The sequence below is a fragment of the Papio anubis genome, unplaced genomic scaffold (assembly GCF_008728515.1).
Source record: "Papio anubis isolate 15944 unplaced genomic scaffold, Panubis1.0 scaffold203, whole genome shotgun sequence".
Taxonomy (NCBI): domain Eukaryota; kingdom Metazoa; phylum Chordata; class Mammalia; order Primates; family Cercopithecidae; genus Papio; species Papio anubis.
Window position 1 is genome coordinate 33179 of NW_022162055.1, and position 124485 is coordinate 157663.

The following is a 124485-nucleotide window of genomic DNA, read 5'->3' on the forward strand; positions in this document are numbered from 1 at the left end:
TTTGTAGGGACATGGATGCAGCTGGAAACCATCATTCTCAGCAAACTATCGCAAGAACAGAAAAGCAAACACCACATATTCTCACTCATAGGTGGGAACTGAACAATGAGATCACTTGGACTCGGGAAGGGGAACATCACACACCAAGGCCTATTATGGGGAGGGGTTACGGGGGAGGGATTGCACTGGGAGTTATACCTGATGTAAATGACTGCTTGATGGGTGCTGATGAGTTGATGGGTGCAGCACACCAACATGGCACAAGTATACATATGTAACAAACCTGCACATTACGCACATGTACCCTAGAACTTAAAGTATAATAATAATAATAATAATAAAAGAATAAAGAAAACAGTATATGTTGGTGTGGTTGCAGTGATCAGGGAACACTTCTACACTGCTGGTGGGAATGTAAACTAGTACAGCAACTATGGAAAACTGTGTGAAGAAAACCAGGAGTTGGCTGGTTTCTTCTCATCCTTGAGCCAAGGGCTTTCACTCATCACTGTTTATTTCCTTGATTATTACTGGCAACTTGCATTACTTGCATCCCACGATGACAAGGACTTAGCCTGGCTTGTTATTCCTGTAAGGGCAAATGCCAACTAAAAATAAGAAGCTCAATTCTTTGTTATGGACTGAATTGTGTCCCCCCTAAATTTGTTTGAAAGCCCCACCCTCCAGTGTGACTTTATTGGAAGAAAGGGACTTTAAAGAGTTAATTGAGGTTAGATGAGGTGACAAGGATGGGGCTCCAATATGATAGGACTGGTGTCCTTTTAAGAGGAGGAAGAGACACCAGAGATCTCTTTCCCTGTGCATCGGGAAAAGGCCATGAGAACAGAGTGAAAAGGTAACTGTCTGCAAGATAGGAAGAGCAATCTCACCAAAAACCAGCCCCACTGGCACCTTCATCTTGGGCTTTCAGCCTTGAGAACTGAGGGAATAAATATCTGTTGTTTAAGTTACCCACCCTGTAGTATTTTGTTAAGAAGACTATAAGGACTATATATCACTAATATGTTCTCCATGTTAAAAATAAGGAAAAAAACAGGCTTTCCTTAGGGTATTTACTTTAGAGAGCTTGTACATCTTTGTCATTTTGAAATGTATATAAATATTTTTAAAAGCTAACTTAGTCTCTTGCTAGTTTTAAGACCTGAGGATACCATTCTCAAAGACCGGGGAATCATCACTTTGAAAATTATCAGGGAAGATAATACCTCTATTTATCAGGTTCTGTAGGAGGCTAGGAGGGTAATTTCAGCTGATATCTTACTCCAAGTTGCAAGACAACCTCCTTTTATAAAGATATGAGAAGTTTATTTTTACTTTGGATAATGCCAATTGTCTAACACAGACAGTTACCCCAATTACTAAGGGAATTTAGGATGAAAGTTGTTTGACAAATGGTGCTGTAAAGTCCCCTAGAGGACAAGTTATTGTTTACCTTGAGAATCTGTATATAAAAGGTTGTATCTGCTCGTTATATAAAAAGGTGAGATGTTTTTCTGTCTTTGCAATTTCTTAGCTGATTTCCTGAGACGTGCATCTCACTCTGGTTTAATGCTTATTCAGTAAAACTGTGTTCTTTCTCTTCTACCTTTGTGGAGAAGTTTTCTGGGTTAGGAGGAGATTGGGTTTTCAATTATATTCCTCTAACACTTCCCAGTCCCAGTGAGAATATGAGGCAATATATAAGCATCTGTTAAATTAATACCTGTATCTCCCCATTTGTATTAATCCATTTTGCATTGCTATAAAGGAATACCTGAAGCTGGGTTATTTATAAAGACAAGAGGGTTACTTGACTCATGGTTGTGCAGACTGCCCAAGAAGCACGGTGCCAGCATCTGCTTCTTTTGAGGCCTAAGGAAGATTACAATCATGGCAGAAAGCAAAGGGGAGCTGGCATTTAACATGGTGAGAGAGGAAGCAAGAGAGACACGGGTGCAGTACCACACTCTTTAACAACCAGATCTTACTGAATGGATAGACCAAGAACTCAGCCATTACCATGAGGAGGGCACGAAGCCATTCATGAAGGATCTGCCCCAGGACCCAAACACCTGCCAGCAGGCCCTACCTCCTACACTGGGGATCCCATTTCAACATGAGATTTGGAGGGACCAAACATCCAAACTATATTGCCATCTCGGTTACGACCGCATCCACACAAATAATGAGAGGTTCTGTTAGACTTCATTACCTCTTAATTCTGCTGCCCATATCAGATAACCAATGGTAGGCTGGTGGTGAAGAATCAAAAGTATAGGCCAAAATTGGTTTTACTCAAATGGCCATAGCATCACTTTAAATGTTCGGAAAAATTAGATTTCTTTGGTTACTGGGCTGATTAGTGGAAAATGCCCTGTGCTTACAGTTGGAAGAATTTGGATTTAAATCCAGTTCCACTACTTACTCTCTATATGTCTCACCATTCACCTAATTTCACCCTGAAGCCCAGTCTCATCTGAAAATGTTTCATGTTTCTTATAGGGTCACTGAGAGGACCAGATGAAATATTACAGGTGTGCTTTGCACAATGAATATTTGTATCATGTTTTCTTAGTGAATACTAAGAATACCTGCCATCTAAATGGACTCTAACACTTACCCCCTAGTTTCCAAATTGGCTTACTCCTAAAGGAAAGAAACCCTGACTTTTTCCATTTCATCTGTCTACTCTTCTCCTCTTTTGAATTCTTCATAAGGACTTTCAGTGCCTTTCAACATCGTTTTCTTTCTTTAACAATGTAGGGCATGGTGCTCACAGTTTTGCACGTTTAATTTGTTCTGCATTGGGGGTTATGGTTACAAAGGGGGATGCTCCATCAGGTTACCTTGCCTTTTAGGCTAAAGAATTCGAGGTGTTTATAAACTGAGAGAATAAAATGACTTCAAGTGGAAAATGAAATGAAACGAGGCATAACGGCATATTACAAGATAGCAATGCAATTTAGAGCTAGAATAGGTCTAGTGTGTTCTAAATCATAAACACATTTTACATTATAAATATATACTGTCAGTAAACAACCAAGCGTTCTGTTGTGATTTATATATTTAGGTTCCTAATTTGGTCTTGAGGTCTCTCTTTGGAGGGCGCCAGAAACCAGCCAATCTCCAGGAGAGCCCTGGCCAGGGAGAAAGGTAGGTTCTAGGGTGTCAGTCAGGTGAGGCACAAGGAGGAGGTGAAACGAAAACGCATGAACAGAAGAAATCTCTTACTTACACATCCCAGAGGTCTGGCAAGCAGTGCGAGTCTGAGGGGCAGTCTGGAGGCTGTGGGAAGCCGGAGGGCAGAGCGAGCAAGGGCCTGAAGCTATGTCTTGGGGCTTTCTCGTGGGGGGTGTGGCTTGGCTGATTTAAGAGAACATGTAGGAAGCAGGGCTTATTTACAGGACACTGGTGTTGGCCATTAGGTTTTATCATGGTCAGCAGCTGTGGGCTGTGTGGGTTTTGGTTCAGTGGGATGAAGAACAAATGGACCACATCACAACCACTCAGGGGGGCGAAGTGTTACCCAGACCAGAGGTGATACAGTGAGAATGGGCTTCAGACAACTTAGGTCAGGCCTGAAAATGGCTGCTGAGGCAGCAACTATTAACCACATTTATGGCAGTTTCCAACAAAACCTGGCTTTTAAATTATTTCTATTATACATGAAGAAAAACTGAAAATATTAGGAAATAACCCCTTTGGTTTGCACAAATAAACAGGAATCAAATTTATAGGTTCTCCTATTATACGTAAAATAGCAACTTCATTTAAATGAAAGCTAAGATATGAGAAAAAATTGAGGGAATTATGTAGCCCTTTACCTCAGGTGTGAACGTGTTTTTGTTTCATAAAGGCCTTTTTAAGCTTTAGTTTCAGATTTATCTTGTTATTTTAGCGTAGTCTACGTGAAAATATTCTTTTGAGGCTATAAAACACATGCTCTCATTTGGAAAAATCATATTTTTCATGGACTCTATATTTTCCTATTCTGAGTTTTGAGGGTTTCTTTTATCTACTGGTTTATATTGCTAAAGTAACTGCCTACGGTTATAGTCTGCAGCCAACAAGTTACCCTGAATTAGCTACAGGTGGCTCTCATCACAGGAATGGCGTGGCGTGAGGCTTAACAATGGTTCTCAAATTGTGGTTCCTAAACCAGCATCATCAGTTGTGTCTGAGAGCTTATTATAAATGCAGATTCTCAGACCTCACCCAGACCCACTGAATAAGAAACTCTGAATGCAACCCAGCAATCTGTGGTCAAACAAGCCCGACAGGTGATGCTGAGCTGCATTAGAGAACCGTCAGTTTACTGTTAGAGAAACCCCTTAGGGTTTCTGTAGCACAGGGTTTCTGTAGCATGCTGCTTAAGTAATATAAATGACCAACATTTATATTACTTATAAATGGTAGCACATTGCTTAAGTAATAGAAATGGTCAACATTCTAAAATTCTTTTAGGTGGTACTGAGAACCATTATCCTGTTTAACAAGGGGTCAGGCTAACAGTAGTGGTGGTCGTCGTAATTCACAGTTTTGGCTAGTTGGCCCAGTTCACAGGCACAGTGATTTGTCCAGAGGACTCACAGTGACTTGCAAACATGTGCCTTCTGCAGAGCTCAGACTGAGAGGCCTTTTGAGGGACTAACCAGCACAAACATTGAAATGTCATTGATATTTACCCTGCCCTCATCTTCACCCTCATTCTGGGCCTTTGCTTTCCTTGAAATAGTGGCTTTCTCTGTGACTTCGTTTATCCTCTCTTACTGTGTGCCCTTCCTCAGAACTTGCAAAGGCTCCACAGGATTCAAGAGTCACCTCCTGAATGTAGTTTCAGAACTGACTGCTCTCCTAACTATATTTCATATCTTAGTAGACATAGTCACTTCGATGTCCTCCTGTTAACATCAGCACAAATAAATAAAACTGAATCTGTGCCTCAAATCAGCTCCCCATCTAAGCTTCTAAATTTTCGTCAGTGGTAGGCTTCATAGATCTATGAATTACCTAATTCCCCTTTCTCCTTTGCTTGCTTGACCCTGGAATGACCTCTAGATTTTAATAATATTTATCATACTCATCCCTTTTCTCCATTCCTGCTATTACTATACTTGGAACATGAATACCTAAACTATGAAACTGTTTTCCAAAAGGCCGCCTTCTCTTCCCATCCTCATTCCCTCCCTGTCTTTCTCCTTCCTTCCCTTTCTCTTAATTCCTTCCTTCTTGCCTTCTCTCCTCCTTTCCTTCCTCCCTTTTCTTCCACAGGCAGACGGCAAAATAAATGGTTTATATTAACCTGTATGACCTTCTCTCTTTCTAGGTCTCCCACTAAGACCAGCCTCCTCATTCTTGAGGTTCAAAATTCTCCAAATTCTGATGACAATCTACTTCTTTCGTCTCCCTTCCATTCACTTCCCCTGTTGACTCTTTAGTGGTTCTCAAACTCAGAAGCACCAAAATGGCTGATTAAAAGAGATATTTGAGGCTGATACCTCAAGTTTCTGTCGCAGTAGTTTCAGAGTAAAGCCCAAGATTTAGCACGCCTGAAAAGTTTCCATGTGCTATAGATAGAATGTTGGTATCTCCCCCAAATTCATATGTTGAAGTCCTAATTCCCAGTGTGACTGTATTTAGAGATGGGGCCTCTAAGGAAATAACTAAGGTTAAATGAGGTAATAGGGTGGGGCCATGGCCTGATGGGATTAGTATCCTTATAAAATGAGACACCAGAGAACTTAGGATCTCTCTCTCAACCATGTGAAGACACAGCAAGAAGAAGGCTGTCTCCAAGCCAGGAGGAGAGCCTTCAGAACTGGAAAATAAATTTTTGTGTTTAGGCCACTCAGTCTTTGTTATTTTATTATGATAGTCTGAGCAGGTAATCAATCCTGAGGCTGCTATTCTGGGACTATACTTTGAGAACACCTTTCTACTCCACTCTGATTGATCGATCTCCTTGTCAACCTGATCTCTGTGTCTTTCTGACATGCCTACTTTTCTCCTTTCTTTACTTGAGCCACACATCTTCTTGAAAACCCACTTTGAACCTGATGTCTTCCCTGAAGGATCCCAACTCTCCCATCACAGCCATCTCTCCCCTTCTGGAAGCCTCTACTCTTGATCTTTAGATGCATCTGGCATCTAGCATAAACTACCTTGGATGATTCTTTTTTTTCTTCATACAGTTGTTTTGTCTTCATCATAAGCTTCTTGGAGCAAAGAATCTATCCCTGGTGTCACATACCTAGCACGGTGCTTTGTGCATAGCACAGGTTCAATAAATATATGATTATTTGACTACTGTGGAGTGTATGGAGAAGGGGTTCCTGGAAATTGCAGGTCTGAATCATTCAGGTGTCATAGATCTCTCAGTCTCTCTGAGAATGTGGAGGTATAACTCACAGCAGAACATGTGATTATTGGCTTACTTGCCTAGGGAGCTGCATCCTGAGGGGTGTCTCTCAATGTTTTGTAGACGAAAGAGTCACTTCTGAGACAGAGGACATCTAATGATGATGATGATGCCATAAGAATGGTGAACATTTATGGAGATTTCTATGTGCAAAGTGTTTCACAGGTATTACCACGTATAGTTCTCCCAGCAGCTCCACACAGTATGAATTATTATGCTTTCTATTTTTACAGATGACAAAATTGAGGCTAAGAGGGGATAAGTGACTTTTCCCAGGTCTTATAGCCAGGTAGAAGCAGAGCACATGCTTGGTCCATGTCTGGCATAGCTTTCCATTCACCTGTTTTCGCATCTCTTGCCTTTCCTTCCATGAATAAGCAGACAGTTTTACACCAGAGGTTTACACAAGGTTAGCTTCCAACCTTTAAAGATTTAGGTTTACTATTTTTATACTATTTAACATACTTTACATTCCTTTTCCTAACATAGATTAAACACATAATAACAAGGCTTAACTTCTAGTGCCAAAGGATAACTGAAGGAGAAAACGTCCCATCTTCTCTCAGAAATCAGCTGTGAAGGACACGTGCAGGTTGGGAGGCAGTGGTCTGAAGTTTCCAATTAATGCCACCAACCCCATTGGTCACCAAACCTGTTCTCAGTGAACAAAAGCAGGCATGATGGCTCAGTGGGGACAGAGAAATTGTATTGCATTTTGCTTTCTTGGCTCAGTGATTTGTAGAGTATTTTTCTGACATGTCAGAATTTCCATAAGATTCCCAAACAACTTATTCTAACCTCTGTTTTGCTTTCTAACCAGACCTAAAACAAAACAAACAGCAGTAACAAAAATATTAAAAAAGTGTCATAGCTACCCATAATAAAAAGGTGTTACACAATTTTCAAAATACCTGCTTTATCATTAACTCAGCACTTCATTTTAATCACTGCATTATACAACCACTCTGGTAAATTTTTCCATTAAAATAAGGTTTATAAGTTGTATGTACATATGTAATGTTTATATGTGTATACCAATAACAGGTGAGTCCCACTCCATGCAATTATGCTATCCACAGAGAAATTATGAGATTCTTTAAATCCTAAAGAGAAAGTTTCTTTTTGTTTTGTTTTTTATAGTTTTTGTTTTTTGAGACGGAGTCTCACTCTGTCGCCCAGGCTGGAGTGCAGTGGCGCCATCTCGGCTCACTGAAATCTCTGCCTCCTGGGTTCAAGCGATTCTGCCTCAGCCTCCCAAGTAGCTGGGACTACAGGTGTGTGCCACCACACCCGGCTTTTTTTTTTTTTGTATTTTTAGTAGAGATGAGGTTTCACCATGTTAGCGGGATGGACTCGATCTCCTGACCTCGTGACCCGCCCACCTCAGCCTCCCCAAGTGCTGGGATTACAGGTTTGAGCCACCACGCCCAGCCAAGAACTAGTTCAAATGGGCTATTTATTCCAGCTCAGATTTAAATCCAAGGCCTTAAAAGACTTCAAAGTCTACCACTTTGAATAAACTGTACCTTGGCAATCAATTAAACTAATTTACTTTGCATAAGAAAGTATTTTTTATATTTTTAAATAAAATTATAATTCAAAAATAAATATCTAGACATTTTGGGATAATTTGAAAGTCTAGAAAACTATAAGCAGGCAGAGAAAAAAAATCAGCCCCACTTTTCATCACACAGAAGTAATTGTTGCTTTTCTTTGGAATCCTGTAGAAGAAATTTTATATCCTAACTTTTATTAACTTAAGATTTATTTCACTAACACTTGCCTATTTTACTGCTGATCTATATCTTGAGTCTGTCCATATCTCTTTGTCACTATTCCACCATCCAAGCCCCATGCCGTGTCTCACCTGGATTTTTATTGGAGCCTGGAAGTGTGTCTGTTCCTGTCTTGTCTCCCTTCAGTCTATTACCCATATGTTGCACTCTTGCTTAAATCACTTCAGTGACATCCATTGCTCTTGGATGAGATGACTGTCACAAAAGGGCACCCAGGAGCCCTTTGGAATATTACACCAACGTTCTGAATATCTCTGTCTGACTTTATTTTTTGTTTATTAATTTTTATTTAGTTTTTGAGATGGATTTTCACTCTTGTCCCCCAGGCTGGAGTGCAACGGCACGATCTCTGCTCACTGCAACCTCCACCTCCTGGGTTCAAGAGATTCTCCTGCCTCAGCCTCCTGAGTAGCTGGGACTACAGGCATGTACCATCATGCCCGGCTAATTCTTGTATTTTTAGTAGAGATGGGATTTCACCATGTTGGCCAGTCTGGTCTCGAACTGCTGACCTTGAGTGATCCATTCACCTTGGCCTCCTAAAGTGCTATGATTACAGGTGTGAGTCACCATGCCCGGCCCTCTGTCTGGCTTTAGAGGGTTGTTCTGAGGCTCAAGTGACAAAAATACATGAAGGTGCTTATAAACGGTAGTAAACTGTAGTGTGAGTGGTTTTTACTTTATATGTAAACTTTATATATAACTTCAGATGTAAACAAATGTCAAGTGTTTCTGTTTCTTTTGAGAATACATGTATGTTACCTTCATAATTATTTAAACCAATCTTACTCTTTGAGAGGCAAGTAACAGAGAACACTTGAAGTCAGGAAACAGGAATTCTAATCACTGATATTCAGTATAACCTTGGAATGAGATCTGGCTCTCACCAAATTGAGAAATAAAGAAACACATTACACACATAGTTGTTGATTGAAAATGTGTACGCTATAAAAAATGTAATCTTTCAAGTATTCATGACAAAAAATGGATAAAGAACCACTAGAAGTACACCTTTTCTGAGCTAAAAATATGTACGTTTTAGTCTGTCATTACATTAAAAGTGATAATTTCCCCATGGCATGACATGCAATAAACATGTGCTTATTCTATGCTGTGAGAACTCTTAAATTTTACAAATGACTTTACAAAGATTCCCAGTTGTCTTAATCTGATTTCAGAATTCCAGAAGAGATAAAATGCTCGACCAAATAAACTGTATTGTGAGAAAGTGGGATTTGGGATTTTGATGTCCTGCCCAGATTGTAATGGAAATATTCCTGTGGAGAGCTCGTTTGTTCATTCTGGACAAAGGAGTGTCAGCATTTGATGTTTTCTCTCACTCCAAAGAGCATTATTCTGATGCTTGAAATGCTTATTTCAACATGTTCATCTTTGACCCAAATGAAGGAGTTGCCATGGAAAAAAACCTGGCAAAACTCTAAAGATTTTTCTTGTATCAGAGTATAAATGGCGAACAGATGGAAACTAGAATTTGAGGAATTTTAGGATGGTTTGAGAAGAGACTTTTTATGAGGGTTTCGCTGGGTTCTAGAGAAACGACAAGGGAAAGTGGAGCTGCTAACAGCCCTCAGCTATAAATCATGAGGGGAGGAAGGAGTTACTGGAACCTGGAAAGAGAGAGTTTTCTAGAAAAGACATTGAGAGGCTTAGAGTCAAAGGACAGAGCCAGGCTGAGAGGAACTTGTCCAGAGGGAGACTGGAGAAGGAATATCTGAACTTTCTCTTCCCTCTTAGGAGAGGCTCCCTGCTGTCTGAACCACTTGGGAAACAGGGAGCGAGCCAGCCCAAGACTGTGACCGACACAGCTCAGCCGCCTACGGAGTGGGGGAAAGTAGATTAGAAGGGGCAAATAAGAGATATTTGGCATAGACTTTCACGGTAATTTACCTAGCACAAAGCCTGGCACATGACAAATACTCCTAAAACTAAGTCACGTGAAAGGATAAATGGATCTTTCAGTGCTCTAAACTGTGCACAGGGACATACTTCATTTTTTCCTGGTCGTTTTTTGAGTTTCATGTAACAGACTGAATAAAACTTCATGATTTCAAGAGTTTGCTAAAAAAAAAAAAAAAAAAGAAAAGTAGTTTTATTCTCTCTTTCTAACTTTATATATCCCTTTGTATTTATCCAATGGCACGTACTTTTATCTTGTATGATAATTAATGAAGAGTGTCAGTTGTAAAATTATAAGCTTTTTTTCTCTCTAAGGATGCACACACACTCATACACACTTTGGATATTCTACAGTGTCTAGAACAGGACCACAAACATAGTTGCTTCAATAAAAGTCTGTAATCACATACATTCAAGTATGAGAACTATGTTATATTACACAATTTGAGATTTTCTGCATTGAATTTAATAGCGTTCATTTGTTCTAAAACTCACTAAGCACCTGCTTTGCATCCAGTACTGTACTGTGCACTTAGATTTTAAAGACGAATAAGCAAACTGCCTGTTCTACTAGGGCTTACATTGTGAGAGAAGAGGATTGCCAACTATCAATCATGAAATGACTCAACTGTGCTAGGGAACTGTCACAAGATGAATCCTTGTGCTGGTAGGGGACAAGAGTGGAGAAGAGTGGGACAGGGAGGAAAGAGCAAAGCAGCAATGTCCTAAATGTGCATGGTAGACTCCAGGCTAGGTTAGAAAGAGTGTCCTGGAAGCAGGATGTATTTTCTTACATTTAGCTTGGATGTCTACAACGTCAATTCCTCCTTTTATTACGTAAAAGGTGTCCTGTCTACTGAGTCTACCCAGTAACTGCAGCCAGAATGAAGGGAAACTGGGGAGCAGAGGAAGAAGTTAGAAGTTTGCGGAAGGGGTTTATTGCCAACATGAAGACCAAGTATCAGCTTAAAGATCATCGCCTGAACAAAAGAGAGATTCAGTGGTGCTAACATGTAGGGTGCGGAGAAGGAAGTACACCCAATTATTGAAAGCTAGGGAGAAGAAAGCATGGGCTGTGCGAAGGAATAATGATAGACTCATTTCTTTCTGATGAAAATGAGTGTGAGACAGTGGGAGGGGCATTGTCTCTGTCATTTATCTACTTGACCAACCACCTTAGCAAGTTTTAAAATCTATTTGTAAAATCTTTACTCATCGTATCTTAATCTGAGAAGTGTGGAGAATGTTACTGGTCTTGCAGGATTTGGGGGATGAATAGCACAGAGGTAGACAACTTGGTTAGTGCACAAGATGTTTGCTTAGCATCACTGTAACCTGATTTAATACTTGCCATTTCTACTTTGGGAGTCAACATCCTTAGAATCCTATCACAGTACCCCTCCTATTACAGGTATTTCTGTATAGCTCTTTGAGTGCACTGAAGACCCTCATCCACCTTGGTGAAGTTAATGTCATCAGAAAGACTGCAATGTTTGAAGAGTCATATTTCACAGATTCTCCTCAGTTTTACACTTAGGACTCTAGAGAAATGCTAACCTCTTGTCTTAGAAGGCAATTCTAGATAGTCCAATGGTGCCTAAGGGGCAGAGAGTGACACAGACCTGCTGCACAGGATTCCAGATCTCTGATTATCTCTGACAAGCTTATCAGCCAATATGAGAAATAACTTCTATGTGTTAAAATCAGTATTAAGTTGAAAATGACCAAACATAGGAACTGAAGACATTTCACAGCATTTTTTCCCATAGGTGGCTATCCAGTTGAAATTTCAGCTGTGGCTCTTGGCCAAAAAGTTCATTAATAAAAAAAAATTGAGAACAGTATTTCTGCCAATGAAATACTAAGTTCTTCTATATTTCTGATAAGAAAATGGTTCATTCTTTCCACAGTGAACCATTTCAGAAAAGGGTTTATTTTCTACTTCTGGGCATATATTCTATAGTTTGAGGAATATAATTAGAGATAATCAATGCTTTCATTGGGTGATATGATCCCAAATAACTATGTTTGAGACGCTTCCAAATTTTACTCCTGACAATAAAAGTGTGCTTGGATAATATAATCTGGCATTTAAACTTTTCATCCTATATTCTGGATACAAGGTGGGCGAATCACCTGAGGTCAGGAGTTCGAGACCAGCCTGGCAAACATGGTAAAACCCTGTCTCTACTACAATTACAAAAATCAGCTGGGTGTGGCAGTGGGCACCTGTAATCCCAGCTATTCAGGAAGCTGAGGCAGGAGAATCACTTGAACTCAGGAGGCGGAGGTTGCACTGAGCCGAGATTATGACATTGCACTCCAGGTTGGGTGACAAAGACTCCATTTCAAAAAATAATAATAACAAATAACTGACATATTTCTTCCACTTAAATTATAAAAATGACCAATAAAAAGAAGAGTGAGCAATCTCCCCATAACATTAATGCAATACACTAAGCATACTGAAGTATATTAATAGATTCCAGAATGGGAATCAGTAGGTATCTGCTTTCCATCTCAAATTAAAATACATTATACTCTACTTCAGCAGGATACAGGTTATTAAAATGATCAAAATGATCTAATCTAAATTTTTTTTTTTTTTTTTTTTGAGGCAGAGTCTCGCTCTGTTGCCCAGGCTGGAGTGCAGTGGCCTGATCTCAGCTCACTGCAAGCTCCGCCTCCTGGGTTTACGCCATTCTCCTGCCTCAGCCTCCAGAGTAGCTCAGACTACAGGCACCCACCACCTCACCCGGCTAGTTTTTTGTATTTCTTAGTAGAGATGGGGTTTCACAGTGTTAGCCAGGATGGTCTCGATCTCCTGACCTCGTGATCCGCCCATCTCAGCCTCCCAAAGTGCTGGGATTACAGGCTTGAGCCACCGCGCCCGGCCGATCTAATCTAAATTTTAAGAAACTTAAAATAAGCAGGGACTGAAAGACTTCACTCATTAAAACGAAAAAAGAGGACAGATCACAGAATAAAAACACTTCAGCTCTTGTATTTTAATTCACATAGGCATTAACTATTAATATTTCGGTAGGACAGTTGTAATTTCTATATAACATATCCCTTTTCTGTGTAAAGCTTTTGTGATTCAGGTCACTCAAGCTGCAATAAAAACTGAGAGAAGGAAACAGAGGATGGCTCAGCAGTTAATCATTCTGTGCCTTATTTCAAATCGTCTTATTCATCGAAAAAACTGTACTTAATATGTTCAAGTTTTATTCATTTTTCACTGTCTGCTCCTGCATGAAATATTCAAAGAGCCCTTGGTATAATGAAATAGCCGTTACAAAAAAAAAAATTTTTTTTATTAACATTGTAATCAAGATGCAAGAAATAAATTTTCTACCAGCTTCTAAAACTGTAAGTAATGCATTCTTAAGAAAAAAACAGCAATAAAAATGTAATATTTCAAGCTAGCTATCCATTTTAAACCACCGAGTCAAATTTTGGAGAAATAACATGTGATAATTCCAACATATATTAAAATTTCTGCTAATGTTACATTACACCTACCACAGTATTTTTATATATTTTAATGGTACAAAGAAATTTAAGATACTTTTAATAATATCTATTGATTAAAATAGGGGGTGATGTGGTGAATTTTGTTTTTAAAAAAATTATGTTTTTTCACCAGTGACAATATACTGTGGATATGCTTGCCACATTGGGATTTTAAAATAAGATTGCAAGTACATACTTTCCTTGACAGTTTCTTTATCCAGAATACATTTCTTCTTCTACCTTCTCATGACCCAATATACTTAACCACCTCTCTGCCTTTTCTGTCTCTTCAGGCCAAAATTTCACTTCTTACTTTTCAGCCTGTATTAGAGTACGGTGTCCCAGACTGAGCACTATTGCTATTTAGAGCCAGATGAATTTGTATTACAGGAAGGCTGTCCTATGCACTGTAGATGTTTAGCAACATTCCTGGCCTCTACACTAGATGCCAGTAACAGGACCACCACCCCAGGATGTGACATCCAAAGATGTGCAGACATTACCATATGTCTCCTGAGGGAGAAAACCACGCCTTCTTAAGAAGCGCTGTATTAGAGCAACTTGCATACATAACATCATATTCACCTTTGACCATATTTCTCATTGTATGAAACTTAGCTCAGAGGTGACACTGAGTAAATGTTTGTGAAATGGATGCAGAATAAGATGGTGTTTTAGTATTGCAGTATGTTTCTAGAATAATAAACATGTTACTCATATATTAAATTCTCAGTTCCACTTAAAAACTTAAGAATAATTCTACATCCATTTCGGATTTGTTTATTTTCCATGTTTGGAACAGAGAGAGAAGAGAAGACTGTTTTTCCCATATGAAAAATCACATTTGAATTATGTGGCTCATAAATTTCTAATGGGATTCAATTTCTTGTAGAGTATTTTTTTTTCTTTTTGTCTAACTGCTTCAGAAAGATGACATCCAAATCTCTTTCACAAGAGAATAATGAAGGAGGTAAGAGTTCAAACATAGGACAGAAAAGAGCAAGAAAGAGGTGAAGAAGGAAAAAAGAGTAAATGAGCAAGATACAAGAGGTTTGCCACACTTATAAACCCATTCATTAAAAAGTTGAATTCAATTAAACATATTTTTAAAGGGAAGTATGTCTTAAAACTTGAAAATAGTGAAAAAATCAATGATAAGCTATTGACGTTTTCCTTATATCAAATGCTATAGTTACTTTTCTAACACAGCAAGGGAAAAAAACAAAAAAGAGAAGGAGATGAGAAAGGGAAAGAAGAAAATGGAGTTAAGGGGAAATTATATGAGAATAAGAAAAGTAAAACACAAATGCTTTGAAAAGTGCACTTAGATTTCTAAAGGATCACAAGACATTTTATACAACACACATTTTGATTAAATAGCACTTAAATAATAATTCAACACATTTGAAATAGTTTGAAATAGTAATTTCCCCCACAGAGTATGGATTAAAAATTAAAGAGACAGGCCGGGCACAGTAGCTCTCACCTGTAATCTCAGCACTTTGGGAGGCTGAGGTGGGCCGATCACCTGGGGTCAGGAGATCGAGACCAGCCTGGCCAACATGGTGAAACTGTCTCTACTAAAAAAAGTACAAAAATGCTGGGCATGGTGGCCTGTTCCTGTAATCCCAGCTACCCAGGAGGCTGAGGCAGGAGAATCGCTGGAACCAGGTGGCAGAGGCTGCAGTGAGCCGAGATCGTGCCACTGTACTCTAGTCTGGGCAACAGGGCAAGACTCTATCTCAAAAAAAAAAAAAAAAAATTAAACAGACAAAAAAACCACTTTGGGTTTACGATCATAAGGTAAATGATTATGCTTATTATTTGGAAAAAAATACAAGCTTTTTTTTTCCCCCCAGATAATACTTACTCATTTAAAAAGTTGTATTTCATTAATTAGTTCTGTATTTCTAAATTAAGAAAACATGAGAGAGAAAGCCCAAGTAACGGGGAAACATTCATTCAAGGTAGTGAGCCTTTTCACTTGTCATCAAGGAGGGGTGGTCACAGTGCTCAGGGCACAGAGTCTAGATACGTGTTGAGCCAGGATCTGGTGCCCTGCTTTTTAGCCATGTGACCTTAGGCTTGGGTTCTCCCAGAAGCAAACCTGAGACAAGCATCAAAAGGTAAGTGGTCTGCCTGGGGAGGGATCCCAGGAAACACTGGGAAAGGAGCCAGGAGGTGAGAAAAGAAAAAAGTAAGCTAAAAAAAAAAAAAAGTAAGTAAAAAATAAGTGTGTGTCAAGCCAGTCTTCGGAGGGAAATGATCCCGTCTCACAGGGACACTCTAGAGTGCTATGTATTTAGAATACACATCAGAGTTGTCACAAATGAGGAAGATGGAGATTTTCTCTTCTTCCTTTCTTACCCACCAACTTCCTGTATTTCATCGGTAGGGGGCTGCTCCCTGAGGCATTAACCCTCTGGCACTCCAGCTGGTCCTGCATGGGACTAAGCCTGTGCCTGTGGCTCCTCAGGCAGAGTGGCAGGTGTTTGCAGTAAGCAGTGTCAGCTATTACTGCTTTATATTTGATTGATACTATAACACCACTATGATATTTCTAAATTATATAACAAAATCTAAGTTAAAATAACAAAAATGAAATACAATAACTATTCATGGGTATTTGGTATTGTGCTAAGTGCTAGCCAATTATTTGCATAACTGCAACAGTATTTACACTGTGATATGGTTGGGCTGTGTCCCCACCCAAATCTCTTCTTGAATTGTAGCTCCCTTAATTCCCACATGTCATGGGAGGGACCTGGTGAGAGGTAATTGAATCATAGGGATGGGTTTTTCCTGTTTTGTTATTGTGCTAGTGAATAAGTCTCATGAGATCTGATGGTTTTATAAAGGGCAGTTCACCTGCACACACTCTCTTGCCTGCCACCGTGTGAGACATGCCTTTGCCCCTCCTTTGCCTTCTGCCATGATTGTGAGGTCTCCCCAGCCATGCTGAACTGTGAGTCCATTAAACCTCTTTCCTTTATAAATTACCTGCTCTTGGGTATGTCTTTATTAGCAGCGTGAGAATGGGCTAATATGCACTGGAAACTGAAACTCCATTTGGTCATTTTGGACTTCATGCCACCAAAAAAACAGGTAGAATAACAGATACAGGATAATGAATCCTACTATTAATTGGAAATGATCATCTGCAGGAAGAGTACCAATGGAATTCAAAGGGTGGAACCCAAATGCCTCTATTTCAGCATGTCCAGTGTCAAATGTTCAAACAATCAGATAGCACTCTATATAAACAAGACCCCAATAATTAAACTTTTCTATATTTCTCTGTCACTTAAGGAATCTTGGAAGTTGAGTTTCCTTTGGCGCCAAAGAGAACATGGACTGGACAGAAGAATTTGTAAGTTATAAGTATGAACTATAACTTTAGGATCTGTTACAGAAATAAGTATTGTATCTTCCACTATATTTTCATTTTTATGGTTCTATAAATCATTCTAAAATGTAGCTAATTCTCATCTATCTCTCTTGCCCATCACAATTTTCTAAAGGGTGTAGTGTTGACTAACTTTATTATTCAGTCTATGGTCATGAATATTGAGATGGGATTGTGATAGAATAAAAACAAAAGAGATGGAATGAATATTCCTCAGAAATCCTGGATTCACTAACTGAGAAGACTTTAGCTTGCCTCCATTTATTATTGACATGGTCATGTTACATCAAGCCATAGCATTGTCCCTCCCCTAATGTGGAAGTATAAATACTTATGTACAGGTAGAAAAGAGAATTTTAGAGAAATGGCAGGGTGGAGAAATTGGGTAGTAGTAGAGAAGTCTCCATTACCACCAACAATTTGGAAAGAATGTACGAGTTTTCTATGGCTCAAGTGGACCTCACGAGAGGAAGCTGAGCTTTAGCTTACTTGCTGGAATCCCATTCCAGAGGGCTAGCCACAAGGAATGGATTTTCAAGCAGCATGAATCTATGGCATATGCTGCAGTAGGCAGTCACAGGAGACACTGACAGGAATCTATCTGAAATAGATTTCACTCCTCAAGGAAATGTACAGATAGGAAGGTCCCCAGAAACACACACGAGAGACCAGCATTTGGATGCAACAATATAGGAAGCATTGAGGACCTCTTCTTCTTTCCCTTTAGTTTCCATTCCCAAAAACACCGTGGAAAAGAGGGACCTAGAAGTGGATGGGGAAGGAGGAGCAAGTGGCACATCAGACTCCCTTTTATATACCAAGTCCTTTGGACCTGAGCATGTCTGGGGAGGGCAGCTCGGCGAGGGTGGATGGGAGGGCTGGAGGAGGTGGAAATACATTTCCACAAGGCATAGTTACGGGTAGTTATTGGAGAAAATTAAAAACCATTTCATATCTATAGCCTACCAATTTCAGTTATCTGAAAAATTGAATACTCAGAAAAAGAAAATGAGGGAATGGGAAATAAATTAAGAGTAAAAACAATTATACTGTCAGTGAGTTATTAGAATTAAGAATCCTCTCCTCTCCCCATATGTTTTTAATGTTTTCATATAATACTAATACATGTAATAAAAAGATAATTATGCCAAATTCCATATACCATAGTTGATTTTATATATATATAGATAGATAGATAGATACACACACACACACACATAGATGTATGCACACACACACTCACACAGTCGTCCCTTGATATCCATGAGTTCTGCATCCATGGATTCAACCAACTGTGGATGGAAAATATTTTTAGAAATTGCATCTGTACTGAACATGTACAGGCTTTTTTTTCCTGTTATTATTCCATAAACAATACTGCTTAACAATCATTTACATTTTTTTGTATTCTACATACTCTAGAGATGATTTAAAATATATGGGAGGATGTGCATACGTTATATGCAACTCCTATACCTTTTTATATCCGGGACTTGAGCATCCATAAATTTTGTTATCCATGGCAGGTCCTGGAGCCAATGACCCATGGATACCGAGGGATGTCTGTCTGTATACGTGTATATGTGCATGTTGGGGGGGTGTACACATAAATGTAAACCTATAAAGATGAAGCAAAAGTTCTATATTCTCATTTTTTTCTTCGAGTAAAGTTATAACGCTATTTGTTTGATATATTAGAATTGTATTCATATTTATAAAGTTCAGAAAACCTTAAGGGAGCATGAGCATGCATTCAGGTAAAAATGTTTTGAATATTTCTGCATCTCTTGACAATCTCTCATGAGCTCGACTTTTCCCTTTCTGGAAATATCCCACAGTATAACCTGGGATATATGAAAAGGGATCATTGTAATTTTTAACTGGACACTATCAGAAAGCATAAAGTGCTATACGCAGACTACCTACCTAGCACCTTTAGCTTTATCCTTGATATAGGGAGAAAAATTAATGTATCCAAGAGGAAAAAATGATGAGTCCAGGGTATTTTCATCATAGTTAAAAAATTATCTGTATTTTCCCTTTTCCAAGGATCTTTCATGAATGAAGACAGTGTCCTCTTACTTACTTTTATTATTTCTGTAGTATAACTTACTAGTTTCTGAAGTTTGAGTCTGCATTTGGCTCTTTTGACTCACACTGACATGTTCAATAATCTCTTAGAAATATCAGATCTTAAATACATATAATCACCAAAATATAATAAATCACAAAGCAACTTGAAAGAAACACTTCTGAACAGTAATATCTTAGAAGCTTATGAGGTGGGAACTTTGACACATGAAACATATCTGAGTTTCAAATAAAATACCAAGCCTGCCTCTTGGCCTGTTTCAAAGAAATCTTGCAATTTTTTTCATATGAAATTAGCATAAAATGAGATTTCCCTTATAGAAACCCCACAGCACAGGATTTTACATTTGAAGTTAGGATTTAGGGAATTATTATCATTTTTTTTGGAAGATACCAACACCAGAAATCCACTGAGTTTTTAATACTGAATTGAAGAAAATATCATGGTCATAAATTTTAAAAAGTAGATTTTACTTAAAGTAGTTTTATGGAAGTTAAAATCACCAACAAGTCAGCCATTCCATAGAGCTTTAGTATGGAATATATTAGTGTTATTAAAATTATTTATAAAATTATAATTCATGAACACTAAAAAATATTAGTATTCTCTATTAACCATAACTCTCCATTTTAAGGATACTTCAATTCACAACAGCACAAAATCATTAGTACTATATATAATAATTCTGATGTTAAATTTTAGTTTAGTATTCAGTTTACCTTATTCTCAGGTCCTATGTGTTACTTACTCTGTGAGGTTTGAGTATCTATGAATTTCTTTATCAAGGCATCAGTAGTTTGGGTATAAAGACTGAGAGCATATCTCAGAGACTGAAGATCTGGGCTTTTCTCCAAGAAATTCTTTTTCAGGCCATTTCCTCCTGCATGAAAGTATTGCTACGAAGAAGAAAAATAGCAGAGGCATTTAGAGAGAAGTAGTGGAGGAAGGAATTTATTACTCTAATAGAGAAGCTCAAATGGAATAATACAATTTGATCAATGCAAGATACAAAAAATGGTTCCACTATTTTCCCATTGCTAAGTTATTAACATCTAATTCAGGTCCCCTAGACATCTCTGAAATGACACTCAGCCTCACAGACCTCATATCACAGAAGGCCTAATCCTTTTTCTCTTATGCAAAACTTTAAACAAATGAGATCATGCTGATGTAGCAGTCAGAATCCTTATAGAATAACGGGTTTAGGTCACAATTATCGACTTGGTTATTGACTTCTGTTTCTTGAACATGAGAAAAATACCTAGGGTTGTCAACATTTCATCGGGAAGGTAGCTTCTGGCCACATATTTTCCAGATACCAGTTTGCAATTCTAGGTCAGGTGTCTGCCACTCCATCTGCCCAATCCTCTAATCACACAGTGGTGCAGATATAGGCCAACCTGACAAGGCAGAGTGGTCCTTGGAAATCCAACAGCCCTTGAACCTTGTGTCTGATAAATATAATAAAACTTGTTTTTGCTATTGTTATTCAACCAAACTCAAAATATTCCAAAATGTATAAATAAGGTAATAGAGAAGATACATGGTCATTGATAATAAATATAGTCCCTGAGGGATGTTAGCATTTTTCATACTACAAGTGTTACGCACAGACAGACATCTCTTGGAAATGCAGACTGTCTAGAGATATATGATAGAACTAAGGATGTTTTTTTCTACCTGTTTATAAATAATGGATTTATAATATGCTATTAAGGTTAGATAAATGGTTCTCTTTCTCTCTTCCTGTACCAACAATACTAGAGGAAACAAAGCACTCACTAGTAACTGTGGCTCACTGTGATCTATAATTAGTACAGAATGAAATATGCCAAAGAAGCTCAAGAAATTATTCAGAGACACTCCCCTAAATGGGTATGTGTCATTCTTCTTTCCCACTCCTTAAGAATTTCTCAGGCAGGACATTTCAATGAGCTGCAAAAATCATAATTATCGCAGTTTTTTTTCCCTATTCAAGGAGAGATGCAGAAAAATTTTACGGGTATTAGCAAGCATCTGGTTCTACTTTCAGAGAGTATACTGTAGAGGACATTCATGGTGTAGGCCAAAGAAATTAGGCAATCGGGATTTAAACTTAAGAAAGACTGGTACAATTACAGATACCCTCCCCAGGGAGAAAGAAACCTATGGACCTTTGAAGTTCCATTCACTGATTCTAGCTAGGTGCTCCGTGAAAACACAGGCTGTGGCAAAAACTACATATGCTATGAAAAGGAGGCACGGAGAAAATGTCTTCTCTTTAGGAGAATACAAAAACATAATTTTAAAATTGTTCTACACCTGGATCTTATAAAGAATGTTAAAACATTTTCACATGCAGAAAGTATTTAGAGGACTGTTAGTCCAGAACTGTTTTGGGCGCCTTAACAGATGAAAAAAATATGATAATTCCTTTCTTTGAGAAACACAGTATTTAAGGATGGAAAAAAGATTTCATGGATATATTGAGAGGGATACACGTAAATGTATTTAGATAGGTCTTGACTCTGTATCTCCCAGAAGGGTAGTGGAGTGCTCTCTGGAGGACTGTTTACATAATGAATCAAGGAGCCATCCAAAGAAATAACTGTGCCTGAGAGTAAAGAGCAGTGCTAGAAACCGAGCCAAGAGTAGGAGGGAAACTCTGGAAAGGAAAACACTCTCTCTCTCTTTCTTAATATTTCTCAGGTAAGCCTCAGTCTTATCAAACCTGAGCATAAGTGCTAAATGATTACAATAAAGGAGGATGAGGAGGAGCAGAAAGAGGAGGAGGAAGAGAGGGAAGGAAAACCAAAACTGATAAAATGAAAATTTGCCATTTCTGGGGAAAAGGACGCAGAAAAGATTAATGGGTATTCTGTCTATGATACACATTTGGGTTATTCTCACTTTTCATTGTTCTTGGGCTACTTTAAAACTCTATACATTGTAGAAAATTAATAATAATAGTATAGATGATATTTGTCCCTCATAATACAAATTAATTATTTTGGGCGGAATAAAACTGAATATTGCTCTGTGGATAAATCTTTCTTTCCTCTATTCCAGCTTTTCTTATTGCTTGTATATGCTTGGTTTCTGGAATTCTCCTTTGAGACAGTCGTAACATCTTAACTGGTTCCCTCACTAATTGATGAATAAAATAACATTTTGACACATTTTATAACTGCATGAATATCACAATTATACCCTCTTTTGAAAACTGTTCTTTAACAGTGTATGTAAAGTAGCATGAGTGATAGCATTCATAAGGATGACCACAGGATTTACTGTCTAATTTGTAAGATTGCACTGTGGATTCTTCAGTCACCTTAACACTTGACTGCATCTGTGGTAGTGTCTGCTGTGCCACCTGTTTTTTCCCTCTTTTCTTTCATAAATATTTATTAAATCTGTATCATGAGCCAGACCTTGTACTGGATGCTAATATTATAAAGCAAAAGAGACACAGTGGTTGCTCCCAAAGGTATTATGATCTAGTAGGAAATGTAACCAACATTTAAACACATGACTTCAACAACACATTGTAGGTGTTAGAAAAATGATTTGAAAATACAGATAATCGGGGAGGCACGCAATTCTGTTGTCTAAGGAGCCAGCAAAGGCTTCCAAAGAAGTGACTTCTTTGGTGGCTATGAGTTTTTAAGTACTGTTGTTTTTAACTTTAGCAGCCAGTAGGTAATGCACCCTCATGAACTAGAGAAAGAGGACAACCCCACCAAGTAACCAAGAGAAACCCTGGTAGTCTCGGCACTATTTAAGGAGAACTGAAGTGTTCGTAGTTCTCCAAGTATAATCTAGATATAGTTTTTCAAATACTGTTTTCTCCTGTTATTCTATACCCATCACTAAACCCATGCTGCCTCTAGGTAGTAAAGGGCCAGTGGAAGTTAAGAGATGACACTGCACTCCTAAAAATTTCCAAAACTTATTAACATAGTAAAGGCTCTGAGGCATACTGTGGTAAAGAGATCTGTGTAATCTTTTATTAATATACCTTGTTGCTAAAATTATTAGGCCATAGGACACCTATATCACTGGGCTAATACTTTGGGAATACAAATGTTCTGTGGAATATGATTGGGAAGAATAGAAGAATACCACTGAACTTCATATAATTGAGATATTATTGAGGGCCTGGAAAACTTCATAGCAGAAGGTAAAAAGGGTTAAGCTATGAAGGCATCAACTAAGTACTGGTACTGAATCTTTTAAAATAATATTCTAGAAAGGCATATTTTTAATACTAAGGCATTATTTTGTAGGACTCTGGGACTTTGGGGACTAATCAGGAAATGAAATCATAAATAAGGTGTGTGCTTGTACCTGAGGAAACCCAAGGGTTTTAGGTACGATACTCAACTGACTTCCTCTTTTTTAGCCGTAGAGTTTTACTTGTTATTCCATTAAAGTCTCTAGCAGGATATTTACTGAATAGAAGTTTTGTAAGGGCAGAAACTAATGCCTTTGTCTTTGGAGTGTATTTTACAATATGAAATGTCCTGAGACAGAAACCCAGGACAGAGGGTAGCTATGTCAGAAGAGAAAACAAATTGCCAGGTGGTAAGAATGAAAATATCCCGTTCAATGGACACAGTCAAATAACACATGTCATAGGCTCCTCACTCTAACAATGAAGAAGGCGATTTCTATGGTCATGCAAATGCAAACTCGACAAGAATGCTACTTTATGAAAACCTTTCACACAATGTTCAAAACCTGGAATGAGAGAATCTCCGAGCACCAGTCTGGTTATCTTACTGGCACAGATAATCAGGAGAAAGGAGGCTGCAATTATTACATGGATCTTGGCATTCAGAGATTTTACATTCAAATTTGACTCTATGCACATGACTCTGAAGGAACTGGAGAGTAGAATCCGCATTTTGCTGAGGCTGGGTTTGAAGGATATAAATGTGAGGGTGATGTATAGAAGTAAATGTCTTAATTATTAGACAAAACCCACTATCCATAGCTCAGTGCAGCATAGTTGATTTCTACTCATTATAATGGGCATTTTGTTGGGGGATAACATGCTAGAAAGGAATTTGTAAATGTGGGGTTTAAAGCCTTCCGGATGTTTTCATTACACATGTGAAAAGTGCATTATTTTCCATGGATTCTAAACAAAAGCCCAAGACTTAGTCTCTTATAATTCCTCTGTGGCCTGCAGTATAATCTAAGAAACTTCAGTTTGATCTGTTCAGATGTTTTACTTACAATGGTCTAAAGTAGCAGGAAAAAATGGGCAAAAAACAATTAGGATAGGTCATTTCCTCCTTATTGAAGAAAATAATTTGTAACTTCTCAGTTGAAGGACTGTGGAGGAGTTGGTTGTTTAGTGCAAAGAAGGATAAAGATATTAGCTGGATGACATTCTCTCTTCCTCTCTATCATGGCTGATATTTATTTTTGCTAAGGACTTAAAAAAACAAAGGCAGAAAGCATGTTTGACAGATGTGCAGTTGAGCTGAAGCTTAAAGTTGTTACACTGGATGACAAAATTTGGCTTTAGAAGGGTCCTGGTAGTCTGGAATGCTGGGTCAACGTTTCTAGAATGAGATGGCAAAGAGGAAACTAAAAAGCCAGAATTCATAATAAATATTCATATTCAAGTTTATCATAAAGTACAGAATGGGGGTGATGTGGCTTAACAACAGAAATTTTTAAAAAGTCATAAAGATTTATTTGCTGTCAAGTTCAACATAATTGCATAAGTGAGAAGGCAGCTATTCAAGCAAGTGAAATCTGATCATGCATCAAAATAGGTAGACAGGTCAAGCATAAGGGTTTGGTAAGGCAGGAATATTCTTCGCTGGTTAGAACACATCTGGGATATTAAGTTCATTCTTGGGCTTCATCATTTATAAGAAATATGAAAAGTGGAGGCTATTTAAAGACAGGTGATAAGAATTTCATAAGGTCTAGGAGGCATGTTATTCAATAAACAGCTTCAGATGATATGGGATGGCATGATAGTTTTGTTTAATATCTGAAAGTCTATCACACAGAAAAGGAAACAGAATGATTTTATGGTACTTCCAAAGAACAGAAGGAGCACCAATACACAGCAGGAGAGCAGATTTTTCTTTGATACATTCATCAAAAATTTCCAATAATAGTGCATCTTAAAAATCAAAACTTCCACTTGTAAGTTAGTGAGGTCTCATCACTGGCCACTATTAAGTGGTGCCCAGATGACCATGTGCTGACAACATTGTAGATGACGTGGCAAGAGTGGGAGATGCTGAGTCATGTTTCCAATTCTGAGAGTCTAGAATCCTCTTAACCTCTTTGATTCTCGGATCCTTATAATATGCTAGAAAATATAATTCTTCATCTGTCCTTTATACAGTCGGACTTTTGCATAGGTTATTTAACCTCTTAGGCTATCAGTTAATTCATGTATAGAATGGTAGCAGAAACATCCATTCTACTTTTGGTGTTGTAAACTTGTAATTGCTCTAACTGGAAGAACTTTGTAAAGGCTGGAGTTCTTTCCAATTGTAAAAAATATATTTAGTTGACAGAATAACATAGAACTCAACATAGAACTCAGCATTGTGTTTTAAGCATCAGCCCCTATCTCAAGCAGGTTCTTCAATATTTATTTCCACGTTCCTGCCATCGCATCTAACTCCAACATGGCACTAGGAAAACAGCCTTCCATTCTTCTTGGTGGAACCATGCTTTCTCAGTCGCTGGGGCTGAAATCTCTGAGGCATTTTGGGCTCCTTTTCCCGTCTGCCCCATAGTCAGTTGCCAAGTTCCAACAACTCTCCCTGGCTTGTGTCAGTCATATCCATCCTTCCCATTCTCCTCCTAAAGCCACCACCTTGCTGATAGCTCTCATCATCTTAGGAACTAAAGAAATGGAACTGAAATCTCTGACTATAATCTTGAACTATGCAATCTAATTTGTGCATTTCTATAAGATTCCTATTGCTGAAATGACTTTAGCATAACGTTTTCAAAATCATCAGTGAATCCTCTTTTATGAAACATAATGAGGGCACACAAGGACCTCTTTATTTTCAACCTAAACATTTCCCATCAACCTCATTTTACACTGCTTCATTATGCCAACACCTAGTTCAGTCCAGGCCAGTCCACAGAGTGGTCTACTCACTGCCTCCCAGCCTTCTTGTCTTGTGCCTTCCCATGGTGAAATTCCTTTTTTCCTGTTGATGTTCACGTCATGAGTCTTCCTCCAAAAAAACTTTCTATCCAGCCTGTAAACTCCCATCTGTCCTTCAAGACCATTACAGCTTTTCCTGATCTCTTGAGTTCATACTGGTTGATCACATTCTCTAAAACTTTATGATGTTTTAAAATCTGTTTCCCTCAACTAGTATTTGGATCACCTGTTCCATTTCTTACACTGCTGTAAGTTAAAACGTATCATTATTTCATTTTCAATGTGCCTCTCTCTCTCAGCTTTTAATCTGGACTAGAAACTCCCGGAGAGAAGGAACAGCACTGCTTCTCAAAGGGGAGTCTCAGGTGTTAAAGAATCTGACCAGGGCTGTGCTCTTATAGGGAAAAGGTTCTGGGCACAGGAAACCAAAAGGCCAGAGGACAAAGCCTTAAGGACTTGAACTATTGGTGAGGGAAAGAGTCAGATTTAATAGTTAGCTCCTTTGAGAGGGAATTAAAGGGTTTATTGGGAAAGGAGGAAAAAAGAAACACGTTGGCTGCAGTAGAGTATGTGGGGTCTTGGGCTTAAGAGTGGAAAGAGAAGCCTCCAAAATGAACCAGTCATCAGGCAATATAAGTGTCAACTTAATATTTATGAAGCGTTTTCTATATGCCTGTTTTAATTGCTTTATATGTGATGACTCATGTAATTTTCTTTCAATAATCTTTTAAGTAGTATTATTATTTCCATAGGAGAGGAGAATAATGTGCACATTGATGTCTTTCTCTCTCTCTCTCTTATTCACCTCCTATTCTGATGTTATACTTGTTAGTGGTGTAATTTCCCATATAGTTTCCAGTATTTTATTTACTTTTGTAATTCATAGCCATCTTCTGCCCTTTGTAAAGGCTTCCACCCTAGATACATTAATATGTTGGTGTCACAAATGTCAGGATGTGTGACAAGGAGCACTATTATCACCTGGAGGGTAGGAAGGAGCTATATACAAAGTATCATTTTCTTTACCTTGAAAAATAACTAGATTTTTTTTTCTTCATAACTTTTCAGAAAATAAAGCACTTGAGACCTGGTTGTGATTTGAGAGGCAAAAAAAAAAGTACTGCTAAATTTTATAAAATCAGGAAAAATACTGCCTGCATGCTTGGCAAGCTATTTTTTTATAATCCCAATAAAACTCTGAATTCTTTTAACACTTCAAACTTTTCAAGATTGAAGATCTTTCACAATGTATTTTTACTGACTCATGGGAACATGCTATTGTTTCTTTACAAGATTATAAGAAGAATTCCCTTTTTTGTTAAATATACTATTTTGGTAGCAATTTTCCATCATTACTTTGTTCTTTCCAACACCTGTATCATATTTTTGGCAAATCCAGGCAGACAGCTCATTTTGCAAACTTAGATATAATCATAACCCACCTTAACTTTATAACTTTAGAGGTTAGCCACTAAAGTTTTATTTTTTTAGAAATTATTTGACAGATATTTTTAAAAATTATTTTCTACCACAACTGGAGTCCTCTTTTACACACCATATCAAAATATGCTCTTCCTGCCCATAAAATATTTCAGTGTTTCTCTTTTGCTGACAAACTGAAGTTGAGATTCTTTACTTTGGTGTTTAAGCCTCAGCATTCTGGCTCCAATCCAATGTTCCTCTTTCATTCCCTGTGATACTCAGCCAGTCATGATCGGTTCTTCTACACTAGACTATTTAAAGTTTTCATGCTGACCAACGCCTTCTCTTCTGTCACTCATGCTATGTTTTCTGTAGGCCTGCAATGCCTTCCTCCCATTGTTTTTTCCCTCTTTATCCTCTACATTCCCAAATATCCTTCTCTGGGAAGCTTTTCCCTGGACAGTCAGAGAAAATTCATCACCCTCTCTGCCCTCCCCCATCCTTTGTCCACAATTATTTTACTGATTGTAGATGGTTTTGTTCCCAAGTCAAAGGCAAGTGCTGTCATCTCCAGCCACCGCCTCATTGCTCACCATATTTTCTACCTACAGTAAGCTCTCAAATAATGATATTTGAATTGCAATCCTCCATAGGTAGGTTATTTTGTTTTTCTCATGAGCAGCTGGATTTTAACCAAGGCAAAACTACTTATAATAGTGAAAAGAAGATGCTGAGAAAAAGCCACTGGAATCACCCCATGGGCAATGGGGATAGCAGGATAGGGTAGAACCTCTGTGAGGGTAACAAACGCAGAGGAATAAAATGTGGTTCATCATCATGTTCTTCTGTTTGCCTGGAGTCCTGAGCATAAGAAATGGTATTATCTAGGATTAAATAAGAAAGTAATAAGTTCCAAAGCTAAATTTGAATGTATAGTTAAATTCCTTCCCTTATACCAAGAAATGCAGATTTCTAGAGGGCCCTGATTCACGTTTATTAGTTTTAGAGAAACCTCAGTATTGCCACTGCATGATGCCAAATATATTTGCAACATATAATATAGTGTCATGTTCAGGCCCCTATAACAAGGGTTCTGGGGGAATTTAAAAGGGTGGGAAAAATTAAATCATTCAGCATTTTTTCAAGTCAAAGTGTAACTGCTATTTCTCTTTGAAAGAAATCTACATTTAGGGGAATCTCATGTCAGTCCTGAGTCTTCCTGAGATATGGGGTTGGAACTCAAAGTCCAGCTAGAACTCCTTTAAAATTTCCCTATTGGCCTCCCTATTAGTTTGCACACACAGATTAGGTAACTGGTTATCTGTCTCACAGCTGCCAGCTTTCTACTTTTACTTTCAAACATTGTTGATTTGGTTGCTTTGTCGGGTAAATGGAATGTCTCAAAGCCCAACCATCCTAACTGCAGCAGATGATCATAATTTTTGTTACTCCTGCCATATTTGACACTCTTGACTTACAGTAGAAGCTACATGTGACTGGTGTTATAAAATAGTTCCAGTCCAATTAAAGTTTTAATATTTAGAAAAGTTCATATTTTCATCAATGCTTGTATAGAGGCTGAAAGGTTTTACATTATTTTAAAAATAATTACAAAATAGTCTAAGTAATTGACATAGTATTTTAATATAGCAAGAAGTAATCTCTCTGAAGAAGTATCCCTTTTAGCCTGCTACACTTTACTTAAACTTTGTAAATACTTATTGAAAAAATGTGACATAGAAGCAAGGACACTGGCTTTAGAGTTTGGAGTCCTTTCTCAGCCTTGCCAATTACTAGCAGAGCTATGGCGTTGGAAAAACAACTAAAATCCCCTCACTTTTAATTTTCTCAGTTATCAAATGTGAATAATCATTCTTGACCTATCTAACACCCAGGATATTTACAAGGATCACATGAAATGATGTATATACATAAGAGAAATTTGAAAATGTAAAACATTATTTCAGCCTATATTCTAAAAACTCCATAGGCCTTTCCTTTTTTGTTTTCTCATTTCTAGCTTATTCAATTAAACTGAGCTGAAGAGGAATTAAAGATTATCTCTTTAGCAGCCATCGGAAATTAGCATGGGTAGCGTGTTCTCCTTTGATCTATGGTCATCTTTCTCATAAGGTCTCTGCTTGCATCATAGTGCTCCTTTGGCTTGGCTCTGGGTAGACATTGAGTTTCTTGCTCTTGGAATTAAAACTCTTTTAAGTTGTACTCTTCGTTCTCCTGAATTCCTTTGTAGTCAATCTCACAATTAGCGTTTGGTAGGACAGTAAGTTGGTGCAAATCTCACAGACAGACAAGATAAAGGGAGTCTCAGCTTTGGCAAACTAATGACAGTCACTGAAAATCAGATATCGGGTGAATACCTTGGCAGATGGGCAGGGCACAGGGTCAAGAGAGTCTCATAGCAGGCACAGCAGGCCTAGCATGGAGGTGCCTAGAGAAAGAGTTGGCATCACAGAAGTTAGGGAAGAGGGGGACTGGAGAACTGACACAGGCTCTGAGGCTCAGGAGGACCAGAGTCAGACTCCAGTCCTGGAGAAACAAGACAAATGGCATGGAGCCATTTATTGGACCTTGGACACCAAATAGTGGTTTTGTCCACAAAGAACAAGACCAGTGTCTGGTGTCTGAGATTGAATTAAAATATCAGTATAGATGATATAAACAGGAAGAATGGATAGTTGAGCTGTCAAGATAAAAGGAATTTGCTTGAGGATCAACATCGTCTTAGAGTCTGAGAAGAACTCAGTCGGCAGGTGGTGATCATCTGGCCTCATCAATAAAAATTAGAGCAACGCTGAAGTTAGAGACAGAAGCCAGATCTGTGAACACAGTGAATACCATTCCCTATTTCCACAGAACACATTTTCCTTCCTTTCCTAAAGCCATGCATTGACCTAATAAAATGCACAAAGGGCTGAATTCAGATGCCAAAATTTTTTCTTTTCTTCCTCTTCATGGTGTACGCCAGAGCTTATTTTATTCTACTAGCATGTCCTAATATGTAGCTATTAGTGCTACTGAAACTCCAAAAATTAGTTATTTTTTCCACAAATTTTTGAAAATAATTAAAAAACTTTTAAAGTTTTTTATTGTATTTCTTTTTCATGTTGTCCATTTTTTCCTCAAAATTATTTTTCAAATTTTCCATATTTCCAGACAACATTCTTGCTACCTCTTTAGAAACTCCATTTCTGTGACCCAGGTGTCTCTAGGTGTCACAAAACTCTCACCTTCCAACTTTAACTTGGCAGTTGTTACCACTGCAGCAGCAAAAGACCGTGTCATATTAAATGCTGAAACTGCAAAACAAAAGCCACAAGGTGACAGTTTTGTGAAAGGATGTGACTGTTATTCAGATAGAACTCTGTTGAAAAGAATACCATCGTTTCTATCCAGTAGAACTGTTCTGTGCTCTACAAATGGCTCATGGTACCTAACAGTTATAGTATAGTTAATAGCTATGCTAGTCACGCATTCTGGATAGTAGATGCTTCCCCCAGTGAAGAGTGAACACTTTGGACATAATTTGAATTTAGACGACGAACTCATCTTTCAAACTCTTTAACAAACTTTCACATATAAATATATATGGATATTAATATGAAATAAATTTTTTGAAAATAACTTCTGGGTTACATTTTGAGATGTGCACACATTTAGCATACACTATGATAACTTTTAGTTAACCTTTGGCTATGAAAACAGTTGATGCGTACAACACAACGTCTTTGGGTTTTCAGCAGAAAATGAAATGAAATTATTTACTTACTAAGTGAGAAGGGAGGGTTGATATTTTAAAAATAATTTCAACATGCATAGAAAACATATAAAAACAAATTCTGGCAACCCAAAATATTCCTGAAGCATCTGTTTATCTGGGTTTTAGGGTACATGTCTTTCTTTGAGAACATATATTACAACATAGGTTTCACTTACGCTTTAGAGAGAGACAAAGGAAACAAGTATAAGAACAGTGTATTGTGGATGTCATAAGGAGACAGACAGGGCTAAATCTGGCATCCTCCAGGAATGTATTAGGTTGGTGCAACAGTATCAATGGCAAAAGCCACAATTACTATTGCACCAACCTATATCTATTCAACTATCTACTATCTCTTTGAATGGCACAGCTCTACTGATACATGGCTAAGATCAGGGCTACCTATCTCTGTAGGTAAATGGGGGCCTCTCTGGATGTATATATAGGAACATCATAACCTTACCTTGATGGTAGCCAGGACTACCTCCATTATAGCACATTGTCTTGGCGTCAGACCCTTGGCATCCTCTCGAATCATATGCTCCTGGAAAACAGGGTAGGAATTGCTTATAAAACAACCAGTTCATGTGTTCATTATGTTTACTTTAAAACATAATCTGTATTATCCCCATATGCAAAATTCCCTATTTGAAATATCTTCTGCACATGAAAGCATTTAAAATGAAATGATTGTTTGGTCATATATTTTATAAATCTCCACATTGTCAAAGGAAAAAATGGTAAACGTCTACTTGAAAAGAAGTGCTTTGATCGCGGTGTGGTTCTATTTTCACTTGCAAGCTACTGTTAGGGAAAAAAGAGAAACCTGGAAAATGCGTGACGAAATTTTTTCACCCGACTTCCTTGGTTTATGTCTGTCACACTGAGGAATGTCAATCATGAAAAGGATTTAAGAAGCAAATTTAAGCCTCTCCCAATTATTACTGATAAAGTCTACTTTAAATATAATGCCTCCATTTTATTCTTCTTCTTAGATACCCTCAATTCTTACTCGTTCCTGGGAAAAGCCCCACGGAAATTAACTCAATTTGGCTGTGAAGATTTTAAATATTTTATAATCATTTAAAATAGTTTAGAACTGATTTTAAAACTTATTTCATTATTTTACAATGGATTTTCTTCATTGTTCACTGTGGCTTGTTTCAACCCATCATAGAAAGCTTATTTAGGGAAATTATGGCAGAAAAAGAAAATAATAAAGGAAATAAAAATCTAAGGGAAAAATTTAAAAATATCTGATCCCCCCAAACTGACACAATCATCCCAGGGCTGTCATTATGTCATATAAACAACAACACTCAACAAATATTTATTGAGTGCTTATTATGTGCCAGCACTGTTCACAGAGAATGAGATCTATTGTTTAATACAGGGAAGACTTTTGTCCTTCTGGAGCTTAAACTTATGTAGGGGCCTCTGTGAATTAGAAGACCCACGTGGGTGAACATAGCTCTGAGCAGGTATGGAATGATGAGTAAAGCAGTGCCTTTGGTGAGTAATAAAAAGTGTCTTATTTTTTTTATGAGAGGACAGCTTCAAGTCAACGCATACAGCTTGGCAAGTGGAACATGGGCTCAATTTCAGCTGTCACTTGCTCCTTTATGTAAGCATTTTTGTGCAATGCACGAACCATGCCATCAAACCCAGTGGCTTGTCCTTCTATTTTGGCCCTTATCTTATTGTTTTATTTAGTAATTGCCACGACTTCCAGAAGACAACAATCTGTCTATGTCTGGCTCATTCTTTCAGCTTTTCAGTGTCTATTTTGGCAGTTGTTATCTGCTAGGCACTCAGTAAATATTTGGTAATTGGATTGTACTTCCTTCAGTGTGTGTCACAGGATTTTTTTATGCCTCAATAGAATCATTGTCTTTGGATATTGCTAACAACATAGTGTAATGCTTCATGGATCCATGATATATATTTATACATCTTACTGCATCTTTCTCTGTTTTTTTTTTTTTTTTGGGAGGGGGGACGGAGTCTCGCTCTGTCACCCAGACTGGAGTGCAGAGGCGCAATCTCGGCTCACTGCAAGCTCCGCCTCCTGGGTTCACGCCATTCTCCTGCCACAGCCTCCCGAGTAGCTGGGACTACTGGCGCCCGCCAGCACACCCGGCTAATTTTTTGTATTTTTAGTAGAGACGGGGTTTCACCGTGTTAGCCAGGGTGGTCTCGATCTTCTGACCTCGTGATCCTCCCGCCTCGGCCTCCCAAAGTGCTGGGATTACAGGCGTGAGCCACTGCGCCCGGCCGCATCTTTCTCTGATACATGGATTTCAAGTTAATCATATTAGTTCATTTCACAGTTTTTAAATCGCAATATTATATACCCATTGAGACTCAAAGAGTAATAGAAATGTTTGCTGAATTATAGGGTAAAATGCTTTCAGACAAGTAATTAAAACTATTTTCTATTAAATACATTTATCTGACTTCATCAGTCTTGACTGGTTTAACAATGTGGTCACATTACTTTTTAACAGATGCTAATAAGTGATATATGCTGGTGCTCTAGAAATACAATTCTTACTAGAAATAATTTTTTAGGATTTAGCAACAGATCATTCAAGTAAGGGGATCTCTGAAAGAGGCCAGCAATGAGTTATTGCCCAAGTAAAAAGTATGCAGTAAACTCAGAGTCTCAGGTGTATTTTCATCAATTGGTTTTTATATTATATCACCAGTTCCTGAAGGTTTATGCATATTTTCTTTTATGTCAAATAAATCTGATTATATGAAATACTGTCAGGCAAATATATACATTATATATATAGCATATATAATATGTATTATATAATACACATTATAAATGTTTTCTGTAATATATATTATACATTATAATATGTATATATTATATATAATATATATTACATATTATATATTATAATATAATGTATATATTACACCTAATGAAGTCCCAGAGTATGAAGTAATAGAAAATGTCAAATTGTTGAATAAATACATGTTTAATGAATTAATCCTAAATCATCGCCAAACACAGAAAACCAATTAGTTCCCCGCATTGTTCTACTTTTCTTGATCTTGTGTTCCTTTAGGCAGTTATCTATCAATACTCCTAAATAGGAATTCTGAAATTTTCTATCAGTACAATTATTTCAAGTAGCACCTTTTCAGCACATCAAATCTGCTTTCAAACTAATATATTAAAAATTTAAAGACCCACGGTTTAACATTTTTTTTAAATGGAAGTGACATTCTAATAAAATAAGAGGAAATAGTTTTATACAATTTGAAGTTCTTCATGCCAGCTGGAGTTTCAGGTTTCTGTATGATACTGTAGGAGATTTATTGTTCTGTAATTCAAACAATAATAACTAAATGGACTGATAATTTAAAAATGAAAAACTCAAAAGCCAATAATGGAATATGATATAGAATGAAGTTATTTTTCTCAACATCAATAGATACAAAGACTATCTTTAGTCCTTCATATTATTTCAGTGTTGTTGAAATAATCCTGTTAGGTCATTGTATGTATAGTGTGCTTTTAGGTTATTAGAATTAAAAAAGAAATCAGTGAATTGAAAAAATAATGGATCACAAAGCATGCTAAAGTGTTATGCTTTCTGTGGACCCTGATTTTTCCCACAGAGCATGTATATACCCTCTAGGGAACCAGCCTGTATCTTGATCAGAGTTCATAAGATTTGGATTGGGTTGACTGTACCCGAACCTCAGGGTGAGCGTGGGAGTTAAGCCAGTTGGCACATGACACTTCTCAGACCACAGTGACTGGTTTGGGAATGGTGATCACACTTCCTCAGAGCTACTGATATTCCAGGAGACTTTGCTGTGATTCCCTGCACTGAGATGGGTGTTTTTCTCTACAAGATTTGAAGTTGAAAAGATGTTACATCAAAGGATGTGAGAGCAGAGACAACCAACTTATACACAGAAATGAAGGTCTGTTATGTCAATGTATCAAACAAGGAGAAGGGCAGAGTCGAGAGGTAGTGAGTATCTGGGTCCTGTGACATTGTTGGAATCCCTAATCAAGCAGTCACAGAAACCAGAGTTACCCCTGGACTATGAAATTTCATGTAGCAGTAAATTCCCTGTTTGCTTATGTTTGGCTTTCCATCACTTGAAACTGAAACACCTCTAGCTGATAGAACATTCAACTCAGGAAACTGAAGTCTGGGGAGATGGAGTGCGCTTACTAACATCACACAGATACTAGATGCATGGCCAGGGCCATTTCTTTTGCAATAAGACCTATGTTATTTCACCTTCATGGTTTTATGTGAGAAACTTCAGCAGTGTATAAATCCACTTTTCAAACTAGGCTCCAGAAATCCCAGAGAGGTAATAAAAGGGATAAAGAAAGGGATAGAGATCCAAGATCCAAAATAATAGTTTGGCAGTGACATCTACCTTTTATCTTTCCTTCCAACCATCAATAGCACTGAACACCTGTGAGTAACAACTTCAGGTGATAGCTATATCTTCCAGATGGATTATTGGTTTTAATTTTTGTGTTAGGAATGGGATAAGGTATATGATAAAATAGAATACTGAAATGATAAGGCACATATTTTACCACAGTACATAATTATACATTTTGTTTTTTCCCTGTGCTGTACATATGAAACAATCCAATACTCAATGGCACCTAACTTTGAGCTACCAGCTCGGGGAGAAATGAAGATCGCTCCCTCTGCAACTGGGAGATGACATATACTTTGCAGTTACCAAGCAAAGATAATGTATATGTTGTCTCATTTATACTCACAACATCCTTGTAACTGTTATTATTATTATTTTTTTGCATTTTACTAGAGCCACATCTGAAGATTAGGGAGGTTAAATACTTTGGCCCATGTCACATAGTAGGAAGCAGTTAAGGAAGAATTTGAATCAAGGTTACCTGTGTCTGGAACTCGTCTCTTACCTATATGCTAGTAGGTAGAAATGGAATAAAAATAGCATGTATTTTAGCCAGTCAAGTTCCTACGCTACAGGAACAGGGACTGAAGTTTCCTGTGAAAATCCAGAGTTTTGGGAATCTCAAATTAGGACTAAGCACAGGGTCATTTAGTCAGAACATCCCCCACTTGTAATGGGATTGAACATGTTGACGAGTTGTGTCTGCTTTGATGAATTTCATTTTCCCATACTACGTTTCTTGGTTTTAAGACTTCTCTAGGCTTCACTGGATTTCTATGCAGTGTTTCATTTTGTCTTTGTTCATACCAAGCCAGTTTAATATATGAAAGAAAATATGCTCTCTAATTTAATCCAGAAGCAATAATGCTCAATGCTGCAATACAAAGTTAAAAATTCCTAAAGCAGATTGTGAAATCACAGACATACATCTTCTTAATCCTGCCATAGTAGATACTATTACTAGGAGAGGATGCTTGCAGAACTGTAGTTAACTCACTACTTTCCATGAATGAGTAACTTCCTTATTTTTATTACCTTCAGTTTGGATAATTGTCCAAGATCTTTAGCTGCAATAAAAATCATCTGGGGTCCCTAGAAACAAAGAAAAAGTGAGAGAAGGCGCAGTCTTAAGATATTCAGTATTAGTCACAATAGAAATGCAGTCAACAGAGAATTTCTTTATTTCCCTTATTAGAGTTATGGCTTATGCCAGATGCCCTTAATTGGTCTATTATAAAGATTGGGTCAAATATATCTAATAGTGCTGGCAGTATAACAGTCCTTATAGGTGTTCCACTTCTGAAAGTCTTAAGTTTAGGTTACGGAATGGGTTGCTACTCATGTAGCCAGTTTAATGTAGTATATGGATTAAATCAGTGATCTTTAACTTTTATTCATTTATTTTTAGAAGAGGCAACTTCCTCATTCTACTCCCTGCAAAAATAAATAAATGTATGCAAAATCTGAAGATACGGGGCTAAAGAAGGTGGAATTGCACCTTCTAAAATGCTGTCCAATCTATTAGTGACCTACCCTCTTAACCCCTCCCTCAGCCAGAGGCTTTCTCTAGAACCCCAAGGCCCTGGGGAAATGAATTTGAAAAACACTGGAACAAACCATCCAATGCTTTACTAGAATGAAAAACTAGAGTCATGTCTGTTGGAATGTGTGACTGGAAAAGTACTAAATTTGGCCAAGTTCATTACAGCTTGAAATATTTTCACAGGAAGGAAAATTAGCTATTCTGAACAAATGTTATCTAGTTATTTATTGGAGTGTGTATATTTATTGGAGAATTGAAGACTATAAGTTTGAGAATAGCAACCGTGGTTAATTGTGCTCATATTTTGCCCCGTCACCTGGCACAGTGGCTAGTACATAGTAGGAGCTCAAAGAATATTTATTTAATGAATGAATAAATGATATGTATTCATACTTGGATATCTCAATGCTAGAGAAATTTTAGGTGATAGTAAACTTTCCTAGGGAAAACTTTATACAGAAAATGAAATGCCATTTCTGTAACATAATATATGCATTCTAGAAAAACCTCATATTCTACAAAATTTCACACTAAAAATAATAGGACTTATGGGAAAAACAGCAATGGGCAGAACAGTCCAAGCCCTTGCAATTCTGTTACTAAAGAACTATCAAAACCATAACAGCTACTTTGGGATATGGCTTGGACAGCTAACAGGGAACTCAGTGAAGCTAATGGTTGCCTTAAGGAACATTAACAATGCAAAATATCCTGGCCAACACGGTGAAACCCCGTCTCTACTAAAAATACAAAAAAATTAGCCAGGCGTGGTGGCGGGTGCCTGTAGTCCCAGCTACTTAGGAGGCTGAGGCAGGAGAATGTCATGAACCTGGGAGGCGGAGCTTGCAGTGAGCTGAGATCATGCCACTGCACTCCAGTCTGGGCGAAAGAGCGAGACCCTGTCTCTAAATAAATAAATAAATAAATAAATGCAAAATAAACAAAACAACAAGACAGCAGAGTTCAATAGTGGGCTGAGACAATGCTCATGCAAGTGGAGCTACCAACAGAGGGGGAAGGTAGCCGGCCATTGTGACAGTCATGCAAGGGTCCGTTTTCCGGAGAGGGAGCCCATGTACAGTTACTCTCCTCTTTTTTCCTTTTTAAAACGGGTCTGTGAAGTAGCCAAAGTGACAGCTTTTGTTCTTTTTCTGCTGATGTTATAGTTTTTGTATTATATTCCAGAGCCTCTGACCTAGGGAAATTTATATATAAACCAACCGAACTTCCAGATTATACTGATATTCCTCTATTGAACAGTTACTTGATTGCTAACTGGTGTTATGGAAATATATTATGTATTGAAGTAAAATGTGTGTGTGTGTGTGTGTGTGTGTATTTACAAATGTGACTTGGAACCTATATATATGAAGGCTATAAAATCATTAAACCACACATTCACGGCATTAAGTGAAACTCAAAGTAATTTATATCTTGTCACTCACTGTCTGGCAGTAAATCAACAAAAACATATGCATATTTGCATCTTGGAACACTTTATAAGAAAATGTTTTCTAGGCATATGCTTTCACTGGATAAACATGGACTGAGTGTGTATAACTAATGTATAATAATACATATTTTATTTCCATTTATACTTACTCATTATTTGCATCAATTTATCTTCCTCAGTCATGGAGAAAAAATACATTACCCCATAACAGGTGCTTGTTAGTGTTATTTTTCCCTTGTTTGGCTCAGGATATGTGAACAGAGATAACCACTGTCTAACTTTGCAGCCAATTGATCTTTCTGGTTCTTTTCCTTTTTGTTTGTGCAATACAAACGCATTCTTCAGATTCACTAAAAGGTGCCTCCTCTATTAACCTCCAAGTGGGGAGGCAAGAGATGAAAGCATAATTGAAAGGTTAAAAAAAAAAAATCCAAATAGCAGTGGTGTAACTATCTCCTTAAACTGTAAAATTTAAGAAAGAAGCACAGTGGATACATCGTATCTTAATTCTATTTTCTTGAGGTCAGTAAAATTAAATAAAAACTACATGTGTAAACCAGATAACACTATAAATAGAACTTTGATACATGTTTTAAGAGGTTAAGTTCTGACTGTCAAACAACACGAAGTTTGACTGCTATTGCCACTATTTAAAATGGGCTGGATAGGAAACTATAATTTATATGATCATTGTTAAGAAACTGGATACCAAACACTTTTTCCCAAAAGGGATTTAATTAGTATTTCATCTGGATGAAAACCATTCACTTAAACCAAAAACAGATGGGTTAGTGGAAGCATAACTAAACTTTATATACTTACTGTTTGATCTGTCAGAGGAGGAAGAACGATTTGTTTTTCTATTTTATTGAGAACTAGCTTCCATAACTCTTTCAAAACTCGCTTTAGGACTGTTTTCTCACAGATTTTTGCTGAGAGACTTAATCTGAAAAAAAAAAATATCTATTCACTTTTAAATTTCATATCAAGGTATCAATTTAGGCCTTTACAATTTTCAAATGCTAAATTCCATTTACTAAATTATTATACAAAATGTATAATATCAAAAAACTATTTCATGATTCTGTACATTAGATAATTCTCTCTATTTGATAGAAAATGAAATCAGCATACTTCTTTTCTTACGTTGTTTTCTAAATCAACGGGCTTTGGAAAGAAAAATTCCTTTTTTCCATTATACTTTAAATTCTGGGACATATGTGCAGAATGTGCAGGTTTGTTACCTAGGTATACATGTACCATGGTGGTTTGCTGCACCCATCAACTGGACATTTACATTAGATATTTCTCTGAACGCTATCCCTCCCCCAGCCCTCTACCCTGCAACAGGCCCTGGTGTGTGGTGTTCCCCTCCCTGTGTCCATGGGTTCTCATTGTTCAACTCCCACGTATGAGTGAGAACATGCATTGTTTCGTTTTCTGTTCCTGTGTTAGTTTGCTGAGAATGATGGTTTCCAGCTTCATCCATGTCCCTGCAAAGGACATGAACTCATCCCTTTTTGTGGCTGCATAGTATTCCATGGTATATATGTGCCACATTTTCTTTACCCAGTCTATCATTAATGGGCATTTGGGTTGGTTCCAAGTCTTTGCTATTGTGAATAGTGCTGCACTAAACAAACATGTGCATGTGTCTTTATAGTAGAATGATTTCTAATCCCTTGGGTGTATACTCAGTAATCGGACTGCTGAGTCAAATGGTATTTCTAGTTCTAGATCCTTGAGGAATTGCCACACTGTCTTTTAAAATGTTTGAACTAATTTACACTCCCACCAATAGTGTAAAAGCGTTCCTATTTCTCCACATCCTCTCCAGCATCCATGGTTTCCTGACTTTTAGTGATTGCCATTCTAGCTGGTGTGAGATGGTATCTCATTGTGGTTTTGATTTGATTTCTCTAATGACCAGTAATAATGAGCTTTTTTTCATATGTTCGTTGGCCGCATAAATGTCTTCTTTTGAGAAGTGTCTGTTTATATCCCTTGTCCACTTTTTGATGTTTTTGTTTGTTTGTTTGTTTTTTCTTGTAAATTTGTTTAAGTTCCTTGTAGATTCTGGATATTAGACCTTTGTCAGATGGATAGATTGCAAACTTTTGTCCCATTCTGTAGGTTGCCTGTTTACTCTGATGATAGTTTCTTTTGCTGTGCAGAAGCTCTTTAGTTTAATTAGATTCCATTTGTCAATTTTGGCATTTGTTGCCATTGCTTTTTGTGTTTCAGTCATGAAGTGTTTGCCCATGCCTATGTCCTGAATGGTTTTTCGAAGGGAATGCTTCCAGCTTTTGCCCATTCAGTATGATACTGGCTGTGGGTCTGTCATAAATAGCTCTTATTATTTTGATATATGTTCCATCAATACCTATTTTATTGAGAGTTTTTAGCATGAAGGCGTGTTGAATTTTATCAAAGGCCTTTTCTGCATCCGTTGAGATAATCATGGGTTTTCTTCTAGGGATTTTCTGGTTTTAGGTCTTAGATTTAAATGCATCTTGAGTTAATTTTTGTATAAGGTATAAGGAAGGGGTTCACTTTCAGTTTTCTGCATATGGCTAGCCAGTTTTCCCAACACTATTTATTAAAGAGGAAATCCTTTTCCCATTGCTTGTTTTTGTCAGGTTTGTCCAAGATCAGGTGGTTATAGATGTGTGGCATTATTTCTGAAGCGACTGTTCTGTTCCATTGGTCTAGATACCTGTTTTGGTACCAGTACAATGCTGTTTTGGTTACTGTAGCCTTGCAATATAGTTTGAAGTCAGGTAGTGTGATGCCACCAGCTTTGTTCTTTTTGCTTAGGATTGTCTTGGCTATATGGGCTCTTTTTTTATTCCATATGAAATTTAAAGTAGTTTTTTCTAATTCTGTGAAGAAAGTCAAAGGTAGCTTGATGGGGATAGTATTGAATTGACAAATTACTTTAGGCACTATGGCCATTTTCATGATATTGATTCTTCCTATCCATGAACATGAAATTTATTTCCATTTGTTTGTGTCCTCTCTTATTTCCTTGAGCAGTGTTTTATAGTTCTCCTTGGAGAGGTCCTTCACTTCCCTTCTAAGTAGTATTCCTTGGTATTTTATTCTCTTTTGTAGCAATTGTGAATGGGAGTTCACTCATGATTTGGCTCTCTGTTGTCTGTTATTGGTGTATAGGAATGCTAGTGATTTTTGCACATTGATTTTGTATCCTGAGACTTTGCTCAAGTTGCTTATCAGCTTAAGGAGATTTTAGGCTGAGATAATGGGGTTTTCCAAATATACAATCATGTCATCTGCAAACAGAGACAATTTGACTTCCTCTCTTCCTATCCAAATATCCTTTATTTCTTTCTCTTGCATGATTGCCTTGGCCAGAACTTCCAATACTATGTTAAATAGGAGTGGTGAGAGAGGGCATCCTTGTCTTGTGCTGGTTTTCAAAGGGAATGCTTCCAGCTTTTGCCCATTCAGTATGGTATTGGCTGTGGGTTTGTCATAAATATCTCTTACTATTTTGAGATACATTCCATCAGTACCTATTTTATTGAGAGTTTTTAGCATGAAGGCATGCTGAATTTTATCAAATGCCTTTTCTGCATCCATTGAGATAACCATGTTTTTTTTTGTCACTGGTTCTGTTTATGTGATGTTTTACATTTATTGATTTGTGTATGTTGAACCAGCCTTGGATCCCAGGGTGAAGCTGACTTGATCATGGTAGATAAGCTTTTTGATGTGCTACTGGATTTGGTTTGCCAGTATTTTATTGAGGATTTTTGCATAAATCTTCATCAGGGATATTGGCCTGAAATTCTCTTTTTTTGTTCTGTCTCTGCGAGGTTTTGGTATCAGGATGATGCTGGCCTCAAAAAATGAGTTAAGGATGAGTCTCTCTTTTTCTGTTGTTTGGAATAGTTTCAGAAGGAATAGCACCAGCTCCTCTTTGTACCTCTGGTAGAATTCAACTGTGAATCTGTCTGGTCCTGGGCTGTTTTTTGGTTGGTAGGTTATTAATTGCTGCCTCAGTTTCAGAACTTGTTATTGGTTTATTCAGGGATTTGACTTCTCCCTGGTTTAGCCTTGGGAGGGTGTATGTGTCCAGTGATTTATCCATTTGTTCTAAATTTTCTAGTTTATTTCCGTAGAGGTGTTTATAGTATTCTCTGATGGTAGTTTGTATTTCTGTGGGATCAGTGGTGATATCCCCTTTATCATTTTTTATTGTGTCTATTTGATTCTTCTCTCTTTTTTTCTTTATTAATCTGGCTAGCAGTCTATCTCTTTTGTTAATCTTTTCAAAAAACCAGCTCCTAGATTCATTGATTTTTTGAAGGGTTTTTCATGTCTCTATCTCCTTCAGTTCTCCTCTGATCTTAGTTATTTCTTGTCTTCTCCTAGCTTTTGAATTTGTTTTCTCTTCTCTAGTTCTTCTAATTTTGATGTTAGTGTGTTGATTTTAGATCTTTCCGTCTTTCTCCTGTGGGCGTTTAGTGCTATAAATTTGCTGCTCAACACTGCTTTAGCTGTGTCCCAGAGATTCTGGTATGTTGTGTTTTCATTAGTGAAGTATAAATAAAATCTTTTACAGACAAGCAAATGCTGAGAGATTTTGTCACCACCAGGCCTGCCTTACAAGAGCTCCTAAAGGAAGCACTAAATGTAGAAAGGAAAAGCTGGTACCAGCCACTGCAAAAACACCAAATTGTAAAGACCATCGACACTATGAAGAAACTGCATCAACTAACAGGCAAAATAACCAGGTAGCATCATAGTGACAGGATCAAATTCACACATAACAATATTCATCCTAAATGTAAATGGGCTAAATACCCCAATTAAAAGACACAGATTGGTAAATTGGATAAAGTGTCAAGACCCATCAGTGTGCTGTATTCAGGAGACCCATCTCATGTGGTAAGACACACATAGGCTCAAAATAAAGGAATGTAGGAATATTTAGCAAACAAATGGAAAGAAAAAAAAAACACAGAGTTTGCAATCCTAGTCTCTGATAAAACAGACTTTAAACCAACAAAGATCAAAAGAGACAAAGAAGGGCATTACAAAATGGTAAAGGGATCAATGCAACAAGAAGAATCAACTATTCTAAATATATATGCACCCAATACAGGAGCACCGAGATTCATAAAGTTCTTAGAGACCTACTAAGAGACTTAAACTCCCACACCATAATAGTGGGAGACTTTAACACCTCACTGTCAATATTAGACAGACCAACGAGACAGAAAATTAACAAGGATATTCAGGACTTGAATTCAGCTCTGGACCAAGCAGACCTAATAGACTTCTACAGAACTCTCCACCCCATATCAACAGAATATACATTCTTCTCAGCACCACATCACACTTATTCTAAAGTTGACCACATAATTGAAAGTAAAATACTCCTCAGCAAATGCAAAAGAACAGAAATCATAATGAAGAGTCTCTCAGACCACAGCACAATCAAATTAGAAATCAGGATTAAGAAACTCACTCAAAACCGCCCAACGACATGGAAACTGAACAACCTGCTCCTGAATGACTCCTGGGTATATAACAAAATCAAGGCAGAAATAAATACGTTCTTTGAAACCAATGAAAAATAACTTTTAAAGCACACAAAGTAAAATATCTTTAAAGGCAAATGATCCCTTTTATTCATATTTAATACTTATTAAACCTAGAGCAATTTCTGATATTAGTCACCAAGGTTTGGCATGACAGTTGAGAAAAGGACAACAGAACCCATATTTTTAACCCATGTTACAGCAGCAGAAGGCAGACCTTCACCACAGGGAGTCACTCTCCCAAAGCACACCATTTTCACCCTCGCCCCAACATAGTATATGCCCATGTTCATGGTCTAGGAACACCAAGGAAATACATTTTCAGCACTACTGGGCACTGGACCAACATAACAACATGGGAAAGGTATCTATAATTTCAATCAAGGATAAAAATTTACCAATTTTAATAGGTGTAAGGTATTCCTTACAAATTCTTCTCACGGTGACGTAATGATGTAGCAGTATCTAGCATTTGTATAATACTTCTACGAGCTATTCTTTAGAAACTTCTTCTATATATGTTTCTCATTTACTATTATACCCATATTACAACTCAAAAACAGGCACAGAGAGGCTTGGGTACTTGTCCACGGAAGTGAAGCTAGTAAGTTAGATTCAAAGTTTGACTCTTTTCTTCTAAATCCAGCCTGTCTTCCAATGTCCCATACTGCCTCTGATGAATGTGCTTATGTAGGAAGTTGAGCCTGTATATGAAGACACAGTGCTGCATAAATATCTATTAAATATACTATAATATAATAATACTATATTAAATATACTATGATACGACCCTGGCCTCTTTGAGTCTCTGAGTGAATTAAATCTGTTTCACAGAGAGCCAAAGATGGGTCATATATTTCAGGGCAGCCTCATTGACTCCCTATAATGCAACTCTGTATGCTTTTGGACTCAGAAATTATAACCTGGGCTCTAGTCATGATAGACAGATTTGGCTGTTTTAAATATTTAAAGATATACATAATTATATTTATATAATTACAATGGATAACATTGAAAGGTATGTGACATGTGAGAGGCACGTGGAGAGATTTTCAAGACACATTTTTGTGTTAAAGTATTTATCCTAACACTATGTATGTAAAAGCCCAATATATAAAAATATGTGAAAGCAAACTTCTCTGGATAAAGAGGAAGGTTGGGGACCCCTGAGGCATGTATGTGGAACTCCAGCTCCTGTAATTTGAAAACTGTTTTTCAAGGGTACCATTTCTAGCTTGCTGGTGAGTATTTGGCATGGACATAGGGTAGAAAGCAACAGATGTGTCATGGAAGAATAAAACAGGCTATCCACAGAGAAATTCCTGGTATGAGACACAATAACTCTGCCAATTTTGCTGCAGATGTACCATTTCCACTTTCCAAAGATCCAAGTCTAAGAATTAATCTTGTGTTTATGGTCAGCTCACATACTTGGCATGCTGACTAATCCTGCTTAGACTGGAACTTAAAGAATAGGAATGAAATCATTGTCACGTGCGCAGCTCGTTGTAGGATTTTTGCTAGTTGAAAATGCAGCTTACACCTCAATTTGTGAAGTGGTGAGGTCTTGGTGGAGAGAGTGTAACATAAAGAAGTAAGATGTTTTATTTAGAGAGGCTGCACAGGACAAAAAGAGCTTATACATTTATAATATAACATGATTTCTAAGGGAATTTTCTCAAACCACCTTGAAGACTTTCAAGCCTCTATTGTTTATTTTAAATAATAGAAAATAAAGGTGAACGAGCAAATGCCTCTTTAATTCAGTCTGAATTAATCAACTTGATAATGTAAGCTGAAAAGCATATATTTCAGAACCTGAGCTATCTAGATTGGCTGAATACAAAACTAATTAATCAGACAATTTTCAAATGCCATGTGTACTGGCTGGCAATAAAGATTTCCTGTCATATAATTAATCGCATTTTCGTGAAAATTTACCTAGCTGTTTTCCCTCCCCTTGGAATGCCTGTCTCTCATTTTCATATATCAAAACCTTATCCACCTTTAAATACCCAGACCAAATCAATTTTTTATTCATTCTTTGAAGTAGAAGTAAATATTGTACTCATTATCACTTTATATCTTATGTTTATTTGTGTTCCTTTCTTATTTCTCCTCCTAATCTATTAGCTCCTTGAAAACACAATCAATATCTGGCTTTTAAGTATCTCCCCTATGCAGTGGCTTTTAAGTTATGCATTCTGAATTAGCCCCGAGGATTTCTGCAATTCTTCATGACATATTTCTTTCAAAATTTTTAAATATCTTTTACAAATACTTAAAGCTCATAGATTATTTCCTAATTTTATACATTATCTCTTTCCACCAATTATTAAATGATATGACATATATGGTGACATAATTTTCTGCTTCTAAATATACTTTAGTAAGACTGAGTACAAATAAGAATCAAAATGTACTGAAAATAAGAGTCAACCCATTTTATCTATTAGCCCCATTTTATAGACGGTGAAATGGAGTCAAAGTCACTCAGCTAATAGTTGGAAGTACCAAGATTACTCAAAACTTTCTGTTATGTTCCACAACTTTGGTCACAGGACATAGAAAGCAAATAGTTTCTCTAATAATAAATAATACATCTCCAAACTACTGATTGGACTTCTAAAAAACAGAAGGCATTCCAGTGAGAGGTTGAAGCGAATTGGGATTGCCTGGGCCTGCTGTTCATCACCATCACATTCACAACCAATGCTCATGTGTTTATAATGACCCATTTCTGTGTTGTCCATAGAAAAGAGTCATATGCTAAGATAAAAATGTCCAGAGAACGTATAGAGAATTATGTTGTAAAAGTGAAAATCTACATTAACAAAGTAAAGAAATGAGGAAAAGTATTTCTCCTTCTCTCTTTGTTTTCTTTCTTTACTTCTTCCCTTTTCTCTCTCCTTTCTTCCGCACATACTTCCCTACCTACATCCTATTATCTACTTATCTATATACCTATCTTCTAGATATTTCCCAACAGAGAACAAAACATAAGGCTTAATTTTCCTACTAAATATTGACATTAAATGGATAACAACATTAGACTTATTGATGTAGTAAGAAGGCAGCCAAAGGTAAATGGAATTAAAACAGAAGTCATAGTATACAGAAGAGATTCTTCCTATGAGTTATTTCTTTTTTATCCTTACCTATTTAAATATTTTATAATTATGACTGTAGGAAAGTTTAGATGGAAAGAAAAAGAAATGCACTAAATAAGTTTAATTACCTGGAAGAGTATCCAACTTTTTTTTCCTTTCCAACTCTTATTTAAATTCAGAGGGCACACGTGCAAATTTATTGCATGGGAAAACTGCATGCTTTGGGTATTTGGTGTACAGATTATTTCGTCACCCAGGTAACAAGTATAGTACTCAATAGGTAGTTTTTGATTCTCACCCTCCTCCCGCCCTCCACTCTTAAGTAGGCTCTAGTGTCTACTGTTCCCTATTTTGTGCCTATTTGTACTCAGTGTGTAGCTCTCACTTACAAGTGAGAACATGCAGTATTTGGTTTTCTGTTCCCGTGCTAGTTTGCATAGGATAGTGGCCTCTAGTTCCATGCATGTTGCTGCAAAGGTCATGATCTCATTCATTTTTATGGCTGTGTAGTATTCCATGATATATATGTACCACATTTTCTTTATCCAGTCTCCCATTGATGGGCATTTAGGTTGATTCCTTGTCTTTGCTATTGTGAACAGTGCTGCAATGAACATATATATGCATGCATATGTCTTTATGGTAAAACAATTTATATTCCTTGGATAGATGCCCAGTAATGGGATTGCTGGGTTGAATTGAGGTTCTGTTTTAAGTTCATTGAGAACTCTCCAATCTGTTTTCCACTGTGGATGAATGAACATACATTCCTACAAGCAGTGTATAAGCATTCCCTTTTCTTCACAACCTCATCAAGATATGTTATTTTTTAACTTTTTACTAATAGTCATTCTGACCAGTGTGAGATGGTATCTCACTGTGATTTTGATTTTCATTTCTCCAATGATTAGTGATGTTGAGCATTTTTCTTTATGCTTATTAGCTGCTTGTACATCTTCTTTTGAGAAGTGTCTGCTCATATGCTTTGCTTATTTTAATTTTTTTTTTTTTTTTGCTTGTTAATTTATTTAAGCTCCTTATAGAGTCTGGATATCAGACCATTGTCAAATGCATAGTTTGCAGATATTTTCTCCTATTCTGTAAGATGTTTGTTTACTCTGACAATAGTTTCTTTTGCTGTGTAGAAGCTCTTTAATTAGTACTATTTTTCGTTTTTAGTTTTTGTTGCAATTGCTTTTGGAATCTTCATCATAAAACTTTGCCAGGGCCTATGTCCAGAATGGTTTTTCCTAGGTTTCTTCTAGGGTTTTATAGTGTTAGGTTTTACATTTAAGTCTTTAATCCACCTTGAGTTGATTTTTATAGCAGTGAAAGGAAAGGGTCCACTTTTAATCTTCTGCATATAGCTAGCCAGTTATTCTAACACCATTTATTGACTAGGAAGTTCTTTCCCTTCCTGCTTGTTTTTGTTGACTTTGTTGAAGATCAGATGGTTGTAGGTGTGTGGCTTTATTTCTAGGTTCTCTAATCCATTTCATTGGTCTATGTGTCTGTTTCTGTACCAGTACCATGCTGTTTTGATTACTGTAGCTTTGTAGTATAGTTTGAAGTAGGGTCCTATGATGCCTCTGGCTTTGTTCTTTTTGTTTAGGATTGCTTTGACTATTCAGACTCTTTTTTTTTTTTTTTTGGTTCTAAATGAATTTTGAAATTGTTTTTTTCTAATTCTGTGAAAAATATTGCTGGTAGTTTGATAATAATAGGATTTAAACTATAAATTGCTTTGGTAATATAGCCATTTTAACAATACTGATTCTATCCATGAGCATGGAATATTTTTCCATTTGTTTGTGTAATCTCTGATTTCTTTCAGCAGTATTTTGAATTCCTGTTCTAGAGAAATTTCAGCTCCCTCATTAGCTGTATTTCTAGGGTTTTTCTTGTGTGTGTTTATGTGGCTATTGTGAATGGAACTGTGTTCTTGATTTGGCTCTCAGCTTGGATGCTATTGGTATATTGAAATGCTACTTATTTTTGTATATTAGTTTTGTATCCTGAAACTTTGCTAAAGTTGTTTATCAGATCTAGGATCTTTTGGGCAGAGACTATAGTGTTTTCTATGTATATGATCACATCACATGTGAACAGAGATAGACTTTCTCTCTTCCTATTTGGATGCCTTTTATTTATTTCTCTTGCTTGATTGTTTGGTTAGGACTTCTAGTACTATGTTGAATAGGAGTAGTGAGAGTGAGCATCCTTGTCTTGTTCTGGTTCTCAAGGGGAATGCTTCCAGCTTTTGCCCATTCAGTATGATATTGCCTGTAGGTTTGCATAAGTTGTTCTTATTATTTTGAAGTATGTTCCCTTAATGCCTACTTTGTTTAGGGTTTTTAACATGAGGCGATGTTGAATTTTATTGAAAGCCTTTTCTGCATCTATTGAGATGATCATGTGACTTTTGTATTTAGTTGTGTTTATGTGGTGAATCCCATTTATTGATTTGCATCTGTTAAACCACCTTGCATCCTAGGAATAAATCCTACATGATAATCCTGAGATAGCTTTTTGATATACTGCTGGATTTGATTTGCTAGTATTTTGCTGAGGATTTTTACATCTATGTTCCTCAAGATATTGACCTGAAGTTTTCTCTTTTTTTGGTTGTGTCTTTGCCAGGTTTTAGTATTGGAATGATGCTGGCCTCATTGAATGAGTGATGGGGCAGTCCCTCCTCCTCAATTTTTGGAATAGTTTCAATAGGATTGGTACTAACTCTTTTTTACACAACTCATAAAATTTGGCTGTGAATCCATCTGCTCCAGGGCCTTTTCTGGTTGATAGGCTTTTTATTACTGATTCCATTTCAGAACTCATTATTGGTCTGTTCAGGGTTTCAATTTCTTCCTGGTTCAATCTTGGTAGTTTGTATGTTTCTGGGAATTTATTCATTTCTTCTAGGTTTTCTAGCTTGTGTGCATAGAAGTCTCTGTAATAGTCTCTGAGGGTTATCTGGATTTCTGTAGGGTCGGTGGTAATGCTCACTTTGTCATTTCTGATTGTGTTTATTTGAATCTTCTCACTTTTCCCCTTATTAGTCTAGCTAGTGGTCTACCAATCTTATTTATGCTTTCAAAGAACAAACTCTGTTTCATTGATCTTTTATATGGTTTCTCATCTCTCAATTTGATTCAGTTCAACTGTGATTCTGGTGATTTTTCTTCTGCTGGCTTTTGGGTTGGTTTACTCTTGTTTTCCTAGCTTCTCCAGGTTGTTAAATTGATAATTTCTAACTTTTTGATCTGGATGTTTAGCACTATACACTTTTTTCTTAACACTGCTTTAGCTATGTCCCAGAGATTCTGGTATGTTATTCCTTTTCTTTTAAAAATTTCAAAGGGTTACTTGATTTCTGTCTTAAATTCATTGTCAAAAGTCGTTCAGGAGCAGATTGCTTAATTTCCATGTAATTGTTTAGTTTTGAGAGATCATCTTAGTATTAATTTCTAATTTTATTGCACTGTTGTTTGAGAGTGTGGTTGGTATGATTTCAAATTTTTTGAATTCGTTGACAGTTGTTTTGTGGCTGATCGTGTGATTGATTTTAGAGTACATGCCATGTGCAGATGAGGAGAATGTATATTCTGTTTTTGTTGGGTTGAGTGTTCTGTAGATGTCTGTTAGGTCCTTTTGGTCAAGTGTAGAGTTTAGGTCCTGATTATCTTTGCTAGTTTTCTGCCTCAATGATCTGCCTCAGTGGGATGGTGATATCCCCCACTATTATTATGTATTTATCTATGTTTTTTCATAGGTCTCTAAGAAATTGCTTTATAATACTGGATACTCCAGTATTAGGTGGATATATGTGTGGGATAGCTAAGTCTTGTTGAGTTGAACCCTTTATCATTATATAATGCTATTGGGGTTTTTTTTTGTTTTTTTTTTTTTATCATTGTTTGTTTAAAGCCTGTTTTATCTGAAATTACAATAGCAACCCCTGCTCTTTTTTGTTTTCCATTTTTTTGGTAGATTTTTCTCCATCCCTTTACTTTGAACCTATGCATGTCATTGCATGTGAGATGAGTCTCTTAAAGACAGCTTCCTGCGTTTTAAGTGGGGCATTTAGTCCATTTACATTCAAGGTTGATATTGATACGTGCGAGATTATCCTGTCACTGTGTCTTTAGCTGGTTGTTATGCAGACTTGATTGTGTAGTTACTTTATAGTGTCTATAGTTGATGTACTTAAGTGTATTTTTGTGTTGGCAGGTATTGATCTTTCATTTTCATGTTTAGCACTCCCTTAGGGACATCTTGAGAGGCAGGTCTAGGGTAAAAAATTTCCTTAGCATTTGCTTGTCTGAAAGGATATAATTTCTCCTATGCTTATGAAACTTAGTTTGGTGAGGTATGAAATACTTCTTTAGAATTTCTTCAAGAATGCTGAATATAGCCCCCCAATGTCTTCTGGCTTGTAGAATTTCTGCTGAATGGGTCTACCATTAGCGTAATGGGATCCCCTTTGTAGGTGACCTGCCCCCTCTCTCTAGCTGTCTTTAATATTTTTCTTTCATACTGACTTTGGAGAATCTGAAGACAGTGTGGTTGTCTTGTATAGTATCTCCCAGGGGAGGTACTAAGACTGCTGATTATATTAGGAAATTCTTATAGTGAATTTTGCAGCTCCATCAGATCACTTTGATTCTTTCTTAAAATGGCTATTTTGTCTTTTAGCTCTTGTATCATTAGATTCCTTGGGTTCCTTGGATTGGCTTTTGACTTTCTCTTGAATTTTCATCTTTTTTCCTATCCAGATGCCAAATTCTTTATCTGTCATTTCAGCCACATCAGCCTGGTTAAGAACCATTGCTGGAGAGCTAGTGTGGTTGTTTGGAGGTAGTAAGACACGCTGGCTTTTTGAGTTGCCGGAGTTCTTATGCTGGTTCTTTCTCATCTGCATGGGCTAATGTTCCTTTAATCTTTTAAGTTGCTGTTTTTTGAATAGCAATTTTTTTTTTTTTTTGCTTTTATATTCTTTCATGCCGTTGAGGCTTTGAGGATTTGACTGTGGTATACATTGGGTTCAGTCAAAGTCAATGGCTTCATTTCTGGAAGATTTCAGGGGGCCAAGGCTTAGATTGGCACTCCTAGATTGCATGCTCTAACCCTGGGACCTGGTACCAGGCCCATTACTTTGTTTTCTTTCTCCTCAAGGGTAAGCACCTGCTGCACTGGAGGGACGAAGGTTTTCTGGTAACAACACTCTGATGGAGAGTGCTGGCCAAAGCGCTTTGTTGGGGCAGTGGCTGATGGCAGTAATGCAGTGGTGTCTACATGTGCTGGTGGCAGCAGCAGTCCCATGGGGTGACTGCCATCCTTGTCTTTAAAGAAAGACATTGTAATTTCTCTTTTGTTTAAATCTTGGTCCTTTTGATATTAATTTGCCACAACAATAATAAATGAGATAACATATGTAAACTAACATATATGACACTGGTCCCTTGGTAGTCATTCAAAATTATTATTCACTTTTCTCTTCTACATTCAGTTCTGGTTTTGAGTACCACTGTTTAAGAAATCATGTGTCTGGTTGTTTTAGATCAATGATTCCCAAATGTGGACACATTACAAAATATAGGTGCTTCGACCCTGCCTCAGACTTACTAAATTAGAACTTCTAAGAGTAGGAACAGAACAAAAATCTTAAAAACAAACAGAGCAACCAACCAAACTTTCTGGTTAAGAATTTGTCTTAGTCAGTCATAATGGCCTGCATTCCCATGCACTCCCACCACCATTAAACTGTAATCTCCATGGTATCAGGGACTTCGGCTTTCTTTTTCATCACTGTCCAGTGCGTAGAATACGGTTTGAAATAGGTGAGCACTCAATAAATCATTATTGAAGGTTGGGTCAGGCAGCTATCTGCTTGCCTCTGAGCTAAGTTAATTCCAGTCACATCTGTGATATTCTTTTTCATCAGGTTTCTGACATGAAATCAGATATTCTGGACTCAGCTCAGTCTTCCTCTCTGTCCAGGAGGATTGAAAACAATATGTTATCCAAGGAGCATGAAATTCCAAATCTCTCTCTGCCTCAGAACAGCAACCTCCTCAGTTATAAAACTTATTTCCCCTCTTTTTTCCTTTCTTGTACAAAATCATTCCTATTTTATTTTTTATCTAGTAATCAATTAAAGGTATGTTGCTTTTTAATGAATTTATTTATTTATTTTTTAATTCATTTATTTCTATAGAAAGACTTTTAATGCTGCCTTACATAGAGGAAATCAATATTTTTTTTAAAGCCTTACAAGTCAAATTTAGGGCAATAAGTAAAGAGGAACTGGGCAAAAAAACTTACGTTTTGTCCAAAAAATCCATGAGAGGTCTTAACACAATCTCTGCATCCATTGCTGCACTGTTCTTATTAGATGTGGTGTTTCCATTTGCTCTCATTTGATTTAATTCGAAACTCATCTGTTTTATACACTCTTCAATTATAACCTGGAAACTAAAAATAAAGAATATAAATTCTAGAATATAAGAATACATTCTGCCTGAGCCTGTTTCAATTTCACCCTAGGATTCTAATTTGTTTCAACTGGTGTGAATTCCCCTGCTCATGAGTTTTCAAATTCATTGTTTAACTGCGAAAATTTTTGTTGCAATGAAACCTTACGTATAATACTAATAAGTAAGGCAGATAAAAGTACTGTTCTTCAGGTTGAATTAATTTGAGTGGAGGTTCATTCAGTCCCTACATCTGATAGCCACAGTTGAGAGGTTCCTCTGAGCATGGTTTGGGAAATGACCGCTCTAGAAAGACTCTTACAGTATTTGGTTTTCTGTTTATGTGTTAGTTTGCTAGTGATAATGGCCCCCAACTCCACCCATGTGTCTGCAAAGGACATGATGTTGTTCCTTTTTATGGCTGAATAGTATTTCATGGTGTATATGCACCACATTGCTTTACCCAGTTAGGTTGATTCCATACTTTGCTGTTGTGGATAGTGTTGCAATGAGCATATGCCTGCATGTGTCTTTATGGTAGAATGATTTATATTCCTTTCAGTATATAGCCAGTAATGGGATTGCTGGGTCGAATGGTATTTCTGTCTTTAGTCTTTGAGGAATTGCCACACTGTCTTCCACAATGGAGCTAAATGATGAGAACACATGGACACATGGAGGGGAACAACTCACAGTGGGGTCCATTGGAGGGTAGAGGGTGGGAAGAGGGAGAGGATCAGGAAAAACAACTAATGGGTAGTAGGCTTAATACCTGGATGATGTGTTACAATCTGTATAACAAACCCCTGTGACACAAGTTTACCTATGTAACAAACCTGCACATATACCCCTGAACATAAAAGTTAAAAGAAAAATTATGTACTGCCACTGCCACCATATAAATCAACCATATGCTTAAAAGCATTGTGCTAAGTGAAGAAGCCAGTCACAAAACACCACATATCGTATGACTCAGTTTATATAAAATATCCAGAATAGGCAAATTCATAGAGACAGAAAGGAGATTAGTGGTTTCCTAGGGCTGGAAAGGAGAGTGGAATGGAATTTATTGCTAATAGGTATGGGGTTTCTTTTTTGTGGTGATATCAGTGTTCTAAAGTTAGATTTTGGTGAGAGTTGCACAAATCTGTGAATATGCTAGAAACCACTAACCTGCATATTTTAAATGGGAGAATTTTATGGTATGTGAATTATATTTCAATAAAGTTTGTTGTTAAAAAATAAAAAAGAAACACTCTTGGCTTCTGGATACACCTTCTTCCTTTGGATACTGTGACTCCACACCTTCTTGGCTTTCCTCTGATCTCACTGGCTGCTCCTTCCCAACTGCCTGACCTCTAACCATTGCAGTAAAGTTGCCATTTTTATCAAATGAAAGCACTGGACACCAAGTTAAATTTGAATTTCAGATAGTGAATATTTTCATACAAACATGGCCACGTAATATTTGTAACACAATTATACTAAAAGTTATTCCTTATGTATCTAAAATTCAAGTTTAACTGAGGGTATTCTGTATTTTATTTGGAAATCTACACAGTGATCCTCTGGGCTTGATCCTGGGACCACTTCGCTTCTCCATCAACAATCCTTTTCTTGGCAATCACATCTAGTCCCATGGCTTCCATACCATCTATATACTGGTGGTTCCCAAATTCACATCTGCAGACCTGACTTCTAACGCAGACTCCAGACTATTTTATTTAACTGCCCATGCAATCTTTCCACTTCAAAGTCTGATGAGTTTCTCATACTCAACATCCAACCTATCAGCAAAATGTATCCTAAATCTGAGGATTTATTATTACTTCCAAAAATGCTGCTATAGATCCCTTTACCATCCTCCCACTTGAACCTGTGCAATAATTTCCTAAATTGTCTCTGTTCAACCCCCTGCAGAGAGCCTTTTAAAATAAAAACCAGATCGTGTTTCTCCTTTGCTAAAAATCTTCAATAGCTTCCAACTCCACTTAGAAAAATTCTAGATGTATTTGACAGACTAAAAGCCCAGCATAATCTGGTGCTGGCAATCTCACTGATCTCATTTCTTGCCACTCTTCCTTCTGTTTCATTGCAGACCAGCCACAATAGACTTCCTGGTGTTCTTAGAATTCTCCGAGGACACTCTTATCTCATGGCCACTGTTACATTCTCTCTGCCATGGAAGGAAATTCTCATAGCTCTCTTGGTCCCTGGTTTATTTCAGGCATATACCAAATACCACTTCAGAGAAATCTTCCTTGTTCACTCAAGCTGAAATGGCATTCCTATCAATCTCTGTTCCCTTATTGTTCTTTTTTTCTCAATGGCATTCTTCATTATATGACACACTGAATAATTTATTTGCTTATTGCCTGTGTCCCTCCCTAGAATGTAAGCCCCATGAGAGCAGGAATTTTGTTTTGTTCAGGGCTGCATGCCTATACCACGGCACAGTATGCCATGCTTAGCACAAAGAGGTTGTGCAAGAAATATTGGGACAATAGTGAAAACTGCTGCATAATATACTTGAAATGTGCTAAGAGGACAGATCTTAAATCAATGTTCTCAGCACACACACACGCACACACAAAAACACACAAATGACAACTCCATGGAGGTAACAGATATGTTAATTATCTGGAATGTGGTGACCATTTTATAATGGATATGTGTATCAAAACAAAGTTGTATACCTTAAATATACATAATTTTTATATGGTAATGATATCTCAATAAAGCTATTAAAAAGAAATCCGGCTTGAATGCATTAATGGACCATCTCCTTCCACCTACCTCTATTTCCTCATCCACTCTAAGAATTTAAATGCCGCGAAGAGTAATACTTTGTATTGCCTTTTTCATTCTGTATATCCCCTACACCAGTTTTGATGGTTCTTTCCTAAGTAAGCAGTGGCAAGTAGTAGGATTTTCAAATCTTAGAGACTCTTAGCCTCATCACCATTTCTTTATATTGTCTGCTATTTTCATGTTTCCAACAATAGGAGTAATGATAACACATGTGTGGGCAGGCAAGAAAAACCTACTTAGTATATTGTCTGCTATTTTCATGTTTCCAACAATAGGAGTAAATGATAACACATGTGTGGGCAGGCAAGAAAAACCTACTTAGGAGAATGAAGATCAATGAAAGCTTGGAAAATGGTCAAATCATTGGAATGGTAATGAGGAGAAGGAGGGAATTCATTTTAGTATTGCAGTCAACTCAATCCCATTCCTCTCCTCCTCCACACACAATGATTCTGCAGTTAGTATTTGAGAAGTATCCAAATGCATACATTCCTCAGATTTTAAATAGAAGTTTAGGAATGTTCACCATATAATGCTTTTATTAAATACAATATAGGTATTTGTTTATTCATGCATGCATTCTACATATTTCCATGCCCAACATGGAAAAATTTTAATAAATGTTAAATGATCACAACTTGGGTTTTTTTCTTGCTTCTGGGCCTTTAATAGCAGGGTTATACATACGCTTGTTCATAATTTTGTGTACATATTCAAGGACTGATTCCACTTCTACCGTCATGTTTGATCTGTCTCCATTTTTGGCTCCTGCATTCTTGGATTTCTTTACTGTTGACAACACCATTCTTGCCCCTCTGGACTTGGCATTTACATTTGGTTCCTTGATCCTTGCATCTCAGCTGGCCCCTTTGAATTTGGCTCATTTCTTGGCTCTCTGCATATTTATCTGCTTTAAAGGAACATTCTCTTCCAAGCTGTCATCTAAGAGAGTCTAAATCCTTGATTATTTCACTTTTATCTGGCTGAAGCTGCCTTTGAACTTTGGTCAGGTAGAGGGTGCAAGAGATGGTGGGGAAAATGAGGAAGGGGATGTTGTTTGTGGTGGAGTGTGTATTGAATCAAAGTAAAGGTAGTAGATACTTGAGGCAATTGAAAAGGAAGGTAAATCATGTTGAAAATATTTTGAACTAGTTGATTTACCACTGGGTCATCAATGATCTATGCAGGCTGTAGTAAAAATCACCTTTGAAACGACTACTTTCATATGCACTGATTTTTGAATCAGTGCATTAGGGTGGGGAGATAGACTGATTTTGCAGTGATTTTCTTTTGCACTGATTTTCAAATTAGAGCATTGGGGTTGGGGGATAGACTGGACAAGAGGTGTGACATTTATGTTCCTATTATGTGAAAACTCAGTTTTCTAAACAGACCCATATTGTAAACTCTAATGAGAAGCCAGCTCTGGGTATGGTATCAGGCATATAGAGGAAGGGTTCTCGAGGTATGATGGACAATAGCATTCTACTTTTGCATTAATCCAGGTGAAGCCAATACTTGCACCTTACCTTTTTGTCTCTATCAATTTTTGGTAAATTCACCTAAAAAGTCTTTTCTTTTTCTATTTTTTTTTTTTTGGTAAAAAAAAAAAGTCTATATTAACTGGCTTGAATGAAAGTAGTGCCAGTAAATAATTACAGATTTTGTGAGCACCCAAGGAGCCACATACTCACAGAATAATGCCTAGGAAATATTCCTGAATTTTTTTGTTTACTTAATCTAGCCAGCCTCTAGTACTAAAGGTGTGGGTTAAGAAGAAGAAGAAAAAAAAGGAGCAAACCAAAAACCAAACTGCAAAACATGTGTAAGCAGAAACCCTAGTAGCACACCCTTTGAAAATTTTAAGACCATCTTTAAGTTATTATTGAGGTTATACAACTTAGTCTCAGTTCCCAGGTAGGTGCCCTGTGAGCATGTCAGGAATCCACAAATGTGTGGTTTGGCTCAGCTCTGACTTGACAGCAAAAACATCCTAACAGCTGTATATAGTAGAATTATTTAATTACGAGTTTTAATAACATAAAATCAAGTGGATTTTTACAATTAGTTATACACTTAATTCTAAAACTCTACACTGCCAGTTTAAACCTTAAGAAGAGTAGGTTTACACTAAAATTATGCATTTTGACTTTACAGCATGATCACATTGATTACTGGAGACTTTTCTACCCTGAGAGTATAATACAGACCTGATTGGTAGTGTGAGGAATAAAGCCATAGCAACATAGCAACAAGGATACAATAATTATACTTTTTATGAGGAAAGCGTGACATGTGGCCCATTTATTCCAATAGTCCTAATAAACCCTAATTGAACAAAGTACTAAATTCTTTCCTATATTTAAAAAATCAAGAATAAATGGATTCTGGGTAGCTGCAGTTTTACTATTTAGGTTAAAAGAGCTGACTTCATACAAATAAAGTTCTTCAAGTGTCCTCCGAAGGACACTACTCCTTCTTTCATAACTGTGGTTTATCCAGGTATCTTTCAAATCAGAAAACATATTCTAGCCTTTATAACCTGAATATTCCACCTCCCCAAACAAAACAAAACAAAACAAAAAGCACTTATCCTCAGAATGATTTAGGTATTTTACAGAAAATAATTTAATTATACTTTACTTATATTCTAGTTTCTACTCTGTTTAGCCATTTTATTTTCCATAAAGTTCTGAACAACTCGAGCTATTCCTGACCTCTTTTTTTCTCCCCCAAACTTCGCTAAATAATCTCTAATGTTGCCTCCGTGGCTGAAGGCAACAGTCTTTCTGCTAGCCACATGTTAATTTGCAACTAGAACAAAGAGAGGCAGCCTGAAATGACTCAGCAAAGGCCTCTTCATCTTTCAGTGTCACCCCAAGTCAGAGTCAACGAACCCCACATCTCTAGAACAATCTATGTCTTTCCAACTTCAGGTAACAGAATCTAGAAATTGCTGACTAACATCCAGATGAAATAGACAGGATCATCGAGTCAGCTAACAACACTGCAGAGTCAGGGTGACTACCCTCGGCTCAACACAGCAAGGCTGCTCTGGCTCAGCAGTTGAGCCCTGAAGGTGAGTTCCACGAAGACAAGGCTACCTTGCTTAAGGAAGTTACGGACACACCTCTGATAATGAAGAGAAGTCTAAGTGGGAGATTATTCTTCACTCTGCTTTATTCCTACATCTAAGAAGAAAAATATGATGCTTTCAGACTCTTTTGTCTTTCTCATTTAAAAAATGGCATAACTAATTGAAAAATGTTTATTAATACTGGATCGTTCTAAAATACAACAGTAGGTGATGAGTGGTAGCTAGAGATAGTCCCTACCTGAAGAGAGCCTTTTTTTTTTTTTTTTTTTTTTAGACGGAGTCTCACTCTGTCACCTAGGCAGGAGTGCAGTGGTGCAATCTTGGCTCACTATAAGCTCCGTCTCCCAGGTTCACGCCATTCTCCTGCCTCAGCCTACCAAGTAGCTGGGACTACAGGTGCCCACAACCACACCCAGCTAATTTTGTTTTGTTTTGTTTTGTTTTTTGTTTGTTTTGTATTTTTAGTAGAGACGGGGTTTCACCATGTTAGCCAGGATGGTCTCGATCTCCTGATCTCATGATCCGCCCGCCTCGGCCTCCCAAAGTGCTGGGATTACAGGCGTGCACCACCGCGCCCGGCCCTGAAGAGCAATCTTTATAGTCTCTTTTGAAAACTGAACACATATTTTAAAATAATACATGAGTTATTGAACTACTATTTAAAGCAGATTCTATATTAATGAACCTCTTCAAAAATGTATGTTCTTTCCTATCTATTTTAACATTTTGATGAGATGATAGCTTTTTCCTACAGAACTGAAGTGAAATTTAACTAGGGTGAACTTACCTTTCTTTAGAATCGTATCACAGATAAAGCTAGTTTTAACAAACATTTAAAATATATAGATATATCAGTAGTTTCCAAACTCCTTCGCATGGGGTAGTTGTATTCAGATTGCTAAGCCCTAAATCCAAGAATCCTGACAATTTGGTATAGGGTTGTTGATCCAGCTATACTGAATGCAACCACATTGATATATATGGTATGGATACAACTGAAACTTCTTATATATGTGAAGTTTTTCTCTTTTCTTCCCTCCCTCTCTTTAGTCTTTCAATAGCCAGTCACCAAGCTCTAAACACTAGAATTGCATATAGGTATGAGATATGGTTTCCTGAGTGTGGGAAACAGACAGGTAAAACAAGACTTAGAGGATAGTGTTATAGGTCTTACCCGGCCGAAGGATGCACAGAGTTCTAGGGTGTGCATAGCGAGACAGCACTATTAGATTGTGGTGTCATAACAGATGTTTCAGAGAAAATGACATTTAGATTGGGTCTTGAAGTTAAATAGATTTAGTCAGTCAGAGGAAACAATATTGAAGGCAAGAATATTATGAGCTGACACCTAATTATCTAGTTTAGATAATGACAACAGAGGTCACTTACCTTTCACCGTACGTGACGCTGAGCTCATCCAGGACTCCACTGAGCTTAACCTGAAGTTCTTTTAGAATAGTACTAGCTTCAGAATCTAGCTGCAGAGAGACCATAAACAATATTACTTTGGAGTTTTGAGAAAGCATGCCTCTGTTTCGCTTACAAGCATTTTGATTATTATATGGTAACTTCAAACAACACGTAAACTTTTTTCTCTTCTTTTGTTTTTTTGGTCTTTGAAATCAAATCTAAACATTTAGGAAACTTTAAAGAAACCAAGGGGTTCTCATAGACAAAAAATGGTTTGAAATTCAAGGCATGCATACAAATAACAGCTAGGTAGCAAAGCCTTTGTTGGTTATAGCAATGAGAAGCAAGCCATGACAAAAATATCCTCCAGAACATGATAATTCCACAATTTAGAAAACCTGTTATACTTCAGCTGAATATACGTGCTGCTTCAAAATATATTTAAATCTTCAATACCCCTGTAAATAAATAGGCACATTAAGAATAAAAGTTGTTAAAAATTAACTTTTGAATATTGTGTTGTGCATTATTTAAAGGTGTTTTCATATTTCCCCAACTTTGGAATTAAGAGTAATAGGATAGACAAGGTATCCAAGCACTCCCATGTTTTTCTGGAGACGACAGGCCTGACTTTTCTTCCTGGTTGCTAATTTACAGCTGAAAGTTCAGGATAATAGATCTATTGTCTCAAGCAGAGAGAAATTCATGTAAATAGCAATTTGAAATATTCTCTGAAATTGGAATGTGACTCTTTCTTTCTTTCTACCTTTAGAAATTTAGTTTCCTACCATTACTGTCATTAGTTCTTGCCCAAGCTGATCTATTATTGAAAAGAAGAGGACAGGATAAAGCCAAGTTTGGGGAGTAAAACGAATTAAAGCGTGACTTAGTATAAGTAAGAGAATCTAAGAATGCCAACTAAATATAGGACCTAATATCAGTTGAAAGTCCTGGGAGCCGATACAGAACCAAGAAGTGTCCCTGTATGTGTGCATTGGACGTAAGCCCTATATTCCTCCAAAAGTACTTCCTGATACTAAGGAACTGCTAGGAAGAAGAATGATTTATACATCTCTGCAGCGGGGTAGCTCTAAGTTGCAGTGACATGACTAAACACATTGGAATGAAAGTCAAATATTGCATTTGGCATTTGAGACTTTATTAATTATATCACACCAATCTTTTATATCAGTGTTAACTCAAATCCAGGTAATTTTCAGGATTGATTAGTTTCTGCCCTCTCTCAGAGGCAATGTGATTTTTCTGGACTCCTTGTATCTTTTTTTTTTCTGTCTTAGTAATCGGTTATGCTGACAGCTCTTGTCCAGACACACAGGCTACCATAACAAAGAGAGACTTCTGTCAGAGTCAGAAAATTAGCATATCTGTGAGCCTCATACTTTCTAAGAGTTCTATTCAACTATAACCAGTTGCAGGGAAGTAATTCAGAAAGACAATTAGATAGCACATACTTATTTTAAAAAGACTTAAGGTACGGATAGTGAATTTAATCACAACTTGCCTAACAAACTATCACTCCCTAACCCTTAACCAAGAAAACACATGTGGATTTTCCACTCCACTCTTAAGGGACCATGCAGGCTGAATTTTTTAAAATTATATTTTCTTCTTATTCTGCTAATAACAATTTTACCTTGATTTCATTTGATAAAAATGTTGGGGAAGAGAGATGAGAGATAAGTTCTCCCATTTGGCTTTCTTCAGGCTCTCCACTTCCTCTACCACCTCCAAGGAAATCGCTCTGAAAGTAGTGTTTTCTTCAGGAAATGGGGGTTGCTTCTTATTTAAAATGTGTTTTGGTTTTCCTATTAGTTTAATATACACATTGAGGTAATTTGTTCACATTGAGGTAGGATTATCACCGGATAATGACTTCAAAGTCATACAGAAATGGCTACATAGGTCGCTTGCACAAAATTATGCTATTTTCTCATAAAATTATTTTAGTCCACCTTAGGTATTTGGTGAATAGATATTTCTTATCAAATAATTATTACTTGACAACCTAAAACTACCAGACTACAGTGATTTGAACAAAGGATGACAGTTTTAATTTCTGGATACACAGGTATGTTTCTAAGTAGGTGCAGACGGAATGTCTCTGTCATGTAACCAGTCCCTCCCACAAAAGGAAAAGTTTCAGTTTCAGTTAACTATTTAACGTTTATGTAATCTATATCACACCATTAAAACAGGCAAAGCAATTTTGAGGCTGATGTACATGGCGTTTGTAAATTGCAGATCTTTTTCAATAATGAGCATAATGGACATAAATATCATACTCATCTAATAATAAAACAATCTCTTTAGGTAGTAAAACTACCAGTTCTTGGGTTCTTCTGCATTACCTCATGTGTCCAAATTGAGGACGTTTTTCTTACTCCTACAAATTTTGTAGAATTTTAAGAAATAATAGATTGGGAGTTGAGAGCTCATTGCCTAAATTATCAGTAGCATATTTTTAAAAATATTGGGTACTTTGTAAAGGTAAAAGGCAATCTATTTTTTCAAAGGTTTAAACCTTATCCTAGTTATGTAAGTAGCATAACATCAAAATTATCTTGAATCTTTTTGTATCGTTATTTAGAGTTATTGTTAAAAGCAAAAATAAAGAGGGAAAGAACAGAAAAATTTCGAACATTCATAAGTCACAGTTTAATTCATTCTGAAGTAGAAACTCAATTAGCATGTGTATATGAACAACTTTATTGGCTGGCTGGCTAAATAAATAAAGTTTCTATGTAAAGAGGAATATACACAATGAAAATTTAAGGATTTTGAGTCAAATTCTGAATTTAAAATGAAGTTTTTAAGACAGATTTAATTCCCCACTCTATGAAAGGCTTGAAAATTCCAAAATCTAGGCTGCCAAAATATGTATGGTTCAGATAATCAGAAAAACTATAATCCCACATAGGTATTAACTGAGTTTTATACCATTGAGGTATTTTATACCATTGAGCTATGGTAATAAATATAACTTGTCTGGGAGAGACAGCTAGTAGACAATACTTTTGTTGTTGTTGTTAATTGAGATGGAGTCTTGCTCTGCTGCCCAGGCTGGAGTACAGTGACCCGATCTTGGCTCACTGCAACCTCCACCTCCTGGTTTCAAGCAATTCTCCTGCCTCAGCTTCCCGAGTAGCTGGGATTACAGGTGCCTCTCACCATGCCCGGCTAATTTTTTTGTATTTTTAGTAGAGACGGGGTTTCAGCATGTTGGTCAGGCTGGTCTTGAACTTCTGACCTCGGGTGATCCACCCGCCTTGGCCTCCCAAAGTTCTGGGATTACAGGTGTGAGCCACCACACCTGACCAGTAAAGACATCTTTTAAGTTATTTTCCTTAAGGTTTGCTTTTCCTTTTTCTTTAAAAGATAATTCATTTACTACCTCCTTTTGAAAATTTTTGCCCAAGTGTAGCTTGCCCTAGGCAGTTAGTAGATCTAGCTTCTAAACTGACTATGCTTTTTACTATAACTATATATGCAGTGTTCTCTCTAAATGTTCTCTTACACATCTACCTCTTCCATAGAACTCATTCATACCTTTCTGTCCTGGGTGTCTGTCCCAGTGTCCTGCATGCATGGGCATTTACCACATGTTGAGGAAGGAAGTGAGGATAGACAAAAGCATAAAAGATTCCCTCACAGAAGCAGTCCCATATCATCTTCATCTCCTTGGACTGATACCTTGCATTAACTATGAATAGGATATTTTGCCCCTGAAGTCTTTTATTCCTTAGAAACCATATAGTCTAGAGTTATCAAGTTAATCCTGATTTCAAATCTCTCTCTCATTGCCAGACCATGTCAGGTGTTTCCCTGCTATTTGTTTGGTTCAGAAGAATGGTTACCATACCTACACTGCATGTTTGTTTGTTTGTTTTCCAGAACAGATTCTTTCCCTAGAGATCTAAAGAAAATACATGTTATATATTCTCTTACAGCAGCAATTGTTAAACTGACCCTCAAGCTCTTGCTAGAGTTACAACCAATGGGTTGCAAAGTCATTTAAACTCTTTAGATAGCTCAATACAAACTCTTGAAAAATAGACTTTGCATGGAACAAATTAAGGATCTTTAGTGTGAATTCTATTTCTTCTCCACAGTCTTTATTACTATCTCATTTCCTTCATTTCCTACAGGCTACTCAGCTGTCTTTCCTGTGTTCAGCTCATCAGTGTTAGCAGTCTGTTATTTTCTGTAAGGAAGTGCAAATCAGGAAGGAAGGTAACTTCCTGGCCATCTCCCCAGGGGCCAAAATTTAATCCTTTGTCTGTTGGGTTTCATACTCTCCGATATTTTTGCATTAAAACATTAATAAAAAAAAATTTCACCTCTAGTTCCATGAAAAAGCCTTATTTCCAAGAAAAATGCTGTTTAACTTGCACTCTTCGTTCCTTGTTTTGGATTTTGTTCCATCAATTATCTCTTTCCCTTTTCATTCCCTCTACCATTAATTTTATTACCCTATCCTATAAATACGCTTAGGTAACATTTATGTTAAAATAAACAATAGACAATGAAAGAGAAGCCAAACTTATTTGGAACTACATTCTCATTGACATCTAGCCAATATCCTTCCTTCTTTTTACCTTCAAACCGTTTACAACACTGTCAAACTTGTTGACTCCACATCCTTTTCTCCTAAACATTTATTAGTTCTCTGTAATGTGGTTTGCTTCTGCTATGGATATGCCACTGACATGTTTCCATATGGTCACTAACGATTTCTTAATTTCAGGGACCTTATTTTTCTTAGCGTTCTTTCATTCTGTTGTTTGCTCTGTTTCCCAAGGTCCTTCCCTGCTTCTCAAACTGCCTGTGATTTGTCTGTGTCTTCTGTTAACTTTCCTCCTCTGTCTACCTCTTAAATATTAATGTCCTTCAATTCTCCTTTTTCAATCTTCTTTTCTTTTTACTCTATACTTCCCTTGAGCAATTAAATTCATGCCCATGGTTTCAACTATCACCCATATGCTAAGGACCCCAAATCTATTATCAACATTCTTCACAGCATGCCTGAGAATCATGTCTATATTTCCAAGTACCTAGTAAACGTCCACTTTGATGGCCCATACATACTTCAATTGTAGCATATCAAAGCACAACTTATTACCATTCTTAATTTATTTATCTTCTTATTTCCTCTGATTTGGTTAATGGCCTACAATTGTTTAAGGCAGAAATGTGAAAGTCATCTTTGACTTCTGTTTTCTTATTTCCATATTTACTTGGATACCAGATATGATTGGTGATTATCTCTGAAATGTTTTATCCACCTGTCTTGCCCTCTTCACTTCCAGATTCTGAATTTTTCTCCTCCAGCCCACTGTAATCATCTACATATTGTGTTCTTACTTCCTGTTTCCCCACTTCGTCCTCCTAACTGGTGTAATAAACCCAAATATGATCATGACACTTGCTTATCATCCTTCAAGCTGGCTTTCCATAAGGGAATTGCTTCAAGCAACTTCTCACAATCTTATCTGGGCTCTTGCTCTTTTTGTTTTTTGTTTTTTTTTCTTTTTAAAAGATCATTTTCCTTCAAATCTTCAACTTGACCAGAATCTTTTCATCTTATAAGGTCTACTTCAACTTAAAATATATGACTGAGAATTCAGCAAAAATTCCCTAGTGAATCTAAAAGTAGCGTACTTTCCTGGAAATGCCCTAATTCACTTCATAAGCCTGTGGTGTCATCATGAATACTGTGGTTTGTTGTCAGAAATAAAAGAATACATGGTCCTCTCTACTGGAAACAAATGTGCCCAGCTCTAACCATACTACCCTGTTTTTTGTTTCATTTTAAAATGCCTCTTAAGGAGAAACTCCACAAACTTACATGACAATTTTCAGACGGACTATGGCATTTTCTTTATCCTATTCAGATTTGCATGAATATTATGCTAGAGGTATCAGTTGTATAAACTCATGTTTCTAACTTCTGGGTTTCAAAAAGTTGAACATCAATAGCTGTCTCCCATCCTAATTAAAGAGAGTACGCAGTAAATCCAAGTGTCACTGTGCTTCAAATCAACAAAATGTCTTTGAGATATGTTAAATGAGGTTCTTCAGTCTAGACAACTAAAAGAAAAAAAAAAGAGATTGCCTTACGTTTTATAATTCACTCAATATAGTTTTGAGTTAGTGAATATAAGGAATTTTGACTTTTTTCTGTTTCTATGAACTGTTTCTTTTTTAAATTACACCTTCAAGCTTTAGATGAGTCATGGGACATTCTTTTCTCTTAAACATTTTTTTCTCTTCTCACCTACAACACATACACTATTCCTCTGTTTCATGGATTGCTAACATGTGGATTGTCATTATAGTGACAGAAATTGAGAAAAAAAAAGAATTTCTGAAATCATATAGTTCAAATTCCTCGTTTTTCCAGATAACGCATAATATATTATCTTTAAAACCAAGGTACAGATAATGCGTTATGCTTTCAGAGTCACATGGGGACTGAAGAGCAGCATTCTTAGAAGCTATTTCCTCTGAAGAAATTCTCTTCTGAAAATGTTCATTAAAAAACAGGAATCCCTGTTTTATAACAATGCAAAAGGAACTTAGGGTTTATATGTTGCATCCATTGGCTAATTGTGAAAATGGACTGAGTAGGGATAAGTTACGAATAGAATCAATGGGACAGTTTATGTTTAGAATTGTGTTCTGCCCTTTTCCCCTGTCCTACTCTGTCTGACCCATTTGGCTGTTGCTTCACATTCTCACATGTGTTACAAACCACTGCTCAGCGATGTGAATATAGTCCACCTGGTCAACCGAATTCAGGACTGGTTGACCAGCAAGTGCTAGGGACAGAGTGTTCTCTGTGAGCCCTTATCTCAGGGTGCCTGAGGACTATTCTGCTAAGCAGGGCAAAAAGAGAATTGACTGGGTTAAAGAAGTTAAATTTTACCAGTAACGGCATTGATTTATGGTTTGTTAGGACAGGCACGAGCAACTGAAGGTGATCACAACAAGATAATGAAATAGATTTATTATAGAAGACGGCAGTTAGAGTGAAACTGTCTTCCTCTCTCTCCTTGCTGTGGCATGTATCCTTTCTCTTTAAGTTTCTTAAGGTTCAGAGAGAGGTGAGTTTAAAAAGAGACTTGGCAGTATATGAGTAACCCTGTGAGCTCTCTCAAATGCTCTGGGAAATGAGGTTAACAAGCATCACCTGCCTGGGTCTGCATTTCATTTTGACATGGCTCGTCAACCACAAAACCTTTCAACCTCCTCGGTAGCGCCTTTTCTTAATCTCACAAATTTAGCAGTTAGCTAAACTTTATGTGGTAGTAGTACTAAATTACTAAACATATTTATTAAATCACTTCAATATAATTTGCTTTATTGGCCCTTCTCATTCTCTTAATTTTCCATTAAGTTCAATTTATTAAATCTAATTGCAGAGATGGCAGAGATGGTTAGGAGGAGAAAGAAACCAGAAAGGCCAGCACTTCAAACATTCAATTCTCCTTATTATCTGGTGCTATGAAGCTATCACTGGTTGCTTTTACTGACTTCAGCCAAATTACATTTCCCTTTTTACCTCTATTTACACAACAACAGGCGAGGTTTGAGTTTATTTCTGAATTGTTGTAGGATAAGTTGTAACAATTAAAACTTTCATCTGAAGGATATGTTCACGTTTAGGAAGCGTTCTTGTTTTTCTCTCACAAACCTTATCTCTTTAATTGCTCTGATTCCCCTAAAAACTTCCAAGTTCTTTGATGGTGGGGTCTGCATCTTAGTAATTAATGTATCTCCAGTTCCTAGTAAAATTTACAGCTCATAACAAGTGCTCAGCAAATAAATATTTGTTGAATGAATTAGTGAAGGAGTAAATTCTGTCACCATATTCAGTGTGCTCACATCGTTTCTTCATACAGCAGTCAGCCCCAAGGGGAAGAGACGCTTACGGTGGTGTGGAAAGACGTGGAACAGCTGGCTTCTGAATATCCTTCAGTAAGTGCTAAAAGGCATCTCTAGTCTAATTATTGTTTCACCAAATCTCCTACACCTTGTAATCTCCTTGGGGCCCTAGGCATTAAAAAATCTTTTTATTTTGTACCCCAACTTCTGCCCACCTGAAGATAAAATACATACAAGTAGGCAACAATGGATATTCTAACGAAATAAGAAGAACTTTTCAAATTGCTTTAGAAAACAGTTTTAGAACTGAAAGAAAGATATGTGACAATTTGAAATGGTCTATTTTATTAGCTAATATATACTTGATAATTTACTTTTTACTTTATTCTATATTTTGTAATTCCTGAAAATATGAGAAGAATAGATTAATTCCTTTTTTTTTTTTTTTGAGACGGAGTCTTGCTCTGTGCCCCAGGCTGGAGTGCAGTGGCGCGATCTCGGCTCACTGCAAGCTCCGCCCCCCCGGGTTCACGCCATTCTCCTGCCTCAGCCTCCCAAGTAGCTGGGACTACAGGCGCCCACCACCTCGCCCGGCTAATTTTCTTGTATTTTTAGTAGAGACGGGGTTTCACCGTGTTAGCCAGGATGGTCTCGATCTCCTGACCTCGTGATCCGCCCGTCTCGGCCTCCCAAAGTGCTGGGATTACAGGCAGATTAATTCTTATTAATGTATTAACTAGTAACCTATATCTCTATATTAAGAAAAGGTGAGACAGATTAGAAACCTGAACGTAAAATTTGGCCGCTATAGCTGAGATTACGGGTGCCCGCCACCATGCCTGGTTAATTTTTGGTATTTTTAGTAGAAACAGGTTTTTGCCATGTTAGGCTGATCTCGAACTCTTGACCTCAGGTGATCCACCCACTTTGGCCTCCCAAAGTGCTGGGATTACAGGCATGAGCTACCACACCTGGCCTTATTCCTTTTCAAAAAGCATAGAGCAGCAATTCTCAAAGCATGGTCCCCAGACCAGTAGCATCAGCATCACCCAGAGATTCCTTAGAAACGCAAATCACCTGGCCCTGCCCCAAATACACTGAATCAATACACTGGGGGTAGAGTTCAGTGACGTGCGTTTTCATAAACTCATCAGGTAGTTCTGATGCCTGCTGAAGTTCAAGAAGAACTACTGTCATGGAGTATTATTTCCTTTAAAACTGATCTTTCATCTCCTGTTGCCTCAGCACATATAAAGTTGAGAGGATAGTGGCAAGTGAAAAATGATGAAGATTAATGTTTTTCCTTCCTGTTCTAGGGTTGCTTAGCTAATGACTGAGTCCATGTGGCTAATAGGTATTACAATGAATTTCAATGAGCTACATACACACACTTTTGGGCAGTCAGATGCAATTTCTAGTTGACACATCAAATTGCTCATTAAAAATTAAAAGCGACATAGATATACATCTCTGAAATAAAAGAATAATTTAGTTGATCATTAAAAGATACATATATTTAGAATAATGGGATTAGGGTCCAGATTCCTTGGTTTCATTCTGCCTGGACTTATGTGAAGTTACTCTCATGGGAAATTTTACTACCATGCATATGACACAGAAAAGTCAATCCTTTTTTGAGTCATAACAATAAAAATAGCATTATCATTTTACCTAATTGAGCTGCCTGTGGTCAACAGATTAAAATAATTTAGCTGAACAAACGAACCCTTCTTTTCCCCTAAATATATTAATAATAGCTAACTACAATTTGAAGTAACATCAACAGTTAGCGGTCTGATGGATAACTGTGGATTCTACCATTTAAAATGACTGCACCAATAAAATATTGTGAAGGATAAATGCATCTTCTAAATCAATTATCATAATACAAGTTCTTTAGAGTTTCAAAATCCATATCTTAAAACTTCCTGAAAAGAAATTAAATTTTGGATTTTTTAAATATACCTGTATATATTAGATTGCAAATTAATGATAAATCCTTTTCACGGGCTTCAGCAATGTGTTTTTATTACAAAATGAATACAAGCTAAATAATTATTTGCAATTGATAGATAATAAATTATATTCATGAAATAATTAAGCTATTAACATAATGTAACCCAAAGTAATCACTCACCAATGAATGAAAATTATTACATGGCACCCTGATAATCATTTTGTTGTTATTGTGTCAAAAAGGGACAGGTAATATTGTACGGGGATTGTAGTATAAATTAACTTGTAGCTCTAATACATCTATAACATGGGCTGGCTATTTTATTTGTTTTAGTATAGTGATTCCCAAAACTGTATCCACAGAAAAAATCCCCTGAGGTGCTTTTAAAGAAACAGACTCTGTACTCTAGTCCTAAAGGTTAGTTTTTCTTCATGATTTGTGAGATTTGTTTTTTTATATTCTCTAGAGGAATCAGAGATGTTATGCCAAAACATGCCCCTGATTTGTATGCAGAGAAGTATGTTGGAAAATCACTTTTATAGGAGAAGAAAATTAGTGGTTTGCTTTTCTCTTTTGACTTTTTTCCCCCTAAATAGGGCATTAGAAAGTAAATGTGCTGACATGGCCCATAGGATATTGTGCATGCAACTGTCTAACAAAGATTGCTTAAGTGACTGTTTTAGGAACCATTGTCAAAAACATAATCCCAAGATCATCATGGTGTTAAAGCAATGCTTCCATTTGAACTCCATACAGAGAATGGATTTTTCCACTGAAGAAGGGTTTTAAACACTTTTTATTTCCAGAGGGAAAAGAGGCTGATTCTGTGAAGAAAAAACAGCTGCCTCAACTACACGGTTATCAGGTTAAAGCAGCAGGGAGCTGCAGCAGCACACGGTCATGCCTGTAAGCAGCCAGCACTTTGCAGGTGGTATAATATTAGAGGAAAGCAATGCTGTTGTTAGAAGCCAACTAATAAACACATAGCATTGAAAACTATTTTGAGCAAGTGCACAAGCAATTATTTGCTATTTAATTTATATAGCAAGAAGTACGTATCTCAGCACAGATGGTGCGGGATAAAATAAAAAGAAACTCTTAAAAGAAGAATAAGGTCTAGCCTGGAATATTTCCCTTATTTACAGTGGAACTGGTTACAATACCAGTCAAAGGTTTTACAACCAGTTCCACTGCAAGGAAAAAATGGGAATTTGAATTGGAACACATTGTATAACTTTTAAAGGCCCCTGAACATGTCTGTATCACATGTTGCATATGAAAGGGTGAATTCTGTAATTTTCTCATATCAAAGGGTGAACGCTGTAATTTTCAATCAAATCCTTTTTCATCTTTATAAAAGTCCTAAGTTAAGGAAACCATTTAGATACTGCTATGTTTATACAACAATATTGGAAGAACTCTGCTTATTATTTTGAAATTATGTTGCCTAGAGACCCCAGAGTAATCAGAAACTCTATCATAATTCTGTATCAATTAAGCTTCTGTTTTCTGGGAGGACACATGATGCACTCAGACTTGAATGCAAGTCTTGCTTCCTCCTGACATTTCATCAATCTCTGTGCCAACTCTGACTGGCCCTACCTAAAACTTTGAGCTGAAAATGGAAGAGAATAAGAGAAAAGATCTATGCACAGGAGAAAAAGAAAACAGGAGAAATAGAAAATCACCGAAAAGGGTAGAGAAAGGAAGGAAATAAATGAAAAAAATATTTAGAAAAACAAAGGAGCAGATTACATTGTTAGAATCTAGGCATTCATTTTATTTCACTGATTTAATTACGTTTTCTTCTTAAATTGTGTCTGAGGACTTTATCAAATAGACATTGCAAGAGTTTTAAAGGGAGAAGGCACCAAGTTCAGTATTTGTATTCATCATTTTCTTCAATAAGAGGAGGAGTTATATGGTTTAGTCATATATTTGAAATAAAATATATAGTGTGAAACCTGTATATTTCAAACCAGCAATTCTATCTGAAATAAGGAATTCAGTTTTGACTGGTGAAGAAGCCACTTTATAACATTTTTAATGAGCAAGGGACTTGGCCCATACAGTTTCCTTTAAGTACAGGTCTGATTTGTCTGATTAAATTCAGTTCAGCAATATGTTACTCACATTAGAGTTCAAACACAGAATAGTAATGAAATAGCATAAGTAGCATAAGGAGAAATTTATGGAAATATGACATTTTAAATAGAACTTTATTCTTAAATGATTTGTGGGCTTTAAAATTTACAGAAAGGAGATAATATTTCCCAGATGAAATCAATAATTTCTTCATCATTTTTCTAAATGCTAAGTGGACTTCAAGTCTGAATATAAAACATCAGTAAAATTGAAAAGGAAATCTCATGTTATGTTCCTTAATTGGTTGTGCTCACCTAATTCAGCAGAATAATTTCAAAATAAGATCAATGGCCTCAAACTTTACATAAAGCATTAGCATACTTTAAGGAATGAGGCCTTATTTTATACAAATAAAACTGAGATTGCAACGAAGGCACAGCTCATAAAGGTTCATTTTTTTAAAGTTTTGCATCATCGCACATGTATTCTAGTGTTTCTCCATTGTAGAATGCTAAATAGCAAGTTCATTTTTCAAAATACTGAAAAAGAAATAGACATTGGGGAAGTGTAAAAACATCTCCTTGAGGTTAAAAGCAAAATCACATGGGAAGAAGAAAATCTTAAAAGAAACATTTGTAGCCACATAAATTTAGAAATAAAAGGGATATTTACTTTGAAATGCATCTTAGCATTACGCACATCTCAGAAACTTTCCCACAGGAAGGAACAATGTAAAGGAATCTTAAACAGAAATATCTATCTACATATTCTTGACATAGCTGCCCTTGAGATTGTTTCAAGGGGAATGAGGGCATGGGGAGAAACCCTGCTTCGTGACCCTCCCTCTCAGCACCTTCTCCAGTCCTCAATCCCTGAATGCTTAGGTCAGTTTATGAAAGAGAAGACTGTGGCAGGCAGGAAGATGCAGGTGCATAGCTAGTATTTCACTCTCTGTCTGTTCCAAACAAGCAAATGAGAATAAGTAGAAAATGCAATGATCTTTAGGTATGGAGTGAAGGTTGGAGGAAACAGCCAGGTAAGGGAAAAGATGCTTACTATCACAAACCTCATAAAAGAATCTTTCTCCTTCCTTCTTCTGCTCATGGAATTGCAAGTCAAAGATGTTAGACAAAGACACGACACATTACAGACACAGCACACAACACATTTTTGACAACTTTCTCGATGTGAAAAATAAACTACCGGCTGGGCGCAGCGGGTCACGCCTGTAATCCCAGCACTTTGGGAGGCCGAGGTGGGTGGATCACGAGGTCAGGAGATGGAGACCATCCTGGCTAACATGGTGAAACCCCGTCTCTACTAAAAATACAAAAAAATTAGCCGGGCCTGGTGGTGGGCGCCTGTAGTCCCAGCTACTCAGGAGGCTGAGGCAGGAGAATGGCGTGAACCCAGGAGGCAGAGCTTGCAGTGAGCCGAGACTGTGCCACTGCACTCTAGCCTGGGCGACAGAGCGAGACTCCTCTCAAAAAAAAAAATAAACTAAACTACCAGTACATCAAAAACAAATAGCACCACAAAGCATATTTCAGAACATTGATATCAAACTGACATTGTACAAGACAGTGAAAAACACAATTTATGGAACTTTACAAATCATTAGCATACAAATATATATGCGTGTATATATGACTGCACATACCAGCACACATGCGCACACACATAAGACCAAAGGCTACTATCTTCTGCCTCCCACTCATACTTCTAATGTGTGTACTAAAGTATTCTGTTGTGGATAATAATCAGTTTAGTTGCTAATGACATTTTAGATTATTATCAACTCCTGTTCTTAGTTAGCCATGTTAAAACTTAAGACTCTTTCATAGCAAGAGATACGCTGCTAATAATCTCTAAGTAAGATTTTAGCAAACGTAGGAGAAAAAGATACCCACCTCTTTCCCTCCCATGGATTCAAACATTTTTTCCAGCTGGACCCGCAATTGTTGAATATTGTTCATCAAGATACAGGGCTTTAAATATAGAAAAAAAGAATATTATGAGCAATGATTTTATATAAAATTGTTGAATGAGTTTAACTTAACAGGTGGTTACAAATAGCTATCTTGGCTTCCTAGTATATTTGATGTATATAATAATTCTGCCATTTCGACATTATAGTTTGTAACAGTTAAGAAGGGAAATGGAAAAATATAATGCCACATTGGGGAATGAAATTTAATAACATACTCAGACAATAAACCGTTGGAGCAAAACTTTGCTGCTAAAGTTTCTTTTATCTTTAACATTGTAACATTTCATACTTAGAAAGTAAGCACATTTTTTGCTTTTAGACATTTACTTTTAGAAAAAGGTTAGCTTAAATTCTTCTATTATTTTACTGTTTTAGAAAACAAAATACCATGGGATTCTTTTATATGCAAAAACATATAAAAAATAAACTTAAATATATTTTCTGGCTGCAGATAAAGACCACATGCTAGTATTCAAAGCCTTTTGCCTCTGGCTTTAACCCGTGTTTCTCTTCTCATTTTCCTCTTTGCTTATTTGACTCATATCCATCATTTAGGTTAGAGTGTTCTTTTTTCCTGGATTTTATCTTATCTCTCACTTGGCATTTGTTTTATATTGCTTTACATTTGACTTGGTTTTCACTCTCACCGGCCAACCTTAAATACATTGTACATGCTGCTGTGTCTCTTTCTGCTTTTCTTACTCACAAACTACTGCCCAGTGGTGTACATATAATAAATACAGGCTTAAGAACCCGGGGGGCGGAGCTTGCAGTGAGCCGAGATCGTGCCACTGCACTCCAGCCTGGGAGACACAGTGAGACTCCGTCTCAAAAAAAAAAAAAAAAAAAAGAAAATGTTTCTCTACTTGTTTCCAAGGATCCAGAAATATAACAGTAACAAAGATGTAAAGCTTTGTGACAGGTCTAGATGTGAACTTAGAATAGTTAAAATTAATCCACAATTAGAAAACAATTCATAATTAGTTACAGAATCATTTAATCTTTGCTGTATATTGATTCCTAAGAGCCAGTATATCAGAGGAAAACAGACACAGAAAGATAAACAGACAAAGGAAGGAAAATGGATGTATCTTCCAAGTTGCTGGGAAATAAGCCAATAACCAGAGTCATGCAAAGGACTCACGGGATGTCAGAGAGGTGTTAGCTCTTATCAGTGGAAAGATTTTGTTATTACTTTAGCCACATTAATGACCTTTGAAAAACTTTCTACTTGACTCTTAAAGTGACCACATCATCACTTTGATTTATGCAAACAATTTAAAAATTCCTTTCTGTTTCCTTGATTCCAGTCACTTAAAAACTTTATTTTTTAACACAGATATCTGAGATGTATCCCCCAAAGATTCTGTTTTAATTAGCTGAATCAAAATGTTCCACAAATGATTCTGATCCATAGCCATGATTGAGTACTACTTGATCTGGGCTTAGTCCTTTCCATAGTGAGTAGGGCCACATTTTCAGAGGATTCAGCATCTTGACCCAAGTCTACAAACTAAGCGAATAGCCTATCTTTTCACTAGGAGGTAGGGTCATTGGCACTTATTTTTAATTGCAGAATGGGAAGATTTGGTGTGAATCTGGGCAATCACATCAGGGAGAAATCCAAGGTCAAAGTAAAACAATGACTTATAATGAGAAGCAGTAAGACTACATGGGTGAGGGGTTACTATCACCTGGTTTCCCATAGGTCTAAGTTAGCTTGATAGACTCTTCTTAGATTATTTGATATTAACATTCAAGCTAATCTTTACTGTCACATATAACAGGACCCTAGTACCAGCTTTATAAAGAAAGGCCAGCGCCAACTCTTCTTACTATGATGATTTCTGATTAAAAAGAGCTACTGAGAACCAAATGAACATGGACAGTTTGGCTCACTTGACATGGATCGCTATTGACCCCAAGTTAGACTACAGAGAAAAAAAAGAGATGCAGTTATCCAGAGGGAGACAAAAATAAATACGAGACTCTCCCTTTTCATTAACATTTCCCTGACCTTGAAATATTCAAAGTTCAATTTTACTGAATCAATTCATCAAACTGCTCCTGGGAACAGATTACACAAATTCACCTTAAATTTAATCATGAAAGTTTTTACTTTCAACAACTTCATTGTAAATGAAAAAAAGAACAACTTCATAGTAAATGAAAAAAAGAAACTGACAGCAAAGGAAACATTACCCTAATTCAAGGATATTACTTTTTGAGGAGTTTAGTAAGATAAAACAACCTATGTTAAAGTAATTTGTATCTTCCTATTTTCATATCTTGATTTTTTTCCCTAAAAATATAATAATACCTTTAATTATATCTCAATCTGGAACAAAGTCAGGAAACTGAAACATAGTGAATATGAAAGTTAGTGTCTTTCAGACTAGGAATATTTCTACATGGTCGAAGTATTTCTGAGTTTAAAAAATTTTTTAAATTATTCAAAATAAAAGTAATTCTAATTTAGATTGTGATGTCTTGCTATATTTTGGAATGTGAAATAAAATGAATAAAAATATTTTGACCCATTTCAAATTTAAAATGTTACAACAGAAAACAAATTATTCTGACATGGATATTTTATTTAACTCTGGTCTTTAATTCTAAACCCTGAGAACTCAAATGTTATGGCCATATCTTTTTTGTTTGTTTGTTTTTGAGACAGAGTTTCGCTCTTTTTTGGCCAGGCTGGAGTGCAATGGCACAATCTTGGCTCACTGCAACCTCCATCTCCCGCGTTCAAGCAATTCTCCTGCCTCAGCCTCCCAAGTAGCTTGGATTACAGATGCACTCAACCATGCCTGGTTAATTTTGTATTTTTAGTAGAGACAAGGTTTCACCATGTTGGCCACGCTGGTCTTGAACTCCTGACCTCAGGTGATCTGCCCACCTCGGCCTCCCAAAATGCTGGAATTACGGGTGTGAGCTTCCAAACCTGGCCTATATTATGCTCATATCTTAAATGATGTCTATCTTTAGATGCTTCTAGCTCAATTTGCAGATGAAATTTACATTACCATAGATATACTGAAAGATGTACAAGTTTCAGTGGTCTTGATATTGAAATCTTATATTGAAATAATTATAAATAAGTATCTGTAATAGTAACTATATATGCTCATGGAAATGTACAAAAGCACTTCAATTTGCCTTGAATGAAAACATAAGCCAAGTAACCAAGTGATATTCTTTTATAAAAGCTAAAATGATATTTGGCATTTAAGCAATAGTGTATAAGGCTGGTCAAGATATTAGTAATTATGGAGGAAAAGCACCGAGGGAAGGAAAAGGAAGTTCCTTTGTTGTAATATTTGGAGGGCGTTTGGTTCTTTTTATAAAGATTTAATTTTTAAAAGTATAAAACCTACAGAAAGGGTACATAGAATAATATAATAAACACTGGGTTATGATTTTTATCTCAGTGTTTATTCAATGTAAAATATAGAATGTTAATACATAACGTGGAACTCTGCAGGGGCTTTTAAAAACTAATTTGCCTTTCTGAATGGCAGGAATTAGCCTTAGGAGTTCACGGCCACCTTTCAAAATCTTCAATTTGGCTGTCCTAATATAAACAAGATCCTCTTGTGAAATTATCAGATACTGTTTGCATTTTCAATGTAACACTTTAGACATGTATTATCTTTTAATCAGAAATAACATACTTTCAATAAATAAATATCTTGCCTTTTGAGAATAATCAAGAGCAATTAGAAATCATTGTTTGAGTTGTCAAAAAGTTCTAATAAAATTGCTGGGCAGCATATTAATTTAAGGAAAAGAAGCATCTTATAGAATTCTTAAGAACCATTAGGACTGACTTATCTTAATGAGCTGTCAGCAAGAGGTCAATGAGGTTTCAGGGAGAAAACTAGTAGCTTTCTTTAGAATAATTTAGATTCACCTGATAGCGAAACTGATTTTTTGAGGGGGAAAAACTGGTTTTTCTTTTTCTTTTTTTTTTTTTTTAAAAAAAAACCCTATACTCATTTTTTAAACACTTTTTTTTTCAGAGCTACTGTTTTTCAAAATGTTTACAATGCTGCCATTGTATTTCTCCTAATATTACGGATTGATAAGAAAGCTTTCACCTTCCATCATAAAATAAATCTGACTATATGTCAAATACCTTTATCTTGCTTTTCTTTATGCCTTTTATTAAGTTTCAATACTAGTTTGAATTTTATAAACATTTTCTCAATCATCTAAAAAAGCTATTTTAATGATTCAGAATAGAAATCAGCATTGTTGCATATATTAACCTTTGCAATTTATTTGAAAACTGAAAGACTAAATTACACTTATTTTAGTATTAGTGCCAACATGAAACTAGTTGGTGCCAATACTCATCTAATTTTTAAGTCTCTTGTTTTTCCCAGCTTCAGTATTTTATGAGTACGTGAATTTTCAATTATTTATTCTAGTCTTGTTCCTTATTACATGGAAAACCACAAGTTGGCTGGCACTGAGACACTCTCAACCTTCCTGTAAATCCTGTATTAAAACCGGTTCAAGAACCCTGGAGAAGTTGTCAACTTCTTAAGATCCTTATTTCTTATTATCCTCTATGAAAACTGAAAGCCAACAATTTCTCTTGCTTACTCATACTTTGAAGAAGTAAATCTCAGCTGAGAGATACTTGAGAGTAGAGACATTTTTACTTACCACATTTTCCTTATCACAATAGGAACTGAAATCACTTGATACAATCGCAGCATACTGGAGCAGCACTTTGTTGATAGTCTGAGAAAGAAAACATTGTGAACTTGACCCAGGTAAGTATGTAGTTTACAAATACACTGTAAAGTTTAATCCTAAGTGACCTTCTTGCTGCCTTTTTCATCTTAGTTCTACATTTTTTTCTCTCTCTAATAACTGTTTCTGAGCCTAAGAATGCCCTCTGCGTTCATTAATTATGCAAAACAGAGGAAAATAAACTACGTTAATTAAATTTTATTTCAATTACTTAAAGATGCATGAATGAGTTTGCACTCTACTGCTTTTTTATACACAGATTAAATTATAAGCCGAATGTAGATATGATTTTCTTAGAAGAGGTAAGGCAAATAGCAGTAGAAATGTCATCTCTTTTGATAGCAAAGTAAAGACTAAAAAGCTTTCATTTTCTTATTTGTACAACATATATCTGAATTTTCTTAGTGGCTCAAAATCAACTGAGGGAGACACTCCAAAGAGTTAAGCTGAAGAAGAATGTTTAATTTATAAACCTGAATTTGCTAAATTGATTATAAGCTTGCTTACACACTTTTAAAATCACAATGAAATCCTGAAATAAGAGATAACACACAGACAGAAAATCAATAGTGTGTTGAAGTACACAGTAACGTGATAATATGCATCAACTCAAATACAAAGTTGACCTTGAAAAATATAAAATGTTATCAAGCAGCAGACCAATAAATCCTGATAAACAGATGGTTGATCAGACTGAATTATCTTCCAAATGTGTCTCTTCAAATTTTACTTTAGACATAACGTTGAATTACTTTGGACTTACCTATGAAATACTTATTCGTTTGTACATATGAACACTACTCTCAGTCTACAGCTTCTTGATGGCATCATAAACTTGAAGAATCATTATATTGTATTGCATACACAACAACATATAAACACAAACCATAAACCTGACTTTAGGCAATCGTTGTAACTCAGACATTGTAACTTACTTAAGGTAAAGTTTGGGCTATGTGAAAATCCTCTACAACTTAGTGCCATGTGAGATTTTTAAATTCTTATGATTTTGCTTCCTCTACATCCTACAGCTGCCGGGTGACTTGCTGAACAGCCTGGGTTTTGTTTTTTGTTTTTTATTGTTTTCTAAAGAAGAAAGAGGAAGCTGGATATTCTTTACAATCATTCTTGAAGTATGCCCTACGGCCTACAGCTTGAGTATACTTCATAGAAAAACCCTAGTCTCTTGAATTTATGCTTAGAGACAAGGGATCCTGGGATGTCACATGTACTAGCCTACAAACACCAATCGTTAGCAAGCCAGGATGGGCTGCAGGTAAGAAAAAGTGCACAGTCATATAGAATATATCCAGCCTAGGTGACAGAGCGAGACTGTCTCAAAAAAAAAAAGAATATAGCTTAAAGCTATGTGCCTGTAAGAGTTGCAAGTACACTGCTATAATAACTCCCATCTTTACTAATGTACGATGTCACTTGAACGAGAGCGTGCAATGTACATTTTGTGGGCAACTTCAATTTCATTCTAATTTATTCAGCTAAGTAAACCACTACCACACAATAGCTCTTTAATACTAATAAGCTGTTGCTTATGACATGCTTAACTCATTGGTTCTCAGAATGTAGTTCTGGAATCAGTAGCATTATAAGCATCACCTGGCAACTTGTTGGACATGCAGATTATCTGGTCCTATCCCAAATTACTGAGTCAGAAATGCTAGAGGTGGTCCCCATCTGTCTGGGTTTTAACAAGTCTAAGGTAATTCCAATGCATACAAAGTTTGAGAAGCACTATCTTAACGAATGCATGACAGGGTGGAGGTAAGTCTTCAGAGAGGAGCTGTGATGGAAGGGGCACCTGGCAAGGCCTGGAACACAGGACTTCTGGGTGTGTGAGCTTCGGTCATGATTTTATCTTTGGGGAACTACTGGTCTTCAGAAGAGAGTACAGTGCAGAGGGAGGGAACAAACAGCCTAGCAGGGGCTGCTGCATCTTGTTCTAAAGAAACAGTCATGAGGAGTAGAGGGTTCTTTTATGGATACCTATAAAGAGCTGCTATTCAAAAAGTTCCAGATTAAATAACATGAAATTCTAATGGGAGTGTGGCAGTACAGAGAGTGATTCTGCTGCATTTAAAGGATCAGACAGGGTGACTAAAATATCTTTCAGCTATGATCAGTTCTGATTTGACACACAGCTACTGGTGGAGTATTGAGTAGGATGGCCATCAATTTACTCAGACAAAGGCATTGTGTTTTTCTGAGCTAATGCCACCCTATTAGGAGTGGGCTAAATATCCTGCCAACACTTCCAGTTATTCCATCTAGTGCATTGCTGTTATGATCAGTAAGATAAGAAGTGTGGTTCAAAACCCATCTTTTCATTCACATTTTATGCATGGAACAATGCAGTATTAGAACAACACAAGGAAGACAAGAAAACTGGCTATTGGTTCAGCAACATTAGAAATGTGACTTCACTGATTTATGTAATGCATTTTAACACATCCAACGTAAGATGGGGTCTCCCATTTCTGCCACCATAAATGCCTGGGTTTGACCTTAAGGGTAAAAAACAAATAGTGAGATTCTATTCTCCAAATTTCTAACTTAGTTCTGATCACACCAGAATGAGAAGGGAGTATAGTTTAGTGGTTGAAAGGATTCTATCCATATCATTTCAATTATTTAAACATTTTTAGTGTTTCATCATGGATGGAAATGAGGGAAAATAATAGCACCCATTTAATTAGATGGTTGTGAAGAATATGAAAATATATAAAGTGATTAGCATATAATAATGCTCAATGAATTATCATTATTATTTTTAAAAATTATAATTATGTTCCCAGAGAACAAGGAATAGAAATATGTGTGCGTCATTTACCACAGTATCTCACACCTGGCAAACAGCCAGACTCATACCCAGGACTTAATATTTGTTTGTTTGTTTTTAAGCAATATTAAAAATAACATTACTTCATATCTATTTTTAAAATTAAATTACCCATACTTGTCAAGAGCAGTAGTATAGTCATAGGAATATTGACTACTCATGTACCCATTTTATCACTCATCATAGCTTCTGAATGTTCTTGACATGAAATTTGAAGCATTTTGTTTGGTACCTTTTTCAGTCTTATATCCTGTTTAGTAAGAATAAATTGTCCCTTTAAATCCCATTTTAAAATGCAAAATTTTTAAAATCTCTACAGATACAATTAATATGTCTTATCTCCAGGAGACTGTTTAAATCAATATAAATCCCATAAAGGTAATGAGATTTTAGAATATTTTGATATAAGGATTCCAATACTTAGAAGGGTAGAGTTTTCAAGACGAATTAGTCAGTCACATCTGGAAATAAAAACAAATTCCAATAGTTTGCAGTTCTTGTGAAATGGCTAATTACAGTAAACACAAACCATTTTTTATCTGTTTTGTTATATAAAATACAAGTTATAGATAGAAAGGCAGATAATGAGTTTGGGACCAGCCTGGCCAACATGGAGAAACCCCTTCTCCACCAAAAATGGAAAAACTTAGCCGGGTATGGTGGCGAACACCTATAATCCCAGCTACTCTTGGGAGGCTGAGGCAGGAGAATCACTTGAACCTGGGAGGTGAAGGTTGCAGTGAGCCGAGATTGTGCCACTGTACTCCAGTGACAGAGCGAGACTCTATCTCAAAAAAAAAAAAAAAAAAAAAAGGAAAAAAAGAAAAAAGAAAGGCTGACAATGATAAAATGGATTTGACTGATTTTACTTATTTTTATGTTTAATTGATTTTGCTTTTTATTTATTATTCTGTATAGTAAGTCACTGCAAGAGTTAAAGAAAAATGCTTGCAAGAGATTTTCAAATCATTCTAATAAAAGAGAATTTCTTTTTCAATGCAAATTACTAATTTCTTCTTTTCCAGAAAATGCTTCTCATCGTTATTATTTCCTGTTGACAATTGGATATTATTGAATTTCCATGGATTAAAAATGTTTTACTTAATTGATTTTTTTTATTGCACCAATAAAAGCACACATCTCCTCAGTAATACATGGAACTGATTCTTTTCTTCTTGCCTCAGAGAATGTGTTTTCCTGAGTGTGATTCTAAGACCTTCCTTGTGACCTCCCACCTTTTTACACTTCCATTCAGTACATTTGGTTATACCCCAGCAGGCTTATTGTGGGTAAGTTCAGTATTACAGCTGAAGAAAGGTCAGAGCTACCAAGGGGTGGCTGGAGCTCCGGGTCTAGAAATCTCAATTCAGCATTCCTTCTACCCTGTTACCGTGCACTCGTGTCTCCCAACTTACATAACCTACCTGCCTGACTACTCTGAGGGTGAATTCTAGTTACTTTTCTAATATCAGGTACAATTATAATATGTTACTAAATATATTAACCTAAATATATTTACCCTGGGATTTTTAAATTCTCATATGATCCTGCTTCCCCTAAATCCTACAGAATTCCAAGAATAGTACGTGACATACTTTTTCAAACACTATTCCTAATGACCCAGTTTCATTCTTTTCTTGGCATTCACCCAAACACAGCTGCTCATCAAGAAAACACTTAGAGAATTTTTAGAATTACTCTCCTATAGATTTCACTATATTGGGAAATTAGTATCATCCAAGAGGACTAAGAGTGTCATCTCTAAGAATGGTTTAAATAAATGATTTTTGGCTGTTATTTAATATTTTAAAAGTAGGAGGTTAGTTAATTAATGAATATGCAATTGCCAAGGCTTACTTTCAGCTAGAAAACACCACATTTGAAATGTGAGTAATTTGGAAATCTATGGTAATTTCTTCGATTATAAGTAGCTAAGTCATCGATGTGAACAATAAATGGGTTTTTAAGATGATAAATCCATATTAAAGAAATAGGAAGTGCAGGAAATCAGATGGGAATCTTGGAAATAACTGAACTTACTAGTAGAGAATTACAAATAAATTGGGGTATGGGTGTCAGAGAAGACTAACACCACAAAACAATAGCATTTTTTCAGATCGCCACAGACCCAGAAAAAAAGAAGACTCATTTTATTTAACCTACCTTTGCAAATCTTCTCATTAAGTGAGATAACGCTTCAGGATTAGGGCATTCCAGTTTCTTAATAATCTCAAAGCTCTGATTCAGCTGAGCAAACACATCAACCACGGAGCAAGAAAAGAGGGCATGCTCAGATGTCTGCTGGAACTGTGAGGAGAGGAGGTGAAGCCATCCCAAATAGTGCATTAGAGGGGGAATGGGAAATTCTTCATTATTTCCCATCAACAACTGAATCTCCCGCATCATATATCTACATTTCCCAGTAATAAAATGCCTACGCACTTTAAAATCATTAATTTCCTTTGCCAGAAAGTGTGGTGGAACTAATATCACGGGGCAAGCTGCTGCTAATTGGTTTTTCCACTGCAGAATTGAGGTACTGGTTCTTTTGTATTTCATTTTCCCCACAGGCAATAGATTAGCTTAGCAAGTCGATTGTGGCTCAAGATTTTGGGAGCTGCTGCAGAGGAACTGGGAGGATGTCTGCTCCTAATCTAGAAATCCTGGAAAAGTTCCAGGACAACAAAGATGTTTTGTACAAGCTTAGGGAACCTGTAGATTCAGATTAATGTAAGAATTAAAGAAAAACTTGGGAAAAATGGGTGACTGATTTTTTTTTTAAAAATAAATTTAGGCAAGTTTCTAGGGTTCTGACCAGACCATTGAAATTGTGTTTTGCATTAATTTTGGTCATTGGGGAATGGAAACAATTAATAACGATGAATCTAATAATTCCCATTAGGTTAAAAGTAAGCAATGTGACTGAAGCATGGCAATGAACATTCTGAAGGTAATTTAAACTCACTCCATCTTTTTTGTCTCTTCCCAATGCTCCATGAAGGAATTCCATCGACACATCTTCGTTTTCATCTAGCCACTGCATGACAAAAGGTTCAAACCACCTGTAACAAATTAATAATGTTACCTACCACAAAGGACATCATTTGCATATAATTAACAGGAATGCTGCTCTTTTTGTATATGAGAGTAATTCAGAATCAACAATCTCCTTTCATTCTCTCTTGCAGTAAAGGTCTTAGAGACATTTACCTGTTCTCCATCAAATCAATCTCCTCCTCTTTACCTCCAACTTCTACCCAGTCTTGGTTCTTCCCATGCTGTCTCAAATATGCTTCGTTTCCAATAGCTACTCTGTAATTCCCTTCAAAAGTCAAACTCTTGTAAAATGTAGACCTTGTGTGCTCTCTTCCCTATCAACCCATTTATTAATTTTTTAATTCTTTGCCATTGAGCTTCTACCCATTCACATTAATCTGTAACTGATCCTGGGTGCTTACCTCAGACTTCTTAGTTACCATCTATAATCTACGGACAATTATTTTTGGAAATTGTTTAAGATATTTTTTCTCCATTCTGAGCATAAATTCTTTTTTCTGTATGTATGCCCAGTTGATCTAGCACCATTTATTTAGAGCACCATTTATTCCCCCACTGCATTGGATTTGCATCTTTGATGTAAATCAGGTAATGCCATACACGTGAATTGGCCTCTGGACTATTTTGTTCCCTTGGTTCATTTGTTATGCACTGATATGGTTTGGATCTGTGTCCCCACTAAATCTCATGTCAAATTGTAGTCCTCAATGTTGAAGGTGGGGCCTGGTAGGAGGTGGTTTGATCATGCAGGTGGAGTTTTTATGAATAGTTTAGAACTATCCCCTTGGTGCTCTTCTTGTGATAGTGTTTGAGTTCTCATGAGATCTGGTTATTTAAAACTGTGCAGCACATCCCGCCTCACTCTCTCTTGCTCCTGCTCTCCCAATGTGAGATGCCCCACTCCCCCTTTGCCTTCTGCCATGATTGACAGCTTTCTGGGAGCTTCCCAGAAGCAGAAGCCACTATGCTTCTTGTACAGCCTGCAGAACTGTGAGCCAATTAAACCTATTTATTTTTATTTTTATTTTTTTACCTAGACTCAGGTATTTCTTTATAGCAGTGTGAGAACGGACTGAGAAATGCATTAACATGACACTCTCTTAAGAACTCGATCTTATTAGATAACCAATAATGTAGTTCTCCAGTTTGTAGATTGCCTTTGTATTTTTAAGCACTTTGCATTTCTACGTGCATTTTAAAAATCTTGTCAATTTGCACAAAAATATCTCTTGAAATGTGCATAGGGTTGCATTGAAACTGTAGGTCCATGTGGGGAATTACTATCTTTATAATAATGCATCTTTTTAGGAATGTTCCATATTTCATTTAGTTCATCTTAAATTTCTCTCATAATATTTTATAGTTGCTTGAAAAGATGGCTTGTGTGCCATTCATCACATTTATTTCTGGTGATTTTAATGTTATTTAAATGGTATAATTTATATATAATTTTCCAATTGTGGCTATAATACAGAACTTTAGTAAAGTTTTAAATAGACCACACTTTTAAAATTCTACTTCAAAAACGTTTTGAATTTTCATCTACTTCCTGTTTTAGCTGCATTCTACAAAATTGGATGTGCCATATTTTATTAGCACTTAATTCAAAATATTTTGTATTTTTTTTACCATGATTTCTTTCTTTACTCATGAGTATTTAGAATATTCTGCTGATTTTCTGTATTTAGTTATCTAATTATCTTCTTGGAGTTGATTTTTATCTTAATTCTACAGTGTCAAGAATATATAATACATGATTTCCCCCCTTAACATGTATTAGTTTTGTTTTATGGCTCAGGAGACAGTCTATTTTGGTAAATGTACCGTGTGTACCTAATAACAATATGTATTTTATCATTTTTGTTTATACATTTTATATGGATTTTTTGTGTGTAAGCATTGTCAATGAAAAATTATGGAAACTCTGGCTGATCAGATATATATATAGAAATATAGATACCTATATAGATAGATATTGCTAAATGTTTTATTCATATTTCTCAAACTTCTTTGTTCTTACTGTTTTTTTGGGGGGTCTGAGTTTTCAATTCATTGCTGAAGAAGCATAATCTCCAGATCGTCATTTAGTACTGTTGTCTGGTAGCCTTTAATTTTTTGATGAATATTATATATTGCCCAAGAAAAATTGTGGACCTTTGATCTAGACAGTGTTGGGTTTTAGACTGATCTCTTTCCACTTTGCCGTTATTTCTAGGGCAGAGACCTTCAAAGATCTCATCTGAAAGCCTGGAGTTTTTTATAATGTTCCTTCATTCTTATTTTTTGTACACAAGTATGATTCCATTTATATAAAGCATAAAAATCTATAAAACTAACCTATGCTATTAGGCATCAGATGGTGGTTACTGCTATAACAGGAGAGGCTGTTACTGTAAGTAGGCACAAAGGGGACCAGCCTTGACCTCTAACATTTGTCCCTTCCGCACTATGAGACTGCTAACGTATCTACTTAGTTCCAAATCTCTTAGTGCCCACTTTCTACTTGATTTTTTTTCTGCCCCAATCTCAACACATAGGCAAATTAGGCATCAGAAAATGCCTTCAGTGGGAACTGCCTGTGGAATGTTGTGCTCATATCTCTGTGGTTTGCTTTTCTCTGGGATCTTGGTCTCACAAACCCAAGCAGCCTTCATAGCACCATCACCCATATTGTTTCTCCAGTCCAGGAAGACAGCTGTAAACTCTGAGCTACTGTTGGCCATTTGCTCTGCAAGCACTGTATTGCAAACTGGCAGATGTATGGGGGTGAAGAACATGGGAGAGAAGATGCAACAAAATACAGGACTCATCTTAGTGCATTTCTCTTTTCTCAGAGATCTTAGATTCTCAAGTTGCCTTTGTTGTCTTTGTTGTCTTTCTGATGCTGTTTGATTTTTTTTTACCTTTTTTTTTTTTGGCCATCAGGGAACATATTAATCTGATTTTAGTTTAGTGTAGAGTGTCTAGACAGAGCCAGAAGCAGAAGTGTCTGGAAAATAGCTCCTCTGTTTTACTTTCCTATTCCTTATCAATGATACTACCAACAACTTAGGCATACAGACCTCATGCTTAACTCTTTCCTCTTTCTTGGTTTTTTTTTTTTTTTTTTTTTTTTAATTTTTTTTTCATTTCAATAGGTTTTGAGGGGAACACGTGGTGTTTGGTTACATGAATAAGTTCTTTAGTGGTTATTTCTGAGATTTTGATGCACCCATCATCTCAGCAGTGTTTGCTATACCCAATGTGTAGTCTTTTATCCCTCAGCCCCCTCCTGCCCTTTCCCCTAAGTCCTCAAAGTCCATTGTATTATTATTATGCTTTTGCTTCCTCATAGCTCAGCTCCCACTTACAAGTGAAAACATATAATGTTTGGTTTTCCATTCCTGAGTTACTTCACTTAAAATAATGGTCTCCAATTCCATTCAGGTTGCTGTAAATGTCATTATTTCATTCCTTTTTATGGCTGAGTAGTATTCCATGGTGTGTATATATATACACACACACAGACACCACAATTTCTTTATCCACTTGTTGATTGATGGGCATTTGGGCTGGTTCTATATTTTTGAAATTGTGAATTGTGCTGTTATAAACATGCACGTGCAGAGATCTTTTTTGGTATATGACTTCTTTTCCTCTGGGTAGATACCCAGAAGTGGGATTGATGGACTAAATGGTAGATCTACCTTTAGCTCTTTAAGGAATCTTCACCTTTCCTCTTTTTTTTAACCCCATATTTTTTTAATTGACAAATTCTGTAAATTCTGTCTTCAAAATTTCTCTTCCATGTCTTTACCCTTTGCATACGTACTGCAATCACTCTACATTATCAGTTTATTTAACGTGAAGACTATAATTTTTACTGTATTTAAGTATGTTTTATTTGACAAAATAAGTTGTATGTATTTACTGAGTATAACATGTTGTTTTGAAATACATATACATTGTGGAATGGCTAAATTGAAATAATGAACAAACGCATTTCTTCACATATCATTTTTATGGTGAGAACATGTAAAATATGTTCTCTTAGCAACTTTTCAGAATACGATACACTAATTATAGTCACCATGTTGTATAATAGATCTCTTGAACTCATTCCTCCTACTTAACTAAAATGTTGTATCTTTTGACCAAAATCTCCCCAACACCCTATACCCAATAGTATAGCATTTTTAAGTTATCCCACTGTCCCACTACTTCTTATATACTTTGTATGAGAAAAGTTGTATTAAAGGGCTGTTCTAATTTCATCTCTAAATCACTTATTACCTTCTAAATCTCTTCCCTGCCCCCCATTCTTTGTCTCTTCCATCTCCCACAATGCCTGATGAATGTGGTACAAGCTTCACAATATTTATTTATAACAATCTGGCTTAAAACTACTTTTCCTACATTATTTTTTAAAACATTACTTTGTACTAATTTTATAAAAATACAAATATGCCTCACTTCCTATGGACGATAGCTCATATATTCTTACCTCCATAATTATGCTCATAACTTTCATTTTCATCTTAATGCTTTTTCTCCCTTTCCTTTCTGTAACCTGGTAAATTTTATAAAGTCTACATCAAATGCTATCCCATCCATGAATATTGTGTGGAGTTCCCCAAACAGAGGTAATTTCTCTCTTCTGTGAAACCCTATTGCACTTTGCTTATGCTCACACATTTCATTCTGCCTTGCTTTATCATGATCTTTGAGCTTATCAGAATCTCCTAGAGTATAAGTTCCTTTCAGGGTGGGGTCTTTAGCTTCTTTTCTATTGCTCTACAGCACTTGGCAAGTGCCTGGCATAGGGAAGACCTCTTCAATAGAATAAAATAGAATTCTAATACATACCAAATGCAGAATATTACATGAGTCCTTCTGTGATTATAAATGTGTTTGAAAGAGGCATATTTATGAAAAAGTTCCCTGTTAAACCACTATTTCTATTTTAGAAATACGAATTCCTAAGACAGTTACAAGTTTGAATAAAAAGGAAAATGTGAATATATCGGTCAATATACAAGCACCATACTTTCCCCTAAAAAAATCTGTGTTCTGGTACTTTTACAGAAAATCATTCATTTTATCACGAGCCACGTCTTATTATGTATTTTTTGTCTTTGAGTCGACTATCCAGGTAGGGCATATTTGAAATATGCAACACAATTTAATTAAATATGGTTCCCAAAGACATGCAAATCCTGTAATGTCAACTTCGTAACAGAAATTTCTTCATTCCAATGAAGATTATGTGAAGAGATTTTAGTGCTGCACAATTCAGGTGTAATTTTACAGGACTGTGAATTAGATCTGAAGGTGTGTGTGTGAAAATCACTACTTACAAGGAGTATTCAGGAACAGCATCCTTGAAGGCGGGAAGTTCACGCACATATTCATTATAAAACCATTTAACTTTGAAATGCAAGTTCATATAATCGGTGCTCTTGCATAACCGCTGATTTTCATGTTCTATAACAGATAAAATCAAATATTTAATAAAGCTTGGTTTGCCAACAATGCTGCTATGTTCCAATCTATTTCTAAAAGGAAGAAAATAGTATATTAGATGTAAAGGTATAATGAATTGCTAAAAGCAGACCTAAAATTTTACAAAATAAAGAAATAATTATAAGTCCCACATAGAATAGGTCAAGCAGTAATGCGAAATAACTTCAATGTTCTAATCCATCTTACTAAAAAATGTGAAAAGTCTGATGTAGTTACAGAGTAATAACATACTAAAATTTCTCTATTTATCTGCAAATGTTCATATTTTCACTGCTTTTAGCTTGATGCAAAGTGACAGAGAGAATTAAAATTCTAAGCATGCATAAAACATGAGTCAGGAGCTATAATCATTGATTAATTAGTAATAGAGATATGAGGTGAGTAGATCACATTTCTGGCCTAGTTATTTACCCCCTAAAGCATTAAAATAGTTGAAAAGGAGAGAAAATAGCTCTAACTTATGAGGCATATGATTTCTTCTTCATTCTGTAGGTTTACTTAAAATTATCTTACACCCTTTGGCTTTTCTGATACATTTTTAGCAGGATTTCCTATTATGTGGCATTTTTTTCTCTCTTGCTCAAAAAATATAGCTTAACACAGTTGTTAAGCTATTGTGACCTGGACATACAGTGCTGGGGAATACAGACAAATAATGTTACTGAGCATGTTTATGCTATTTTTCCCTCCTTAATAATATTTGGCCAATTTTCGCTACAACTATAAACACAATGAAACCCAAAATATACCTAGCTATATCCAGGTTGAATGTGCCCTCTGAGAAATTGTGCTTGAGGTCTGTGAGTCTCCTAAGGACTTTGATTTATAGCAGAAACATCCTACACTTTACATTCTAAGCTAAATTCTTAAAACACTATCTGAAGCAATTAGATTGTTATAAACAAATTAAAGGCATCCCTGCTTTTCAAAACCTGATATGAGGGACTGAAATCCCAATAGTGAACGTAAGAGAGAATTCAACCCCAGGTCAACATTTTCAAATTATCTGAACAAGGATTAATTCAAGACAAGTTGTAGAGCAGAGATAGAGAGAGAGAGAGAGAGAAGGAGAGAGGGAGACAGGTAGGGAGGGAGGGAGGGGAACATAAAGACATGTACTCACATAGAAACAAGAGTAATAAACTAATACTTCTAGGCCAAACTCCCAAACAAAATCTTAGTCAAGATGATATTTTGCTTTAGCTCCCTCCAAATTCATTTCACTCTTTTCACCATTCAGTATAAGCTCTCCCCTAACCTCTCTCTTCAGATGTCTAGTATCCCTGTGCTCTTTAAGAGAAAACATTTACTTGATAAACTCAGGTACAAATTTAACACAACACTGCCCTGAAACCCAGACCAATGGAGACATTTTCTTTGGGACTGATGAATTTAGAAGGTTCAACTTATCATAAATACAGACTCATCATTAAATAGCTCTTGGGCTCCTCTATCACTTGGGATCTTACACTTGGCGCTGGCACAGAACAAGCCAGAATACTAAGCATTTCCTCTTGTGAGTAACACCACCTGCTCTTATGATTAATGTCCTCTAAGACCCAGAGAAACATTTTGGACCATTTTGCCTCCTGTGTCCTAGAAACAAAAGGTGACAGTGTCCAAATGCTACCAAGGTTTGCAGGTTGTACCACTGCTGACAACAGGAAGATACTGCTTTAGAGTGTGGGGAGAAATTTGTGCTCTGGAAGCACTTAGGTAAGAGAAGGGGCAAACTAATTAATTTGCCAAATTCTTCCTTTGGATAGCAGAAATGCAGTAGATTATTGCATAGTCAAGCATCATTAACAAGCACCCATTGCTTACTTTCCTTTGGTTCCACTGTATGCATCTGAAGATAATCATAAATCTCTGCAGTACCATTAATTTAAAAAAGTGCACATAATGGTTGAGAACTATGTTAAATATTAAATAATTCATATGATGTTTAAATTTGTGTATGTAAATTTCTATATTAATATACATGAAGCCTGATACTTCTTTGCCAACTAGATGGCCATTTAATGTTAAAATTGTCAATAGTTTTATTTTATTTTTAAAATCTAGATACATGAGGCTTAACTAAATTTTAACTGTATTCAAATGATTTACCATAGAAGTTTATATCTAATATTTATAATTTGTATTTTGTTTTCATTTAAATAAATATTTTGAGTACTTTAGAAAAAACTTTCTGAAAACTATAAACTGTATCTGAGAACACAGATAGAAATCATTTTGTTTTAATTTTTGTATTTGAAAGTTTAAATTGAACCTTTGTATAAATTGTAGACTTAAACGTATATTTTGAATACAGCAACCTTTTATTTTTTAATCCTTTAAATATTAACAAGGTATGTAAACTATGATTTGGTAGAAAAAGAAAATACATAGGTAGAATTTAGAAAAAGTAAAGGCTGAAAAGAAAAAAGAGAGAAAACATTTCAAAGTGAAGGTGTGCTTTAATTTTAAAAAGAGAAAATAGTGAAAACAAGCAGATATCATGTGACTTAGGAAAGGTATTGTTTGGCACCACATTAAGCCAAATGTAAAATATCTGAAAATTTTTATTATAAGAACAAATTAGTGATTTTGCTAAAATAAAGGTGAGAAAGTATATTTTCTGAAAAAAATATACTGATTTATGCATACATTTACGTAAAAACAAAAATATTACCAATCTAAGCATAACACTCAAATATGCATATTGATAATTACATTTTAACTTTTGCATTTTTCCAGCTTTTAGCATCTTAAAATATAACTGCTATTACATACAATTTTTATCATGTTGATATGAAGGGTTTTCTTTTAGGTAGGAAGTTAGGATATGTTTTATTTAACAGTTTATTAGTTAGATTTATAAAATATAACTATTTAGGTCTATGGTATGTGGACCTTCATCGATGCTCTTGTGTCTGCAAATGTTAGGAAGGAGCCTGAATTAATGTGTCATTTTTTCCAAGAGTATTTGCACATGAACAGATGCTAAAGAAAAAGGCAACTCAGTTTCATTAACTACCAAAAAATGTTTATTGGGTGTGTATCTTGCCCTAGGTTGCATGTGAGGCATTGGAAATACAAATATGGACACATTGATCTGAAGTGGATGGAGCGTAGGGAGGAAAGGGTGATATGTTAACTTTCAATTCAATACAATATGGCAAGTACCATGATTTTCGAGAGGTACAGGATGTTGTGGTCTCTTGGAGGAGATGAATTTAGCTCTCTGCTTTGTGCTTTAAGTGAACAAGTTAATAATGAAATGATCTGCTGATAGTGGTATTTAGTGGGAGAGAGGAATTTATGTCAAAAGAAACATTACATAAAACAAGACATTTTTCCTTATTTAAATGGGATACTATTTAAGATATGTGCATATCTGTGAAATTATGTAACTATGTTTCCAATGAAAACCCTGAGCTTTTTCCTTTCTCTCTACTCATGTTTTTAAATATTTTGGCGGTAAGTTTGAGTGAATGTTGAATTTATGCCATGCCATTAAAAAAAAAAAAGTTTCCCAATCCCTGTCCCTTGCAATGCAGTAAGCTCTATACTTTGGAAAGCAGGTAAAAGCCAGCAGTAGGCCGCATTCTGGTCAGTTTTTCAGACAAGAACTTCAGGTTATTTGCTTAACCCATCTGTACTTCAATTCTCCACAACTGTAGAAGTTGTTTCTTCCTCCTTATTTGACTGCTCTGCTCAGAACTTACAGATCTCCTCCAATTCATCCTTCTGGACTCTGCAAACTCCCTACATTCCTACAGTCTCTTCATTCCTGTTGTTCCCACAAAAGAAACACTTCTGTCTACTTTATTGCAGCCACACATAGGCAGACCACTTCTTCACTTCACAAGTCTCCCTGTTGAGGCTGGAAATGGGAAAGGAGATAGGAAAGATACCTTAATCTTTCTAAAGAATTAAAACTGGTTTTATTCTTATCTAGAGACTACTCATTCTAGTTCCTAAGAGTGTACCTGCTATGATAACTCTAAGTATCAGGGTCTTACCAGCCTCTTTGCTGGGAAAAAATATTAGAAAAGTTACTGATCATTTTCTCCTTACAAAGTTGCTTCTAAACCCATGGGAATTAATCTTTATCCCTTTATGCTGTTTCTCTCACGCACTATCAGCTGATATTTATTGTTCTCCGTGGACAGAAACAGGGGAGATCAGTATCTGTTTGCCCATTCTGCCAGTTCAACAAAAGAATAATTGGGTTCTTTCATTATGCACTTCAACTGATATGATAAAAGATTTTCAATATATTGAGTTAATTGGTGATATAGGTCGATCTCGGGGACAGTACAAACAAAAATGAAAAGAAATGATATGATTCTATATAATGAGATCTACCTGTGATGTTTGCCCCAAGTGGCAAATACTAAATATAAGATTTTGTTTGTTTGTTTGCAGTGACTTGTAATACAGAAATCATCAAGAACCCCAGTATTTGTGGCAGGTTTAACTAACTGGTTATCAGACTATGTCCTTTTCCTCTCAGGCACACAACCAGACTACATTTTCTAGATTTCCTTGCTATATGATTGAATCTGGGGCTCTGCTACATCACAACGAGATTTTCCAAGCTTAAGACCCACTTATTAATTACCCTCCATAGTGCTCTGCTTTCTAATTTCCTTCCTCTTTCTTCTTGTATACACACATGTAGATGTATATATACCCATATACATTGAGGCTGTCTCCTTGCCTTGTTGGAACTGTATCAGTGTAACTCTAGCTGACTCCACTGTGAACTGATGCACCACTGCACAGAAAACCAGTTAATCAAATTTGTTAAGTTCATGTCGAGTAATGGGGAGTAATCATAGAAGTCAGCTACATAGGCTTTGTGGATAGTCTAATAAATATTTTACCTTCCTGTCATCCTTGTTTCATATTCGTGGTCTCTCAGTTACATTCTGGGTAGTTAATGACTCTTAAATGTTCTATAAAAAGTGAGCTGTTGTTGTTCCGAAATCCAAGTGCCTGTTTTTCTTATGTGTTCATATATTCCTTCCATAATGGGTACTCACATATCATACAGGAGATATTTAAAATAAACTACAATTATATCCTAACTAATGCCCACAAAATAATCAATGTAAGGTATCATCATATCAAATTCAAAAATATACTTCAAATTACCTTAATTTCTACTCGAATTATCTTCTGCTTAGTGGTAGACTGCGTTGACAAAATGGCATCAATCTCATACGATGTGAATGACTCTCAGAATTTATTTAGCCATCAATCCTCCTACATTTTTAATTTTGGCAACAAAGATTTCACTAGCTCATTACATTTACAAAATAAAACATTTAATTAGTTTTCCAAGCTGCAGTATAATTTTGTACAAAATTTAATCTTTGAATTTCAATGAGAAATATGAATATTTTACTACCAGAATAAAAATGGTTCATTAAAACTGTACAAGGAAAAAGCTTGGCAATTTGGAAGAATGTGACTATTTTCCTTTAAATGGTGCTTACCAGCACTCACTTGAAAATAATATATTTTCTTCAGAAAGTGTTTATTCATGGGTTTTATTCTGTGTAATGAAGAAATGTACAATTATGTTTTGGTTTACACAATAGGAATGGTATATTCTTGACCCATTCTCATGCCAAAGGAAAATTTGCTGCTATCATCAGAGTGTCGTTTTTCAGTCCTTACTTTGTGACATCATTTTATTGCATAAACACTGCTTTACCCTATAGTGTGTAACATATAATTTCATTAAGACTATTTTAATCATCCCTCCCCATGCCTGCTCTAGCTCTAATGGGTGGTAATATAAACGGTCTGGAAACAACATGAAATAAAAAACCTGTATGCATGATGTTTTACTAGCTATTGTGTGCTCACAAACAAAAAATTTTATCACCAAGAAACTTTGGTTCTAAACTATGACAGACGATTATAGATACAAAACACACATAGGCATTTCCAAGGTAATTATAACTTCATATTAAAAATATTTAGATGGGATCATGGGTTCTGTTTTATATGCTAAGAATGGTAAGCCATGTAATTAGAAGTTAAAAAAATAAGGTAGGATGAGTTACCATTTTCTATTTTAGAGAAGGTTTATAAAGATCTTATAATGTTGGGAGATCTTTGGAGGCAAGAAATCATCAAAATCCTGGCTGCCAAAAGTAAGCTACAGTGTTAACAAGGTTAAAGGTTAGAGTAATAAAAATGAAAAAAATAAATGACTATACATAATACGTCAGAAAAGATCATCTAGACCAATGTGAATTCTCTAGAGAGGAAAATAGGCAAAACGGAAAGATTAGTCACAATTGTAAATTATGGTAATCAAATTTCTTTTCTCTCTCTTTTTTTTTCCAAAAAAAATGGAGTCTTGCTCTGTTGTCCAGGCTGGAGTACAGTGGCACAATCTCAGCTCACGGAAACTTCCACCTCCTGAGTTCAAGCAATTATCCTACCTCAGCCTACCAAGTAATTGAGATTACAGGTGAGTGTCACCACACCCGGCTAACTTTTGTATTTCTAGTAGAGATGGTGTTTCATCATGTTGGCCAGACTGGTCCCAAACTCCTGACCTCAAGTAATCCACCCGCCTTAGCCTCTCAAAGTGCTGGGATTACAAGTGTGAGCCACTGTGCCCGGTCATTATGATAATAAACTTTCTTAAGAATCAATGACTTTGGAGGAAAAAATATAGTCAATTTTTGTAGGGTAAGAAAAAAGATATAGAAGTTTCTTTCACGACACATTTCTGATATCAAATCTTAGCAAAATACCGGGAAAAAAAAGCAAAGAAAATTAATGAAATATTGCCTTACTTTATGACCACTGAAACTCATGCCAGAGGAAGTTTTATTCTTGAGAGAAGTAGCAGTTGGTAGTTTTGCTCATAGTTACAAACAATTCCTCAGCAGAAACCCGGAATGAATCCAGGATCCCTGGGTTCGTTAAACCGGGAGTGATGTGAGGTTGGATATACCTCACAGATACACTCTCTGATTGATCTACTTAGAATTCTGGCCTAGATCTATGAGGTATGCTCTGGTTGGACATTCCTCGTAGATATACTCTCTGACTGACCTACTTGAATTCTGGCTTATATCTAGTTCTGGTCTGGATCTAAAGCCATGCTGGTATGTTTAGAGGAAGAGTCGCTCCATGATACGACTTGGAAGAATGCTGCATGACTTGTCCAAGCCATAGACCTGAAAAATTAGGAAGCAGTATAAAGGTAGATCCACATAATCTGATGTTGGAAATAGAGATGGATAGTTATAAAGAAAAAGAATGGGCTGGAAAGGGAAAAGGCATTTTTAAAAAAGAGACAGCCAGCAGGCTGGATCATGATAAAAGATAGGCATCCAAAGAAGCTCTTGGCATTAATTGACAAATCATTGACCAAGTGTATTAAAAAAAAATAAATTTCACTTACTTTGCATATTGACCCATAATCCTAGAAATAAATATAGTACAAAGTATATCTGTGAGAATTAGAACTGAGGACTAAAATGTGGATTTCATTCTTTTATACAACATATATTTATTGACTATTCTACTATGAAGCAGGTACTATTTTCATTTTTCTTTTCTTTCTTTCTTTCTTTTTCTTTCTTTTTTTTTTTTGACGAAGTCTCGCTCTGTTGCCTTGACTGGACGCTGGAGTGCAGTGGCATGATATTGGCTCACTGCAGCCTCTACCTCCCAGGGGTTCAAGCAATTCTCCTGCCTCCGCCTCTGGAGCAGCTAGGATTACAAGCGCCTGCCACCACGCCCAGATATTTTGTGTGTGTGTGTGTGTGTGTGTGTGTGTGTTTTAATAGAGACGGGGTTTCACCAGGCTGGTCTCGAACTCCTAACCTCAGGTGATCCACCCACCTCAGCCTCCCAAAATGCTGGGATTACGGGCATGAGCCACCATGCCCAGCCATCAGGTAATATTTTCTATACAGGAAATACAGCAAAGAAAAAGACACCGTGTCCCTGCCATCATGGAGCTTATAATATTGTGAGAAGTGGCAGACAATAAATGACATTCAACACAATGTGAAGTATAATGTGAGATACATGTTCTGGAAAGAAAGGGAGGAAGTGGACCTAGAGTCCATTCTTTTGATAGGGCGCTCACGGAAGGTGGTTCATGAGATGACAAGAGAGCAGAACTGAATGAAGTCAAAAAGCAAACCATAGAGCTGTCTTCTGGAAAAGCATTCCTGGTGGAGAATACAGACAGTGAAGTGGCCCTCAAGCAAAAAAGTGTGCTTGACAAGCTCAAAGAGATGCAAGGAGGCCAGTGTGACTGAAGCAAAGTGAGTTCGGGGAGTGTTGAGATCTGGGTTCAGAGAGAAGACCGGACTAGGTCACATAGGATCTTGTAACCCATGACTGAGACATTTTCCTCTAAGAGTTATGGAATAAAACTGCATGATTTTGGTCTGATTTACATTTGTAAAACATAACTTCGGTTGCTATCTGGTGAATAGATGACAGGGATGAGAAAGTGGAGGCAGAAGGATATGCAGAAGGCTACTGCAGTAGAACAAGCGACTTGGACACTTGGGTGGTGGCAGTGATGACTGTGGTAGAAGTGGTGAGGCATGAAGTCTAATCTTGGTTCTGTGTATTTCCACTACATAGCCTTACCTCTCACTTCTTTCCTTCCTAAATAACCTGAGACTAAAAATGGTAACTTATTGAAATTTTGTATCCCTGCACAACTTTGTTGCTTAGAACCATAAATGGACGAATAGTTGAATAGATAAACGGATAAAAGAATGTAAAGACTGCATGCAGTTTCTTTGCCATTTCCCTTTCTTCATTTTCTTCTGGATCTTACCGGGAATGGAGTGCATCATCAATCAGACTAATCAACATTGGACTTGGCCTACAACTTTCCTGGTTTATAGCTTCCAATGGGGAAAAGTCACTGCTGCATCTTACTCACTTTTTTTTTTCTGTATTAAAATAAAAGGCCCTGAATGTGTCAGTAAATTTTGTTGCTAAGAATTGTTGATAAAACAAAAACAATTTCATTCATAATAGTTCAAAATAACTACTCATAAATAATCGGTTTCAAGTATGTCTCAGAATCTTATAACTTTGATTACAAAATCAATACTTATGGTTTTTTATTAAAAGACTCAAATCTTTGTGGATTTTACCTCTTGAAATTTATGGTACATTTTCTCATTACTTATTGAAATGTAACCTGTAATTGAGATCTTTTTGTGAGGGGGGGGAGGAAATTGATTTCTATCAATTATTTACGGCATACAAAAACAAACAGTAGGAATTTCTCTTTTTGGTAGATTTCAACTAAGCTATTTTTTCCTTAGTTTTTCTGAGTTTGCCTTCACCTCCTTATTATTTACCAAGGAGATGGGCCCAACCGATAGGTCATGAAGATAAAGTGAAAATATGTTCACTTAGTTTATATTTTGACAGGAATTAAAACATCCTAAATATTTGATTAATTTAAAATTTATTATTGGTGGGAATAGTTATTTGCTTACTTTATTGATAATATATTTCTTTAGTAAGTCTAAGTTTTCTTTCTCTGTATGCCTATTTCAGTTCTGACATGTTCAATTTCAGCTCATGGTTTTAAAATAACATCTGGATAGGAGTTCCTAATGTATCATGTCTTAGTTTTACACTGAAAACGCGTAAGTGGACACAGAAAATCATGAATACTTACACACTCACTAAAAAGTAAAACAGATCAATAACCATGGCTAGAACCTAGGGAAAATTTTCAAAACAACTGGATCTATAAAACTGCAATACAATGACCCACTCAGACGTGTTTGAGCACCTAAGAGCATGTCTCACATTACAATCCTGACTCTTGCTGTTCATCTCTTCCTCACTTCCAGTTGCTTGCCAAGTATGAATAAGAAAACTGTGTAGCTAATCATCAGCTAACTAGATGCCGTCTTTTTGTTTTGTTTTGTTTTGTTTTTCAGGGAAGCCAGAGTTCTGATTTATAATCCTTCCCAACCCTGCAACAAATAATTCAATGTATGAAAGGTATGGAAGACCACTTCCAGAAGATAACTAGCCAGGAAGTGTGTGAGCGTGCATGTGTGTGTGTATGTACTGTGTGTGTGTATCTGTGTGTATGTTCTGTGAATATGTGTGTTTCTGTTGGTAAAAGGTATGGAAAAAGGTGAGAGGGAGACAAAGAAATGCCAGTGGCATTTTGCATTGTAGGGAGAGTGTTCCTCACAATTAAAATAACCTTAACATCCTATGCAATGGCAAAGACAGAAAATAAATAATGTGAAGAAAACAGGGCCAGGTGTGGTGGCTCACGCCGTAATCCCAGCACTTTGGGAGGCTGAGGTAGACAGGGTGAAATCCCGTGTCTACTAAAAATGCAAAAATTAGCTGGGCATGGTGGTGTGCACCTGTAATCCCAGCTACTCGGGAGGCTGAGGCAGGAGAATCGCTTGAACCTGGGAGGTGGAGGTTGCAGTGAGCTGTGATCCCACCACTGCACTCCAGCCTGGTGACAGAGTGAAATTCCGTCTCAAAAAAAAAAAAAAAAAAAAAAAAAAAATAGGCTAATTCTCATGAAAAGAAATTAAAAACAAAGAAAAATTGCATCATCTAGATTTAGAGCAGGAGTTCACAAACTTTAGTCTGAGCTTGTTAAAATGCAGATTCCTGACTCCTACTCTCAGAGATTCGGTAAGTCTGGAATAAGCATTCAGGTGAATATAAGAATTCAGATGAATATAATGCAGGTGACCTGGGTGGCATATGTTGATTGACACTGTCACCAAGGTTAAGACAGATCTCTGAAAAACCAGCTGAAGAGCAGAAGACAAATTTAATTTAAAAGTGGGAAAAGTGGTAAGATGATGTCTTATTTTCTATGAAACAGGAAAACAAAGTTACAAGAAGGAAAGACACTTACAGAATAAGATTACAAATTATGACAGAGTTGCAGCCCTAGTATTCACTATACTAGAAAATTAATATTCACTGTAAAATTTACATTGGATAATGTTAAAAACTACCTAAATGTTTAGAGTGCTTCTGACAAATAGTTACATTTTCTTAATATTCAAATGATTTTTATAAATTAATAATAATTAATAAACTAGTTCATTAAAAAGAGGATAAGAAATTCTCATTTACAATGGCCTTTAGACATGTGAAAAATGTATAACTATGCTCATATTTAAAGAAATGACAATTTAATGAGATACTTGTCAGACTGACAAAGAGTAAAATATACACTGCTTTTCTCATTAGGGAAAAATTGGTAATATATATCAAAATTTTTAATGAGCAAGAGACTTTAAGATGGGTCAGCTAGAGGTACCTGGCACTTGCCTCCTCCACACAGAGGGACCTAAACACCAAGTAGGTAACCATCTGTGGAATGCAGCGTCTGGGAGAGAACAGTGGAATTCAGCAGAGAAGAGACAGAGAACCTCTGAGCGAGGAAGGAGAGAGAAGTGAAGTAGCTGGCCCCTCAGGATCAGCTCAGAGCCAGAAGGAACTTCCCATTGTGGGAAAAAGGTGAACAAAAGATCCCTAGTGGTTTAAATTCCCACCGCCCGCTCCTACAGTCCTAACACAGGAGAACCCTTTGGCTCTCACAGGCCCTAAGACTGGAATAGGAGCTGCTGCGAGTTCACTTTATGGGATTAATTCAAAGAAGGAGTTCACGCTGGGTCCTGTAACCCCTCCAAGACCCAAACAGCAGCAATATTGTGCTATATTTAGAGCCCAGCCCTCACTAGATTACACTGTGCCCTGAGAGCTAAAAGCTCCTCCATCTCCATCACTGAAGCTCTGCTGACATCCCCCTATGTCCTTCCCGAGGAGGACTGCAGTATCATGACACTAGCTGGACCCAGCAGTGCAGCTGAGTTTTCACTACTCTAGCCCATGCAGTGCCTTACACCCCAGGGAACATGTGGTACAGCACACCAGAGAGGCTGCCACAAGAAAAACTGAGCCCAAGTGTACATTCCCCAGGGCTTGAGAGCCACCTGCCTAGGGCCACTGCCATGGAGAGCAACCCTGCCCCCAGCAGGAGCAATACTGCCAGGCACCTGCAAGTGCCTTCAAGGGCCTTGGTTATCGGCCTGTCCACACGCCATCCTGGGACCTGAAGACAGACTTGTCCTGCATATCACCACCACTGCCGATACCCACACAGGTCAACTGGAGGCCTGGGGATTGGTCCATCCTGCCTGCCATTGCTGACATCCCCATGTACCATCGGGGACAGGACAGGGCTGCTCTACCCACCACAGATGCAGCAACTCTTCATGTCCTCTGCATTCTAAGGATTGATGTGTCCTGCTTGCCACCACTGGTGCTTGCACACACCATGCAGGGACCCAAAGACAGGCCCATCCCTGCCCCATAAACCACCCAAAACCTAAGCAGCTGCAGCATTGTGCTATTTTGAGAGCCCAGCCTCACCAGACTATATTGTGTGCTGAAAGCCACTGCTGCTGCAACCAGTACCTGCATGTATCATCCTGGACCCTGGGGACTGATCCACCCCACCTATCCACTGCAGGTATACACACACACACACCTTCTAAGACCCTGATCAACTCATCCTGACCCCCACTACTGTAGCATGTGCATGTCATCCAGGAGCATTAGGAAAGGCCAATTCCTTTCTTACAGTCTGCACCCAAATGTGTTTCTCAGGGGCCAGGGACTGGCCTGCCCAGTCCTGCACTGCCACTAGTGGCTCCAGCACACACCATTCATGGGCCTGAGGGTTGACCCACCACCACTACTGCCACTGCCAATGTTATGCATACTGACGCCACCACCACTGGCACCTGAGGACCAGCATGCCTAGCATCCCATCCCCAGCAATGCATTGCCATAGCCTCCACTAATAACTGCAGCTTAAACCACAGAGGAACTCCAATACATTAATGACACTGATTACAGCCAATGGAATGATACAGAGAACACAATACTGCGCCCTGCCAGAAACAAAGCCAAAGCATCCTACCCAACCAATACTATAGTTACATAGGTTTTGCGAGCCAAGCCCTCATGAGAATACATTGTACCCTGAGACCCTAAAGCTGCTCCATCTACAGATCCCTGAAGCCCTGCTGACATCCCTCTCTGCTGCTAATCTGATTTCCTTACATGTGACTATAGGAAAAAGCCTTTCCACATGAAAGCTAATTCACAAAATCAGAAAAAGTGACTGTTACATCAGATGTGCAAATAGTAAATGCAAGAACCCAAGAAATAAGAGAAAGCAAGAAAATATGACACCTGCAAAGCAACACAATAATTCTCTAGTAACAGATTTCATAGAAAAGGAAATATATGAAATACTTATAATTTAATTAAAAATGGTAATATTAAAGAAACACAGCACAAGAGAACACAGATAACAATACGAATGAATTAGAAAAACAATTCATAATCTGAATAGGAAATTCAACAAAGAGATAAATATCATTATAAAGAAAAAATGATGGAACTAAATATTTAATGAATGAAAAAACATAATTGAGAACTTCAACAATAGATAAGGTCAAGCAGAACGAATAATTTATCAACCTGAAGACAGGTCTTTTGAGATAACCCAGTCACACAAAATTTAAAAAAAAAGAAAAAAGAGTAAAAAAATTAACAAAGCCTATGTAACACATGAAATATTATAAAGTGACAAAACATTGTCCCAGAGGGTGAGGAGAAAGCCAATGGAATAAAAAAATTATATTTTTAAATATAATAGCTTAAATAATAAAGAAATAATAAAGACCACAGCAGAGCTACATGAAGACTTCTCAAGGCTTACAATAAATGTGGACATTCAAATACAGGAAGCTCACAGATCTTCCAACAGATTCAATCCAAAAGTTTCCTCCAAGAAGTGTTATCATCAAACTGCCAAAAGTCAAATACAAGGAAATAATTCTACAAACAGTAAGGAAAAAGTCAACTCACATATAAGGGAGTCTCCATTAAAACCAACAGTATCTTCTCAGTGGAAAGCTTTCAGGCCGGGAGAGAATAGGATGAAATATCCCAAGTGCGAAAGAAAAATGAACAAACAACAACAAAAACTGCCAATGAAGAATACTATACCCAGGAAAGCTACTATTCAAAACTGAAATGCAAGTAAATTCTTTCCTAAACAAAAACAGAAGGAATTCATCACCACTACACAGGCCTTACAAGAAATGCTTAAGGAATCCCTCCATTTGGAAGTGCAAAGATGATATCTACCATAATGAAAACAAAAAAAGTATAAAATTTACTAGTTGAGTGCAAACAGAAAAAAAAAATTAAAAGGAACCCAACATTATCACTATGAAAACCCACCAAATTGTAAAGGCAAACAGTAAAAGATGCATATAGAAAAATCGATATATGAAACAATCAGAAAACAACAGAATGACAGGAGTAAGTCGTCACCTAACAATAATACCTGGAATGCAAACTGTTTTAAATTTCCGATTAAAAGATGTAGACAGGTTAAATGGATTAAAAAAAATCTGACTGTATGCTGCTTAAAGAAATTTATTTCACCTATAAAGATACATATAGACTGAATGTGAAGGAATTAAAAAAATTATTCCACAAAAATGGAAATCAAAAGCATACAGGAATAACTAATAGCAGACAAAAGACACTTTACATCAAAAACACAAAAAGAAGAAAAGAACATTATATAATAATCAAGGGATCAATTTAGCCAGACAATATATCCATCATAAATATATATGCACCCAATATCAAAGCACCCAGGTTTATAAAGCAAACATTCTTAGAACTAAAGAGAGAGACCCCCATAAAATAATCGTTGGGGATTTCAATATCCCCACTTTCAGCACCAGACAGCATATATATTCAAGTATTTATAGCCAATTGAATTTTTACAAAGGCACTACAAACATACCTTGGGGAACAGATACCCTCTTCAATAATGGTGCCAGGAGAGCTGAATATCCCTATGTAAACCAAACCCCTGTCTCTTACTATATACAAAAATAAACTCAAAATATATTAAAGACTTAAACATCAGAACTGACACTACAAAAACGGAGTGAACACTTAAGAACACTGGTCTAGGCAACTATTTTATAGCTAAGACCTCAAAGCCACAGGCAACAAAAGAACAGACAAATAAGACTGATATACTTTGGCTATTTGTCCCCTCCAAATCTTGTGTTGAAATTTGATCCCTAATGTTGTAGGGCCTAATAGGAGGTATTTGGGTCATGGGGTGGATCTCTCTCTCACTAATGGCTTGGTGTCCTTCTTGTGGGATTGAGGGAACTCTCACTTTTAGTTCCCATAAAATATGATTGTTAAAATGTGTCTGGCACCTCCCTTCCCCCTCTCTTTTCTCCTCTCTTGTCATGTGATGCCTGCTCTCCTTCTTCTTCTGCTATGAGTGGAAGCTTCCTGAAGTCCTCACCAGATGCAGATACTGGCACTATGCTTCTTGTACAGCCTGAAGAAATATAAGTCAAAAAGTCATAAATCACCCAGCCTCAGGTATTCCTTACACCAATGAAAATGGCCTAAGACCAGGACTATATTAAACTGAAAAGCTTCTGCACAGCAAAAGAAACAATCAACAGAGTGAAGAGACAACCTATAGAAAGGGAGAAAATATTTGCAAACTGCTCATCTGACAAGGAAATAATATCCAGAATATACAAGGAACTCAAACAAGTAAACAGCAAAACAAAACAAACAATTACATTAAAAAGCAGGCAAGGGACATGAATAATTTCTTAAAAAATGACATACAAATGTCCAACTGGTATATGAAAAAATGCTTAACATCACGAATCATCAGGGCGATGCAAATCAAAGCCACAATGACATATTATCTCACTTCAGTTAGAATGGCTATTATCAGAAGGAAAAAAATAACAGATGCTGGTGAGGCTGCAGAGAAGAGAGAACTCTTACACTTTTGGCAGGAATGTAAATTAGTATAGCCATTATGGAAAACGGTATGAAGATTTATCATAAAAACTAAAAATAAGACTACCATATGTTCTGGCGATTCCACTACTGGGTATTTACCACCCCTCCCAAAAAAGCAAATCAACAAATCAATATATAAAAGAAATACCTGCACCCCCATGTTTATTGTATCACTATTAACAATAGCCAAGATAAGTTTCCATCAATGGATGGATGGATTAAAAAATGCAGTATACCCAATGGAATATTATTTGGCCATAAAAATAATGACATTATGTCTTTTGCAGAAATCCAGACACAGAAGACAAATATCACATGTTCTCATTAAAAAAGGTGTACACATAGATGTAGACAGTGGAATCATAGATAATAGAGACTCAGAAGGGTGACAAGGTAGGAACATAGGGGTATAGATATGTTCACTGAAAGATATAGAGAAGTATGTTTATAGCAGCACTATTCATAAGAGCCTAAAATCAGAAACTATCCTTCTTTGTCAGTTTGGGCTTCTATAACAAAATATCATAAATGGTATAGCTTATAAACAACAGAAATTTATGTCTTATAGTTCTGGTGACTGGGAAGTCCAAAATTAAGGCACTGTCAAATTTGGTATCTAGTGAGGGCCCATTTCCTGGTTCATAGATGCTGCCTCCTTGCTGTGTCTCCACACAGTGGAATGGGCAAGGTCACTCACCCCATTCACGTGGGCTGCACCCTCATGACCTAATCACCTTTTTAACAGAAGGCCCAACTCTTAATACCATCACATTGGTGATTAGGCTTCAACCAATAAATTTTGGGGCACAAACATTTAGACCATACTACTACCCACATATACCTCACCAGTAAAATGCACAGCATTGTATTTCTACACCAAAATATAATACAGCAATGGCAATTAACAAAGTGTAAAAATTTCACACAAGAAATAACATTGAATAAAATAAATTCAGCACAAAAGATAATGTACTCTATGATTTAATGTAAATGAAGTTTCAGAATAGGTGAAAACTATTCTATGATGTTAGAAGTGAAGGTAGTGAGCACCTCTATGAGAGGAATTGGGCAATGACAGGAAAGGGGCACGAAGGGGGCTTCTGTGGTTCTGTTACAGTTAAGTTCAGTGTGTAAAAATGTATCCAGCTATACACCTACGGTGTGCAGACTTTATGTGTGCTATAGTTCAATAGAAGGTTTTCTTAGTAAAAATAAACTCATCCTTTAGGCAATAGTTGGTGATTAAATGTACTTCATATAATTAAAGAATTATGAACATAGAAGTTACATGAAGTCAATTGCACTATGTCCAGGTAAACACTTACCAAAACAGACATAATGTGAAAGACACAAGCACCTTGGTATATTTTCCCTACTTAAAACTTACTATCATTCAAGACCAGCCTGACCAACATGGAGAAACCCTGTCTCTACTAAAAATACAAAATTAGCTGGGCATGGTGGTGCATGCCTGTAATCCCAGTTACTCAGGAGGCTGAGGCAGGAGAATTACTTGAACCTGGGAGGTGGAGGTTGCAGTGAGCTGAAATCGCACCATTGCACTCCAGTCTGGACAACAAGAACGAAACTCCGTCTCCAAAACAAAACAAAAAAACAAAAAACCTTACTTATAATTAGAATTTTTACCTGGAAGTTAAAAATGCCAGTCAAATATTTTGTATCTTTTAATTATTTTTTAAATACTACATTTATATAATCAATTCTTTGTATACATACATCTATTTTTCATTGTGTCAGTTAACAAATTTTACTTCTTAGGTTAAATTTTAGACAAGCAGAATAGATGTATACAGAGAACTATTTGAACACAAACTTTTACTTTTTTTTTCCTTTTCTATTTATTCATACATTTTTTTACAAGTTAAGTATTTTTATTATCACTATTTTGCAGATGAGAAAACATGACTTGTTAAAAATTACAGAATTATGAAGTGTTAAAGGCACGATTCAAGTCCAGGCTGTTTGTATCCAAATCACATATTGTTAAATACTATCTTATTTTACTTCTCTATGCTCACTGTTGCTATTTTATATGTTCAATATGTCTTTCATGTTTAAATGAATTAACCCTCTTCCATATGCCTTCCTCCTCCATATTCCACTGAAAATTCTCTGAATAAGTCTTACATTACATTTTAATGTAATTCAATTCAACAAGTATTTTTGATTGCTTATCATATGAAAATCAATGTTCTATGTGCTATGGGAATAAAAAGATTCCTAGGACATGATCTCTTCCTTTAAATAAAAGTGTGTAGAAAGACTAATATTTCTTTTGAATAAGATGGATGCACTGGAGGACAGACTTGAGAGAGTAAGGAAGCCAGAGGACATGGGCTTTAGTGTTGGCTCTGCCATTACTGGCCTTGTCACCAATGGCAAGCCATTTTGCACCTTGAAGACTCAGTTTCCTCATATGATAAGTAGGACTATAACTTTACATGTATTTCAGTTTTTTTTTTTTTAAATCAAATGATATAACATGTATAACATGTATAACATCTCAACAACAAAATGCACTGTATAAATGGCAGTCTTCTAAACAGGGCTAACACTCCTACTACAAGAACTTTCTTGTGGTACATTTTTCATTGTAAAAAAAAGTGTAGTTTTAAAACTGAATGATAAGATGTGAGGAAGGGATCTAGTTTCGGCTGTCTGCATATAGCTAGCCAGTTTTCCCAACACCATTTATTAAATAGGGAATCCTTTCCCCATTTCTTGTTTTTGTCAGGTTTGTCAAAGATCAGATGGTTGTAGATGTGTGGTGTTATTTCTGGGGCCTCTGTTCTGTTCCATTGGTCTATATGTTTTGGTACCAGTACCATGCTGTTTTGGTTACTGTAGCCTTGTAGTATAGTTTGAAGTCAGGTAGCATGATGCCTCCAGCTTTGTTCTTTTTGCTTAGAATTGTCCTGGCTATGCAGGATCTTTTTTGGTTCCATATGACATTTAAAGCAGTTTTTTCCAATTCTGTGAAGAAAGTCATTGGTAGCTTGATGGGGTAACATTGAATCTATAAATTACTTTGGGCAGTATGGCCATTTTCATGATATTGATTATTCGCATCCATGAGCATGGAATGTTCTTCCATTTGTTTGTGTCCTCTCTTATTTCCTTGAGCAGTAGTTTGTAGTTCTCCTTGAAGAGGTCCTTCACTTCCCTTGTAAGTTGTATTCCTTGGTAATTCATTCTCTTTGTAGCAATTGTGAATGAGAGTTCACTCATGATTTGGCTCTCTGTTTGTCTGTTATTGGTATATAGGAATGCTTGTGATTTTTGCACATTGATTTTTTATCCTGAGACTTTGATGAAGTTGCTTATTAGCTTAAGGAGATTTGGGGCCGAGATGATGGGGTTTTCTATATATGCAATCATGTCATCTGCAAACAGAGACAATTTGACTTCCTCTTTTCCTAACTGAATGCCCTTTATTTCTTTCTCTTGCCTGATTGACCTGCCCAGATCTTTCAACACTATGTTGAATAGGAGTGTTGAGAGAGGGTATCCTTGTCTTCTGCCAGTTTTCAAAGGGAATGCTTCCAGTTTTTGCCCATTCAGTATGATATTGGCTGTGGGTCTGTCATAAATAGTTCTTATTATTTTGAGATACGTTCCATCAATACCTAGTTTATTGAGAGTTTTTAGCATGAAGGGCTGTTGAATTTTGTTGAAGACCTTTCCTGCATCTATTGAGATAATCATGTGATTTTTTTTCATTGGTTCTGTTTATGTAATGGATTACATTTATTTATTTGCATATGTTGAACTAGCCTTGCACATCAGGGATGAATCAGACTTGATCGTGGTGGATAAGCTTTTTGATGTGCTGCTGGATTCGCTTTGCCAGTATTTTATTGAGGATTTTCACATCGATGTTCATCAGGGATAATGTCCTGAAATTTTGTGTGTGTGACTCTGCCAGGTTTTGGTATCAGGATGATGCTGGCCTAATGAATTGAACTGGGGAGGATTCCCTCTTTTTCTATTGTTTGGAATAGTTTCAGAAGGAACAGTACCAGCTCCTGTTTGTACTGCTGGTAGAATTTGGCTGTGAATCTGTCTGGTCCTGGAACTTTTTTGGCTGGTAGGCTATTAACTGCTGCCTCAATTTCAGAATTTAAAAACTGGCTAGCCATATGCAGAAAGCTGAAACTAGATGCCTTCACATCACAAGAACAGAAAACCAAACACCACATGTTCTCACTCATGGGTGGGAACTGAACAATGAGATCACTTGGACTGGGGAAGGGGAACATCACACACCGGGGCCTATCATGGGGAGGGGGAGGGGGAGGGATTGCATTGGGAGTTATACCTGATGTAAATGATGAGTTGATGGGTGCTGACGAGTTGATGGGTGCAGCACAGCAACATGGCACAAGTATACATATGTAACAAACCTGCACGTTATGCACATGTACCCTAGAACTTAAAGTATAATAATAATAATAAAAAAAGAAAAAATTAACTAAAGATGGATTAAAGACTTAAATGTAAGACCTAAAACCATCAAAACCCTAGAAGAAAACCTAGGCAATACCATTCAGGACATAGGCATGGGCAAAGATTTCATGACTAAAGCACCAAAAGCAATTGCAACAAAAGCCAAAATTGACAAATGGGATCTAAGTAAACTAAAGAGCTTCTGCACAGCAAAAGAAACTATCATCAGAGTGAACAGGCAACTTACAGAATTTTTGCAATTTATCCATCTGACAAAGGGCTAATATTCAGAATCTACAAAGAACTTACACCAATTTAGAAGAAAAAAAAAACAACCTCCCTCTTCAAAAAGTATGCAAAAGATATGAGCAAACACTTCTCAAAAGAAGACATTTATGCAGCCAACAAGCATATGAAAGAAAGCTTATAATCACTGTTCATTAGATAAACGCAAATCAAAACCACAATGAGATACCATCTCATGCCAGTTAGAATGGCGATCATTAAAAAGTCAGGAAACAACAGATGCTGGAGAGGATGTGGAGAACTACGAATGCTTTTACACTGTTTAGGAGTGTAAATTAGTTCAACCATTGTGGAAGACAGTGTGGTGATTCCTCAGGAACTAGAACTAGAAATACCATTTGACACAGCAATCCCATTACTAGGTATATACTCAAAGAACTATAAATCATTCTACTATAAAGACACATGCACACGTGTGTTTATTGCAGCACTGTTCACAATAGCAAAGACTTGGACCCAACCCAAATGCCCATTAATAATAGAATGGATAAAGAAAATGTGGCACATATACACCATGGAATACTATACAGCCATAAAAAAGAATGAGTTCATGTCCTTTGCAAGCACATGGATGAAGCTGGAAAACATCATCCTCAGCAAACTAACACAAGAACAGAAAACCAAACACTGCATGTTCTCACTCATAAGTGGGAGTTGAATGATGAGAACACGTGGACGCAGGGAGGAGAACATCACACACCAGGGCCTGTAGGGAGGTGGGGGGCTAGGGGAGGGATACCATTAGGAGAAATACCTAATGTAGATGTTGGGTTCATGGGTGCAGCAAACCACCATGGCACGTGTATACCTATGTAACAAAGCTGCACATTATGCACGTGTAACTCAGAACTTAAAGTATAATTTTTAAAAAGTATGATAATATTTGGTAGTGAGGTAAGAGGTTTATGCTTTCTTATATTTTGTTGTTGTATTGCAAGATCTTAACTCTTTCCACTCCTTCTTTCATCTCCTACTACCCAGAAAAGTAGCAAAACTTCTTCTGTTTAACCTCTTTTCAAGAAGCAATGGTGTTTCAAGACACCATTTTAGTTTTTTACTTTAAGTTCTTTTTTCTTTAGGTTCTGCCTCATTTAAGTACTTATGATGGTTCTTTTCTATTAATACACACTTATGGTAGATTTTCTCTTTTGGGACTAAGCTAATCTTTTGGCCTTCCTTTTCCTTCTTTGCCATCTTGTGTAGTTTCTCCAGACTCCCTTCCTCTTTCTTTGCAAAGGGAGAGACCTGTTGTGAAATAGTGTAAGCTATCTCTGTTGGAATTTGTTATTTACGGTTAATTGGACATTTGTAGCCAGTGATATCAACAATATGGTAGAATAGGAGGGTTCTGACTCTGTCTCCACCTAGAGACACACTAAGTAAACATCTATCCACAGATCATTTCCATCTTAGAGAAATTCAGAAACCAGTTGAGAGACTCCTACTCCCTGCATACTGAGAAAACGTTTACATCAAATGGGTAGGAAAAGCTGAGACACTAATGGGGTAGATAGACAAAAGCTCTCCCACAGCCTAAACCAGAGCTTGGCACTGCACAAGCCTTTTCCTGGTTTACCTGGGTGATAAATTCAGGTCTACTCATTCTTCCTGGGAAAAGTTAGTCCACATGCTAACTGCCACAACTACTGTAGATCCCACCCATGTGGGAAAAAACAGGGAAATATATTTCAAATAAAAAACAAGATAAATCTCTGGAAACAAATCCAGTGAAGTGGAGATTTGTGATTTATCTGACAGAATACAGAATAACAATCATAAAGACGATCACTGAGGACAGGAAAGCAATTCAAGAACAACTAAGAATTTCAGCAAACAGAAAATATTAACAAGTATCAAACAGAAATCACAGAACTGAATAGTACTATAAATGAAGTGAAAAATTCAATTGGGGGCAGATTAAAAACAGATTAGAAAATACAGAGAAACATCAGTGATTCAAAGGCAGGTCACTGGAAATCACTCAATCTGAGGAGCAAAAATGAAAAATGAAGGACAGAGTGAAGATAGCTTAAGAAAAAACATGGGACACTATGAAGTGGAATAACATATACATTATTGAGTTCTAAAAGAAGAAAAAGAGGGAAAGAAACAGAAGTCATTTTCAAAAAAATAAGGGCAGAAAACTTTTCAAGCCTGCAGAAGCAAAGTAAAACCCATACAAAGGAAGCCCAAAAGACACCCAATGAGATGAATTCAAAGAGACCCACTCTGAGACACATCATAATTGAATTATCAAAAGTTAAAAACATGGATGTATCTGGAGGCCATTATCCTAAGCAAGTTAACAAAGGAACAGAAAATAAAATACCACATGTTCTCACTTTTAGTGGGAACTAAGCATTAGGTACTCATGGACATAAAGATGGCAACAACAGACACTGGGGAGTACTAGATGGGGGAGGGAGAGAGGGAAAACAGGATTGAAAAACTAACTGTTGGGTACCATGCTCACTACCTCAGTAATGGGATCATCCATATTCCAAGCCTTAGCATAATGCAATATACCCATGTAACAAATCTGTATATGTCCAACTCCCCAGATATGAATTATGTTTAAATTATTTAAAAAAGGGAAACAAGTTAAAAACAAAAAGAGAGCCTTGAAAGCAGTAAAAGAAAAGCAAATTGTTACACATGTGATAACCTCTATTAGATTATAAGTACATATTTTAGAAGAAACATTCTAGGCCAGAAGTAAGTGAGATGATATACTCAAAATTATGAAAGAGAAAAAAAAACTGTCAACCAAGAATACTACACTTTGCAACTCTGTTTTTCAGAAAAAAAGGAAGGAGTGATAAATACTTTCTCGGACAAATAAAATAAGAGAATGGCAGGTCTAGTTTATCACTAGTATATCTGCATTAGACCTGCCTTAGAAGAAATGCTGAAAGCAAATTTTTAAGATTAAGGAAGAAGATGCTAATTACTGACATGAAAACATACAAAAGTATAAAACTTACTGGTAAAAGTAAGTACTTTTTAATGAAAGAAAAGTCAAATCCAAAAACCATAAAACTTACATAACAATGGGCAAGTCAATGATATCTTCAGTAAAAAGTTTAAAAGGCAAAACTGTTAAAAACAACTAAAATTTAAATAATGTGTTAATGGAGGCATATTATAAAAACATGTAAACTGTGACATCAAACACAAACAAGGGGAAGAGGGAATACAAGTGTAGAGTTTTTCTTGGCTATCAAAGTTGGGTGATTATCAGCTTAAAATAGCCAGTTTTAAAGTATGAGAGGATTTATATAAGCATCAGGGTAATCACAAGAAAAAGGCTATAATAGATGTACAAAAGATAAAAAGGAAAGATCCAAAGCATCTTATTACAGAAAGCCATCAAACCACTGGAAGAAAGCAAAGGTATAGAAAAGAATAAAGGATATACAAACAATCATAAAACAAATAACAAAATGGCACTTGTAAGTTCTTATCTGTTAACAATTGTTTTAAATGTAAGCGGATTAAATTCTCTAATCAAAAGGCATAGACTAGCTAAATAGATTAATTTTTTTAAAAGACCCAACTATATGCTAGCTACATATAGCATATTATTCGGTCTTTTTCACCTTACAGACAAGTCATAGACAGATAATCCAAATAGAAAATCAATTTAAAAAGCATTAGTTTGAAGTATATCAAACAGACATAACACACATGTACAGAAGATTCCATTCAACAGCAACAAAACACACATTTTTTTCAAGTGTACAATGAAAATTTTCCAAGATAGATCATATGTTAGGCCACAAAATAAGTCTTAACAAGTTAGACTATACCTTATGCTACCTACATATAGCATATAATTAGGTCCTTTCACCTTATGGAAAAGTCATAGACTGAAAGTGAAGGAATAGGAGAAGGTAGTACGTGCAAAGAAAGCCAAAAGGGAACAGGGGCATCTATACTTATTTCAGACAAAACAGACTTTAGGCCAAAAACTATAAAAACAAAGGTCATAATAAGATGATAAAGGGTAAATTCATCAAGAGGATACAACAATTGTAAACATCTATACACCCAACTTTGAAGCACCTATATATGCTCTGAAGATCTGAAGAGAGACACAGACTGCAACACAATCATTGTAGGAAATTTCAGTATCCTGCTTTCAACAATAGATAGATAACCCAAATAGAGAAATCAACTGAAAAAGCATTTGCTTGAACTATAACAGACATAATACACATATTCAGAACATTCTATCCAACAGTAACAAATGCACAATCTTTCTAAGTGCATACAGAACATTTTCCAAGGTAGATCAAATATTAGGCCACAAAATAAGTCTTAACAAATTTGAGAAGACCAAAATCATATGAAGTATCTTTTCCAACCATAATTATAAAAACTAGAAAGCAATAATGGGAAAAAATATGCAAAATTAACAAATATATGGAAATTGAACAATATGCTCCTTAAAAACTACAGGGTTAAAAAAAGAAAAAAATTTGAAAATATCTTGAGATTATTGTGGGATGCAGCAAAAGCAGTTCTGAGAGGGAAATCTATAGCAATAAATGCCTACATCAAAAAAGAAGAAAGATCTAAAATAAAAAAAAGTTACACCTCAAGTAACTAAAAAAGGATGAACTAAATGCATCATTAGCAGAAGGAAGGAAAGAATAAAGATCTAAGCAGAAATAAATGGAATAAAAACTAGAAAAGCAATTTAAAAGACTAATGAAATAAAATATTGATGTTTTAAAAGATAAACAAAATTGAAAAAATCTTAGCTTTTTTCTTAGACTAAGAAAAAAGAGAAAGCTCAAATAAATAAAATCATAAATGAAAAAAGATATTGTAGCTGATAACACAAACAACAAAAGATCATAAGAATGTACTGTGAACAACTATATGCAAGCTAATTAGACAACCTGGAAGGAATGGATAAAGTCCTAAAATCATATAACCTACCAAGACTGAATCACAAAGAAATAGTAAATCTGAATAGGCCAATAAAGAGTGAAGAGATTGAACCAGTAATTAAATGTCTCCCATCAAAGAAAAGTCCAGGACCAGAGGCATCACAACAGAATTTTACCAAACATTTAAAGAAGAACTAATACAAATTTTAGTCAAACTCTTCCAAATATTGAAGAGGTAGGAATACTTCCAATTGCATTTCATAGTCTAGCATTAAATTGATACCAAAGCCAAACAGACACATTTATTTTCATTACATCCCTGATGAACATAGATGGATAAAAATCCTCAACTAAATTATTAGCAAACTATATTCAGCAGTATATTAAAAAGAATGAATACCATGACCAAGTGGGATTTATCTCTGGCATGCAAGGATGGTACAATATATGTAAATCAGTATATGTGATTCATGTTATATTAAAGAATGAACAAAGACCATATGAGCATCTTAATAGAGTCAGATAAAGCATTTAATAAAATTAAACATCACTTTGTGATAAAACATACCACTCAACAAATTAGTTTTAGAAGGAATATTCTTCAATAGAGTAAAGACCACATATGACAAGCTCAAAGTTAACATCATACTGAATGGGAAAAACTCAAAGACGATGTCAGGAAGAAGATAAGGATGGCCCCTCTCCCCACTTCTGTTCAGCATAGTACAGTCAGCTGTTCAGAACTGTTGGTTTTGCATCATGGATTCAACCAACCATTGATTGAAAATATTCACAAAAAATTCCAAAAAGCAAAACTTGAATTTGCTGTGTACCAAGTACTACACTGAACCCACATAAATGAAGTGATGTGTTGGCATTGTATTAGGCATTATAAGTAAACCAGACAGGATTTTATGTATATGAAAGGATAGGCATTAATTATATGTAAATACTAAGCCATTTTAGATATGGGGATTGAACATGCACAGATTTTGGTATCTGTATGGGGTCCTGGAACCAGAGCCATGTGAACACTGATGGATAACTGTACTGAAAGTCCTAACCAGAGCAATTAGACAAGAGAAGGAAATGAAAGGCATCCAAATGGGAAAGAAAAAAAACATCTGCTTGCTTATGGCATGGTTTTATATAAAGAAAATCCTGAAGATTCCATAAGAAACATTCCTAGGAACTCATAAAGGAACTCAGTGAAGTTGCAGGATACAAAACCAACTTATGAAAATTAGTAGCATTTCTATACAGTAATAATAAACTATTTGAATTAGTAATTGAGAACACAATCCCATCTACAATAACATAAAAAATGACATAGAAGGAAATTTAGTCAAGGAGGTGAAAGATCTGTATGCTGAAAACTCTAAGACATTGATAAAAGAAATTGGAAGTAACATAAGAGAACAGAAAGACATCTCTTACTCATGGATTGGAATAACTAATATTGTGAAAATGTCCATACTGCTAAAAGCAATCTATAGATTCAGTAAAATACCTATGAATATTTCAGTGCTATTCTTCACAGAAATAGAGAAAACAATCCTAAAATAACTAAGGAATTACAAAAGTCCTGAAATAGCCAAAGTAATCTTGAGCCAAAGGAGAAGCATCACACTACTGGATTTCAAAATACTTACAAAGCTATAATATTCAAAATGGCATACTATTGACATAAAAACAGGTATACTAAGCAATGGAACAAGATAGACAGCCCAGAAATAAATACACACATTTATAGTCAATTTATTTTTGACAAAGGTGCCAGTGCACACAATGGGGAAAGGACAGTATTTTCAACAAATCGTACTGGGAAAACTGGATAGCCACATGAAAAATAATGAAAATGGACCCTTAACTCACCCCTTATACAAGAATCATCTCAATATAGATTAAAGACTTGAAAGTATGACACGAAACTGTAAGAAGAAAACATAGGGGAAAATCTTCATGACATTGGTCAGGGCAGTGATTTCTTGGTGAAGATTTCAAAAGTATAGGAATCCAAAACAAAAATGGATGGAATGCATCAAAACAAAAAGCTTCTGAACAGCAAATGAAACAAAAAAGTGAAGAAACAACCCACAGATTGGGAGACAATATTTTCAAATAAATACATTGGATAAAAGACTAATATCCAAAATATACTAATACAATGAACTCAAACAACTCAATAACAATAAAACAACTCTATTTAAAAATAGGCAAAAGGAGGGGAGTTCCAAGATGGCCTAATAGGAACAGCTCCAGGCTACAGCTCCCAGTGTGAGCAACAGAGATGACGGGAGATTTCTGCATTTCCAACTGAGGTACCAGGTTCATCTCACTGGGGTGTGTCAGACAGTGGGTGCAGGACAGTGGGTACAGCCCACTGAGCAAGAGCCGAAGCAGGGGGAGGCATGGTCTCATCTGGGAAGCACAAGGGATAAGGGAATTCCCTTTCCTAGCCAAGGGAAACAATGACACACAGCACCTGGAAAATCAAGGCACTCCCACCCTAATACTATGCTTTTCCAAGGGTCTTAGCAAACGGCACACCAGGAGATTATATCCCACGCCTGGCTCAGAGGGTCCCACACCCATGGGGCCTCCCTCATTGCTAGCACAGCAGTCTGAGATCTAACTGCAAGGCCACAGCGAGCCTGGGGGAAGGGTGCCCGCCATTGCTGAGACTTGAATAGCTAAACAGAGCAGCCCAGAAGCTCGAACTGGGTGGAGACCACTGCAGCTCAAGGAGGCCTGCCTGCCTCTGTAGACTCTACCTCTGGGGACAAGGCATAGCAAAACAAAAGGCAACAAAAACCTCTGCAGATTTAAATGTCCCTGTCTGACAGCTTTGAAGAGAGTAGTGGTTCTCCCAGCACAGAGTTTGAGATCTGAGAACGGACAGACTGCCTCCTCAAGTGGGTCCCTGACCCCCAAGTAGCCTAACCAGGAGGCATGCCCCAGCAGGCGCAGACTGACACCTCACACAGCTGGGTAGCCCTCTGAGAGGAAGATTCCAGAGGAACGATCAGGCAGCAACATTTGCTGTTCAGAAATATTCACTCTTCTGCAGCTTCCACTGCTGATACCCAGGAAAACAGGGTCTAGAGTGGACCTCCAGCAAACTCCAACAGACCTGCAGCTGAGGGTCCTGACTGTTAGAAGGAAAGCTAACAAACAGAAAGGATATCCACACCAAAACCCTATCTGTATGTCACTATCATCAAAGACCAAAGGATAAAACCACAAAGATGGGGGAAAAACAGGAGAAAAGCTGCAACTTCTAAAAATCAGAGCACGTCTCCCCCTACAAAGGAACGCAGCTCCTCGCCAGCAATGGAACAAAGCTGACAGAGAATGACTTTGACGAGTTTAGAGAAGAAGGCTTCAGACAATCCAACTTCTCCAAGCTAAAGAAGGAAGTTCGAACCCATTGCAAAGAAGCTAAAAATTTGAAAAAAGATTAGACGAATAGCTAACTAGAATAACCAATGTAGAGAAGTCCTTAAATGACCTGATGGAGCTGAAAACCATGGCACAAGAACTATGTGACAAATGCACAAGCTTCAGTAACCGATTCGATCAACTGGAAGAAAGGGTATCAGTGATTGAAGATCAAATGAATGAAATGAAGCAAGAAGAGAAGTTTAGAGATAAAAGAGTGAAAACAAATGAACAAAGCCTCCAAGATATATGGGATTATGTGAAAAGACCAAATATACATCTGATTGGTGTACCCGAAAGTGACGGGGAGAATGGAACCAAGGTGGAAAACACCAGGAGAACTTCCCAAACCTAGCAAGGCAGGTCAATACTCAAATTCAGGAAATACAGAGAATGCCACAAAGATACTCCTTGAGAAGAGTAACTCCAAGACACGTAATTGTCAGATTCACCAAAGATGAAATGAAGGAAAAAATGATAAGGGCAGCCAGATAGAAAGGTCAGGTTACCCACAAAGGGAAGCCCATTAAACTAACAGCAAATCTCTCAGCAGAAACCCTACAAGCCAGAAGAGAGTGGGGGCTGATATTCAACATTTTTAAAGAAAAGAATTTTCAACCCAGAATTTCATATACAGCCAAACTAAGTTTCATAAGTGAAGGAGAAATAAAATCCTTTATAGACAAGCAAATGCTTAGAGATTTTGTCACTACCAGGCCTGCCCTACAAGAGCTCCTGAAGGAAGCACTAAACATGGAAAGGAACAACCAGTACCAGCCACTGCAAAAACATGCCAAAATGTAAAGACCATCAATGTTAAGAAGAAACTGCATCAACTAACGAGCAAAATAACCAGCTAACATAATAATGACAGGATTAAGTTCACACATAACAATACTAACTTTAAATGTAAATGGGCTAAATGTGCCTATTAAAAGACACAGACTGGCAACTTGGATGAAGAATCAAGACCCATCAGTTTGCTGTATTCAGGAGACCCATTTCATGTGCGGAGACACACATAGGCTCAAAATAAAGGGATGGAGGAAGATCTATCGAGCAAATGGAAAACAAAAAAAGCAGGAGTTGCAATCCTAATCTCTGATAAAACAGACTTTAAACCATCAAAGATCAAAAGAGACAAAGAAGGCCATTACATAATGGTAAAGTGTCATTCACAAGAAGAGCTAACTATCCTAAATATATATGCACCCAATACAGGAGCACCCAGATTCGTAAAGCAAGTCCTTAGAGACTTACAAAGAGACTTAGACTCCCATACAATAATAATGGGAGACTTCAACACTCCACTGTCAACATTAGACAGATCAACGAGACAGAAAGTGAACAAGGATGTCCAGGAATTGAACTCATCTCTGCAGCAAGCAGACCTAATAGACATCTATAGAACTCTCCACCCCGAATCAACAGAATATACATTCTTCTCGGCACCACATCACACTTATTCCAAAATTGACCACATAGTTGGAAGTAAAGCACTCCTCAGCAAATGTAAAAGAGCAGAAATTATAACAAACTATCTCTCAGACCACAGTGCAATCAAACTAGAACTCAGGATTAAGAAACTCACTCGAAACTGCTCAACTACATGGAAACTGAACAATCTGCTCCTGAATGACTACTCGGTACATAACAAAATGAAGGCAGAAATAAAGATATTCTTTGAAACCCATGAGAACAAAGATACAACATACCAGAATCTCTGGGACATATTTAAAGCAGTGTGTAGAGGGAAATTTATAGCACTAAATGCCCACAAGAGAAAGCTGGAAAGATCTAAAATCAACACCCTAACATCACAATGAAAAGAACTAGAGAAGCAAGAGCAAACACATTCAAAAGCTAGCAGAAGGCAAGAAATAACTAAGATTGGAGCAGAACTGAAGGAGACAGAGACACAAAATACCCTTCAAAAAATCAATGAATCCAGGAGCTGGTTTTTTGAAAAGATCAACAAAATTGATAGACTGCTAGCAAGACTAAAAAAGAAGAAAAGAGAGAAGAATCAAATAGATGCAATAAAAAATGATAAAGGGTATATCACCATGGACTCCACAGAAATACAAACTACCATCAGAGAATACTATAAACACCTCTATGCAAATAAACTAGAAAACCTAGAAGAAATGGATAAATTACTGGACACATACACTCTCCCAAGACTAAACCAGGAAGAAGTTGAATCCCTGAATAGACCAATAGCAGGCTCTGAAATTGAGGCAATAATCAATAGCTTACCAACCAAAAAAGTTCAGGACCAGATGGATTCATGGCTGAATTCTACCAGAGGTACAAGGAGAAGCTGGTACCATTCCTTCTGAAACTATTCCAATCAATAGAAAAAGAGGGAATCCTCCCTAACTCATTTTATGAAGCCAACATCATCCTGATACCAAAGACTGGCAGAGACACAACAAAAAAAGAGAATTTTAGACCAATATCCCTGATGAACATCGATGCAAAAATCCTGAATAAAATACTGGCAAACCGAATCCAGCAGCACATCAAAAAGCTTATCCACCATGATCAAGTGGGCTTCATCCCTGGTATGCAAGTCTGGTTCAACATAAGCAAATAAACAAACATAATCCAGCATATAAACAGAATCAAAGACAAAACCACATGATTATCTCAATAGATGAAGAAAAGGACTTTGACAAAATTCAACAGCCCTTCATACTAAAAACTCTCAATAAATTCAGTATTGATGGAACATATCTCAAAATAATAAGAGCTATTTATGACAAACCCACAGCCAATATCATACTGAATGGGCAAAAACTGGAAGCATTCCCTTTGAAAACTGGCACAAGACAGGGATGCCCTCTCTCACCACTCCTATTCAACATGGTGTTGGAAGCTCTGACCAGGGCCATCAGGCAGGAGAAAGAAATAAAGGGTATTCAGTTAGGAAAAGAGGAAGTCAAATTGTCCCTGTTTGCAGATGACATGACTGTATATTTAGAAAACCCCATCGTCTCAGCCCCAAATCTCCTTAAGCCGATAAGAAACTTCAGCAAAGTCTCAGGATACAAAATCAATGTGCAAAAATTACAAGCATTCTTATACACCAATAACAGACAAACAGGGAGCCAAATATGAGGGAACTCCCATTCACAATTGTTTCAAATAGAATAAAATACCTAGGAATCCAACTTACAAGGGATGTGAAGGACCTCTTCAAGGAGAACTACAAACCACTACTCAATGAAATAAAAGAAGACACAAACAAATGGAATAACATTCCATGCTCATGGATAGGAAGAATCAATATCGTGAAAATGGCCATACTGCCCAAGGTAATTTATACATTCAATGCCATCCCTATTAAGCTACCAATGACTTTCTTCACAGAATTCGAAAAAACTACTTTAAAGTTCATATGGAACCAAAAAAGAGCCCATATTGGCAAGACAATCCTAAGCTAAAAGAACAAAGCAGGAGGCATCACACTACCTGAGTTCAAACTATACTACAAGGCTACAGTAACCAAAACAGCATGGTACTGGTACCAAAACAGAGATATAGACCAATGGAACAGAATAGATCCCTCAGAAATAATACCACACATCTACAACCATCTGATCTTTGACAAACCTGAGAAAAGCAAGAAATGGGGAAAGGATTCCCTATTTAATAAATGGTGCTGGGAAAACTGGCTAGCCATAAGTAGAAAGCTGAAACTGGATCCTTTCCTTACACCTTATACAAAAATTAACTAAAGATGGATTAGAGACTTAAATGTTAGACCTAAAACTATAAAAACCCTAGAAGAAAACCTAGGCAATACCATTCAGGACATAGGCATGGACATGGACTTTATGTCTAAAACACCAAAAGCAATGGCAGCAAAAGCCAAAATTGAAAAATGGGATCTAATTAAACTAAAGAGTTTCTGCACAGCAAAAGAAA

General features: G+C 36.6%; 1 protein-coding gene across 1 annotated transcript; it reads right to left on the bottom strand.

Annotated features, from left to right (window-relative positions):
* Positions 1-19757: 19757 nt before the first annotated feature.
* LOC101012257 (protein unc-13 homolog C) lies at positions 19758-95088 on the bottom strand. Its single transcript, XM_031661615.1, has 12 exons — positions 95053-95088; positions 91333-91577; positions 85905-86001; positions 85103-85246; positions 79996-80073; positions 75239-75316; positions 61361-61449; positions 53915-54064; positions 39733-39856; positions 36950-37006; positions 31947-32027; positions 19758-20041 (listed from the first exon to the last, which is right to left on the bottom strand). The coding sequence occupies exons 1-12, from the start codon at positions 95086-95088 to the stop codon at positions 19886-19888; spliced, it is 1335 nt and encodes a 444-aa protein (XP_031517475.1). The 3' UTR covers positions 19758-19885.
* Between the last annotated feature and the right edge of the window lie 29397 nt (positions 95089-124485).

Coding starts and splice junctions, on each gene's coding strand:
- LOC101012257 (XM_031661615.1), bottom strand. CDS start 95,088: ATGCGGCCTACTGCTGGCTTTTACCTGCTTTCCAAA. Junction 75,317..79,995: donor ATTGTGATAAGGAAAATGTG/GTAAGTAAAAAT, acceptor CTATATTTAAAG/CCCTGTATCTTGATGAACAA. Junction 54,065..61,360: donor AGCGTCACGTACGGTGAAAG/GTAAGTGACCTC, acceptor CTTTATTTTTAG/TTTCCAGGTTATAATTGAAG.